This window comes from Vicugna pacos, chromosome 21, assembly GCF_048564905.1.
Source record: "Vicugna pacos chromosome 21, VicPac4, whole genome shotgun sequence".
Taxonomy (NCBI): domain Eukaryota; kingdom Metazoa; phylum Chordata; class Mammalia; order Artiodactyla; family Camelidae; genus Vicugna; species Vicugna pacos.
The window spans coordinates 315,684-459,862 of NC_133007.1; the positions used below are offsets into that span (position 1 = coordinate 315,684).

General features: G+C 43.8%; 3 long non-coding RNA genes across 3 annotated transcripts; 1 reads left to right on the top strand and 2 right to left on the bottom strand.

Annotated features, from left to right (window-relative positions):
* Positions 1-32,312: 32,312 nt before the first annotated feature.
* Positions 32,313-62,629, bottom strand: LOC140687998 (uncharacterized). Its single transcript, XR_012062639.1, has 3 exons — positions 62,426-62,629; positions 61,935-62,069; positions 32,313-32,494 (listed from the first exon to the last, which is right to left on the bottom strand). It is a non-coding gene; the product is annotated as an uncharacterized lncRNA (long non-coding RNA).
* Positions 62,630-69,818: 7,189 nt separating this feature from the next.
* LOC140687997 (uncharacterized) lies at positions 69,819-82,512 on the bottom strand. Its single transcript, XR_012062638.1, has 5 exons — positions 82,322-82,512; positions 72,910-73,057; positions 71,634-71,693; positions 70,718-70,912; positions 69,819-69,971 (listed from the first exon to the last, which is right to left on the bottom strand). It is a non-coding gene; the product is annotated as an uncharacterized lncRNA (long non-coding RNA).
* A 4,253-nt stretch (positions 82,513-86,765) lies between these two features.
* LOC140687925 (uncharacterized) lies at positions 86,766-88,153 on the top strand. Its single transcript, XR_012062549.1, has 3 exons — positions 86,766-86,931; positions 87,338-87,445; positions 87,959-88,153. It is a non-coding gene; the product is annotated as an uncharacterized lncRNA (long non-coding RNA).
* The last annotated feature ends 56,026 nt before the right edge of the window (positions 88,154-144,179 follow it).

Here is a 144,179-nt window from a genome sequence, read left to right on the forward strand (position 1 = left end):
TTACAGTAAAAACGGCAGGCACTTCAAACCGGCACTAGGAAACAGACTGAGAAACCAGAGTAAGGGTTTCTCCTGCAACCCGTTCCCTTTGTGCTGGATGAACGAACGTCTCTCCACATGCTCAGTTCTGAGAGGTAAGTATGTGTGAAAGCCGCCCTTCACCTAGCTTGAAAGGAACACAGAGTTTCTTTTCAGTTGCAAACTCCACTCCATACATATATATGGGGAGGTTCAAGCTCCAACTCGGTTTTAAAGTGAAAAAGGCAGGCACTTCAAACCGGCACTAGGAAACAGACTGAGAAACCAGAGTAAGGGTTTCTCCTGCAACCCGTTCCCTTTGTGCTGGATGAAACAACGTCTCTCCACATGCTCAGTTCTGAGAGATAAGTGTGTGTGAAAGCCGTCCTTCACCTAGCTTTAAGGGAACACAGAGTTCCTTTTCAGTTGCAATCTCCAATCCATACTTATATATGGGGAGGTACAAGCTCCAACTCGGTTTTACAGTGAAAACGGCAGGCACTTCAAACCGGCACTAGGAAACAGACTGAGAAACCAGAGTAAGGGTTTCTCCTGCAACCCGTTCCCTTTGTGCTGGATGAACGAACGTCTCTCCACATGCTCAGTTCTGAGAGATAAGTGTGTGTGAAAGCCGCCCTTCACCAAGCTTGAAGGAAACACAAAGTTTCTTTTCAGTTGCAAACTTCACTCCATACATATATATGGGGAGATACAAGCTCTAACTCGGTTTTACAGTGAAAACGGCAGGCACTTCAAACCGGCACTAGGAAACAGACTGAGAAACCAGAGTAAGGGTTTCTCCTGCAACCCGTTCCCTTTGTGCTGGATGAACGAACGTCTCTCCACATGCTCAGTTCTGAGAGATAAGTGTGTGTGAAAGCCGTCCTTCACCCAGCATGAAGGGAACACAAGTTTCTTTTCAGTTGCAAACTCCACTCCATACATATATATGGGGAGGTACAAGCTCCAACTCGGTTTTACAGTAAAAACGGCAGGCACTTCAAACCGGCACTAGGAAACAGACTGAGAAACCAGAGTAAGGGTTTCTCCTGCAACCCGTTCCCTTTGTGCTGGATGAACGAACTTCTCTCCACATGCTCAGTTCTGAGAGATAAGTGTGTGTGAAAGCCGCCCTTCACCTAGCTTGAAAGGAACACAGAGTTTCTTTTCAGTTGCAAACTCCACTCCATACATATATATGAGGAAGTACAAGCTCCAACTCGGTTTTACAGTGAAAACGGCAGGCACTTCAAACTGGCACTAGGAAACAGACTGAGAAACCAGAGTAAGGATTTCTCCTGCAACCCGTTCCCTTTGTGCTGGATGAACGAACGTCTCTCCACATGCTCAGTTCTGAGAGATAAGTGTGTGTGAAAGCCGTCCTTCACCTAGCTTGAAGGGAGCCCAATGTTTCTTTTCAGTTGCAAACTCCACTCCATTCATATATATGGGGAGGTACAAGCTCCAACTCGGTTTTACAGTGAAAACGGCAGGCACTTCAAACCGGCACTAGGAAACAGACTGATAAACCAGAGTAAGGGTTTCTCCTGCAACCCTTTCCCTTTGTGCTGGATGAACGAAAGTCTCTCCACATGCTCAGATCTGAGAGATTAGTATGTGTGAAAGCCATCCTTCACCTAGCTTGAAGGGAAAACAGAGTTCCTTTTAAGTTGCAAAATCCACTCCATACATATATATGGGGAGGTACAAGCTCCAACTCGGTTTTACAGTGAAAAAGGCAGGCACTTCAAACCGGCACTAGGAAACAGACTGAGAAATCAGAGTAAGGGTTTCTCCTGCAAACCGCTCCCTTTGTGCTGGATGAACGAACGTCTCTCCACATGCTCAGATCTGAGAGATAAATGTGTGTGAAAGCCGTCCTTCACCTAGCTTGAAGGGAACACAAACTTTCTTTTCAGTTGCAAACTCCACTCCATACATATATATGGGGAGGTACAAGCTCCAACTCGGTTTACAGTGAAAACGGCAGGCACTTCAAACCAGCACTAGGAAACAGACTGAGAAACCAGAATAAGGGTTTCTCCTGCAACCCGTTCCCTTTGTGCTGGATGAAAGAACGTCTCTCCACATGCTCAGTTCTGAGAGATAAGTGTGTGTGAAAGCCGTCCTTCACCTAGCTTGAAGGGAACACAAGTTTCTTTTTAGTTGCCAAGTCCACTCCATACATATATATGGGGAGGTACAAGCTCCAACTCGGTTTTACAGTGAAAATGGCAGGCACTTCCAACCGGCAATAGGAAACAGACTGAGAAACCAGAGTACGGGCTTCTCCTGCAACCCGTTCCCTTTGTGCTGGATGAAAGAACGTCTCTCCACATGCTCAGTTCTGAGCGATAAGTGTGTGTGAAAGCCGTCCTTCACCTAGCTTGAATGGAACACAGAGTTTCTTTTCAGTTGCAAACTCCAATCCATACATATATATGGGGAGGTACAAGCTCCAACTCGGTTTTACAGTGAAAACGGCAGGCACTTCTAACCGGAACTAGGAAACAGACTGAGAAACCAGAGTAAGGGCTTCTCCTGCAACCCGTTCCCTTTGTGCTTGATGAACGAACGTCTCTCCACATGCTCAGTTCTGAGAGATAAGTGTGTGTGAAAGCCGTCCTTCACCTAGCTTGAAGGGAACACAGAGTTCCTTTTCAGTTGCAAACTCCATCCATACATATATTTGGGGACGTACAAGCTCCAACTCGGTTTTACAGTGAAAACGGCAGGCACTTCAAACCGGCACTAGGAAACAGACTGAGAAACCAGAGTAAGGGTTTCTCCGGCAACCTGTTCCCTTTGTGCTGGATGAACGAACGTCTCTCCACATGCTCAGTTCTGAGAGATAAGTGTGTGTGAAAGCCGTCCTTCACCTAGCTTGAAGGGAACACAGAGTTCCTTTTCAGTTGCAAAGTCCACTCCATACATATATATGGGGAGGTACAAGCTCCAACTCGGTTTTACAGTGAAAACGGCAGGCACTTCAAACCGGCACTAGGAAACAGACTGAGAAACCAGAGTAAGGGTTTTTTCTGCAACCCGTTCCCTTTGTGCTGGATGAACGAACGTCTCTCCACATGCTCAGTTCTGAGAGATAAGTGTGTGTGAAAGCCGTCCTTCACCTAGCTTGAAGGGAGCACAATGTTTCTTTTCAGTTGCAAACTCCACTCCATTCATATATATGGGGAGGTACAAGCTCCAACTCGGTTTTACTGTGAAAACGGCAGGTACTTCAAACCGGCACTAGGAAACAGACTGATAAACCAGAGTAAGGGTTTCTCCTGCAACCCGTTCCCTTTGTGCTGGATGAACGAACGTCTCTCCACATGCTCAGTTCTGAGAGATAAGTGTGTGTGAAAGCCGTCCTTCACCTAGCTTGGAGGGAACACTAAGTTTCTTCTCAGTTGCAAACTCCACTCCATAAATATATATGGTGAGGTACAAGCTCCAACTCGGTTTTACAGTGAAAACGGCAGGCACTTCAAACCGGCACTAGGAAACAGACTGTGAAACCAGAGTAAGGGCTTCTCCTGCAACCCGATCCCTTTGTGCTTGATGAACGAACGTCTCTCCACATGCTCACTTCTGAGAGATAAGTGTGTGTGAAAGCCGTCCTTCACCTAGCTTGAAGGGAACACAGAGTTCCTTTTCAGTTGCAAAGTCCACTCCATACATATATATGGGGAGGTACAAGCTCCAACTCGGTTTTACAGTGAAAACGGCAGGCATTTCAAACCGGCACTAGGAAACAGACTGAGAAACCAAAGTAAGGGTTTTTCCTGCAACCCGTTCTCTTTGTGCTGGATGAACGAAAGTCTCTCCACATGCTCAGTTCTGAGAGATATGTGTGTGTGAAAGCCGTCCTTCACCTAGCTTGAAGGGAACACAAAGTTTCTTTTCAGTTGCAAACTCCACTCCATACATATATATGGGGAGGTACAAGCTCCAACTCGGTTTCACAGTGAAAACGGCAGGCACTTCAAACCGGCACTAGGAAACAGACTGAGAAACCAGAGTAAGGGATTCTCCTGCAACCCGTTCCCTTTGTGCTGGATGAACGAACGTCTCTCCACATGCTCAGTTCTGAGAGATAAGTGTGTGTGAAAGCCGTCCTTCACCTAGCTTGAAGGGAGCACAAGGTTTCTTTTCAGTTGCAAACTCCACTCCATTCATATATATGGGGAGGTACAAGCTCCAACTCGGTTTTACAGTGAAAACGGCAGGCACTTCATACCGGCACTAGGAAACAGACTGAGAAACCAGAGTAAGGGTTTCTCCTGCAACCCGTTCCCTTTGTGCTGGATGAACGAACGTCTCTCCACATGCTCAGTTCTGAGAGATAAGTGTGTGTGAAAGCCGTCCTTCACCTAGCTTGAAGGGAACACAAAGTTTCTTTTCAGTTGCAAACTCCACTCCATACATATATATGGGGAGGTACAAGCTCCAACTCGGTTTTACAGTGAAAACGGCAGGCACTTCAAACCGGCACTAGGAAACAGACTGAGAAAACAGAGTAAGGGTTTCTCCTGCAACCCGTTCCCTTTGTGCTGGATGAACGAACGTCTCTCCACATGCTCAGTTCTGAGAGATAAGTGTGTGTGAAAGCCGTCCTTCACCTAGCTTGGAGGGAACACTAAGTTTCTTTTCAGTTGCAAACTCCACTCCATAAATATATATGGGGAGGTACAAGCTCCAACTCGGTTTTACAGTGAAAACGGCAGGCACTTCCAACCGGCACTAGGAAACAGACTGAGAAACCAGAGTACGGGCTTCTCCTGCAACCCGTTCCCTTTGTGCTGGATGAAAGAACGTCTCTCCACATGCTCAGTTCTGAGCGATAAGTGTGTGTGAAAGCCGTCCTTCACCTAGCTTGAATGGAACAAAGAGATTCTTTTCAGTTGCAAACTCCACTCCATACATATATATGGGGAGGTACAAGCTCCAACTCGGTTTTACAGTGAAAACGGCAGGCACTTCAAACCGGCACTAGGAAACAGACTGAGAAACCAGAGTAAGGGTTTCTCCTGCAACCCGTTCCCTTTGTGCTGGATGAACGAACGTCTCTCCACATGCTCAGTTCTGAGAGATAAGTGTGTGTGAAAGCCGCCCTTCACCTAGCTTGAAGGTAACACCGAGTTTCTTTTCAGTTGCAAACTCCACTCCATACATATATATGGGGAGGTACAAGCTCCAACTCGGTTTTACAGTGAAAACGGCAGGCAGTTCAAACCGGCACTAGGAAACAGACTGAGAAACCAGAGTAAGGGTTTCTCCTGCAACCCGTTCCCTTTGTGCTGGATGAACGAACGTCTCTCCACATGCTCAGTTCTGAGAGATAAGTGTGTGTGAAAGCCGCCCTTCACCTAGCTTGAAGGGAACACAAAGTTTCTTTTCAGTTGCCAACTCCACTCCATACATATATATGGGGAGGTACAAGCTCCAACTCGGTTTTACAGTGAAAACGGCAGGCACTTCAAACCGGCACTAGGAAACAGACTGATAAACCAGAGTAAGGGTTTCTCCTGCAACCCGTTCCCTTTGTGCTGGATGAACGAACGTCTCTCCTCATGCTCAGTTCTGAGAGATAAGTGTGTGTGAAAGCCGCCCTTCACCTAGCTTGAAGGTAACACCGAGTTTTTTTTCAGTTGCAAACTCCACTCCATACATATATATGGGGAGGTACAAGCTCCAACTCGGTTTTAAAGTGAAAACGGCAGGCACTTCAAACCGGCACTAGGAAACAGACTGAGAAACCAGAGTAAGGGTTTCTCCTGCAACCCGTTCCCTTTGTGCTGGATGAACGAACGTCTCTCCACATGCTCAGTTCTGAAAGATAAGTGTGTGTGAAAGCCGTCCTTCACCTAGCTTGAAGGGAACACAAAGTTTCTTTTCAGTTGCAAACTCCACTCCATACATATATATGGGGAGGAACAAGCTCCAACTCGGTTTTACAGTGAAAACGGCAGGCACTTCAAACCGGCACTAGGAAACAGACTGAGAAACCAGAGTAAGGGTTTCTCCTGCAACCCGTTCCCTTTGTGCTGGATGAACGAATGTCTCTCCACATGCTCAGTTCTGAGAGATAAGTGTGTGTGAAAGCCGCCCTTCACCTAGCTTGAAGGGAACACAAAGTTTCTTTTCAGTTGCCAACTCCACTCCATACATATATATGGGGAGGTACAAGCTCCAACTCGGTTTTACAGTGAAAACGGCAGGCACTTCAAACCGGCACTAGGAAACAGACTGAGAAACCAGAGAAAGGGTTTCTCCTGCAACCCGTTCCCTTTGTGCTGGATGAACGAACGTCTCTCCACATGCTCAGTTCTGAGAGATAAGTGTGTGTGAAACCGTCCTTCACCTAGCTTGGAGGGAACCCTAAGTTTCTTTTCAGTTGCAAACTCCACTCCATAAATATATATGGGGAGGTACAAGCTCCAACTCGGTTTTACACTGAAAGCGGCAGGCACTTCAAACCGGCACTAGGAAACAGACTGTGAAACCAGAGTAAGGGCTTCTCCTGCAACCCGATCCCTTTGTGCTTGATGAGCGAACGTCTCTCCACATGCTCAGTTCTGAGAGATAAGTGTGTGTGAAAGCCGTCCTTCACCTAGCTTGAAGGGAACACAGAGTTTCTTTTCAGTTGCAAACTCCACTCCATACATATATTTGGGGAGGTACAAGCTCCAACTCGGTTTTACAGTGAAAACGGCAGGCACTTCAAACCGGCACTAGGAAACAGACTGAGAAACCAGAGTAAGGATTTCTCCTGCAACCCGTTCCCTTTGTGCTGGATGAACGAACGTCTCTCCACATGCTCAGTTCTGAGAGATAAGTGTGTGTGAAAGCCGTCCTTCACCTAGCTTGAAGGGAACACAGAGTTCCTTTTCAGTTGCAAAGTCCACTCCATACATATATATGGGGAGGTACAAGCTCCAACTCGGTTTTACAGTGAAAACGGCAGGCACTTCAAACCGGCACTAGGAAACAGACTGAGAAACCAGAGTAAGGGTTTTTCCTGCAACCCGTTCCCTTTGTGCTGGATGAACGAACGTCTCTCCACATGCTCAGTTCTGAGAGATATGTGTGTGTGAAAGCCGTCCTTCACCTAGCTTGAAGGGAACACAAAGTTTCTTTTCAGTTGCAAACTCCACTCCATACATATATATGGGGAGGTACAAGCTCCAACTCGGTTTCACAGTGAAAACGGCAAGCACTTCAAACCGGCACTAGGAAACAGACTGAGAAACCAGAGTAAGGGATTCTCCTGCAAACTGTTCCCTTTGTGCTGGATGAAGGAACGTCTCTCCACATGCTCAGTTCTGAGAGATAAGTGTGTGTGAAAGCCGTCCTTCACCTAGCTTGAAGGGAGCACAAGGTTTCTTTTCAGTTGCAAACTCCACTCCATTCATATATATGGGGAGGTACAAGCTCCAACTCGGTTTTACAGTGAAAACGGCAGGCACTTCAAACCGGCACTAGGAAACAGACTGATAAACCAGAGTAAGGGTTTCTCCTGCAACCCGTTCCCTTTGTGCTGGATGAACGAAAGTCTCTCCACATGCTCAGTTTTGAGAGATAAGTGTGTGTGAAAGCCGTCCTTCACCTAGCTTGAAGGGAGCACAAAGTTTCTTTTCAGTTGCAAACTCCACTCCATTCATATATATGGGGAGGTACAAGCTCCAACTCGGTTTTACAGTGAAAACGGCAGGCACTTCAAACCGGCACTAAGAAACAGACTGAGAAACCAGAGTAAGGGTTTCTCCTGCAACCCGTTCCCTTTGTGCTGGATGAACGAATGTCTCTCCACATGCTCAGTTCTGAGAGATAAGTGTGTGTGAAAGCCGTCCTTCACCTAGCTTGAAGGGAACACAGAGTTCCTTTTCAGTTGCAAACTCCACTCCATACATATATATGGGGAGGTAAAAGCTCCAACTCGGTTTTACAGTGAAAACGGCAGGCACTTCAAACCGGCACTAGGAAACAGACTGAGAAACCAGAGTAAGGGTTTCTCCTGCAACCCGTTCCCTTTGTGCTGGATGAACGAACGTCTCTCCACATGCTCAGTTCTGAGAGATAAGTGTGTGTGAAAGCCGTCCTTCATCTAGCTTGAAGGGAACACATAGTTCCTTTTCAGTTGCAAACTCCACTCCATACATATATATGGGGAGGTACAAACTCCAACTCGGGTTTACAGTGAAAACGGCAGGCACTTCAAACCGGCACTAGGAAACAGACTGAGAAACCAGAGTAAGGGTTTCTCCTGCAACCCGTTCCCTTTGTGCTGGATGAACGAACGTCTCTCCACATGCTCAGTTTTGAGAGATAAGTGTGTGTGAAAGCCGTCCTTCACCTAACTTGAAGGGAACACAAAGTTTCTTTTCAGTTGCAAAGTCCACTCCATACATATATATGGGGAGGTACAAGCTCCAACTCGGTTTTACAGTGAAAACGGCAGGCACTTCAAACCGGCACTAGGAAACAGACTGAGAAACCAGAGTAAGGGATTCTCCTGCAAACCGTTCCCTTTGTGCTGGATGAACGAACGTCTCTCCACATGCTCAGTTCTGAGAGATATGTGTGTGTGAAAGCCGTCCTTCACCTAGCTTGAAGGGAGCACAAAGTTTCTTTTCAGTTGCAAACTCCACTCCATTCATATATATGGGGAGGTACAAGCTCCAACTCGGTTTTACAGTGAAAACGGCAGGCACTTTCAACCGGCACTAGGAAACAGACTGATAAACCAGAGTAAGGGTTTCTCCTGCAACCCGTTCCCTTTGTGCTGGATGAACGAACATCTCTCCACATGCTCAGTTCTGAGAGATTAGTATGTGTGAAAGCCGTCCTTCACCTAGCTTGAAGGGAGCACAAAGTTTCTTTTCAGTTGCAAACTCCACTCCATTCATATATATGGGGAGGTACAAGCTCCAACTCGGTTTTACAGTGAAAACGGCAGGCACTTCAAACCGGCACTAGGAAACAGACTGAGAAACCAGAGTAAGGGTTTCTCCTGCAACCCGTTCCCTTTGTGCTGGATGAACGAACTTCTCTCCACATGCTCAGTTCTGAAATTTAAGTATGTGTGAATCCCGTCCTTCAACTTGCTTTTTGGGAACACAAACTTTCTTTTCAGTTTAAAGCTACACATTTGGGGTGACTTTCGTACATCTAGCACAATTGAAACTTGTTTCTGATGGAACCCTCACCCTGCTTTCTCAGACTTTTTCTTAGTGCCAATTTTAAATTCCTGCGATTTTCAATATTAAACAGAGTTGGAGCTTTTACCTCCCCTTATATATATTTGTCGTCTAGTTTCCAAATGAAAAGCATCTTTTTTCCCACAAACCTTGATGTTTTTTTTTTCACACACACTTCTCTGTAATAATTGAGCATGTTTATTGTCATTCGTCTATCTAGCATTAAGTGAATTTTTGTCAATTTTTTCACTTACTCTTGTTTCTGATTATGTTTCCAAACTGCTTAGACGTTCATGCAGTTTTCACTGTTAAATCGATTTCGAGTGATTACCTCCCAATTCATATGTATATAGTTTTTTTCCAGTAGAAAAAACTATGTGTTCACAACATGCTTTATGATTCACAGATTTCACACAAACTTTATTCTCCGAGTTCAGCATGTGAGCAGACGTCCTTTCATCTAACCTAAAGTGACTGGGTTGCAGTTGATTCACTTACTCTCGTTTCTCAGTATGTTTTTTGTGTCAATTTGAAGTTCATGCAATTTTCACTGTAAAACAGGGTTGAGCTATTTCCCCCATATATATGTATGTAGATTGTTTTCCCAGTGAATTAAACTCTGTGTTCCCTTCAAGCTAGTTTATTGATGGCTTCCACACAGTCTGAACTCTCAGTACTGAGCAAATGGAGTTACGTTTGTTCATATAGGATAAAAAGAATTGGTACCACTAGAAACTCATACTCTGTTGTCGCAGTATATTTAATATGTTTGGTTTGAAATTCATGATGTTTTCACTGTATAACCTAGTTGAAAACTGTACCTGCCAATGTATATTTATGTAGTGTGTTCCTCACTGTAAACAAACTATTTGATCCCGAGAAGATTTGTGATTTTCGGCTTTCAAGCACATTCAATTTTTGAAACTGAGTATATGAGGTGGGATTCGTTCATCTAAACTAAACAGAATGGATTCCTGTAAATACACTTACTGTGGGCTCTGAATATGTTTCCTAATTCCGGTTTGAAATTGATGCATTTTTCACTTTAAAACCAATTTGGAGCTAGTACCATCCCGTATATATATATATACAGTGTAGTTTCCTGCCTAATAAAACTTTGTTTTCCCAAAAAACTAGCTAATTGATGACTTTTACACTGACCTAAATCTCAGAATTAACATGTGGAGAGATATTCGTTCATCTAACCTTAAGGGAATGTCTTGCAGTAGAAACGCTAACTTGGTTTCTCAGTATGTTTCCTAGTGCCGGTTTTAATTTCATGCAGTTTTCACTGTAAAACCGAGTTGGAAATATTACCTTCCCATATGTATTTATATAGTGTAGTTTTCCAGTGTAAAGAAAGTGTGTGTTCCAAACAAGCTAGTTGGTTGACGGCTTTCACACACACTTAACTCTCAGAATTGAGCATGAGGTGTGAATTTTTTCATCTAACATGAAGGGAATGTGTTGCAGTTGAAACATTTACTCTGGCTTCTCAGTATGTTTCCTATTGCCGTTTTGAAGTTCATACACTTTTCACTTTAGACACGAGTTGGAGCTTGTATCTCCCTATATATATATAGAGAGAGATTAGTTTCCCACTGGATAGAATCTGAGTGTTCCCAAGTTGCTTGATGATTGACGGCTTTCACACACAATTAATTCTCAGAATTGAGCATGTAGAGAGACGTTCATTCTTTTAGCAAAAAGATAATGGTTTGCAGTAGAAAGAATTACCCTGGTTTCTCAGGATGTTTCCTAGTGTCCTTTTAAAGTTCATATATTTTTCAGTGTAAACCCGAGTTGGAGGTAGTACGCCAATATATATGTATATATGTAGTGTCGTTCTTCACTCTTTAGAAACTATGTTTTCCCTTCAAGCTAAGTGATGTTTTACATTTGCACACATTCATCCCTCATAACTGAGCATGTGTAGACGCTTTCGTTCAATTACGATAAAGGGAATTCTTTGAAATTGAAACACTTACACGGGTTTCTCAGTCTGTTTCCTCATGCCGGTTTGAAGTTCATGCAGTTTTCACTGTAAAACCGTGTTGGGGCTAGTACCTCCCCATATAAAATCATGTCATGTATTTTCCCCATGAAAAAGATTGTGTTTCCCCAACAAGCTAGGTGTTTGACGGCTTTCACACTCACTTACTCTCAGAATTGAGCAAGTTAAGATACGTTCTTTCACCTTGCATAAAGAGAAGAGGTAGCACTTGAAATATTTACTCTGTTTTCTCAGTATGTTTCCTAGTGGCGGTTTGAAATTCATGCAGTTTTCAGTGTAAAAACGACTTGGAGCTATTACCTTCCAATATAGATATATGTAGTGTATTTCCCCACTCAAAGGAAACTATGTTTTCCCTACAAGCTAAGTTATAGTTTACATTCACCCTTATTCAACACTCAGAACTGAGCATGTGGAGAGGTATTCTTTCAACTAGCTTAAAGGGAATGATTTGCAGTAGAAACACTTACTTTGTTTTCTCAGTATGTTTCCTAATTCGAGTTTGCAGTTCATGCAGTTTTAACTGTAAAACCAATTTGGAACTAGTACCTCCCCATATATAGGTATTTAGTGTTGTTTCCCACTGAAAAGAATTTGTGTATTCCCAAAAGTTAGCTTCCTAACGGGTCTCACACTCATTTAACTCTCAGAATTGAGCATGTGTAGAGACGTTCATTCATATAGCATAAAGGGGATAGTTAGTAATAGAAACACTTACTCTGGTTTCTTAGTATATTAACTAGTGCTGGTCTGAACTTCATGCATTTTGCACTTTTGAACCGACTTGGAACTAGTACCTCCTCATTTATATGTATGTAGTGTATTTCCCCAATCAAAAGTAACTGTGTGTTCCCTACAAGCTAAGTGATAGATGGCTTTCGCACAGAGTCTGCTCTCAGAACTGAGCATGGGGTGAAGCGTTAGTTCATCTAGGATGAAGGGAATGGGTTGCAGTTGAACCACTTATCTGGATTCTCAGTTGTTTCCTAGTGCCAGTTTGAAGTTCATTCAGTTTTCATTGTAAAATCGACTTCGGGCTAGTACCTCCCCGTATATATGTATGTAGTTAGTTCGGCACTCAAAAGACACTGTGTTCCCTACAAGCTAAGTGATAGATGGTATTCGCTAGCATTAAACTCAAAACAGAGCATGTGGACAGGCTATCGTTCATCTAGTATAAAGGGAATGGGTTGCACTAGAAATAATTACTCTTGTTTCTTAGTATGTTTCCTAGTGTCGGTAAATTTGCTGCAGGTTTCACGGTGAAACACTTGGACCTAGTACCTCTCCATATATATGAATATATTGTAGTTTTCCACTCAAAAGAATATGTTTGTTTCCAACAAGCTAGGTGACTGTCGGCTTTCACACACACTTAACTCTCAGAATTGAGCATGTGGAGTCTGGTTCGTTCATCTAGCATAAAGGGAATGGGTAGCATAAGAAACACTTACTCTGATTTCTCAGTATGTTTCCTATTGCCGGTTTGAAGTTCATGCAGTTTTCACTGTAAAATCGACTTGGAGCTAGTACCTCCCCATATATATATGTAGTGTAGTTCCCCAGTCAAAAGAAACTGTGTGTTCCCTACAAGACTAGTGATAGATGATTTTGCACACATTCAACCCTCAGAACTGAGCCTGTGGAGAGACGTTCGTTCATCTATGATGAAGGGAATGATTTGCCGTAGAAGCACTTACTGTGGTTTCTCAGTATATTTCCTCGTGCCGGTTTGAATTTCATGCATTTTTAACTGTAAAACAGAGTTGGAGCTAGTACCTCCCCATATATATTTATATAGTGTCATTCCCAACTCAAAAGAAACTGTGTGTTCCCAAAAAGTTAGGTGATTGACGGCATTCACGCACACTTAAGTCTCAGAATAGAGCATTTTAAGATACGTTCATTCATCTACCATAAAGGGAATGGGTTGCATTTGAAAGACTTACTCTGGTTTCTCAGTTTCGTTCCTAGTGCTGGTTTGAATTTCATGCAGTTTTCACTGTAAAGTTGACTTGGAAATATTACCTCCCATATATATGTGTATATTGTTTTTCTCCACTCAAAAGGATCTGTGTGTTCCCTACAAGCTAACCGATACATGGCTTTTGAACACATTCATCTCTCAGAACTGAGCATGGAGAGAGGCGTTCATTCATCTAGGATGAGGGCAATGGGTTGCAGTAGAATCACTTAGTCTGGTTTCTCATTATTTTTCCTAGGTCCAGTTTGAATTTCATGCAATTTCCACTGTAAAACCAAGTTGGTGCTAGTATCTCACCATATAGATATTGTGTAGTTTCCAATAGAAAAGAAACTGTGTTTTCCCAACAAGCTAGTTGTTTGATGGCTTCCACACACATTCAACTCTCAGAATTGAACATGTGTAGAGGCATTCGTTCATGTAGCATAAATGGATTTTGTAACTTTAGAAACACTGCGATTTGTACGTATGTTTTCTAGTGCTGGTTTGAAGTTCATGCATTTTTCAGTGTAAAATCGTGTTGGAGCTACTAGCTATCCATATATATATATATATATATATATATATATATATATATATATATATATATATATATATATATTTAGTTTAGTTCCACAGTCTAAAGAAACTGTGTGTTCACAACAAGATAGGTCATTGACCGATTACACGCACATTCAACTCTCAGAATTGAGCATGTGGAGACACGTTCGTTAATGTCGCATAAAGGGATTGAGGAGCCATAGAAACACTTAATGTGATTTCTCAGTATGCTTCTTAGTGTGAGTTTCAAGTTCATGCACTTTTCTCTGTTAAACCGAGTTGGAGCTAGTACCTCCCCATATATATTTATGTCGTGTATTTTCCCACTGAAAAGAAACTGTGTGTTCCCAACTAGCTAGGTGATTGACGGCTTTCACACACACTCAGCTGTCAGAATTGAGCATGTGGAGAGGCGTTCGTTCATCTAGCATAAATGGAATTTGAAAGCGATTATAATGACCTATGTTGGTATTAAAACAGTAAAGGGAGGATTAATTTAGAGCCTGTATAGTTATGATCAGCATACATGACAGAATTTCATTTTCAGCATAAATTTCTTTTTTTAACGTTCAGAAATCTTAATTCTTTCCTGTAACTGGATATAGATAGTGAATGTTTTAAAGTCTTTGAGCAACTGCTTTAAACTAGAATTGTTACTTTGCTTCTGGTCTTTAACCTAAGGGAATATCCAGAATTCCAGTGGCAGTTCAAAGCAAGGGCCTGAAACTTGCCTATTACTTGTTTTAAGTACAGTAAGAATAACTGTATACTAGGGTACTGTGGATAACTGAAGGGCTGCTTGGATATGTTATATGTAAGTTATATTTTCAAAAATTATTAATATCATGAAAATCAATCAACCTTGGTGATCTATTTGGTATAATTTAATCTTTAATAATGTAAATTTTGATAGCCCTTTTATTTATGTAACTTATGAAAAATAAGTTGGCTTTATATAACTACTTTTTAAATAAATGATTAAATTTTGGGTTTTTTATCATTTGCTTATTAAAAATAGGATATTAATTACACAATATGTATTTTCCTTCAAGTTCATACATTTTTCCCAAAACTATCTTGACTTGTTTAGATAAGTTAACCCATAGTCTGATTTATTTTAAACACTCAGAATGTTCTTATGTATGTTGCTTTATTAGAGAGCAAGAATTCCTTATTATTTTTAATAAAATATACTTGCAGGAAACTATACTGGGATTCTTTCATTCACAGAGTCAAGCAATGATTCCTGTTTTGTTAGATCAGGTGTCTAGGTCTCTCAACTTCCAAAAGATTACATGGACAAAGTTAAAAACGCCATTAATGATCTACTAAGAAAGTTTATTGTGTTCCTTGATTAAAAGTATAAATATGGGTCAGCCTTAAATTCGGATGTAAAACTGTTATGAATTACATGAGTCTTCTCCAAAATTCTTTTTTTAAACATTTTTTATTGATTTATAATCATTTTACAATGTTGTGTCTAATTCCAGTGTTCAGCACAATTTTTCAGTCATTCATGGACAATAACACACTCATTATCACATTTTTTCTCTGTGAGTTATCATAACATTTTGTGTATATTTCCCTGAAAAATTCTTTAATTTGGGCTTTAAACCCTCCAGTAAAATACTGGTTTGAAGGAAGAAGAAAGTTGAGAAATGATTCAATCCAAATTCTATGGGAATAAACAAAGCTAAATGTTTCAGTCATTATTTGAAGCAGAACAGATATGTTTTCTGCACCATATGATTTTAATATTATTCATCTGAACATACGGTCTAGACACCATGAGACCACAAGCCAACAAACAAGATGTCAGGTAAAGCAAGAAAAACAACTGAGGGGATTTTCTACTGCAAAATTTCCCCTAACTCGAACTGTAATAGAGAACAAATCTGACGCCACATTGGATCTGTTCCTTTAGTTTGAAGCACTGTGCCCTGTTTTCCAGGCTTAATCTTGCTGGCTCTGCACCTTTTGTAAAACAACGTTGCCTTTAGCCTAATACCTACAGGAAAGCCTATTCTTGGGGCTCTGACCTTTAATGATGTTAGCACTTCTGCACTTATGCAGGGATGGCAAGTTGCAAAATAGAGAATAACCTTTGTTTTGTTGGAGATTTACAGGGACACCACAGCCTGACACACATGGATGACTGCAAGAACAAAGAATGCCTGCAGCAAGAAGTTTGCACAGCCAACCACACTCCCTCCCCTTTTTAGCTTAAAAGGGGCCTGAATTCTGACTTGGGCAAGATGATTCTCCAGGACATTAGTCCCCCATCTTCTTGGTCTGCCAGCTTTCTGAATAAAGTTACTATACCTTGCTCCAAAACCTTGTCTCCTGATTTATTTTTTTATCGCTGTTGTGTAGCGAGCAGAACAAGTTTGGCCTCGGTAACAGAACCAGCTTTGTCATTTCGTCTGATGTGAAATCTCTCTGGGTGTACACGTGCTTGCCTGGTGGTGGTGGTGGTAGTAGGCAAAAATATTTCACTTCTCCTGATTTCAATAGGCTAAAATTTCCTGCTATTTAAGTCAACTCTAGACTTTTACAGAATCACCTGCAGATGTGCTTCTGGAAGCTAGAAAAATTCCAACAATGAAAATAATTGTATTGTCTCCAGACAAGATACTTTTCCTCAAAACTGAGTAGCTGTGAGACACAATTCAGGAGTACAGATAGATGCAGTGTGCTTCATTTCCCATGTTGTTCCAACACAATTTTCCAGTTATATCAAAGTAAATTAAAATCAGTCTTCAATAGCAGATGCTCTGGCATGATACAACAATGTCAATTCCACATATTGAGCCAGAGCAGCTTTAGAGTAAATAATTTTATACCAAATCCTGCTTGATGTCCTGTCTTCTCCCTGGTGGCTAATTCCTTCTTCTGTCTTCCTAAAAGTTCTCCTGTTATGGGAAGTTAGCCTTTACTGTGCACATTCAATTGAGAAGACACAAATTAAATATAGGAGGGGATGACATGCATATTTAATTCTTACTTATACATAAATACAAACACACAGGACCTGTGTCTTGGAAGACGTCACTTCCTAATATGGGCAAGAGGATGGTCTATCGTTCAATCAATGATCTAAAAGCAGTTTTCTAGGATATAATAAAGCAATGCCTGAGTTATAAGACAGAACAACCCCTGGATATGAAACAGTGGCACCAATCAGTGGGGGCACATGTGTGCACACACACGCCCATGCACACAGAGCAGCCTTGGAGACACTCCATCTGTGCTGATGGAGCAAAGTCATGCTGGGGAGATGAGGAAAAAGTGCCTAATACAATCAAACCAGGACACCTGAGGAATGGGTCATAGGAGTCAATTAAATTTTCTGGTTAGCTGAAGGTCAAACAAAAACACTTTTAGTTTCAAACGTCATTATTAAAAATGTTGTTAAAGCACAGGAGCCTGTTTTCCTGCCTTGCTTAGTGTCATATGCCATATTAAACATGACAGATTCATGCTTCTCTGACTGTGGAATGGGAAAGGCCTTGCTGTCCTATTCTGAATATTAGTCTATGTTTTGCAGCACAGTGGATACTGAAAATGGGGCAATTTGAGTGAATGGGAATGGACATAACCTAGCAGTCATTGACTGTGTGTGATCTGCCAACTTTCTCCAAAAAGAAGGGGTAGCAAGCAAATCAGATTAATTCAGGGATCTTGGGGTGGGGAGTCGGGTGGGCTGACAGCTGGGTGGTCTCATGTAGCTGTTTTACTGTGTAAAATAGTGACTATGAGCCACAGTGACACATTGTCAAATTCTTGTGCCTGTAGCTGTGATACCTGGCCAAGTCTGTGCAGCCAATTTTATCGATGGTGCATAATGAAAATAACTAACCTTCCCTGAGGACCATCTTATGTGAAATCCATTCATTGTCTCACTGAATTCCCTAAGCACACTTTTTGGTACATAACAGTCTTAAAATATGAAGCAGGGATAAAATGAAGCTCTGAAGTGTTGAAGCCTTGCCCGAAATCATGCAGTTGGGAAGACGCGGTGCTGGGAGCTAAGCTCGAGCCAGACTACAGAACCTGAAGGGCCCAGCAAGTCCCCTCACCCAGGAACCTGGCCCACAGCCACTGCCAGGTCCTGTTCTGTTTCTATGAGTGCTCATGGGAAAGTGCCAGGGACTTAGCGTAAATATGACTTGATTAAGAAATTCAAACTGGGATAGCCTTTTGTTTGGGACTGCAACCTGGGAGTGAAACTGGCAGTGAAGTAAGGGAGGAAACAGCCCTGGTTGTAAGAACATTTCTAGGGAAGAAGGCTCCCTGATGGGCTGGCATGGGAATCGCTGTGGTTGTGAGCCCCCTGTTGCCCTGTGGGGGTGTGGGCAGGGAAGGAGAGAGACTGTTCAAACTGGTCATAGTCACTACAGTTTGTAAACAGCTGAGTTCTGTTCCCTCACAGCTCAGACACATGCAGGACATGAGGCTGCTTAGCTAATGACCAACAGTGGGTAGCAAAGGCCAAGAGTGGGGTGGGGAGGAGAGATGGGACCACCTTCTAGAAGAACCTCTGCCCCAGGGGTCCAGGAATGTAATGAATGATTGGGGATTCACAAAGGGTTTATATGACCTCATCAGGTAGTTCCTACTTTAAGCTGAGAGTCTGGAATATATGGTAAAATACGGTGGAATGACTGCTCTTATTTTAGGTTCTGCAAAAACTTAAACAGATGGATTTCTATCTCCATTATACAAGCACTGCTGGGTAACCTTTAGAGCCATGTGAGGATCAAACGAGTGAGTACTTATTAATACTATTACCATGCTTCTACTGAATTAACACTTCTGCAACAGTATAATGGCCACGCTTCTTAACAACTGCCTCTGTAAGAGCTCTTGTAAGTCATAAATAATAATTATAAAGAAAATATATTAAAATAATAACAATTACAGTTACAACAAATATGTTGTTTATAGCGATGTCAGTGTTAGCATCTGCCTCTCATATTAAACAATGCCCAACACTGGATTCCTTAGGAAGTAATGCCAATGCATGTTTGGACTTTTCAAAGTCTTCAGCCCATGAAGACTTTTTACTCACATTGGTCCACCACAGCCAGAATTGCTGTTCCTTGCATGGTGGGCTGCCATGCTGCGATGTCCTGGGCTTTTTCTGGTACCATGCGTCTATACAGGGTAGTCAAGTTTCCACATACCCACTCTGATTTGCAATATATTGTTCTCCAGAGCCAACAGATTGGCCACTGGAAAGAGGCCACAGATAAGGTGGTGAACCCAAACTGAATACCTGTTGAAGGAATGGACACACAACATGGAGTGGTGGATGGATGGAAGGACAGCATCAATTCCTTTACTCCTGTAAAGAGAGAGGGGCAAATGGTGAACTAAATCCCAAAGAGAAAAGACATTCATGGTAATAATAATGTTCAACAGTGAAAGAATCCAAACAAAAGGCAAATATAAAATCTCTCGGAAGAAGACACATTACAACCTGTTTCTTTCACGTATATACCCTTAGTAGGAATAACATACTTAAAAATCTTCAACCAATCATAGTTATTTTCTGGTAACAAACTTGGGAATCTTGAAGCATATTATTCACTCTCAGTGTTGAAATAATACAATCTTGGAAGATGATTTGTCATTGAGGATTAAGAAAAAGAATATTGTGGTTGTATATAAGAATTTAAAAAGGAATATGGAATGTACTTTTGGGAAAGCTCTGCATAGAGAATGTAGGAGGAAATGCACTGAAAATAGGCAAGTGAGCAAGCTCCCTTGAGTCTGGGAAGGTGAGTGCAGCACATTCAGAGAGTCTATGAAGTTATTACAAGTCACAGAAAGGTATGCAATTAAAGTGTCTTCCTAAGCAAAATATCCTTCTTCAAGAATTTTTATCTTGATATTTCTATGGTCTGTGTGGTCACAGGAAGTCAAAGTTATGGTGGTGGCTTAGAAGTTCTTTTCTCTCTGTCTGTAATTTACAGGGCATTGCTACAGATGGGGCAGCAGAGATCTGCAGTAAGCTGTTCCATGGGGTGGGGGAGCAGTTAGAAATGATAAGGCCAGAGATCTAAAAGACTTTTAGACCCTAACTGGCAGACTTTTAAGTAAACTACCACAGGTATGTAACTAAGACAGTGGATGAAAGGCAAGTTTGTAGTCCCTTTAGTGTTACTGCTCAGTCAAGGGATAGGGACCACTCTGGCCAGGAACGGCAAGACCGTGGATTGGGTGGATGAGTAGGAGGAGCTGACATTTGCTTCTGACCTGAGAGGCAGGGGTGTGTTGCCGAAAAACCGACAGTGCTGGAAAGAAGCCTCATGTCCCCAGCCTAAAAGGAGATGTCATATTCAGGGAAGTCACAGAGAAAGAACCAGAGTTAGTGATGCCACAGGGTCAGCAGCGTGGCAGCAGTGATGTCAGTATCTGTTTCCATAACCCACCTAACCCTACATGAACAAGTCTGCCTACAGGGGGCGGGTAAGTATCAGAAAAATGTGGAGTAGGTGCAGCCACTGGCAAATTGGCAAGTGGACATCTTAATGAAATGCACTGCTCACAGTCACCATATTGGAAAGAGGGCCCCACACTGTCAGATCCCTTTCTAATTCAAGAGAAACTAGAAATTAAGACTTCATTAGCAATCATCCCTGTTCAAACCCAGAAAAGATATCATTTATAATGACAACCAAGGCACAGACTATTCAGAAATAAATTAATGAAAAATGTTAAAATGATACTGATAAATGACTTAAAAAAGAAAAAAAATGATGATTGAATGAACAATAGAATGCACCATCCTCTTCAGTTGGCAGACTCAAATTTGGGGGACATAGAACATTTTTTCTCCAAAATAAATTTAGTATCTGAATGCAAATTTACTTAATAAACCCGAATGGGTTTAAGAAAAATTTCTGAAAGGTGATCCTAAATTACTTCCAGAAATATACACAAATATACAAATAAAATAATGAGGAGGGATGTTTGAATTTGTAATATTAGGCACACTCTGGAAAAGGATAAAATAGGACCAACTGTAGGAGATATTAATCTATGGTCATGGAAACAGTATAGAAATAGTGCACTGAGAGTATGAATGAAATAGAATACATTTCAAGAATAGATGTGGATATTTAAGAGATTTTAGTAATATTATAAAACTGACACTTAAAATCAGTGGATTCAGGTACTGGTGTAATTAACTAAATCATTAGAAGGCCTGGTACATTGTCCTCACTTTTGACATTAAAATAAATTCCAGAAAATTTTTTAATTAAAAATAAAACACTAGAAGTAACCCAACATGATTTAATCTGTTCAGATAGTCAAGCGAGAAGAACTTTCTAAAAAGCTTTTGGAACAAATACCAACAAGAGCAAAGGCCTAGCAACACAGCAAGGCCAGAAACGCCCCCTGTAAAACAAAACTGACCCTCGCCCAACCCTCTCTCACTGCCCTGTATTGCTCTCTGATACTTTCTATACTTTCTTCTTCCCTTTAAAGTCCAGTATCTTGGAGAAGTGCCTGCGCTGATGACTCCTCCAGGGCTCAGAGCCCTGCATCCCCCACGGCCCTCACCGCGGCACTGAGAAAGGAGTTGCACTGCCTGTGGCTGCGTGTTTCAAACCAGTGGGCATTTTCAGCTCCTGTTTATTTGATTACCAGGTAGCTTTTGCCATGGACAAATATTTTCCTCTCAGTGGAATGTTTTCCCCCCTTAATTTTTGTTTTAATTAAATAAATATTAAAAGCCCAGGCAGAAAAGTGTGTGTGCACATATGCACACACACAGATACACACAGATCTGTTTTTTAAAAGCTACCTAAGTGTAGTCCTCCTCCGCCTTTTCCTCAGTTTAGACAATTAGAGGTGGGCTTTAGCCCTTGCTTTTATGCCCCACACAACCCCCTTTCTCACTACGCTCCTTTTATTCAGTGTTCAAATCCCTCTTAAGCCAGGTTACAGCCTTCTCTGTGTTGCCTCAACTCGTTTTCTCTCAACTGCACTGCTATTCTTCTTTCTCTTGGTGGACCTCTCTTCTCCCATTTGCCATGTACATGGCCCTTTTCCCCAAGGCCTCGTCTTCAGTCCTCCACCTGGCAGGACTGAATCGCCCCCACAGCCTCACCCACAGCTCCTCTGAGCTCCTGACTGGTGAAACCAGCTTAACAATGGACATCACCCCTTAGATGTCCCATAGACACTTCACACTCAAAATGTCACACACAGAACCATCTCCTCGAAACCAGCTCCTCCCCTTACACTCCCCCTGCAGATCTGCTCTCTGGATGGGTCACTGAAAGTCAACTCAGCAGCTCTGCTGCCCGCCGCCCCGGTCCTGCAGTCCCCACTGCAGCAGTCACCACTTATGCCGCCCATGTCTCTCTCCTTCTGCCCACGGCCTCTCTGCAGGCATGTGCCAATTGTTGTCTGGGTTACCTGGGTTGGTCCCCGAAATATCCTTTCCCCCAAAATATGGGCCTCCCCCCAAAAATAGTATCTTCCATTCTGCTGCCAGAATAACCAGATATTCTGCAACATAAACATTATGCAATTCTCTTACAAATATTCCAATATATCCCTGCTTCCTTAAGGATATATTGAAGTCTAAGCACACAAGGCCCATCGTGACAGAGGCCTTGTGCACCTGATATTCCCACCTATGGATCCTTTGTTCTAGCTCTACTTGTTGTTCTTCAGTCTGGCCAAGCCACTTCATGCTGTGTACACATATATGTCTCTACCTCTCTGCATGAAGTGTCCACTCCCTCTACCACAAAATTGAGAGCTAACTTCCTTTCACCTTTCAAGATTCAGTTCAAATATTTCCAGCTCTAGGAAGTCCAATTTGTGTTCACCTGCTTAGCAATCCATTAACTACTTGCCATGCCTCGCCTGGCCTGGGAAGTGCAGACACCAAGTCTTACCTGTCTTGGTCTCCCCAGCAGTTGATGCAGTGTTTGGCATAGCAGTACTCAATGTTTGTTGGTTGGATAAATGAATGAATCAGTAAAGAGATGAGAGGTCTAAAATCGCCCCCAGTTACTCAGCTGCCATTTTGGAAAGTTTATTCTGCGGAGTTAAGGAAATGTCAGTGCAGGTGGTGGGCAGTCAGAACAGAGGTGAGGGCGTGGGGGAGACAGGCCTGTTCCTGGAGAGCGCAGGAGAGGAGTGGGTGGGAGAGCACTGGAGAGATAGGGAAAGGAGGGGGCGGGTGCAAGGAGATGTTGAAGAACAACTGATATTAAATGCAGTAAATTAAATGGAGAACATAATATATGAAGGGAAGATCAAGTTAACACAGCAAGGGTGGAAAAGGCAGTACCAGAGATGCAGAGCTCTCACTTCATCCCTCACAGCATTCCACTTATGGCACCCGCCCTCTGGGAAGGCAGCGTCAAATTCTTGAGAGACTGGTGTTTGTGCTGTGGGTGCTCTAAGTACAAAACGGTATCTTATGGCTTCCAGATTTTAAGACTGATAGATTATTTCTCTTATGTCCCATGTCTGAGTTCTCAGGCAGCAGGATCATTCACTGGTGGGGGGAGAGATATTGTGGTTAGCAACTCAGGGTTACTCTAATAATCTCAAAGGACAGTGGGGAATTCACGAAAACAAATAGAAGAGAAATTTCACTCAGAAAAAACCATTTGCCATATAGAACCTTGTGGGGGCATTGGGGGCAATGTTACCGCCACCTCATCTAATAGTTGTATGTGAGTGTGTTGAAACTCCAAGCTCAAGTCACTTAAACACGTAGGAGAACCAGGGTCCAGGCTGTGGTGCTCCAGACATGGACGGGAAGATGAAAAGTCTGACTACTGCCTCCGACAGGATCACTACAGTCGGGGAGCACAATGGACATGGACACGATCATGCACCATCAAGACAAGAATCAAGTACAATTCATGCCTAGACAGGAGAGCAGATAATCTCTAAAAAGTGGAGGGGTCCCTGTCAAGGCTTGGCAAGAGTCCTTCCAGGCAGAAAAGCAGAGAAAGGTAATTCAGGCGAAGGAGACTAGGGTTGGTGGCTGCGTGCAAGGCCTAACGAAGCACGGGTGGAGGGCTCCAGGGTCATCTATCAGTAGCTGTTCCCCTTCAGCAGCTAAGAGGCATAACTAAAAGGCAGGTGGGGTGTCATTAATGATCATGGGGAAAACTGGGAGGAGGAAACTGAGGTCAGGAGATCACCACCAAAGGCAATTTATTTTAGAGGAACAAAAATAATTCAAAAAGCACTTGGAAATTCTATCTCCCATGAATGAAAAGAACACAAAATAAGTTTCACTCCAGCATTGAATACAGAATAACAGACTTCCTACTCTCAGAAATGGATTGAATTTTCTAATTCGTCAGGGATTATTTAGATAATAGGAAAACGAATAAATCTGAAAAATCTCTCTAGAATAGCTGTTACTCCATCCTGTTATGTAGGGTAGAGTTAGGCTGAATTATTTAATTGGTATTTTAATGAAACTATAAAGTTCTAAAAGCCCTATCAATTTCTCCCAAAAGCGTACAATTTTTCCTTTCATGACATTTATTTGACTTAATTAGAACAATAACTTTTTTCCAAGGCTTTTTTTGTGTGTGTTAAAATACCTAATGATATGCTGCCCCCAGAATGTTGTTGTTATTATTAATGCTGATAATACCCCCAATAAGACATATTTACCATTATGACTCATTTTGGAATAACAGGTCATTGGCTTAAAGTCCTTTTGAAAATAAGAAGAATAAACGAACATAATTTCTACACCAGGGACAGCAGCTGCACCCTTCATGGAACCTGGTCACTAAACACAGCAAAATCAAAGATGAAACTCAAATCAGACACCAGGCCACAAAGCATAGCTGACTGAAGATGCCACAATATGACCTTTCATTCACCGAGGGAACCAGATGCATTTCTATGTATAATGTATATTTTTAAAAGCAATTATTTTATATATAGAATGTAATTTAGGAAAAAGAAAACTCCATCTGTAGACTTATAAACAGGAAGCACAAAGGGTGCCTTTGCAGACAAGAACCTGCATGCATAAATGCAAAGCCTATTGACAAAAATCCTTTCCTGTCTCCTAAGTTTAAAAAAAAACTACTTCAAGGCAGTGGTGAGCTGAAAGGTTTCAGATACAAAACGTGCACATCAACAGCCTTCTAGTAGATAAAAGTGCACCATGCATAATAGAAAAGATAACGTTTCCTATGGAAATCTATTTTGAGATGCAACAATTTAAAGGCAACTGAGAGCTCAAAACCAAGTTCAACCAAGAGGAACAGAGCCCAAGCAAATGTACGGAAATGGATAAAGACATTGTAGAAGGAGGGGATCTGTATTCTACCGATACTCCAGATCAGCAAATTCATCCTGAATTCAAGCCAGTGATGTGTCATGAGGTCACTCAAGGAATCAGGCAGAAACCATCAGCCAGAAGAAATAGGAACAATATCAAAGGCAGGTGTGAGATGTGGAAGGGGTGACCCGGTGCACCTTGCTGCAATGAGGCAGGATGCGCTTGCGGGCTTTCTGTACAGGCTGACTGGCTCACATGACTCTGTTTAGAAGGATATCAGCCAACAGCTGTGCCACACGGGCTACAGCCTGAGCTGAGTCACATCTAGTAACGGTTCTGAGTTCATCCTTAGACGACATGACCAGAAGGATCTGAGAATCAATGGTGGAGACATATCTGAATAAGTATTCCATTTCATTCCTTGGCAGTAAATCTTCAGCTTTGTACAACATAAATATTGACAAAGATATACACAGGCACCCTATTTGAAAGCCTGACTGCATAATTGCATCTAATGGAAAAAAGGGGGCTCCGTTTCGGTATGCTAGGACATTGTTTGGCTTGGTAACCAATGCTTCTGAGACCCAAAGCATACTCTAGTATAACCGACAGCACAGAAATCTCCACTGATGACTTACTCATTTCAGGGTATTCATAAAATAACCCCAGTTTGCTCATGGGATACAGATGGTTTTCCCGTTCCCATCGTGGGTTGGTCTGTTCTGCTCCCGAAACTGTGGCATCATTAGATTCATGATCCAGCTGTCAAGCAGATCAAATTATAAGGCAGGATATTATCAGACCAAGGTCATAAAAGTATTACTGATATCTCAAGCTGAACACATCATCTTCCCAAGAATTTAATTTCTTGTTTTCAGGATAAATTTCTTTTTATTGCTGCCTCCCTACCCTCAAATATTGTGAAAACTAGTCCTGACTACGTGCCTTGGGTTTACCAAAATTGTAACGACTACTACTACTTTATCTCCTACCTCCTTTTCAGGTGGGCATTTTAGCTTTTAGAAGATGCCTTCCCTCATTTGTCTTTTTTACCCCCACTTTTCTGCTATTATCCACCATGGCCTTTCCAGTCTGAAAATCGTCAGAGAAAATAAGTAAAAGAAAGAAATACAGGTTCTGTGAGCTGGTGATAAGTGCTGTGGAGGAAAATAAAGGAGAGTGAAGAATGTGTGCTAGGGAGGAGTGGGGATGGGGCAGTGACCTTTGAATAAGGCAAAGACGGGAGCAAAGGGGTTTGCAGAGAATGGGCAGAGGAAACAGTGATCACAGGCCTGGAGGTCCCTCACGCTGGACAGACAGCATGGAGACTGGTGTGGGCCACAGTGAATAGGAAATAAGTGGTGGTTTTGGGGGTGGAGCCTTAGAGGCTGCCGTGAGGATGTGGGCATTTTTCCCTTTGAAGGAATTGCGGAGCCCTGGAGGGTCACCGAGCAAAAAAGTGATACTCTAATTTGGATAGAACAGGTCCAAGACCCTAATATAAGCTGAACAAATCAAGGGCCAAAGAAGTGACATGCCACCTCAAATTCAGTGCAGAGCTTGAAAGAAACACAGCCTCGACTCGCAGCCCAATGCTCTGCCCCCTTCTGGATGCTGTCCCACAGAGCTGTCTCTAACGTTATGTTTTTTCCTCACTCAGAGGCTTGTGGGCCAACTGAATGCTTCCCCCTTTTTCAAATGGCAATTTGTCCTGAAAGGAAATCAGAGTTGGCAGTGAAACAAGGCATGGACCTGTAGCCTACAGAGCTGTTGTCTCTGAAAGCAACAGGTGGCACGTGGTTTACTCGTGGAGTTCAGCAGAAGAGACAGAGCAACAACAGACAACTTAGCATCTGGCTGAGCTTCGGCTGACTGCACTGCACGTTTGGATGGATTTCAAATTTGGACAGTGAGGCGGCTTCACACGAAAGGCAGGTATATACATCATACATGCCCACACGTCTGTATGCATACACACGTAGACACACACAGAGCATATGATGTGACTTGTAAAGAGCTGCCTCTGCTTGGTTTCCCACGGCCTCTAATTTCAGCATTAACCTTTCATTGGCCATGCTCCCAGGTCTGCTACGAGATTTCTTTGCAATGGAACATGCCCTTCGCTTCACAATCTTTCCCCACTTCTTTCAATGACATTAGGGGAAGAGCAGGGAGCCCTGGGAAATGCTGGGGATATGGACTCGAGATACCGCTGAATCTGAATCCACACTTCATGGCTTATTTGTTATTTAACTTTATTTACATTCAAAATGCAATTGTTGCAGATCTCAGAAGATGATTTACACTCACTGCTATGGCAGAATGTTGCGGTTAGTAGACTCACCACTGGATCCTCTTATTCAACACGTTCTTCCAATATTTCAGATATTACTGTATCACAAATGCCCATTTCTATATTTTGATATCTGCTTTTCAGTATAATTATCTTCCTTCTTTATTCTCTAAATCTTATGGTTTTAAAACATTTTTCTGAGAAGTGTTCCACAGGCACTTTACATATGATAATTTGATAAAGAGATCCTGGAGATCAAAACCACATTTAAATCCTGAGATAAACTCAACTGTGTCATATACATGGCTAGGTTTAGTCTGCTTACTTTGTTACTTTGTTTAGTAATTTTTGTTTCAAACAACAAGATCCTTCTGTATAGCACAGGGATCTACACTCAATAACTTTTAATAGCCTTTAGTGGAAAAGTATATGACAAGGAATATATATATATATATAGTCCAAGAATTAAACAAGAATTAACACAATATTGTAAACCAACTATAGTTTCAACAAAAAAAGTTGAAATAAAATTGAGAGATGAAACTTCCACTGCCCAGGCTGCTATGAGGATGAAAAAATTCAAAGCAGGCCAGGTATTAGCAACCCCCCTGACACAGCAAAACCCCATGTGGGGTCTTCCTTTTGAGCAGCACAGGCTAACCGGCTGTGGTCACCTGTAAATAAGGTTGAAGTCACTTAGACCCTTGGCTTGGGATCACCGTGGCCACAGGGGTTGGGGTCACTGTAGCACCTATGAAAATGACGGGGCCAGCCTGCTGCTGAAGCCACTCCCCAGGCTGCAGCCCAGAGCGCTGCAGGCAGGTCTGTGGTCCGGCCGGGGGCACACAGCTCCACAGCCCCTCGGAGCCCTGCAGTGCGGGTGGCGCTGGGACCGCACTCGTCCATCACCCTCCCTGGCACCCAGACTCGGGATTCTCCTGGGGGAATTTTTCTCTGCCTCATACTTCCTGTCTCAGCCACTTGTGGAATCCGGTCCATGCCCCAGGGAAGAAGGGCTTTTACCCTCTGGGACCCAAATCCATCACGGTTTGGATCCAGAATGAAACTTCCATGTTAACTCACCTGGCGCTCCCTTCTTGTGCTGAACTGCCCTCCCCCGTCGATGGCATTAGGTCATATTAGAAGTCCCGACTTGCTTGTCCTTAGCTAAGACTCTGAGCCTCTTGCTCAGTGTTCCTGAGTGGAATCACTCATCTGTGGCAGAAAAGCTTGGGCTGTCGTCTACCCATCATTGTCCACGGTCTTTTGGGCTTTCTGTTGGTTTAAGGTTCTCGTGCAGGGATATCAATTTGCACATGAGAAGCAACTGTAGACATTTTAAAAAATACAGACACTGGATCCTCCCCCCTCTCCTGCCAAGGCTGGAAGCTTTCTCCCTCTAGCAGGGGTTACACAATCATTTGCTTGGGAATTGACCACACATATTGGCATAATCATAGTATATTGCCCTTTACTCTGTGCTTGCCACGTGGCATTTTCTACTTCATGTTGTCTTTGTAACTTCATTATCACATTTAATCCCTGCATTATAGATTATCACCATTTCTGTTGAGGACACTCCTACTTGCTAATCTTGAATACAAGTATCTTTGATTCTCTTAAACTATTTCATTCCTGAGTTTCCTGTTCCTGAATTTAAAGAGTGAATTATGGACGCATGTATTTAAGATTCTCTTATTATATGTATCTGACTCATCCTCTAACCAAATCATATCTGGAGAAGAGAAATTTTCTCTTTTAAACATTTGCTTTTTCTTATTATATAGTAGTGCATACACACAGTGGAAAATGTAGAAACATATAAAGTAAGAAAATTACAGCCATACATTATCTAAACACCAAAGGACTATGCTATGTCATTTTGGGCATTTAACTATTTTTCTTTATATTTTATCATAAAATTTCCCTAGGAAAGTTGCTTAACCCTGGAATTGTACTAGCCTTTTGTCCAGTACAGAATAACATTCCCAGAAATGACCCCAACATCAAAATAGTATGTGAGGCTGGGAAGGCCACAGGGCACTCAGCTTATTGTCTGAGTCCTACAAAGAATGCTGTTAATTCACTGATGTTACGCATTCGATGCCTGTGAGTCATTCACTCACTCAGCTGGCTCGGACTGAGACCTACTTTATACCAGGTGCCGATCCAAGTGCTGGGGAGACCCCAGAGGGAGCCTGGATCACGGCATCACTGTCCTTAATTTGCTCCCAGAATCCTACTCAAGAACCCTACATGGGATGGGGGGGGGCGGAGGCAGGTGAGATATGGTGAAATTCATTTCATTATGTTCCTTTAGACATATTTAAAAAGCATGAAAATAGTCGCTAATTTTGGTAAGTTTTCTTTTCCTTTCCTATGTATTTTTGAGGATGGGTATAGTTTTGGTGCAGCAAGAGTAATTGATAGATCTTTGGTATGTTAGGATTTTATATGAAAAATTAAGAAGGAAACTGCACTTATACAAAGAGAAGAGGCAGTGAGGAAAAAACAAGCCACCCTCGAACTTGGCTACAATTCAGAATTCCTGGTTTTCAAAAAAGGGAAACATAATTCAAAATAAATTCCCTAAATATTTTAGCCCATAGTAGAAATACATGGAGGCAAAGTTCAGCTCACTGGAACCTAGAACAATGTGCTTACTTAAGCGAAGGTATAAACAGACCACAGATACTATAATGCATCCTTTATTTTAAACTAGTTCATGTGAGCAAGTTACATTTCACATAAATTGCTAAGTAACAGTTTTGGAAATATATCCTTCTTGATTGGTAAAAATAGCTCACGGATTACCAGATTCAACAAAATTTAGTATTAAATAATTTACTTATTTCCTTCAGGAAATTCTTTTGAGTAATCTGAGTTAAGTGTTTCCTCTATCTGATCTATTACTTTTCACAGAGAAAAGTAGTATTATTTGCACATGACCTACTTTTACTCCTCTGGAAATATCTGACTGTGAGCTCAGGTTAAGGGTTGTCTACTGCACAGTAGGGAAAAAAAGTTTCATTTCACAGCGGAGATCAGAATCATTTTTTTGAGGGGCGTGGTGAGCTGGGGGACAAGGGAAATGCCTTTGTTTCGAGACAGACCCCAGGAATCCACACTGAAGCTGAAAGATGAAGCCCTTGTGAAGAAATGTGGAAGGACACACTGACACGAAAATGTGTTCACTCTGCAAAAACAGAAAGAAAGAAAGAAAAAATAATTTAATTGCCCTATAAAGAGAATGGACAGAAACTTCGTAATAAGGGAGAGAGAAGGAAGGTTAAGAAAGGGAGGAGAAACAATGAAAGGAAACTTGGATGCGGTGGGCAGAATACCAGGTTTCTGGAGCCTACAATGAAGGATGATAAGAAAAAAAGTACAGTTTAAAAAAAGTTACAAAGTTTAAAATAGTTTAAAAATTAAAAAACAAAGTTAAAAAAATAAAATTTTATAGTGGCATGGAAGATTTTAAAATGATGGAGGTTTTTTATTTCAAAATTCAAGTTGTTTGAGTTTCTCCCCCATGCTACAAACAACAATAACACCTGCTTGTGTAAGTGGTTTTGGGGGACACCACAGAGAGGGACGAGCTCTGCAGTTAGGTTGGCCAGGAGCATAATGCTGGTGTGGAAGGCAAGACAGAAGAGAGATCAACAGTTTCATGAAAACAGATACTCAAAGCCAGAAATTATCTTAAAAAGGTTAGTGTGGTAGGCAGAAAAATGTTCCCCGCCAATATGTCTATGTCCTCATCCACAGAACATAGGAAGAGGTCAGATTCCCTGGCAAAGGGGCCTATGGTTGCAGATGTGGTTAAGGTTGCTAACCAGTCGACTCTAAGAGAGACCAGCTGGATTATAGATTTGGGCTCAGTGTAATCACCAGGGTCGTTAAAGGAGGAAGAAGGAGGCAGAAGAGGGGAGAGAGGAGAGGAGATCTGACCACAGGTTCAGAGTCAGAGGCACACAACCATGCTGACCTTGAGACAGAGAAAAGAGGTCACAGGCCAAGAGACGCAGGTGGCCTCTGGAAGACAGAAAAGTCAAAGATACAGTTTCCCCTGAGGCCTTCAGAAACAGCCGTGTCAACACGTTGACTTCAGCAGGCTTCTGCGTTCAAGAACCCTACATGGTTAAATTTGTGTTGTTTAGTGGAGACTTTTTTTTTTTCTTCCTACTACCATGATGTTTGGGGATACTAGTTACAACAGCAACAGAAAGCGAATACAGTAAGCTCCTTGAAATGTTCAGAAATTGCAGATAACACCGGACTGTCCACTTTGATGTGGGATTGGGCTTATGTGAAAATCAAAAGGACAGTGTGACCTTTGCTAACATCTGCTTTTCTCATTTTTAGGAAGAGAACAGTAAGTCAAAACCTCTGTTGTTATTATTTTAGACAGTGTCTCTTAAAACATTATGTAACCCTATGCCTTAGGACCCTAAGAGAGTCTCTGTTCTTAGAAGAACCTGGATTCAGAGAGATAGGGTCTTACATCTGAGTCCCACAGTGGTCTCTTATTGGCAATGAGAGCTTGGGCAAATCAGTTACCCTCTTTAAGCCACAGGATCTTCATTTGCAAAAGGAAGATAAGAATAAGGATTGTTTGGGTGATTAAATTGTACACACACACGCATGCACACATACATATATGTACAACATTTAATACAGTGACTAGCACATACTAGGCACTCAACAAATTCCTGTTATGGATTTTTAAATGCATATATAAAAGGAGGAGAAATTTGCAGGAAGTTGTAGGAAAACTTAGTTCATGGCCCCAAAAAGGGCTCTGATCAGTCAGTCCCCAGTGCTTTGCTAATAAGCAGAGACTATAGCACTTGAGGATTTATGTTAAACACAAAAAGGAAGGTATTTAAACATAATTATTAAACAGCAGGTACATTTATAATGTTGGCTGGATCATCTTATCTGGAGAGCTTTAATAAGCAGAGAGTCTCCCCTGTTCTAGAGATGGCCACGCAGGAAAATGACGTGGGTGGGTGGGCCGTTCTCACCCCAAGATCACATGACTGAGTACTCACGGAAGTAACACCTCTTGTATGTTATTCCAGATGGACTGTCCTCCCATGATTATTGTCAGCTGTGTCATCAGTTCAAGGAGACAGCCACTTGAGTCACACTGCAATATTAGAAAGAAAATCTCATTTAAATTTTGGATAGCTCTAACATGAAATAAAGTCATTATTTTATGCCTAAAATATCTAAGGAACATAGAGTAAAGACACTCTTCATTGGGCAACTAAGAGAAAACCTGAAACAGGTTAGACTGTCAGAACACAAAGCTGTATTCACACCTCTCCATTTCTGTATTTTTACAGCCAATACACCAGATCTCACAGATAAGTCACAAATCTGCCCTTAAAGAATGTGTTGTAGAAACACGAGGAGTAGTAGTTGACAAAGTGGAACAAGAACACCTTCATGGCTGGGTTGTTCTCATAGTCAGTCTGGTCCTTGGGAGCTCTGCAGCTAGAATAAAGAAAAGTTAAGTCTGCAAAATTGTGAACGGCTTTGAGACCCTAATCAAAGCCACGGACACATGAGTTAACACGCTAAATATGTATATATATATACACACACAATTCACACTGTTTTCATATCAGCTCTTTTGAATTTCTTAACATATCCACTATGTTAATTCCAACTGTACACACTGTTGTAAGAGTTTCTCCCACTAAGAACGAAATATCCCACAAGGCAAAAAAAAAGTCACACGTTCCTTAAAATTTATAAGCACAAAAGTATCTAATGGGCAAGAAATTTCCTTTGTCAGGTGTAATTTGAAAGAAAGCTACTTCTAAACATCCTGCTAAATAATATTCTCTTGTCTCCCTGAACGGCAGTAAGGTAGGACTATTGAAGAAGACAAACAAAACACGGGGCAACTTGCTAGAAGCATTTGGGGAACATAAAACGGGTCATCCTTCTAGTTCAGAATTTGAATTGGTCTTAGTATTTTCAGAAGATGACAACTGAGCAGACCACTGGGAGAACCACCCAGCCACATGCAACGTGTGGGAAGCACTTAACTTAGGCCGCTAAGCCGCTGGGTGGGATACAAGCCAGAGAGAAGAAACATTTATTATATAAGTCGCAGCTGATGAGAATAGAGCTACACTAACGGGAACAGCATGGGGGGAAGACATATAACAGTGTGATTACTTGTCCTCTCCGTAACGCACAAGCAATTCTGCCACTGGAACCACGACCCTCTTCCACTTATTTGCAATACAGAGACTATTTACTTTCAACAATAGGGTACATTATCTAATGTAATTGAAATTATTATTAAGCACTGACATATTTACACAGAGTTTGGACATTCTAAAGCTTCCTTTGTCCCTTTTACTAATGCAAAAATGGAGCTAATTCACTTCTCACATAGGCTAGAGAAAATACGTTTACACTTGAAGTTAACTAAAGACTGTAATGTACTGCAATTGAAGTCCTTAAAAGATAGTCTCTGTTTTGACCTGGTTCTAAAACTAGTGTAGAAATTATCTCAGCTGCAGGAGGACCTTACCAGAGTCAGTCATCATGATTGCCACTTTCTCATATATGGCGTTCAGGGTCACCATGATGATAAAACTGATGAGGGAAGCAGTGATGGGCGTGGCCCACCTGCACAGTCAGGTACTTTTGGATTGGGTCTGTTCCATTCAGGTTCTTGGGAAGTTTTGCAGAAAATACAATGAACACTGAAAGTCCTTAGACAATGATCCCAATAACTGAAGCAATGGTCAAAAGGACCTGACAACCCAAAAACCCAGCAGCATAAGACTCACTAATGATCGTATTTTTACACAGAAAACTTGCCCCCAACCCAGCTTAAACAGAAAACATGCATGTGTTGTAAACCTCACATAAACGTGAGAAGTGATATAAATCGCACGTAAATGCCATGAGACGTGAATATCAGGCATGTTAAATTTTAGGGGAGGAGGAATGAAAGATGTCAAAAAGAATGAGTGCATCCAGTAATGTAACATGCTGACAGCAGGAGCAGCTGTGTGCAGGGCATAGGGAATATATGGGAACTCCACTTTCTGTGAATTTTTCTGTAAACCTAAAACTGCACTAAAGAAGGAAGCCTGTTAAGTATATTTTAATGGGTGAAAATGGGGTAACTGGTGGCATGATCTTTTGGAGGGAAGTCTGTGATAGCAGAACCAATGAAAGTATCCCTTCTACATCTGTAGAATTACTTAGGTTATGAACTAGTTGTAACCCATGAAGGGGATATGCTTCCTTTCAAGGGAGAACCTATCACTGATTCAGGGGTCAGCAGGTGCTAGCTATCGTCTTCATTCTGAATAAAACCAGTGAAGCTGTGGACATGCCCTGAGGGAAACAGTGGAAGTGACAGCAGGTCTCTGCTGATGAAAGCTTCACATGCTTTTCATACTCCTTGAGATCTTAAAATGGCAGGTATTCCTACTCCCTGCATTTACATAAGTTTCATGTCCCTGATCCCCTGTAGTTCTGACTGTGTGGACCCAAGGGCAGCGGGGGTGTCTGAAGCATAATTTGCACGTGGCTGATAGGGTTTCAGTTCCTCACTTGGCAGGTTTTTTCCTGCCCATTGAAGAATGCACATTAAAGATCCCATTTTTAAACTGTTTTCCTTCCATCTACCTTCTTGGTCATAGTCCAGAAGCATGTACTCAGTGTCCCTGGCTGCTCCTGATGACTGCCCCAGACAGAAAGCTACAAAGAATGTGAATTTCAGGACTAAGTGAACCACATCATGTTATTTACAGTAACAGCGGGTGGCTGGCTTGCACCTGCAGGGGAGAGCAGAGGGAGTGTTTACAAGCCCCCCCTGGAGCCACACTCCTGCATCTGGATCCCAGCTCCGATGCTAGCTGTGGGGCCTTGTGGAAATTTCTTAACCTCTAGGGGCTTCAATCTCCTCACCCATATAATGGGAGGATAATAATAGCAATTTATAGGACCATTGTGATGAGTCAATTAGTTACTAATTGTGAAAACAATTGGAACATTAACCGCAGGTATGTGAAAAACTCTACCTATGTATTAGCTATGAATATGGTGACCAAAGTCTTTTTTTAATTATTATTATTTTTTTTTTACATTTTTTATTGATTCATAATCATTTTACAGTGTTGTGTCAAATTCCAGTTTTCAGCACAATTTTTCAGTCATTCATGGACATATACACACTCATTGTCACATTTTTTTCTCTGTGATTTATCATAACATTTTGTGTATATTTCCCTGTGCTATACAATGTTATCTTGTTTATCTATTCTACAATTTTGAAATCCCAGTCTATCCCTTCCCACCCTCTACCCCCCCCGTAACCACATGTCTGTATTCTCTGTCCATGAGTCTATTTCTGTCCTGTATTTATGCTTTGTTTTTGTTTGTTTTTGTTTTTTAGATTCCACATATGAGCAATCTCATATGGTATTTTTCTTTCTCTTTCTGGCTTACTTCACTTAGAATGACATTCTCTAGGATCATCCATGTTGCTGCAAATGGCATTATGTTGTCGGTTTTTATGGCTGAGTAGTATTCCATTGTATAAATATACCACATCTTCTTTATCCAGTCACCAGTTGATGGACCAAAGTCTTAAAAAGGCGTTTTTCTTAGTTTTTAAGCCATCAGTTTGTAGAGAAAGCATTTTAATTTCTCCTCTACTCTCTTTCATCATCCTTTCCTTCACAGTTAAGTCTTCATGCTTGTGAAAGGAATAACTTTTTGGTGTGTGTGTGATTAAATGTGAAAATTAGTTAAGGCTGAGAAAAATGTATTATAGAAGGTATATTAAGCCTTCCTCTCTTGTACAGCACATATAGGCCATTTAAATAGTATGCATTTTTTAAAAGTCTGCATAATAATTTTTTAATTATGTATTAAGTAAACATAAAAGTTAAGAATCCTTAAATGCTTACTATTGCTTCAGCACACATCTATTTTTCAAAATCCTCACAATTACCCTGTGGGGAAGGTAATATTATATCTCTTTTACAGATGAGGAAATAGAGCCACGTGGAAATGATGCAATTTGCCCCAAATGAAGCAACTTTTATGTGAAAGTACTGAAATACTCAAAGAGCCCAAAGACACACTAACTGTATAGCACTGTCTCCTACATGGTCTGTAAAATCAATTCTAATTCATTTCAGAACTTTTACAAACTTGAAACATTTCCATTTTTCTTCCAAGCACTTAATGGGTTCAATATTTCTTAAGAAACAGGAAAGCTTTCCATTCTCCTTCCTTAAGTTTCTTATTTATCATCTTTTCTGATCATAAATTTAACATTTGCTCATTAAAGAAAATTTGAAAGCACTCAGTAATGGACAGAACTTCTGTCCTGTATCTGTCCCCAGTCTTAGAAGAGGACCCAGAACTTGCTTTAGGATAAGTAACCTCCCTTTCGTTTTTAGTCCTATGATTTAACCTCGATTGACCCACTCTTTCTGAAGCACCAGAAGTAGATCTCAGTTGGTTTAAGACAAATAATACCCCTCATTGTATTGGCCTCGCACATGATTGGAGAATTGGCAAATAACCCAGGAAGAGCCACTATTATGTGAGGAGATATGTGCTGGTGCCCATGTGAATCATAAGCTTCCTCTATCAAGAGAGAAAGGGGCCAAAAGGGACCTGTCTTGGTTTGGATGGATGATCTGGGATGCTGCATGCCTAGAAGCATCATGCTGAGACATCTTTGGACACAGAATGAAGACAGGACAAAAGCAGCCCTTGACATCATCTGGGCTAGAGTATCTCTCCTTGACTGAAGCCAGACCTCAGACTGGAGGTTTTCATTTACAGGAACCAATAAATCCCATGCATCCCCATTTTTTGGTTGTTATTTAAACACATTGGAGATTGATTTTGTCACCTGCAATCAAAAGACCCCAACTCTGAAAATGAATAAAAAATAAAATAAGAATAATTGCTTCGACCTTTAGACATAATTCCTTCAGAACGGTGCATTGTTTGTATATTACAAATCATTTTATATATTAATTTTATCCTCAAATCTATCATAACACTTTGACATGTCATAAAATATTTTCATGGACACACTTTTTCATGACTGCATACTATTCTACTTTGGGAAGGGTTGGAAGAATATTTTGGCTGAGATTTTACATATATATTTATACACATACATATAAAAGTATGTCTGTGACTTGCATCCATACTGACTTTTCCCTGCCATTTTGAAATAATTCCTGATTAAAAGTTTTTCAAAGCTGAATTAGTGGATTAAAACATATGAGTATTTTTGACTCTTGATATCAACTGCTAGACTGCTTTCTAAGAAGGCTTGAGGAGTACACCAGAATTTAACACAGCATTGTAAATCAACCATACTTCACAAAAATTATCCAGTAACTAGGCATGGTATTGGTGATCACTGGCATTTCATCCTCATAAACAGAGCTGTGTCACTTGAGAGGTGGAAAACTATTTCATTTTGATGTGCACTGAGTGAATTACCATTGAAGTGTGACATCTATTTTTTCCTTTGTGAATGTGTGTTCATCTTTTCGGCCTTCTGCGCTCCTGAGATTTTTTGATGTTACCTTTGAAGTGATCTGAACTCTCTATGTATTGAAGGAATTAGCCCCTGGTCGGATTTGTAAACAAATAACATCCTCTGGTTTTTTTGTTTAAAATTAGGATGCTTCTGATGCATGGAAATCTTTGTATACTTTCCTCTGAAACTTACTGTTCATCTAGAGGCTGTATACTCATCCATATTTATTTCTAGTTTTTTTTTCTAATTGTGTTACTTTTTAAGTGTTTCTGGAATTTATCACAATATATGGTTCACTGTATGATTTCAATCTTTTCTTTTCCCCCCAAGTAGCTAACAAGTGTTCTATTCACTGAATAACCTTTATTTATCTCCCTGACTTGTAATGCCTTCCATCTCTTATATTAAATTATTATTGATATCAGAGCCCATATCTGGACTTCCTGCCCTATTTTCTAATCTGGCTATTCTTGAACAAGTAAAACTCTCATTATCTTATTAATTATTATATTACTAATATTATTTTATTCACAATAAACCCAAAAGAATTTTATAATTTCTGATACTTTGGAGATATGATCTTTTAATCTAGAATCATGTGATTAAAGCACCTTTTATACCTTTCAGTAGTTTTTACTTTTATTTTTTGATAGTTCCTACTATCCTTTTGTTAGGCTATTTTTGGATATTTTACCTTGGCTGTTACACTTGGAAAATTTTAGAAATCTTAATGCCTCCAACTGGTCTCTTAATCAGACCCTGGAGAATCCTAAACCACTGATCTGATTTGAACAAATGAGGTGAAAAGAATTGGGTGAAGCACTGTGAGCAGAAGAGACTGTGGAACCTCCAGAGTGGCACCCTGCATTGGCTCAGATGTTCTCTGGAAAAAGTTTTCTCTATGAGACTACATAGTTCCCAGCTTGACTTTCAGTTTTCTCAGCATTTCACATTAGATTTTAAAAGTCTGTGGCAGGTTCTTACCCAGAAATAGAGCACTTGCACAAAGGGTTATATGTATACACTTTCCCCAGGTGGTAAAGGGAACACGCTCTTCTTCCTAATTAAAAAAACAAGTTTAGTCAATCAAGGGATTACACCAATGAAATGATATTTTTCCTAACTGGTCACTAAATCCTAAACATAATATAAAAAAATAATAATTTTCAGACATAGCCTCATTGTTTGTAAATGCATGGGTTTTTTTCTGTTTTTTTTTTCTTTTTCTTTTCTGTTAACGATGTCAAACGCACAACAAAATATGTACAGTGTTCGTTTTAATACTATTTTTTGAAAATTCACATGTGAACGGTAAACTGTTTCCCTGCCATGGTCTGAACACCTGACCAGGCCAAGCTTTAAACTCTATTCCTTAGCTTGCCTTTGATTTCAGAAGTGACGGTAGTTACAGCTTAGAGTCTGTGCAGGACAGAAAATATCACAGCTGTCTGCAGCTAACTGGTCTCTACTGTGTGTTTCTTGGTTGAACTTTATGTGTTAATTAGCTACAACTATGAAGTTTAAGAATTTCCATTTTAGAGTTTATATTTAGAATTTTTTAAGAGATGAAATCAGTAAGACTCAAGATTTACCTGGATTATAAAACCAGATATAGTATAATAATAGCTGTAACTAAGTACATGGCCCTTCCTCTCTGCCAGGAGGCCTTCCAAGTAGATTCTGTACATTACTTCGACCCGTCTTTACCACTGTCATGAAGAAGCAACTCTCTTATTCTTATTTTATAGGAAACAATGGCACAGAGAAGTTAAGTTGTCCAAGATCACTCAGGAAGTAAGCTGCTGTGTTCAAATATGAATTTAGGCAACTTCATTCGCAAGATCTCACTACCACGACGCTGGCCTCTCTAAACAATGGAGCATGCTTTCGCAAGTAAAGTAAAATACTTCAAATAAAAAACTAAAAAAAAAATAAGGCAATTTTTTAAATAAGGAAGAATGATAAAGTTAAATGAGTCTTCATCTTCAATTTTTCAACAAGCATGTTTCAATGAAAATTTAAACTTATTAGTTGGCAATTTTAAATTTAAACTTGGCAGTTTAAATGACCAAAAAACTTTTCTTCAGTATTTTTTGTATGCTGCCAATATGATAAGTTTTTGTTTTTCAGGACTCAAAAGCATTATGAACATCTAATTTTGTCTTAGTTTCAGCTTTCATCTCTGAATGTACAGTCTTTCACCAACATACGCTTTTACCCACATCTTCAGTTGTAAACAATGGGAACTATTCATAATGGGGATTATTAGAAGCTTATTACATTGTAAAAGACCAATGTCACTTTCTATTGGTAGCTGAACCTCATTTTTTTTCATTTATAAAAAGAGGAGTTTGACCTACTCCCTCCATATCTTTTCAGTGCCAACATTCTGTAGATCTGTGATTCAATTTATTAAATCAATATTTGGAGACATTTTCAGATGATCCTAGTAAAAGCATTTTTTTCCCAAGAGTTATTCATGCTCACAACCTACTGTCCTGTTGCTGCTGACTGCAAGCACCATCAGCTCTAAATTATCTCAGCTGATGGAAGAGGCAATAATACAGATGACTCAATAATCATCTTTTCATAGCTCTGGAATGTTGATACAAAGATATATAGTTTTATTTTTTTTAATTTTGCAGCAGGAGTGGCAGCAATAAATTTACATTTCCAATTATGTAAAATGCCTAGCTCAAACACTGCTCAAATACTGATGGCACCTCAACAAATGTTTCCCTGCTTCTTCTACCCTTTCTCTGACTTTAGGATGAGAGTCATGCTTCTTTGTGCACATCCCAATAGGAAGGGGGAGCAGTGACCGGGACTTAGTTCAAGACAAAGGGGCACCTAGTCTACGATGAAAAGGAGGCCGCAATAATGAAGGTGCATGTGAAAAAATGGGAGTCAACTATAAAAACCAATTTGTCTTTCCTTCTACATCTGTGTCATTGCAGCTAATTTATATTTTGCATTTTTTTATTGGTGTTATGAAAGGATACAGATCAATGCCTCTTTTCATATACACTTATACCAGTCTTTTTCTTTTCCCCTTTTTTCTGTTATTATGAAGGAAGGACCTCACTTCTCTTCTGTGTCCACCATTCCAGGCAGTGCTCCTTCAACTTGGCTGCACATTAGAATAACCAGAGGAGCTTTAAAAACTTCCCTATGCCAGAATGCACCCCAGGCCACTGAGTACCATCAGAGTTTGCAGTGATGGAATCCAGGCACCAACATTTTTTAAGGTCCCCTGGTGATTCCAACATGCAGCCAAGGCTGACAAGTCCAGAAGTAAACACACTAAAGTGCATCTAAACAGCACCCGCTTTTCCTGGGTAATCTCATCTATCTCCACGTGGGGACAACGTGCCTCCTATTCTGGCCAGACTTGTTCTTCCTGCTCAACCGTGTCCCATTTGTACTCAAGCACTGCCTGGCGCCGATTCCAGAACTCCAGAAGTAAGGTGACTAACAGAGAGAGAGAACAGCAGAATGTGGATCTTCAGTGATGACTGATGCTTCAGAAATCTGTACTTAATATTTATTACACTTAACACTTTGGTAAATGGTTAATAAAATCACATTTTATTTATAGGCGATACTAAAGAGAAAAATGAGTTAATACCTTTTTTTTAAGAAAAAAGAAAATGAAGATAATTTATTGAACTTTTGGAAACAGACAAGCTCTCTAGCTCAAGGGAAAGGTATTAACGTGATGGTCAGAGGCAGGTGACTGTCTGATGCTAAAGTACCTGCTTCCAGCATATTATGCCCACTAAAAACACAAATATCGGGGGGAAGGGTGGGTATATCTCAGTGGTAAAGCACGTGCTAAGCATGCACAAGGTCCTGGGTTCAAGTCCCATTACCTCCATTAAAAAAATTAAAAAAAAGCACAAGTAACTGTCACAATTTAAAAGCAATGCACGGTGCACCCTCCAAGCCTTCTCCTCACATCACTCTGTCTCTTCTGTCCAAAGGATCTGAGGGTGGGGAAGGGGATGAGAATACTTTAGTAGCCCCTGCATTTCTATTTTCCACCACCCCAGTCACACAAACTTAAAATAATATTCTTAAATATGGAAAACTGCCATTTTCCTCAATCATCGGTAATTTTTAGAAATCATCATTCTGTTTTAAGACTCGTAATTTTAAATAGTAGACAAAAACAACATGAAATGTTAATTGAAAATGTGGCTTCAGGGTGAATCCCCTAAGCCCTTCTTCCCACCAGACTGTTACCCCTAGGCCCCAACTCTAGAGAAATTGCAGAATAACCACTGTGTCCTCCACCATTGTACCTGAGTCTCTACAATGCTCTGAGAATAAAGAGGAAAAAGACACAGTCCCTGCTTCTGGGAGCTCCTAGGTGCACAGGACTCATTGTGAAATGATGGCTGAGGAGGCGTGTTAAGAGGGCTTGGATAACAGTCAGCAGAGGGTGCTCGGGGCAGGGAGCCGGAACTGTAGCCAAGGCTCTCCCAGAGGAGAGAACCACTGTGGTGAGCTCTGAGATGCCCTAGAATTGATCAGGTGAACTTATAATGTTAAGGCCATTTCTCCCTGGGGAGCTGCACATGCAAAGGAGGGAGGCCAAAGAGAGCCAGGTCCCTTCCAGGAACTGCAAATAGTCTAGAAGCGAGCACAGGGTGTGGGAGGCAGGTGAGGCAACCAGGTGGAGAGATCACAGGGGCACATCACAAAGGGCTCTGTGTGCCTCCAAGGTAGAGGAGACATGCAAAGTGATCTAGAAAGAGACAAGATAGAGGCAGGGAGGACTATTGGCAGGTTCATGTGAAGGCCTGCTGAGGCCCTGCCAGGAGGAGAGAGAAGAAAACATTTCAGCAGGTGGACGGATTGGCCACAGGTGTGATGGAAGGGCAGGAAGGGGACAAAGATGCCGACCAGCTTTCTGGCTTTGGCAGTGTCTAATTTATAATGCCATTCCCTGAAATAAGAAAGGCAGGAACCTCCTAGAGGAAAACATAGGCAAAACATTATCTGACATACATTTCAAAAATTTTCTCCTAGAAGAAATAAAAGCAAGAAAAAACAAATGGGACCTAATGAAACTTACAAGCTTCTGCAGAGCAAAGGAAACCAGAAATAAAACAAGAAGAAAACCTACGGAATGGGAGAAAATTTTTGCAAGTGAAACCGACAAAGGCTTGATCTCCAAAATATATAAGCAGCTCATACGACTCAATAAGAAAAAAATAAACAACCCAATCCAAAAATGAGCAGAAGACCTAAACAAGCAACTCTCCAAGGAAGACATACAAATGATCAAAAAGCACATGAAAAAATGCTCAATATCACTAATTATCAGAGAAATGCAAATCAAAACTACAATGAGGTATCACCTCACACCAGTCAGAATGGCCGTCATTCAAAAATCCAAAAATGACAAATGCTGGAGAGACTGTGGAGAAAGGGGAACCCTCCTACACTGCTGGTGGGAATGCAGTTTGGTGCAGCCACTATGGAAAACAGTGTGGAGATTCCTCAAAAGACTAGGAATAGACTTAACATATGACCCAGGAATCCCACTCCTGGGCTTGTACCCAGAAGGAAATCTACTTCAGGATGACACCTGCACCCCAATGTTCATAGCAGCACTGTTTACAATAGCCAAAACATGGAAACAGCCTAAATGTCCATCAACAGGTGACTGGATAAAGAAGACGTGGTATATTTATACAATGGAATACTGCTCAGCCATAAAAACTAACAACATAATGCCATTTGCAGCAACATGGATGCTCCTGGAGAATGTCATTCTAAGTGAAGTAAGCCAGAAAGAGAAAGAAAAATACCATACGAGATCACTCATATGTGGAATCTAAAAAACAAAAACAAACAAAAACAAAGCATAAATACAGGACAGAAATAGACTCATGGACAGAGAATACAAACTTGTGGTTACCAGGGGGGTAGAGGGTGGGAAGGGATAGACTGGGATTTCAAAATTGTAGAATAGATAAACAAGATTACACTGTATAGCACAGGGAAATATACACAAAATGTTATGATAAATCACAGAGAAATAAATGTGACAATGAGTGTGTATATGTCCATGAATGACTAAAAAATTGTGCTGAACACTGGAATTTGACACAACCTTGTAAAATGATTATAAATGAATAAAAAATGTTAAAAAAAAAGAAGGGCAGGAAGAGGGGCAAGTCATGAGAGGAGACAACTGATTCAGTTCTGGCTGGGTGCCTGTGGGCTCCAGGAGAGATGTGCAGTAGGCAAATAAAAGTCTAGAAATCGGGAGAAAGTTCTAGGCTGAGCCAAGTAGTTTTCCTGTTTCAAGAGGCTAATTGGTGTGAGTGGACAAGCTCACAAGAGGTGTATAGGGATAGCTCTCACCCTCCTGCATATGGGATGCATTTGGGAGCCTTTAAAAAATAGTGCACCACAGCCTGGAGTGGGGCCTTTTGTACTGTTTATTACTTTTTAAATACTTCTTTTATTTTTGTGGGGAGTATTGAGCTTTATTTATTTTAATGGAGGTACTGGGAATTGAACCCAGGACCTCTTGCATGCTAAGCACGTGCTCTACCACTAAGCCATACCCTTCCCACCTTTTTTTGTTTTTAGACGTTAGCTCTACCCAGCAGTCAGGGTTGAGAATCAACCTGCAGAGAGCAGAGAGCCTTGGGGTTAGAGAACAAGGAGAAGCTGCCCAGAGCCCTGTAGACCCCACCAGGGGCAGCCGGAGACGCAGGGAGCCTCGGAAGGGCTATGAGGAATGTGAACTCAACACTCCCCAATGGCAAAGACGTCAAACATGTTTCAAGCACCCACTTCCCAGCAGTGTTTGTTCTGACTTTACTAGTATTCCAGTAATACTGAGTGAGAATAGAAATTATCTGGACACAGGGATCAAATTCAAATGCTGATTATGACCATTCTTAGTTGCATGATTACTGATTAAAAATTACTCGTCTGCCACGTGTAAAACGGGGGACCTAGCACAGTGCTCGTGGGCTGCTGTGAGCGTAATGAAATGACATCTATAAAGGCGCTCCTGACTCTCAGAGGTAATTGCTACTATTGTCCCCATTTGGGACACCAAGAAACAGAGGCACAGAAAGCTTCAAACATTTGCCCAAGATGAGGGTTGAGGTCAGGAATCAAGCCAATGACTTCTTGGATCCAGAGCCCAGGATCTTCTTACGAACAACACGGCACTGCCCAGGCTCCCTGCTTCAAAACCAGCCTCCCTTTGGCTCAGTTCCATGGCACCTGCACTGCACAGATGTCCTCACTGCCTGCCTGCCCTCCCGGTGTCTGACCCCAGCACTCCTCCCTCTGTCCCACACAGCGCTTCCTTGGGCACACCATCGCTCATGAGGCCATTGCTGTGGCTACTCGTATGTTTACATGGAAACGCAGGTGGCAGCCCAGCTTTTTGCTATACATGCTGCTGTCAGTGGAGGCAAAGAGCTCACAGTTGGTGGGGGAGGCCACTTGTGGTCTCCTCCTTGGCTGGAGAGCTGGATGAAATCCAGTTTTCCTTTGCAACTTAGACATCCAGCATGAGAGATATGTAAGGCCATCTGGCCTCTCAACATAGAAATGATGCCCCCGCAGTCGTTCTTAACATTGTAATCTCCAGGCTCCACCAGGGAGCAGAGGCCATGGCCTGTTGTCCACCAAGTTTTGTTTCCTTGCACAACAGCTACAATGGGGTGAGTTAACACCGGACCAGAAAATCTACAAACCCTCGTGTACTATTTCCTGACACTTGCAGGTCACCAAAATACCCCAGATCCTCCAAGTAAACAACTAGTAAGAGGAACTGAGCTGGCTCGTCTGTCAGACCCCTGATGGCAGGACTGATTTGGCCTCTCCTGCTCTCGGGATGATCCGTTCTCCTTCTGTGTGCCCTTCCCCGAGTGAAAGGGACTGTTCTTTGTTTATGGGCTAGGGAGTATTTATGGCTGTCTGACCAGAACCTTCAAAAGTAGAGCTCTTGGTGAGAGTGGAAGCATGGCACCCACGTCTCATGAGCTCAGCTACTCAACAGCCTCATCTAGCCAAGACTGTGGCCAACACCAGGGGTCCATGCTGTTGAGTGTTGGGTCTGGAGAGCAATGCCTTCGCCACTGAGAAGCTGCCCCACCACTTGTGACCTTGTCCCCATCGAGGGGGAGGTGACGCATCCATGGGATGAAAGCCACGAGGGCACTAGGTGACTGTGGACCAAGCTGTGACTGGCTGGTCCTGCCCCCCCATGTGACCCATGTTATCCTCAAGTGCAGAAAATCCCCAAAAAGACCCCTGCTTGAGTGAATGGGTCACCTATAAGCCAACTGTTCTTGAGCCGCCTAAGAAGCAACACAGTATATACAGTGAGCCACCCACTCACTGAAGTCCCCAAGGCTCACAGCTCCCTAATGTGACACCAGGTAATCCCAGCAAACAGAAGACCCTTACTTTATAATTGACTTGAGAATTCTACTACCAACACTGCCTTCCACCTTCCACTTATGAAGTTCTTTCCACTCTATCCCCTGCTCTGCAATTGTGCAATCAGTCCAGAGCTCCTTCATGAGACAGGAGGGAAGGGGGAAGGGCACTGCCATTAAAAGAATGGCACAGCCATTAGCACCGAGATGGTGGAAAAGTCAACTCCCAGTAGATCTTGAGCTTCAATACACACTCACTGAAATACAGCAGGATGCTATATGGCACTCCCACAGGTGCCAGGACAGGTTCAAGGCTGACCATGAAAGGTCAAAGGGTGAGTGGTGGCCCAATTTCTGGTAATCGCAACACCTTCCCCAAAGCGGTTGGAATATTCCTCCCACTTATTAGCATATGAAGATACTGAGGGCATAAAAACTAACAACCACACCTCGTGGCTGCTCTCTCTGCTGAGGGAGACAGCCCACACTCTGTCTGTGGAGTGTGTATCTACTTTTCCTTTAAACTGGAGCACCCAACCCTCACGCCTCATGGCCTTTCTGTTGCCTTCTGAAACAGCCCACTCTGTCTGTGGAGTATATATCTCTCTGAATAAATCTACATTTACTGAATTGTGGCTCTCTCTTGGATTCGTTCCTGTGCAAACCAAGGACCCACACATCACGAGGTGCATCTCAGGGACCCAAATAAGACCTGGGATACGGCCATCCTCTCCCCCACATTTTCCTGTATCATATATTCCTTCCCAAAGGATCTCACCTTGTGCACTCCAAAGTAGACGGCACTCATGTGTCCTGACGTGGATCTGCTTCTGCGTTTATCATTTCTTATGTCCACTAGAACGTCATCTTCATGAGGACAGGGATTTGGTTCTGTTCACAATGGAAGCACCAGCACATGACAGGTGCAGAAGAAGTATTAGCTGAATGAATGAGCTGTGGGAAGTCCTGGGAATTCAACCTGGAACTCCTAGCCACTTGGGCCCCAGCTCACTCCAGTTGCTCCCTCCTACTCATGGCTGACCTCTTGCCACCACTCTCTGCTCTGCCATCACCTGAGCCTGGATGAGCTGAGGTGAGCACACACCACGGAGAGCATGGTGAATGGTTCACGTCGTTGCAACACACTGGCCCTCTGACTGCCAGGGGTTACTTAGGATGGACAAACTGAAGGGAGCACCATGTGCACCGCCCTAACCTACAACTCACTTGAAGCACCAGGAATGCACACATGGGAAGCACAGGCCCTTTCCAACCTAAGGAGAGGGACTATGGGTGAGAAGAGGGTCTCTGTCAACTAACAGTCTCTTTACAAGCCCAGTCTTAGAAAAGCTCTTTAAAGACACTTTTGGTATCTTCCTTGTGTTTCGGTAATCCCTCTAGATTTTGTCATTTTAATCTATGCATCAGAAATACAGATGCTCTTGAAATCTCTATTGATTTTCAATGAAGAAAATCCTCAATTTCCTTCTCTGCTAGGAAAATTACTGCACTTTATATAAAAAAGGCAGCTTCCTTTCATGAGTTTCTATCTTCAAACACCTAATTTCACAAGAATCAGTGAAGCAGGACATGAAAATCTCGCTGTGCTTTATCACCTACTGGTGGGCAGGAATGAAATGAATGAGTACTGATCTCATGAGATGGGAAGGCTGGGGCTGTCTTATTCCTGCTACAGATGGAAGGGTCCATATCTGTGAAGGGGAGGAAGGACCAAGGATGAGAAACCAACATTTTCTAACCCATTTCTCTTTTTCAGAGTCTCAGACAAAACACTGTGATTTTATAAACAAAACAAGAACATCTGCACCCTTTTAAAAGCACGCTACAACTTTACTACTACACACGGCACTCTGTCATTGACCTAAAGGCGAATGACAGCCAAGAAATTTGCGGGGATCTTATTCTGTGCTCATCCCTTTTGGTCTTTGGAACCTCAGGATGTTTGCCTCCTCTCCCTGAGTGTCGTTTTTCTCATCCTTCAAATGGGAGTGTAACAGTCATTCATTTGCTCAGTGTCCATTCGACAACAGGAGACGGCTTATGAAAACAATAATAAAAAAAGCAAAACAGCATTTCTGATCTGTGCTTCTTCCTCCTCCTCCCTGAACATGAACTTACAGGCTAAAATGGCATCTTTCACTAAATCCCGAACGTAAGGAGCAGTTCTGATAAGGAAGTCACAGGACTGCAGGTGTAACCGAGACATGACCCAGTGAAAAAGAAAGAGTTGCCAGCAAATCCTCAAAACCCGTAAGGGTGCAAACCCTGGGAGTTACAGCCATGGGTGGGAGTTCCTTAGTTCCCCATTTCACAAAGCCGAGAACTTTGCAGGGCCCATGAAAGACACAGATAGCCCAGTAAAACCACACCATGTTTTGGAGTACACCGGGGCCACATTGCTGCTGACCTGCACTGCTGTGTGTCCCAGAGCAAGAGCCCTCGGCGGGGGTGACTGTGTTTGAGGCTGGACAAGAACTTCCTCTTCTGTCTCTTTTGCTCTCTCTCTTCCTGCAATAAAACAACTGGTAGGACTCTGGTGGGGAGCACTGCACCCAAATTCTCTGGGAAACCACACACCAGGCAGCTCTAGCTGATCTGAGAGAGGACACGTCAATGAACATATATACACCAAAGTCAGGCAGAAGGCTGCCTGTGGCCTTGGGAATCCAAACTAGCTTGTCCTGTTAATCAGGATATTACACATCTAAAGAAAGTGTGCACCAGATGAAGACGATGCCTTAGACAGCGTCGGTGGTTATGTCCAGCAGTGTCTAAGGACAAGTCATGCTCTGGTAGATGGGAGCATTTTGGTTGCTTTAAGAGTTTGCTACTGAAGGGCTGGGACATTTCATTGGGACTTGAAACTCCAGACCTCTTTACTCACAAAGGCAGACAAGTTAGGTGAGCCAGGTCAGCCTTTATTCCAACTTCCTAACCAAAAGGCTATGAGGTCGAAAATATATTTCTCAGACTCTTCCGCAACAAGGATTCCAGATGTGGCTTTAAAAATTCCCATCAGAGACTGAGATTTGCAAATATTAACTACTATATATAAAAATAGCTAAAAAAACTAAATTTCTTCTGTATAGCACAGGGAACAATATTTAATATCTTATAATAAACTTTAGTAAAAAAATATGAAAAGGAATTCATACATATATATGTGAATATGAAAGACTGGAACATTGTGCTGTACATCAGAATTTGACACATTGTAACTGACTATACTTCAATTAAAAAAAAAAATATATATATATATATATATATATAATGCCCATCAGCAGCATCTGAGTGTCACTGAAAGAAGAAACCCAGATGAATGGACGCTGAGGTGGTTGGATGAGCTACGTTATTTTGCTGGGGTGGATGCAGCCCGCATGGCAGAGATCTAGAAGGAATGCTCACAACAGCCACTCACTGATCTGAAAGTGAGTTAGGTTAACAGCTTTCTGAAATCCTCACTGCCCCTCCTGATGAGCCAAGTGTCTGGCGTTTCTCTGGAAATCACTAGGCGCAGTCTGGAACTCAAAGGTAAAAATTAAAAACTGCAGTCAGGTAGCAAAGAGACTGGCAGGACGCGTTGGACAAAAGTAGGTCAGAATCAACAAGGAATGGGGAGGGGATAGAATGTGTGTTGAGGACCCTGAATTCAGGGGTGGATTGTCTATGTTGAGGACTCTGAGTCAGTATGAGTAGATGGATTTGTGTGGACTATGGACTAAAATGGTGGCCATTGTTCAGATAAGTGTGATTTGGAGTATATTTATTTGAGGAGGGTTTTTTTTTTTCCCCTTCAACATTGATCATTTCTAGGGAGCAGAATAATACTCTGCCACACAACATCTAAGTGCAAAAGAGATGCTATGGGATGATGGTGGTATGAAAAATTTCAGTACTGCAATTTCAAGCTTTCCTTAATGAGGTGCACAGCAGTAGGTACTTAAAATAAAATAAGGTACTTATATTAAAGACATCATCATATGTACATATCCTTTAAGATACACATATGGTGCTATAAGTGGGCCTGAAATGTGTTCTGCATTCTAAAATCCGATGAAATAAAATCAGTAGTTCAATATGCCTGTCGGCTCTAAAAACATGATGTAGCTCATGATCACAGAAAGCAAGATCAGCTAGGGAATTTGAGATTTGTCGTTTCCAGTGTCAAAGTTAATATTTTTTGCTTTACTTAAAAAGCATTTTTTTAATTAGGTCTGTCAGCATCCATTGGTATACGGGGTTCAGTAGATGTGTTCAGATATTCCAGACAGTGAATCAGAGCAAAGACTGAGGTTTAGACAGTAGTTAAATGCCTCACCCGTGTGATCAGCATCCACAAACTGCTTTACTGAAAATCCTTAAAAGTGAGAACTTCATTAAAGCAACGATAAGTGAGGGGAAAAAATAGCTACAGACTAGTGGAAGTTTTATAACGTGTAAAAATGACAAAAGGCTATTCATGAGCATATTTTTAAAAACCCCTACACTTTAATAAGAAAAACAACAATCTGACAACAGGTTGTACACTGCTGTAGGAGAATCCATGCAGATGGACTCTTATGTGAATGGGGCTGGAGCTGTAGAATTAGTTAGTCTTGCAAGTAACTCAGTTAAACACAAATGCAAATGGGATACACTTCTAGAATATCTGAGGAAATATCTTGGAAAACTTACTCCTCTATGAAGCAATGACAATGACAAAATTTGTCAAAATTAACCTCTGTAGAACTCTGGAAATTAAACCAAGACTTCCAGCAATCCGGGGAGTCTTTATTTGAGAAAGAAAAACAGCTAAATCTCCATAAAGATAGTGAGTTTTGAGGCATTGTAACTTGATCTACCCCATCCCTGTATCCTCACCTAAATGGTGGCCTTTATAAGCAATAGTCTCACAATCAAGGTAGGGGCAGAAGTGATTTAAAGTTACCCAAAAAATCCGCCCCCAGAGAGCTGTCACTATGTGACCTGTCACAAACTCATGCTGTGCAAACAGCCTGTCCCCAGAGTGTGTGTGGGAAAAAATCAGCAGTGAGTATCTAACATTACAACTGCCTGAGGCAGTGGGACCAGTAGAGGCTAACTAGGTGCTGACTAGGAAACTTAGAAGGCAAAATTGAGTAATGAGAAATTCTGGGGGTGAAGGTAGGGTTAAAAAGCTCCAAAAAATTCTGAGAATTGTAGAAGGCAATATACATGTGTGGCACATGGCAAGGAAAGATCTGAGAAAATCCTAAGCCTTCAACACTGGCTGAACTTGAGGTTCTGCATAAGCAAGAACTAAAGGCTACGGAAGAGCTGCTGACTGCATGCTGGTGCTGAGGGCATCCCTCAGCATGCGGACACACAGCCACCTGGCAACAGCTCAAACGATTGGCTCCAGGCATTGAAAGAAATCACTGTCCAATTATTACTACAGTGATGACAACTAGGCTTTCTTCACACACACTGATCTCATGGTCATGCATGATAAAGAAAACAGACTTTAAAGAATTTGTTCAGGAAAGTAACTAAATAAATAGCTGCAGCAGCAATGACAATGGAAGCAACAATAAACCCTTGAGATGGGGAAAATCTGGCTTTCAGATCTGCCACATTGTAATATTTTAAATGTCCAGTTTTCAACAGAAAATTAGAAGATGTACAAAGAAACAGAAATGTTTGGTCATAACAGATGGGGAAAAAGTAGTCAATAGAAACTCCCTGAGGTAGCCCAGACACTGGACTTACTAGACAAAGATATAAATAAGCAATTACACACATGTTCAAAATACTAACAGAAACCATGCCTAAAGGATTAAATTATGTGCACATCTCATTGTACAGAGAATATCAATAAATAAAATTTATAATAAAAACCAACTAGAAATTCTAGAGATACAAATATGACTAAAATAAAAACTTCAATAAGAGGTTTCTCTGTAGATATGAACTTGTTGGAGAAAAAGTCAGTTAAATTAAAACTACTGAAATTATCCAGTCTGTGGAACAGAAAGAAAAAGGAATAAAAAAAAAATAGAGCACTGTGTCAGAGATAGGTGGGACACCATCAACAATATCAATACACACATAATGGGAGCGCCAGAAGGAGGGAGAGAAAAAAAAGGGGCAGAAAGAATATATAAAGAAATAATGGCTGAAAACTTCCCAAATTTGATGACAGCATTAATTTGTACATCCCAGCAGTTCAACAAACTCCAAGTGCTATAAACGTAGAGACATCTAAAATAGGCACATCAGACTCAGTGTGTCAAAAGACAAGAATAAAGTATCTTGACAGCTGAAAGAGAAAAGTGGTTCAACATATAGAAAGGCTCCTCAGTAAGACAGTTGATTTCTCATCAAAAACCATGGAGACCAGAAGGCAGTGGATGGTATCGTCAAAGAGATAAAAGGAAAAGACTGTCACCAAGTATTTTATAGCCAGCAAAATGATTCTTTAAAAAAAATTAAAGGAGAAATTAAGACACTCCTACAAAAACAAAATCTGAAAGAATTCATTGCTAGCAGGCCTGCCCTACAAGAAATACTAAGGATAGTCCAGCAGGTGTAAATGAAAGGACACTTGCCTGAAAAATAAAGAGCACTACTACATGAGTAAAAAAATAAAACAGTATAAATCGAGTATTACATGTAAATGTTTTGTTCTATTTGATGTAAAGGACAACTGCATAAAACAATACTTATGAAACTGTGTAGATGAGCTTATAAATGCATAAAGGTGCAATTTGTATGACAGTGACAGCATGAGGAGGGGGAGGGAAAAGACTGATACCAAAGCAAAGTTTTTGTGTACTGTTGAAATTAAGTTGGTATTCATGTCAACTAGATTGCTTTAAAACAAGATGTAAATTATAATCTCCAGGGCAATGGAAGAGAAGGAGGAGGAGGAAGAGGAGGAGGAGAAGAAAAAGATAAAATAAACAAATTAAAATGACACACTTGAAAATGCTTACTTTGTACAAAAATGTGTAGTAATAGAGGAATGGGAAAAAAAGACATATAGAAAGTAGACAGCAGTTGTAACTTCAATCTGATAAGAAATTACATTAATGTAAATGAATTAAACATTCTAATCAAAATACTAAAGGCAGAAATAAATGGAATAGACAATAGATGAACAATAGAGAATAATCAACAAAAGGAATAGTTGGTTCTTTGAAAAGATCAATAAAATTGACAAATTTTATCTAGTACTGAAAAAAAAAAAGAGAGAAGATTCAAATTACTAAAATGAGAAATGAAAGGAAGGATGTCACTACTGCCCTTACAAAAATAACAAGGAATGTAAGGGAATACCATGGATAATTATATAGCCAATACATGAGATAATGTAGATGAAATGGATAAATTCCTAGAAGGACATAAATGACTGAAGCTAATTCAAGGAGAAATAGAAAACTCAAATAATCCTACAGTAAGTAGTAACTGAAATAGCAATCCAAAACTTTCACACAAAGAAATGCTAGGACCGTATGGCTTTGTTGGTGAATTCCATCAACTACTTAAAGAAAAAACAAAAACAAAAACAAAAACAAACAAAAAATGCTTCACAAATTCGTCTGAAAATAAAAAGGTGGGCACACTTCCCAATTCATTCAATGAGACTAGTACCACACTGATACGAAAACCAGACAAAGGGATCACAAGAAAACTAAAGACTATCTCTTATGAGTATAAATGCAAAAAATCCTCAACAGAATACAAGCAAATCCAAAACAGTAACATATAAAATAGACCACCATTAAGTGGGATGTATCCAGGTATGCAAAGGCAGTACAACATACAAAAGTCAATTCATGTAATACACCATATTAATAGAATAATGGATAAAAACTAGGAATAGAACTTCCTCAACTTGACAGAGAACATCTATGAAAAACCTGAAGCAAAGATCATACATAATGCAGAAACACTGAATTATTCCCTCCCAAAATCAACATTGTACTAGAGGTTCTAGTCAAATCAATCAGACAAAGAAAATAAAGCCTCTAGATTAGAAAGAAAGAAATAAAACTGTTTTGATTCCAGATGACATGATATTATATATTGAAATCACAAGGAATCCACAAAGGAAAAATAGAAAAGAAAAGAAAAATCCTCTTAGAATTAATAACCCAGTCTGACCAAAATTGTAAGACACAGATGAATATATGAAAAGTAATTACATTTCTATTCAACAGCAGTGAATAATCTAAAAATAAAATGAAGGAAACCTTTTCATTTACAATAGCATCAAAAAGAATAAAATAATTAGTAATATTAAGAAAAAAATATGTGGAATACTGAGAAAAATATCTGAACCTTGTATATTGAAAACTAAAATACTACTGATAGAAGTTAAAAATGACCTAAAATAAATGGAAAGCTCTTCTGTGTTCATGGATCAGAAGCCTTATTATTGTTAGGATGGCCATTGTCCTCAAAATGACCTATACATTCAATGCAGCTCTGGCTTTTTGGCAGAAATGAACAAGCTGTTCCTAAAACTAATATGTAAATGCAAGATACCCAAAACAGTCAAAACAATCTTGAAAAATAACAAAGTTTTGAAGTTTCCAAATTCAAAACTCACTAACAAAACTGTGATCCACACAGTGTGGTACTTGCAGAAAGGACAGAAAAATAGATTGAGAGAAAAGAACTAAGAGACCATAAACAAAGTCTTACATGCAGCCATTTAATTTTTGACAAAGGTGCCATGACAATCCAATGGGGAAAAATAATCTTTACAGAAATGATGCTGGGACACCTGTACATACACCTGGAAAGAAAGAAAACTGAACTTTTATCTTAACACCATTTATGGAAATTAACTCAAAATAAATCACAGACCTGAAACTATAAAACATTTAGAAAATGAACAATGAGGAAATCTTCAGGACTTTGGATTACAAATACTTGTAATATATGACACCAAAAGCACAAACAACAAAAGAAAAAAATCAAGTAAACTGGACTTCAGTGAAATTAAAAACTTCTGTGCTTCAAAGGACTTCATCAAGAAAGTAAGAAGACAATCCACAGGATGGATGAAAATATTTCCAAAATTTTCCCTGATAAGGGACTTTTATCCAGAATAGACAAAGAAGACTTAAAACATGACAATACAAAGACAAATGTAATTAAAATGGGCAAAGAATTTGAATATATGTTTCTCCAAAGAAGACATACGAATGGGAACTAAGCACATAAAAAGATGTTCAACATCAGTAGGCATTAGGGAAACAGAAATCAAAATCACAATGACATACCACTTCATACCAACTAGGATGACAAATATATATGATATATGATATATAAATATGAATCTATAAACCCAGTAATAAAAAGTGTAGATGAGGATTTGGAGAAACTGGACTCCTCATACATTACTTCTGGACATATACAATGCTTCAGTCACTTTAAAAGCTATATTAGCAATTCCTCAAAATGTTAAAAGCAGAATACATCCCAGCAATTCCATTTTTTGATATATCCTGAAGAGAAGTGAAAATATGTGTTCACACAAAAACTTGTCCATGAGCATTTACAGCAGAATTATTCATCATCAACTGATGGATGGATAAGCAATGTGGTGTATTTATAACTACGGCATATTATTTGAATACAAAAAGGAATTTGGGTATTGATATATGCTACACTATGGATGAGCCTTGACAACGTCACACTAAATGAAAGACGATAATCAAAAAAGGCAGCATACTGTATGGTTCTACTTATATGAAATGCCTAGAACAGGCAAACCTGTAGAGGCAGAAAGTAGAGTGGTGGCTGTTGAGGGCTAAGGGAAAGGAAGGTTAGGGACTGACTTACTAAAGGGTACTGGTTCCTTTTGGGGGTGATGGCTACACAACCCTGAAATGTACATAAAACCCTAATGCACACTTTCAAAGGCTGCATTTTACGGTATGTGAATTATATCTCCATAAACCTGTTATTCTTGAAGCTGAGCCCACCTATGGAGCAACTGACACAGCACTGACTGTGGCATCCGAACGGGGAGTGACCCACCCGCCCACCGCGAAGGAGAGCAGCACCTGACCCAGTGTTGGAGGGGTGCAGTCTTCTTGCCAATGGACACTGTGAGCAGCACAGATGAGGGGGCCAACAGAGCAAGCTGAGTTCATGAAACAGGGAGAAGACACAAAGACCTCTCAATAAAACCATTAAGAGCGTTCAATCTCTAGGAGAACACATCTTTGTTTTTAAAATCTTTTTATACCTGTTTTATTTTCTATTAGCTTTTTAATCTTTACTTTTTAAACAGTTCTATATGTTTACAATTCTCATTTCATTTTTAATTCTCTTGGATTTGATCTGTTATTGATTATTCACAGGTTTTAAATATTGTGTTTTGAGTTTTTTCTTCTTTGCATTAAGGTTTTAAAAAGACATCTCAACTCGATTCCTATTCTTCTTCAACTTGCTCTTCTATTATTGATTATACACTGTTTTCAAACCTTCTTTTCCTCCATTCTTTTAAAATTCTATTTCTCTCTTTCATTTTTAAGTTTTATTCCAGCATAGGCCTTAGATAGATAAAGAAATAAACCCCTTTAAGGGCCACAATAGATAACTGATACTCCTTAAGCCACAGTGCCAGAGAGATATGAGCAGTTGAAGAAGCAGAGAAAGTATTCCCAATTAAAAGAGAAAGAGAAATCCCCTGAAAGAATGATCAATGAAATAGATATTAATGGCCTATTAGATCAAGATTTCTAAAAAGAAGTGATCGAATTACTGAAGGAACTAAAAGAGATAGTATTTAGAGACATAAAATATGTCAAAAACAAAATAGTAGCTATAAAGAAGAGCCAAGTAGAATTGGTAAATTCATTGGCTGAAATGAGATCTGACCTAAAGGCAGTACAACTCAGGCTAGATAATGCAAAGGAACGAATAAGTGACCTAGAAGACAGGACAACAGAAAGCACACAATCAGAATAGTTGAGAGAAAAAAATAAAAAACAATGAAAACAATATATGGAACCTATGGGATAATATAAAGCATGCCAATCTATGCATCATAAGAGTTCCAGAAGGGGAAGAAAGAACAAAGGGGATGGAGAAGGTATTTAAAGAAATCATAACTGAAAAATTCCCAAACATAAAGAAAGAATCAGACACCCAAGTACAGGAGGCTCAGAGGTTCCCAAACAGGAAAAGCCTAAAGAGACACACACCAAGACATAACAAAATCAAGATGGCCAGACTGAAGGATAAAGAAATGATCCTAAAGGCAGCAAGAGAAAAACAAAGAGTGAGTTACAAGAGATGGCTCTCAGCTGATTTCTCTACAGAAACACTGTAGGCCAGAAGGGAGTGGAAAGATATATACAAAGTCCTGAATGAAAAAACAGATGCAGCCTAGGATACTTTCTGCAGCAAGGCTATCCTTTAGAACAGAGGGAGAGGTAATGAATTTCACAGAGAAGAAAAACTAAAAGACTTTAGCAACACTAAACCCATGCTAAAAGAAATATTGTAAGGTACACTCTAAATAAAAAAGAAGCAGGATGATACAGAAATGAGAGCTCATAACTGGAAAGGTGATAACTACCATGAATTACAAATAGAATGAACATGAAATTGTAAAAGAAGACATCTAAATCATTGAGTGGGAGAGGGAAGCAAGAAAATATAGAGTATTTTTTCTTTCTTCTTTTTTCTTAAATTTTTCGTTCTAGGTAGGATGGGTTAGAGATTGCATTACTATCTGTTTAGTACACACAGTTACAGTAATTGCTTAACAGACTTACAAAAAAGTGTAACTACAAGCCAAAAACTTACAAGTGAGTAACAAAAACTAAATACAATCCAAGATAACAGAAAGGAAAATTACCATACCACAAAAGGAAGAAGAAAGGAACAAAGAAGAAATATGAAATCAACTGCAAATAAAAGTTCAAATAGCAATAAACACTCATTTATCATTAATTACTCTAAATGATAATGGACTAAATGCTCCAGTCAAAAGACAGAGTGGCAGACTGGATAATAAAGCAAAAAACTTCAATAAACTGCATACAAGAGACACATTTTAGGGAGAAGGAAACATATAGATTGAGAGTGAATGGACGGAAAAGGATATTCCATGCAAATGGAAACTCCAAAAAAGCAGGTATAGCAGTTCTGATTTCAGACAAAATAGACTTTAGAACAAGGGCCATAAAGAAAGATAAATAAAGGCATTTTATAATGATTAAAGGAGCAATACAAGATGAGGATATTACAATCATTAATATATATGCATCCAACATGAGCACCTAAGTACATAAAACAACTACTAACAGAGATAAACGGGGAAATTGATGGGAATACAATCATTGTCAGAAGTTTTAACACCACATTAACATCACTAGACAGATCTTCCACACAAAAAATAAATAAGGCAACAGAGAAATTAAATGATACAATAGAAAAATTAGATTTAGTGGATATTTTCAGAGCATTACAACCCCCCAAAATAGGATATACATTCTTTTCAAGTGTGCGTGGAACATTTTCTAGGATTCATCATGTACTTGGTCACAAAAGAAGCCTCAAAAATTTTAAGAAGATAGAAATTATCTCAAGTATCCTTACTGACCACAATGCCATTGAAACTAGAAATCTCTTCAGAGAAACAAAGCATAAAAAAAAAGGAAAGCATAGAGATTAAACAACATGCTATTAAAAAAAAATGGGTCAATGATGAAATCAAAGTTGAAATTAAGGAATACATTGAGACAAATGAAAATGAAAACAACCACAAAAAACTTATGGGACAAAGCAAAAGCAGTGCTAAGAGGAAAGTTTAGGGCGATACAGGCCTTCCTCAAAAATGAAGAACAATTTCAAAAAAACAATCTAACCCACCAGTTAAAAGAACTAGATACTGAAGAGTAAAAACACCCAAAAAGTCAGCAGAAGGAAGGAAATAATTAAGATCTGGGAGGAAATAAATAAAATAGAGATTAAAGAAATAGAGAAAATAATCAATCAAACCAAAAGCAATTTTTTGAAAGAGTAAATAAAATCGAGAACCTCTGGCCAAACTCACAAAGAAGAAAAAAGAGAGAGCACAAATTTGCAAAATAAGAAAGGAAAATGGAGAAATTACAACAAATAACATAGAAATATAGACTATCATATGAGAATATCCTGAAAAACTACATAAAAAAAGGGATAACCTAGAGGAGATGGACAAGTTTCTGGAAACATACAGTCCACTAAAACTGAATCAAGAAGAAACTGACCACTTGTACAAAATGATCACTAGGAATGAAATCGAATTAACAATAAAAAAAATCCCTACAAATAAAATCCAGAACTGGACAGCTTCACCAGGGAATTCTACCACACATACAAAGAAGTACTCATACCAGGCCTTCTCAAACTCTTCCAGAAGATTGAAAAGAAGGAATATTCCCAAATTCATTCTATGAAGCCACAATCACCCTGATACCAAAACCAGGCAAAGACACCACCAAAAAAGAGAATTACAGAACAATATCACTGATGAACACAGATGCAAAAAAAGTCCTTACCAAAATACTAGCAAATAGAATTCTACAGCACATAAAAAAGATTATACAACATGCTCAATTGGGGTTCATCTCAGGGACACAAGGGTGGTTCAACATATGCAAATCAATCAATGTAATACTTCACATCAACAAGAGAAAGGACTAAAACCACATGATCATCTCAATAGATGCATAAAAGCTTTTGATAAAATTCAACACCCATTTATGATAAAAATTCTCACCAAAGTGGGTATTGAGGGAACATAACTCAACATCATGAAAGCTATATATGACAAACCTACAGCCAGCATAGCACTGAACGGTGAAAACCTCAAAAGCTTCTCACTAAATTCTGGGACAAGACAAGGATGCCACTATCACCACTCTTATTCAACATAGACTTGGAAGTCCTGACCATAGCAATCAGGCAAGTAAGAGAAGTAAAAGGGGTCTAAATTGGAAAAGAAGAGGTAAAAGTGTCACTACATGCAGATAACATGACACTATATATAGAAAACCCTAAAAGGTCCACACCAAAACTACTAGAGCTGATCGAAGAATTTAGCAAGGTAGCAGGTTACAAGATTAATGTTCAAAAATCAGTTGCATTTCTTTACACTAATGATGAATCAACAGAAAAAGGAAGTAAAGAAATAAAACACTTTAAAATAGCACCCAAAGTAATAAAATTTCTAGGAATAAATCTAACCACAGAGGTGAGAGAATTTTACACAGAAAACTATAAACCATTGGCGAAGGTAATTGAAGAAGACTTTAAAAAATGGAAAGGTATCCCAAGCTCTTGGATTGCAAGAATCAATATTGTTAAAATGGTCACACTGCCCAGGGCAATATACAGATTTAATGCAATCCCTGTAAAATTACCCAAGACATATTTCATAGAACTAGAACAAATCACAATAAAATTTATATGGAACCATCAAAGACATAGAAATTCCAGGGTATTACTGAAGAAAAAAAAGAAAGAGCCTGGAGGAATGACTCTCCCAGACTTCAGACAATACTATAGAGTTACAGTCATCAAGACAGCATGGTATTGGTACAAAAACATACATATAGACCAATGGAACAGAATAGAGAGCCCAGAAATGAACCCAGAAACTTTTGGTCAACTAATCTTCGACAAAGGAGGCAAGAATATACAATGGAATAAAGACAGTCTCTTCAGCAAGATAAACATAAGACAAGATACAATAAACCTCCTAGAAGAAAATACAGGCAAAATATCTGACATACATCTCAGAAATGTTCCCTTAGGGCAGTCTACCCAAGCAATAGAAATAAAAGCAAGAATAAACAAATGGGACCTAAAGAAACTTACAAGATTCTGCACAGCAAAGGACACCATATGTAAAAAAAAAGACAACCTACAGAATGGGAGAATATTTTTGCAAATGAAACTGACAAAGGCTTGATCTCCAGAATATATAAGCAGCTCAAATGACTTAATAAGAGACAACCAAATAACCTAAACCAAAAATGGGCAGAAGACCTAAACAAGCAATTCTCCAAGGAAGACATACAAATGATCAATGGGCACATGAAAAAATGCTCAATGTCACTAATTATCAGAGAAATGCAAATCAAAACTACAATGAGGTATCACCTCAAACCAGTCATAATGGCCATCATTCAAAAATCCACAAATGACAAATGCTAGAGAGGCTGTGGAGAAAGGGGAACCTCCTACACTTCTGGTGGGAATGCAGTGTGGTGCAGCCACTGTGGAAAACAGTATTGAGTTCCCTCAAATGTCTAGGAATAGACTTGCCATATGACCCAGGAATCCTGCTCCTGGGCATGTATCCTGAAGGAACCCTACTTCAGGATGACACCTGCATCCCAATGTTCATAGCAGCACTATTTACAGTAGCCAAGACATGGATACAGCCTAAATGTCCATCAGCAGATGACTGGCTAAAGAAGTGGTATATTTATACAATGGAATACTACTCGGCCATAAAAACTGACAATTTAGGGCCATTTGCAGCAACATGGATGCTCCTGGAGAATGTCATTCTAAGTTAAGTAAGAACGGTAACAAGGAATAAAGACAATTACCCACAGGTACAGTTATTTTGATTAAAATATCCACACAGAAAGCAAGTCACCCCCACGACTGCTGCCAGGAGGAGCATCTGAGTGTAATAGCCCAGCCAAGCAAAGTAGATTCTGAACTTCTCTCCTTAGAATTTCCTGCAGAAAGACAGAAGGAAGTTTCAGAAGACACAAATAATCACTCTGTAGCTTCATCCTCATGTTAATTTATTTTTTTCTTTTTTGGGGGGCATAACTAGGTTTATTTATTTGTTTTTAAATGGAGGCATTGGGGATTGAACCCAGGACTTCATGCATGCTAGACATGCACTCTACCACTGAGCTATACCCTCCCTCCATCATATTAATTTCTGATTCTAAATCAAGGGGGCTTTAAGTTTAATCCTCCGACTCAATTCACTCTTAAAACATATGCGTTTTCATAGCAGCCCCCAAATTCTACCGTGAAATAAGAAGTGTTTTATGTATCATAGAAGTACAGATCACTGGCTCACCTGCTGAAGAGAGATAAATGAGAACAGAGCAAAGGAGAGGACGAGGCTGACTCCAGAGCAGATGCAGGGGATCATCACCACTCACTGGACAGTCTGGCACATTCAACAAATCCCCCCAAAAATCATTCTTAACAGGCTTGACACAAGTGGACATCAACAAGTGGCTCAGTCATCTGCTCCTGCCTTATCTCGGGAATGTCCCTGGAGCAAATACATCGTAAACCACAGATAATAAGGAAATGGCTGATAATGATAACAACTGGGAGTGCAATGTCTGTCTGACAAAATATTTATAAAACTCATTGTGGGAATGGGAGAGGGCAGGAGGGATGTGACTGAGGAAGGCACTGCCCTGTATTCTTTGTATCTAGCACGTCTGTTGTTCCTAGGTTTTAAAACCTCTTCTCAGTTAACCTGGAGTAGATGGAACAGGCCAGGGAGGCAAGATTAGAAGAAAGGAGGCAGGGCATTAAGTGGTGCCAGGCTGATCCTAAAAGGGAGACCGACACAGACAGGCAGACACAGAGAGTTTAGGGATGAGGTGGAACAATGAGACGGCGGCTCAGGTGTGTCTTGCTGTTGCTGAACCTTCCCTCAACTGGCTCACTGATGACTTGGCAGTGCTGGGTAAAACCTGTGGATTTCCTCAGCTCTGAGTTCTCTCTGAGGCTTCCGGCTCAGTCTGGAGCTGAGATGAGTTCCGTGGGCTTAGCCTAGGGGGGACTCAGCTCCGAGAATAGCCTGGAATCCTGGAAAACTTCACGCAGGAACCCCGGAGGCTGGACCAGCACTCACAGGGCTGCTGTGAGACCAGCTCCATAGTCAGAGCCCTGGGCATGGACCATTCCATGGGGAAAAGGGCTGAGCCCGATGCCAAATCAGATAGGAGCGAAAAAGTGTGTTCATTCTCATGTGACTGGGCTTTGTGGCCTGGCTCACGGGTGGCAGGCTCAGGATGGTGTCTGGCAGAGAATACCCTGGCAATGGGTTTGAGATGTCTTGGACTCTTTCTTGTTAAGCTTTTTGTAATACATTCTTATCAACTATCCATCCTGAAAATGCCAAATTCAAAACTGAAAGAATGTTAGAAGTTGCCTGCTCTAACTGCCCAATGGTAAACACACCCTGCTACAGTTAGAGAGCTGGTCAGGCAGCCTCTGCCTGGATATTTACAGTGACGGGGAGTTCATTACTTCCAAAGGTTACAAGTCGGCAGGAAGGTCAGTCAGAATTTTTGAACCTTAAACAGATATCTGCCTCCTAGTCCTTGCTGAAAGGCAAGGAATAATGAGGATCCCTTCAAATGTAGTTTTGCCTGATTGTTATCTCTCTCTGTCAAAAGCACCCCAATTTTTTTTTCAAAATTCAGCTTTGATTTCTTTTTATCAAAGTAATGCCATACATTTAATAAAGAGTCAAACAGTTCTCAAACACCGATTGTAAAAAGGAGCAGTTCCCATCAACCGCCCCATTTCCTGGCCAGAAACAACCACGTTCAGCTCCTACTGCTGACTCTTGGAATACTTACTCCCTTTCTCTGACTAATATCCTTGTAACACAGCCTACTGACTTTTTCAGCTTTATGTATCACCTATTTAACTTTCTATTTTGGAAAATGAGGATTCAGCTCTCTTTCAAACCCCATCTCATCTACACACCCAGACCTTCATTCTTCCAACCTTTTGATACAATTACATTATAATTTTCATCAGCTCAGTATCCTTGATTTACATTATTATTACTCTGTACAGACTATTCAAAGCTGTAGCAATTTGTGCTAGTCTTACCTTTTCTTCCCTACTTCGTTTTCCTGGAGTTAATAATTGTCTTGGTTTTTCATAGCTTAGATTTCTGTGCATTTAATAATTCAACCTCAGACCTTCTCTTAACAAACAACTTTCACAATACTTTCCAATACATTGTCTACAAATTTCATCTCCTTGAATAAATCTCTTCAGATCTCCTTCCACATGGATTAACGACATACTAGTCTTGTCACAGAGGTCATGGGGCCACTAGTGGGAAGTAACATGGGAATACATGGACCAGGATCAGGGAAAAGATCAACATAATTGCCTTAGCAATACATACTTAAAATAGTAGGAAAATTGTTTTCTTTACAAACACAAACACACACACAAACCCCAAAAGCCCATAAAGAATGATTAAAGAGTGGTCAAACCCATTGCCCTGCCTTCAAATTCTGTATAACATAAAACAAAAATAACAGAAGGAAGATATCATATAAATATGAATCTCAAGGGGGATTGGGTACACTCAGTGGCAGAGTGTGTGCTTAGCATGCTTAAGGTCCTAGATTCAATCTTCAGTACCTCCATTAGAAAAAAAAATTAAAAAGAAAAAAAAATTATCAATTTTAAATATTTACATATTAACAAATATCCTCCTTTAAAACTGTGTTCTAAAGGATAACCCGGGTTAAGGAGAAAGTACCTCTTCATGACTGTGATCCTGCTGATAATTGAGGGAGGAAATTAGAGTATGACCACATGAAATAAAATTCCTTATGAAATAATGATCCCGGGTGACAATCATTATTGGCTGCTGTCATCACAAAAAAGAGAGTCAAATGTAATATTATGTACCTTATGACAGGAGTACAAAACTTCACATAACAATTATTTTTGCACAAAGTTGAACCTCAATCAGATCAAGCTTTTAGGGGAGGATTAAATCACTTAGCTAAAGCCAATACATAGGATGGAGAAACAAGTCTAACACCATAGGGGAGAATGAAATCAGCCAAACAGGAAATAGAGAAACCCCTCAGCAATTTCAAGGAAAATGAGAAACAGGAAAATTATAGATTAGAACGCACTTGAGAGATATGCTAGCTGCAATGTCTGAATCTTGTCTGGATCTTGATTTCAACCCCAAAACTACTTAAAAGTGTATTTTTGTGACAAGCAGGGAATTATTTTGTAACCCTAAAAAAAAGGAATATTCCAATTTTATTTGAAAGAGACCTTGTCATTTCACTAATGAAAGGTTAAGCTATGTAGGATTGTCTTCAAAATGACCCCATAGTGGGGGAGGGGAGGAGATGGAGATGAAAGATGCAACAACAGTGACTCTGAGTATATAATTCTGGAGCTGGGTGACTGATAACACCCAGGCAGGCTGGCTGTACTGTTCTCTCTATTTCTGTACATGTTTGAATCTTTCCATAAAATGTGAAACAACAAATAGACTTCAGTGTTTTAAAACCCTCACTTTGAAGGTTAAGAGGTTTGCCCAAGTAGGTGGGCACCTGCATGGGGCACTGAGATAAGAAAGAACAGACACCTGGCTCCAGACCGACCTGGGGCTACCTTGACCCTCCTCTTCTCCTAACCATCCACAGCCAGCCCATAACTGCATCCCGTCAGCCCCACTCCCCAAATGCATTCCTCATTGGCTCCCACCATCTCTCAACTGGCCCAATCCAAGAGCCTCCTACCTGGCCTCCCTGCTTCCTGGGTCCCTGCCATACATTCTCCACATTATCTTTGCAAAATGTGAGTGAGAGAAAATTACTTAAGTGCTTAAGCTATCATGACTGCTTCTCACTGTGCTTAGAGTCTACACTCCTTTCCGTGCTCCTGATGCCCTTCTAAACCTCGCGTCTCATCACTCTCACCAGCGCTGGCTCCAGTGTCTCCACAAACCTGCTGAGCACATTTGTGCCTCGGGGCCAATGGACAAGCTGCCTCTATTCCATGGGTGACTTTTCCCAGATCTTCAAATTCCAGCCTCCTTATCGCCATCTCAGCTCACATGTAACCTACTCAAAGATAGCTTTCTTAACTCACTTCCCCCCAAGTCTCCCATCTCAACACTGTGTTATTTCTTCATTTCAATCTGACATTGTTTCCTTATTTGCACGATTATTTTTGTTTTCTCGGTTGTCCTTGGCCTCCATCCCCCCAGCAGCCTTGCCCAAACAGCATAAGCCCCCGGGGAGCAGCCGGCGCTGGTGCTCTGAGAAGACACATGCTGAGCGCGACATTACAATCACGTGGTGTAGTGAAACGGTGTCGAACAGCAGATACAGAAAAGCAGTGAGAATTTCTCTCTTATTTTATAATTTAAATGAAATATAACATTTACTCCTATGTAATGAAGAATTTGGTAGGTCTTTGTTCCCAGTTCCTAGGCAGCAACCGCTAAAGCCTCGAAATTTCCCAAGATAAGAGTGTCTTTGCTATTCATGGTGGAACCTTGGATGGCTTGTGTTCATGAGATGACTCAGGATGGGGACTGGCCAGCCAGAGACACCAACCATGTGATTAGAGGAGTGGGGCTTTGAGCTTTGTGACAAGTGAGTGGCCACCAGGAGAGGAAGGGGCTCAAAATTTAGGGCTAAGGAAAGGTTTGACTTACAGTTAGGGTTTGGGTTAGCCATGTCGGTAGTGACCCAATAAATCATGGTTTTGTAATAAAGCCTGCAGTAAAAACTTGGGGCAACGAAGCTCAGAGCTCCTGTGAGCTTCCTGGTTGGTAACACTCTTGGAGGACTGTCACACTCAGATGCCATGAGGACAACCCTGAGCCCTTCCCACTGGGGTGCTCTCCACAACAGCTCACCTGATGAGACCTAAGGGCTGCTGCTTGTCTGTGCTTCGAGGAGGAGCCCATTCCCTGTACAGAAGGCCCTGATCACTGGGGCAGCTGAGGTCCTCTGACGGAGGCTGAAGTGGCACTGGGAATCAGAAGCAAACAGGTGAGCGTCACTGTCACAAAATGTTCACATGTTCTGTTGATAAAATTTGGTGCTAACACTTCATGGTCATTTGTAAATAAGGGGCCCTCACTTGCCAGGAGGGATGGAGGTACCATATAATTTTTCATAATTCTCACCCAGGATTAATATTAACCCCTTGAGGGTCATTTGCAAACGTGGGTGGAAAGGAACGCTTGGATGTCACAGTCCTGGGACCACCGTGGGTACCTGGTGAGAGCCTTGCAGATGCTTAATGTTCTACAACCGGGCCAGTGTTCCACAGCAAAAATCTAGTCCACCCATGTGCCCAAACTGCTGCAGTGGAGGGACACCTGATGGTCCAGCCCCCTCTTTGGACACCCGGAGGAACTTGGACCCTGACAGGTTAGGGGCAGGGTCAATTCTAAAACCCAGGCATTTTTGTCCCCACAATTCAGTAGTTATTCGGTGACAGCACATGGAATATAAACAACAAAGTAACTTGACATGATGTTATATATTTAGCTTACTCAAGAAACAAAGTTTAAATCCAGTCATTCTCCTTCCCACCTGACCTACTTTCCTTTGTCTTGTACTAGCACCAGATTATTACCCACCCAGCCTTAACAAGGGTCCTGACTCCACTTACCTCCCTCCCAAACACCACATGAGATGATTCCTCAGCCTGGATGTGGGACCAGCAATTACAAGAAGCTTTAGTGGAAAAGAACTGGTTATGCACAGATACCAACTAAACACTGTAGTTTCCTGGTGTCCCACAATAGTAATCATGACAGCTGTTTGCAAGTGTCCCCAAAGTTCATTTAAGACTCTCACTGCTAATTTTGCTGGGACATAAATATGAAACATGTGGACTGCTGGGCTGGACTGCTAAGCTGGGTCTCTAATCCAGGAAGCTCAGTGTCTGCTCCCTGCACCCAGCTCCCTGTTCTGTTCATGCATATGCGTCAAGAAGCTGTTTAGTGTCCATTTTAATATCTTAAACAGTGCATTTCAATATTGTCTTCATCCACAAATACGTGTACCACATAGTAGTAATGATCAATCTTAGTATTTGCTTTCTTTGGTCTTAGAGAGTCAGATAAATGGATAGCAAAGATAACAAAGTCATAGAGGGCTATAATATAGTATTTCCTTTATTTCAATGACAGGATTTATTTAAAGAGCTTAGATATAACATCCTTGCATTTATGGCATCATTAAGCGTCTGAAGCTGTTACATTATAAAAACTTCATTTCTAGCGAGATGTTATCAGTTAGAGAAGAGCTCCTAAATTTGAGGGGTTGCTGTCATCTCAGACAGAGTCCCTAAAAAATGTCAGCAATCTGCAGTATTGCCATCATGACAAGAACCCAGACAGATGAAATTTGGAAAGCCCTGTGGCTTTCTAGTGTACAGACATAAAATGGTATTTCAGAGGGAAAAGCCTGAATTACAGAAAGTGATAAATGAAATGGTCTAACATGCATTTCCCTTTCAAAGAACTAATATGTCTTTTGTCGATAATAACATCTGTCAGTAATTATGAAAAGAGCTGACAGATGCATAGTACTTAATATAAGCCAGGGCAGTTGTATCACTGACACAGATTCATTAATCCCCATAGCATCTCTACGAGGTGGGTACTACAATTATCCCCATTTTATTGGTGAGGAACTTGATAGACACAGAGGGTAAATGACATTTACAAGGTCGACAGCGAGAAACCAACACAGGTGTTCCAGCTTGAGTCTACGCTCTTGGCCACTTCTCTTTTTTTTTTTTTTTTTGGTGGTGGGGAGATAATAAGGTAATTCTGGTGGGGGGTGGGGAGGTAATTAGGGTTATATGTCTATTTTAGAGGACGTGATGGGGGCTGAACCCAGGACCTTATGCTTGCTAAGCATGTGCCCCATCACTTGAGCTGTGCCCTCCCCTCTAGAGTCTATGCTCTTAGCTGCTAATCCTCACTGTCCCACATGGTAACTGTGGGGGAAGTACAGTTCATTCATTCACTCGTTAAACTCAGCCTTCCCGGTGCCTGAGATTCAGCAGTGAACAAGACAACATGTTTCCTGCCTTAAATGAGCTTGTCGCCTCCTGATATATTATCTTCATTTTACCCAGGAAGAAACAAGGTCAAGAAGATTAGCCTTTTCCTGTTAACACCGGAGGATACATGAGGTGCTTTATTTCAATTCTGCCATTTGACTTACACCATGGGGAGGGAAAGCTGCCTTGCAAATCCTGGAGCTCACAAACCTGTTAATCCTGAATTTTTTTTAACACTGTCCCTTACTTGATACTTGATCTGAGAAAGGATGAAGTAAACCTAAAAATGTTCTAAGAGAGCTTGTGGCTTATACAAGGTAACTAACCAGCCACTGTTTACTATCCTAACAGGAATCTGTAGGCATATTTCTTTTCTTTCTCTTTTTTCCTTTTTATGGGCAGCTTTTAAAAACCAAATCAAACCAACCAAACCAAATCACTGATAATTCAACAGCAGGTTCTAAATCACCCCCAAGACAGCAGCTAAACTCGGTTTAGACTTACAATGCGGTTTCTGGTGGTTGGATTGAAGAATGTATCTCTATCCTGAATATAAAAGTCTTTCATGGAGCTCTTCTCAAATAGGGCAATGAAAAACTCTTGTTCCGGTTGTTGATACTTTCATCCACTTGGAGGACTTTCATCAAACAGCGGAAGTTATCAAAGGCTGAGGACCGGTTTTTCAAATCATTGGGCTTCAGAGGCAATATTATGTGCAGTATCTCAGTGTATGTACAGAACACCTCCCACAGGGGGTGTACTTTTGCAAATACAAGCTTGTCATCCAAAACCTATATTGGGAGAATGAAAACACAAACCAGGAAAATATTTTCACATTTTTAGTATACAGATTTTTCCTACGTTGCTGGTAGTTAAAGCACTTGTGCAAACACACACATATGTCACACTGGTAAAAGTGAAGATATAATAAAAATAGATTTGCAATACATCATACATTTTTGCCTTAAAGATAATTTCTTTGTTGAAATTACTGAAAAGTTTTTTAAATTCCTTACAGTTCCTTCATAAAATAACCAATGTTTTAGATAAAGAAAAGCAAACTTGTTAATTTTTAGTCCAAATTAGTAACTAAAAATAGAAACACCAAAATATTCTTTGCAGTGGTATTGTAATGACAATTTTTTAAATTTCTGAAACCTAGAACTATTTACATATCTGTTCAATATATTGTTAAACAGCCATTAAAAGGGATTTAAAAGATTTATATTTATTGATATGGAATATATAATAAAAGGAGAAAACAAAAAAATGTGAAATAATAATTTTCCTTTTTGGAAGGGAAAAATATCTTCATTTGAACAAAAAAAAGTTTAGAAGGATTTTATGATCCTTTATATATAATTAAGGTACAGATGGTTTTTAATTCCACTGTTCTTTCACTTTCAATTTTGGGGGTAACTTTTTATAATAAAAAAATCTTTAAAAAGGTTCTTGCATAAATACATTAATAGATATATTTATGACTATATTCTCTGGCTATTAAAAAAGATCTCCTAGCTGTGGATCTGAAACTTACATTCCATAATGCAGATTCTGACTGACTCGCCTCCCAGCCCACAGCAAAGGCACGGCTAGTGTGACATGTTTCAAATACCATTCCAAGGAACATGCAGGCTCCCAGCCAATGGCTGCAAGGGGACTGACACTGATCTGGTTGCTCCCAGCTGCAGACCATCACAGATGAGGTTAGATCCACAGGCTCATATTTTCTCTGTCAAAAGAAATCAGAAAGTGTTAGGCTTTTACTTACACCAGGGAACAAGAATTTGTTTTTTTATGCAAAAAAATAACAACAAACCAATTTGAACCTGATGAAAAGACATTTACTCAAAACAGCACAGTAGCAATGAAGGTGCTCTGGCAGACAGGGACTTGTTGGATTCCTGTGAGTGCTGGACTCCTCACATGGAATTTCCTTGGCACTCCAGAAGGCCTGTGGTTATCCTCATGGGTTTGTGGCCATAAGTGGCGCACAAAAGTCTCTGGCTTTGCCACAGTTTCAAAGCCTTTTTGGCTTATGAAAGGTTTTGCCCTCAAATGGAGTTTTCTTGAGTCCAGTCACTGATGTCATTTACCAGAGTTACAGTCCAGATCTGATATTCTAGACTCTTAATATCTTGCAGACATTCAAATGGTTCAGGTTTGGATGTGTATTCACCTCTGCAGGCCTGGACCAAATCCGATAAAGACACCCAGACAAGTTCAGCAAAATACAAAGAAATTTTTCTCTCTGCAAGACTGAAATGTCTGTGAAGCTATAAAAACATCTGCACCTACAAAAATAGGGAACCAACTCATCAATAACATATCTATCCATAATGCATGGACATTCAAAATAAATACTGTATTTACTCCTATTAAATTCTATCTTGCTTTTGCCAAACTGTGTCCTAAACTGAAAGGAAAGTAGGTAAATGTAGAGAATTTTTTACCTTTTAAGAGAAAAAGGAACCCTCCTACTCGGTTGGTGGGAATGTAAATTGGTGCAGCCTCTATGGAGGACAGAAAAGAGGTTCCATAAAAAAATGAAAATAGACTTCCGTGTGATCCAGCAATCCCATTCATGGATATATGTTTGGAGAAAAATTTAATTCAAAAAGACACATGCACCCCAATGTTCACAGCAGCACAATTTAAAATAGCCAAGACACTGAAACAACCCAAATGTTCACTGACAGATGACTGGATAAAGAAGTTGTGGTATATTATATATATATATATATGTATATATACATGTATGCATATATATACACACGCATATATACACATGAACACACACACAAATGGAATACTGTTCAGCCACTAAAAAATAAAATAATGACATTTGCAATAACATGGATGGACCTACAGGGTATTATGCTAAGTGAAATAAGTCAGAGAAAGAAAAACAAATATTCTATGTATTAACTTATATGTATATCTAAAAAATAAAACAAATTAATGACTATAATAAAACAGAAATAGACTCACAGGTACACAGAACAGACTGGTGGTTACCAATGGGGAGAAGGAGAAGAGGGGAGGCAGGAAGGGGTTAGGGGATTGAGAGGTAAAAAGTACTAAGTATAAAATGGATAGGTTACAGGGCTGTATCATACAGCACAGGGAAATATAGCCATTATTTTATGGTGACTTTAAATGGAATATAATCTATAAAAATGTTGAGCCTCTGTTTTGTACACCTGAAACTAATATGATGCAAATCAACTACTCAATTACAAAATTTTTAATCAAAGTATTCTTTTCATATTATTTGCAATAAGTTAGAAGCCAGCACTGTCAATAGAAACATAGTGCAAGTCACAATTTTCCAGTAATCCCATTTAGAAAATAAAAAGGAACAAGTGAAATTAATTCCAGTAATAATTACATTTATCCCAAAATATCCAATATACTATCATTTCAAAAGTGTGATTGACACTTTTAAAACTTACTAATAATATTTTACATTATTTTTGTTGTACAAAGTCTTGAAAATCTATTATGTATTTTCCACTTATAGAACATCTCAATTCACAATAGCCACATGTGGCTGGTGGCTACCATACTACACAGACCAGATTACACCATTCACACTTCTGATAAATTAACTGCTCTTACTTATTTAAAAAACTTGCAGAAATTCCCTCTATCAAACAAAGCAACCTTGACAGGTGGGGATTATTTTCATTATAAAGTGAAAAATAAAGGTAAGAGAGCCATGCTTACATGTATGTTAAGGTAACAATACCTTCTTAATTCATTCAGGACTTTACAATCTTTCTTCATATGCCAAGGATTCACTGTCACTGCGCAATGTTTTTCACTACTATCATCTTTGTGATTGAGAGGCTTCTGATGACCCTGCTTTGTGCTTCTGTACATAAAGTAACAAAACAGAGAAAAAGACCTTATTAAAGATAATTTAGGGGGGAGGGTATAGCTCAAGTGAAAGATCATGTTCTTAGCATGCACAAGGGCCTGGGTTCAATCTCCAGTAATTCTTCTAAAAATAAAATAAATAAATAAAAACCTAATTACCACCCCCCAGCAAAAAATTAATTTATTACTTTAATTAAAAGTTTAAAAAAGATAATTTAGTGCAGGCTTATCAGGCTACAAGAGCTACAATGAATGCCCCCACCCATTAATTTAGAAGAAGTCTCACAGTATTTCTCAACATAAAGGCTAAAATATAATTGAGAACACTTCCTGATGGTCAGCATCATTTTAACAAAAATGTAGATAATTACGTCCCTGTTGTCAAATTTCTGTCAGAGTTGGGCATGGAACATTTAGTTAGTAAAAGTGATTTTGCAGCTCTCTTTGAAAGAAATGCTGAGAAATGATCTTTTCTGTTGGAAATTAGCCTGCTTTTAAATTCTTCAGTAGGCATAAGTGTTTACAAACCAGGCAGGAACTGGATTATATTTTACATATACTTTAGAAACTGATTTGAATTTTGCCCTCTACCTGCAAGGCTATTTCTTAGGTAATAACATAAGCAGGCCACTATACTAAATTTTGTTTCCCTGTTTGCTTAATCCTCACAACAACTCTGTAAGCTGCTATTATTACCCCCATATAACAGATAAAGAGCTTGAGGCAGAAAATAATTTGGGTAACTTGGTAAATGGTGGAGCTGGGTAAGACTGCAGCCAGTCTGACACTCAGGTCCATTCTTCTCACCAATGTCTGATACTGCTACCTACATTCAGCAATGACCGCTAATTTCATATTTAAGTGTGTCATTTCTAAAAGTGCAAAGCTATATTAGTACTGCTGTGTAAATTATCCGTTTGAGATGTGATTGCCAAAAAAAAAAAAAAAGAAATAAAATCAGGGTGCCACTGAGGGGGGGCAAACTGCATATGGACGGACACAAGGGGACTTTGTGAGGACAAAGTTGCACAAATCTAGAAATAGCTAAAATGGCTGACTTGTACAATTATAATGTGTGAATTTTATGGCCTGTAAATTACACCTTAATACAGATATTAAATTAAGAACCTGGGATACAAAATTAAGACTAAAACACATATATAAATCACACAAAGAACAACAGGCAAATATCATTATTTACTGCACCATTGTCCTTGATGCAGCTTCCTATCCTCACCCATTCCTGAAAGGATGATTCATTTTTAAAATAGTCTTTTAATTTATTCAGCAAATAATTTTTGATTGCCTACTATGTACCCAGGACTAGTCTAGGCAGTTGGAATAGATAAATAAACAATACAAAAGTCCTGTCCTCACGGAGCTTTGTTGGAGTCTAGCTGGGATGGGGTGGAGATGACAATTCACACAACAGAGCAGCAGAGGAGGTGGCATGTTAGGAAAGAGGAACCATGGAAAAATCAAAAAAGGGCAAGGTAAAGAGAGTTTAGGGTATGGGATGAGGGTGATGTTGTATTAAATACCAGAGCAGGCCACACTGAGGACTGAGGTTAGAACTAAGACTTGGAGGTGAGAAGTCCCAGGTGGACGGACTAACCATCACCGAGGCCAGCGTGCACTTCGCATGTTCCAGAATGGGGGCACGGCTGGAGCTGCGGAGAAGGGTCAGTGCAGATCCTGTATGGCCTTGGAGGACGTTGTAAGGACTGTGGCTTTTACCCAGAGTGAAATGGGGAGGCACTGCAGAAGGACGACACAATCTAACTTAGGTTTTCGAGGCTCACTTGACTGCCAGGTGAGAATAGTCGAAACGGGTCAGAGATGAAAGGAGGGAAGCCTCTGAGAAGGGCTGTGCAGGAGGAGAGGACAGTGGCTCAGGGTAGGGAAGCAGCAGTGGAGGCAGGAACCATGGTGAGAAGTGGCTGGGTTCTGGATATGTTTTAAAGGCAGTGTTAAACCAGATCTATTGACAGAATTCATGTGGTATGTCAGTGAAAGTCAGAATAACTCCAAGTTTTTTGACCCAAGCAGCTGGATGGATTAAGTTTCCACTAACTGAATGGGGGAGGTTGCAGGAAGAACCAGTTTGGGGTGTAGGAGAACAAAGAGCTCAGTTTTTACACATGTTGCTTTTAAGATATCAGAGTTTCAAGTGAAGATGTCAAATCAGCAGAAGATTGTAAGAGTCCAGAGTTGGAGAGAAAAATTCTAGCAGGAGACAGAAATGTGGGAATCATGGGTCACACAGGTGGCACAGGAAGACATGAAACCCAGGTAGTCAAACATTAAGATAACCTGGCATTAACCATAGAAGTTGTCCTTGAGGGCCTGCCTACTAGGTGTGGATATCAGTCCTATTTCCTGACCACTCGAGTTTTAAAAAGCAACTTACAAATTAATTCGTGCAAGACACTGCCTCCAGTGGGTGGGTCCAGAGCTGGAGTGGGAGAATTGGATGGTGCACACTACTCCCTACAGTAGAATGTGTGTGTGCGTGTGTGTGTGTACACATGTGTGTGTGCGCAGGGGGATGAGATACACCTGGCTTAAGAAAAAGAGCTAGTAAGTCTAGAAGCTGAAAGATGAAAGAACATCCAGATATGGTAGAGGGAACAGGGGAAACACTGTGTACTGTAAGACATATCCCCATAATGCCATTTCCCACCATCCTTTCATCAGGAACACAGTTGGAAAGGGGGGAATTATGTAGATACGTGTGATGTACACAAACTTTCTGAGTATGTAACACAGAATATCTACATATGTAGCAAGTTAGTGATATTTATATATGCTTCAAGTTTAAAAACAAGTTCACAACAGAGGGAAAATAAAATACTGAGGAGTGGTAGAAGTATCATAGAAGGCCTTTCAATGCTCAGAATGGAAGCAAAAGCAGCTTCACCCAACAAAGAACGTCAATAAGAGTCAAGAATGTTTATATTTGCTTAAGAAATTGAGAGTTACAACTTCCTGCTTTAAAGAATTAACATAAGACAGATACCACACTATAAGCAACGCCTATACTGGAGCTTTCTTAAAGCTATTTTAGTTCCTGCTTGTTCTGATGTACTCCAGACACTCTGCAAAGAAAACCTTCTATTCAAAGGCTTAAAGGAATAAAATAAGAAATAACACTGCATTCTTTTCAGTGGTCTCTGTACTGAAAGTCACTTGCAAATACAGCACCCTGCCACAGGTCCACATTTTTAACAATAAAGACCTTTGCGCAATTTTTCAATTGCTATGTGACTTTGGGTCAGTCTCTCACTCAGAAGCAGAATGGAGTACCAGAAAATGACACATCAGGTCTAAAACTACAGATGTGGGAGATGAACCTACACCAGGAAACAGCTAAGTGGGAGGGTAAGGTTTACCTTTGAAGTTACCGTAAGTGCAGTTACACCTGCTCCCTGCTTCCCCTGTGAAGTGAAGAGCTAGTCTTTTCCAGAAAAGCTCTCATTCTGAGAACTGTCTTCTTTAAAATATTCGGAGATTCTCTTTTAAGGTTCTTGCACTTTTAAGCCTTTCCCCAACTCTACATCCTATAACAAGTGTAAAAATTATCCTATAGCCTATTGTTACAGAACATACTCTACAAAAGCTGAGGTTTCCCAGGGTTTGGATCCCAGAACTCTGCTACCAGATAATCCTAAAGCTTTCCTTCCATGACAGACTCTTCCGCCAATTCCCAGCTGTGGGCAAATTCGGCTTCTCAGATCAGGTAACTTTCTAACTCTGCCTACGAACACTCTGCTGCCAGTAAAGGAACTCTCAGACAGAAAGCACACAATGCCCCTAGTGAGGGTTGCCTCCTTCAATCAATCAAGATGCCATCACCAAGCAAATATTTAAACCTACTGCAAAACCTCTAAAGACATCTTACAAACAATATAGTTTGTATAGATGCATACTATTTGCTCTGGAATAGTGATTTCCAATGGAAGGAACAAAGGACCACATGACCCAAGCAATTTTTTAAAACTGCACATAACCATCCCTCTTCACGTGAGGATTCAGGCAAGACGGTCTTACAGGCCTAGGTGTAACAGAATGACAGCACCTCTAGGAGTAGGTTGAAAAGCAGCGAGGTAGACTTCTAGTGAAAGGGGGTGATGTAATAGGCCCCATCGCCCACTTACCTACCAGCACAGGACAGTCATCTCAGATGGAGAACAAACACTTTGGGAAACAGAGGTTGTTTATATTTTTATGGTATTCTGGTGGAAATAATGCCCTGAGTCATGTGAAGTTGTGGCTGCAAAATTGAACAGGGGACTGGACATTTTCACATTCAGGACAAAAATAGCCCCTGGATAGCCACCATATCTGCTCTCCCCTTTGCCTGTTCACCCCAAAAGCTGCAGGACTCTCCTGCTTGCAATGACACCCACCACTTCTCACAAATTCTTGCCAAGTTCACATCAGCAGCTGGTGGTGTCAAAGTCACCATTTGTACTGCTATGAAGTCCCTCCATTTCTTTATATCCCTTCTATTTTCTCTGTTGTCTTCCTAGCTACACTTGCATTCACAAGATAGTTACCGCACTAACATTGCCTCTGTAATCAGTCCAGGATATAGGAAGTAGAGATTCAACTGTAACCAGTCCCAGAATACTTGTCATGCCACACTAGTGTCCCAAAAAATACTCTGGCATCCCTCATCTCACTCAAAGAACCACTGCATTACTTAGAGGTTGTAAAATTAGAGGGCTTTCTCTACTGGGAAACACTGTGGCTTGTGGTAGAGTTGTGATTTCAGTTTTTGCAACTACTTACAGGCAAAAAGACATGGCCCGCAAATTTTCTTCAAGCGTTTGGTATTTAAACTTTCATTAGATACAGAGCCGGTGGACTAACCGTAATCTATGAACATATGGTCATATTATCAAATAATGTTCATGTCTACCTTACAGACATGTAAGAACTTGGATTACACCTGCAAGCCTCTAGGACTTTAGAATTAGATGTGAAACATCCTGTGAGATAAAAAACCTCCTATCCAGTCACAGAACACAATTATAGACAACATGACACTAATGTCAATGAATACATTAGTATAGTCCATGTATGGTTAATTACATCTCCAATTTCTCAGAGCTGGAAAGGAGATGTCTAGAAAAGCTGGAAAAGCCCAATTACCAAAACAGCTCAAAAGTTAATGCAGACTCCTGCACCTCCCAGAGCAGAGGGCGGAGGGGGCATTGCCCAACACTCTGTCCTCCCCCAGGATGTGGCATGTGGGGAAGCAGGCAGGAATGGGTGGCTGGGACTCGGAGGTGGAGAGGTGATGAAAGCAAGAGTGGAACTGCTCTGGTCCTAGAACAACAGAGCTGTAAAATGCTCGGCTTCAGTTCAACCAACTCCCTCTCCCACTTTCCCTCCCACCTACGTGACAAACAGAGCACAGCCAGGCACTTTCTGCCCATGACGGTGACTACTAGTAGGAAAGGGACCAGGATAAAAGCATGTCCTATAAAAGATCAGTCTGATTTTAAGGCTATGTTATAAACAATGAACAGCACTGTCAGAGTGGGACACTTGTGTGGCGCTCAAGTAGGGAGGAGGAGGTTGAGGATCCATTTCCAGCACTTCCATGTCTTTTATCACTCCTATTTCTGACCTTTCCTTTGCCACTTTTTGAAGCACTGCCATCACTGGCAGGTAAAGGGGCAGCAATGTGACTTGGCCGTTTGGCTGATGGGGCTACATTTCCCAGCAGTGGAATGAAAAGGCACTGGAAGAGGATCAGCTGGAAGATGTGAACTGCGGTCCTGGCCTGTGCCAAACACTAACCAGGTGACCCTGGGTTAGGCTCTTAGTCTCTCTGGGCTTCCGGCTGTTTACTTATAAAAGAAGGTTTTGTCATTGCACAAATATATCCAATATGAAATGTAACATGAAAGTCAAACATAATGACATCTCACCTGCTTGCTTCAGGGAACTGTACAAGCACTGAACACTATGTGAATGTAAACACAGTCTTAAGAAAACTATTGAGGTAAAGCACTAAACTGAACATGGAGATAAAGTTTTATGGATTTTCTTGGCTTTCTTTTTTAATTGCAACACTGAATTAATAGTTATTAGCTATAATCCACACCACCACCACTGCGAATAAATAAAGAAGGTAAGCACTGCCTGGATGCCTGTTATTGCCCGATGCTAAGCAGGGTGAGGGGTATAAAGGAGGCTGAACAAGTGAGTCTTCTCCAGTTACCAGCTAAGTGAGGAGACACATTGGAAACCACCCAGGAATGGTACCAAGTCAGTACTCAAATCCAAGATTACAGACTACTGATCATAAACAGTACAGGAATACAAAGAGGAGCTAGAAGTATTTGGAATAAATAGGGAAGACTCTATGAAGGGGATGGGGCTCCAACTAGTTCTCAGGGCAATTCTAAGCTGTTTTAACTGAGGACTGGATAGGAAAAGGCTGGTGACTCCTGGTTTTTAATAAGGCACAGGTTACCCTAGGAGGCTAAGTTACATAATGATTGGAACAAATAAGGTAAGTCCAAAATGATGAAGGGTCGAGACTCCCTGGCTGAGATCTGGTTGTGTTAAGTCTTTGACTTGACTGTAGATGTGGGAGCACCAAAACTGTAGGTTGACTGAAAGGGGGGGAGAGAATATCCAAGAATTCAGCAGAAGGAAAAATTCATGTATCAGGGATGAAAGCTCTTCATCAGAGTATCAGCAATCAGAATAGACACTTGAAACCAAAAACATACAGTTCAAGAAGCTGACAAAATGTGGAGGGTGGTGAGAGAAAGATAAATCAAAGACCACTCCAAGCCTTTGTGTATTCAAGACCGAAAGAATGATTATCCCACTGAATAAGTGGAGACGCTGCAAGAAAAAAGATTATGAAATCAGCTTTAGACATGTTGAATCTGACGTATGAGCTAAGAGTAGGTTTTCTCTAAGAAGCTCAAAATTCAAAACTGAAGCACAGATGTTGAGTACAGGCTTAAGATGCAGATGGACAAGACATGATAAATCTCCTAAAAGAAAACATAGGCAAAACATTATCTGACATAAATCTTAGCAACATTCTCCTAGGGTAATCTACCCAGGCAATGGAAATAAGAGAAAAAATAAACAAAAGGGACATAATTAAACTCATAAATTTCTTCACAGCAAAGACAACCATAAGTAAAACAAAAGGAAATAACAACCTACGAATGGGAGAAAATATTTGCAAATGATACGACTAACAGAGGCTTAATTTTCAGAATACATATAACAGCTCATACAACTAAATAACAAAAAAACAAACAACTCAATCTTAAAATAGGCAGAAGACCTAAACAAGCATTTCTCCAATGAAGACACAAATGGCCAATAGGCACATGAAAGAATGCTCGATATCACTAATAAACTGAGAAATTCAAATCAAAACTATAATTAAGTATCAGCTCCCATCATTCAGAATGGCCATCGCTCAAAAGTTCATGAATGATAAATGCTAGAGAGGCTGTAGAGTGAAGGGTACCCTCTTACACTGCTGGTGGGAATCTAGTTTGGTGTAGTCATTATGGAAAGCATGGAAATCCCTGAAAAAACTAAAAGTAGACTTACCCTATGACCCAGCAATCCCACATCTGGGTATATAACTGGAAAGAACTCCAATGTGAAAAGATACCTGCACACCAGTATTCACAGCACCACTGTATACAAGAGCCGAGACATGGAGGAAAGCTAAATGTAGCAACAGATGACTGGATAAAGAAGTTGTGGCATATTTATACACTGGAATACTACTCTACCATGAATAGGACAAAATAAAACCATTTGCAGCAACATGGATGGAGCTAGAGATCGTCATTCTAAGTGAAAGCAGCCAGAAACAGAAAAATACCAAATGATACCACTCATATGTGCAATGTAAAAAAAGAGAGAAAAAGACACTGTGAACTCATCTACAGAACAGAAACAGACTTGCAGACTTAGTAAACAATCAAGGTTACCAGGGAAAGGGGATAGGAAGGGATAAATTTGGGAGTTCGAGATTTACAAATGTCAGCCACTATATATAAAAAGAGACTTTAAATTAAGTTTCTTCTATATAGCACAGAAACCTATGTTCATTATCTAGCAATAACCTATAATGAAAAAGCTGATACAGCCACCAACTGAGGAAGCAGGAGAAGAAAGGAGAGTTAGTTATGCTGGGCTAGAGCCCACTTCTAAAATCCTTGTCAGCCACTGAGGCTGCCCCGAGTACACTGAGCTTTCCTCCCACGGACAGGCTGACATGACATGCGTCCTGCAAACCTGGGGCAGCAGAGGCCGTCCCCAGGTCTGGCCCTAGGGGAGATGGGAGCAAGTCCACCTGCTCCCCTTGGGGCAGCACCCCTCCCTGCAGCCCCCGCCACCTGACTGCACCACGCCTGCATCTCAGGAAACCACTGACTTGAAAACAACTGATCCACGAACCTGGGGCAGCGGCAGGGAGATGGGCAGCGACCTGGCAAGCTGGTAGACTTGCCCCCATCTCCCCCATGGCCTGTCCAGGGCTCGGCCTCTGCTGCTCCAGGCACGGTCCGCAGGTCAGCCTGCTCTCGGGAGGAGGGCACGGTGTGGTTGAAGGCAGTGGCGGGTTATGGGGTCTGCCCATGGGAGCCCTTGGATTTGCTTCAAACTCCCCAGCGCATGGCCTGAGCTTGGCCTCTGCTGCCTCAGGTTCGTGGAACTCAGGTTACAGGTCAGCCTGCTCCTGGAAGGCGGGTGCTGTGCTGTCAGGGAAAGGCGGCAGCTGCGATGGCGGGATTGGGGCTGCCCTGTGAGAGCGCGGGGGTTGCAACAATTTCCCGCTGCTGCTGCAGCCATCCCAGCACACTCATCGCACCGAGCCCATCTCCCAGGAGCAGACTGACCTGTAACCTGAGTCCCACTAACCTGGGTCTTTAGAGGCCGCCCCCAAGGTCAGGCCGCAGGTAAGATGGGAGCAAATCCATGGGCTCTCATGGGGCAGTCCCCATTCCATCCGAGGCCCCGCGACCGCACCGCACCCACCTGCAAGGAGCAGGCCATCATCTGAGGGCCAGTCGGAGATGCTCTGGAACCGTCCGGCGCCCTCCCAACTCCTGGGGCTGTACCTGCTCTCCTAAACCCGTGTATAAGCGGCGGCAAAACCACGGTGTTCAGGAACTACTAATACCGGGGTTACCACGAACCACAGCGGCGGCTGGGACCCGCCTCAGGGTCCTAACGGGACGCGCGGCCGGGACCTCACCTCCGCACCCCTCCCTGGGCGCCTCCTCAGCTGCACAGCCCAGGCGTCACCCGCCGGCTCCCCGAGCAGCGCGCCCCCACCAGCGCCCTCTTAACTGTCCGGCAGCGGCAGCCGAGCCGCGGGCAAGCGGAGGCCCAGGCCCCAGGCCGTGTTCCTCTTCCAGGAGCTGGTCCAGGAGCAACCGGCTGCCGCCAGCTTCCACGCGTTCTGGGTGGGTTCCGGCGTCCGCGCGTCTGTCCGTCTGCGCGTGCGTGCCCCTCCTCCTCCCGCCCGCAGCGCAAACTGCTCGGGTGGGTCTCCTGCTTTACCGGCCCTGGCCGCTGGGGCCGGGAGGAGCCAGGTGGGGCCCCTCCTGCTTGTCCCGCCGGGTCTCCATCCCCAGAGCCTTCACCCAGCCACCGACTGGGTCCTGGCATTGAACTAGAACCACGACTGCCCTAGGCCAGGCCTCACCCACCCAGCCCCACTTTCCCTGCTCAACTTCCCCTCCCTGTTACTACCCTCCCACCACTGGCCAGGCCCAGTCTCCCACCAGACCTTGAAGACAGGGCTCCTTCTCCTCACACCATGGTCCCTGCCCTGACACTCCATCCTGCTAGGTCCTAACCTATGGCCCCTACACCCACAAGCTTACCCCTCATGCCTCAGCACAGGACACCCAACATCCTGAAATTATCCCCCTCACCTCTCAGCCAGGTCATTTCCACTCTGATCGGGCCCCACACCTCTCAACCTGTACCCCCACACCATGGGATCCCCTTAAATCTGAGTGCACCCCTACCCTGAGCTCACTCACTCACCCTTCACCCTGTGGTTGGGGTGGGGAAATCCGTGCTCCAGTAATGATGACTACTGCCACCAGTGGGGGATCGAGCCTAGTGTGCACCTTCAGAGTTAATGTCTGAGGCTACAGGGTGAGGCAGGCTGGGATGAAGGTGGTTCCAATTCCTGCCTTGGCACCCTGATCCCCGCAGCCTGTGCCTGAACTGACCTGATGGGTCAGGTTGATCCCAGACTGCCAGCCACTGGCCTTGGGCTTTCGGTGGTTGATGGTCCTGATGGTGATCTGGACTCCTAGGGCGGAGGCACTGGGCACGCGGACCTTTGGGGTGGGGGAGTTCAGAGTATGCACTTAATCCCAGGGTTAGACATCAGATGGTGGGCTGTGTGCATGGGGCTTTGTGCATGGCATGGACTCAGCACAGGTGGGTGCAGGGAACTTGTTCATTCACACCAGGCCAGAGGGAAGAGGGAAGGGAGCTTTTAAAGTGTCAAAGTGAGGAAGCCAAAGCTTTAGAGCAAAGTAGGAAGGTGCACTGGCCAGGCCACCATGGATCTCGCCGCAACGCTTGTCCCTTGCATCAGGGGAGACTGGCAGTTGACTGGCCAATGAGACATCCCCTGCTGTGGTATAGTTTACAGGCAATTGAAGGGATTTTGAAAGGTAATTTTAATCCAATAATTTTCAGTTTCTCTGTGGTAGATTAGGTCCAAAATCATGGTGAATCTGGCAGGGATCCTGCCTGAAATCCAGCCTGGGACAGTGGAGGACCCACCCAGGAATCATCCACTTAGCTCTCACCAAAAGTCACTGTAATAGAGAAGAACAAATCTGACTCCATATTGGATCTGTTCCTTTTCCTTTAACCCTCTGCCGTGTTTTCTAGGCTTAGACTTGCAAGCTCTGCACTTTTTGTAAAACAGTGTTGCCTTTAGCCTGAAATAAACAGGAGAGCCTATTCTCAAAAGTCTGAGCTTTAAGGATATTAACACTTTGCACTCCTATAAAGATAACAAGTTGCAGAATAGAAAAAGTTTGTTTTGTTGCAGGTTTTGCAGGAACACCATGATCTGACCCACGTGGACAGCTGCAAAGGATTCCAAGAACAAAGAATTCCTACACCAACAAGTTTGCAACAACCAACCACAGCCCCTCCCCTTTTTAGTAGAAAAGGAGCCTGAAGTTGACATGGGGAAGATGGTTCTCCAAGATATTAGTCCGCCATTATCTTGGTTTACAGCTGTTTACGTAGACCACGTCATAGTGCCTCTGTAAATCCCCTAACAAAACAAAAGTAGTTTTCTATTCTACAACCTGTTGTCTTTATATAAGTGCAAAAGTGTTAATATCCTTAAAAAATCAAAGCCTTGAAAGTAGGCTCTTCTGTATATTTAAGGCTAAAGGCAACATTGTTTTACAAAAGGTGCAGAGCTAGTAAAACTAAGCCTAGAAAAGAGGGCAAAGGGTTAAAGCCAAAAGGACAGATCTTCTATGGAGTCAGATTTTTTCTTTTCTATTATACTATATTCTATTTTTGTTTTAAGTATATAAGAATAAAGTTTAGCCTTTTCCCATTTTAAATTGTGCAATTTTAAGGAGCATTAATTGCATTCACAGTGCTGTGAGACCAGCACCACTTGTTTCAGACTATTTCCTTCCTCAAAGTAAAAGCTTGTATACAAAGAGCACCCCACGTCCTACCTCCCCTAGCCCATGACAAGCCCTAATCCCCTTTCTCTCTCTATGTCTTTACGTATCCTGGAGGTTCCCTATCAGTGAAATCGTATAAAAGGTGGCTTTTTTTTGGTTTGTCTGCCCACATATCTTAAGTAGGGACGGGTGAATTATTTTTTTGTTTTGTTTTCACGTGAATTAGCATTTTTGTATTTTGAGAGGAAAGTCCAGATGGATTAAAGATGAGACGTACCAAATGAAGCCCTTTTAGTAACTCTGTGTATAATCTCGGGGTAGGCACTGCTGTTCTAACTGTGAAACCAGAGCCAGAAGGGAGATGCTTAGCTCTTCTTGTGGCAAAATAAATCCAAACAAAAGCAGAAAACAAAGGCCAAGAAAGACAGCTGGAAAGACAAACCACAGCCTGGAAAAACCTTTCCTCATGACCCAAGATCGGAAAAAAGCTTCACATCCCTGTGGTCCAAAAAGCTCTTGAAGCCCAGTGTTCTGAAAAGAAACAAAACACACAGAGTCAGTTCCAACGAGAGGCAGTGCAGGTGGGCGGTTTGTACTGGAGATGCTTGACCTCTCAGGTGAGGACACAGGCAGACAGACAGACTGCAGAGACAGCATTGGCCACCATCACCCTGGCAGGTCTTTAGCCCGGTGACAACCAGCCCTGGTGACAACGTGAGCAGGCAGAGGCCCCAGGAGGTACCCTGGAAGGAAGAGCAAATGGACGCTCCTCTCCGGCAGAACAAGGTGTAGGATGCATCAAAGTGCCACAGGTGCATCCCTTCCCTAGCAGTGCTGAGCCTTAGAGAAGATCCCACCAAAGTGCTTGCACAATTTTCAAAGATAATGTTTCTTCAGTAACATGAATTCAAAATAATCAATATGTCGTCAAGGGATTTTCAGAAGTGACCTGCCCTGGACCCGTACAATACACACACATAAATACACACATATACACATAAATATATACACACATACATACAGGAAAAGAGACAGACAGACTGAAACACAGAGAAGCAGGGGGAGACAGAGAAACAGAGAGAGAGACAACTCAGAGAGGCACTGAGAGACAGAGACAGAGAGAAGGAACACTGGAGCTGGTAATGAGTGGAACTCACATACATTTTCACAAGTCAGTCTATGTGTCAGAACCTGGTCCCAAAGTCGATCCACCCTCCAGGGGAGGGTGTGGGGATCCCACAAGGGTGTGGGGATCCCACAAGGGTGTGGGAACAGAAGGCAAAAAATAGGAAGCCATTGTGGGGCAGCCCACCACAGAGGCCGAGATGGGACACTGGGCCTGTATGTCAACATGACAGAATGACCTAGGAGGTTGTATGCCAGAGCGGACGATGTCAGAGTTGTATTTAATTTCAGTCTCACGACTGTGAGCGGGGAAGCAAGCAGCAAGGAAAGTGACTTTCTCCAGACCCCAGGGCAGACCCCGGCCTGTGTGGGGTGTGCTTTGCACTCCACCAGCCCTCTGTGGGTTCCTTCCTTTGCTGAGTCTGTGCACGATCTCCCTGTGATGCCAGCCCGTGGGGGTGACAGATGCAATAGGTGTTTCTAGGTCTAGAGACAGGATGGCTTCTCTAGGAAGCAGGGGCCAGAATGATCCCCACTGTGCTGATGGGGGATTGGGGAGACCCTGAGAGGCACGTGGCTTGTCCAGGATGATAACACTGCTGAGTAGGGGGAGCCAGGTCTGAACCCAGCTGTGTCTTCAGAGCTGCGGCACTGGTTGCATCCAGGACTCCCCAGGGCTATGGGGGGGGCTGAGTTGGTGTCACTGTGTGTGGACATGGCATGGAGTGAGAAATGAGAGATTGGAAGCCCAGAAAGGCCCTTGAGGAGCTTTGTGTCAGGAGGAAGCTTGGAGAAGTGGACTCCAGGAAGTGACCTCACTTCCCTGGCAATAGAGCCCAACAGAACTTGGAACCGAAGTCACCAGGCACCCACTCTGTAGAGAAGTCCCTACTCAGCTCACCTGGTTGGAGACAGAGGCATGTTCTGCTGCATCCCATTATCCTGAGGCCACAGGCCCCGGAAAGCCCTCAGCGAGGGTCTCTACCAACGCTGCCGGCACTGGGTCAGGTCTCACCCAAGGCGCCTCTGGCCTTTTGGCCAGAGAGACCCAAAGGTAACACAGGGAGGCCCAGGGCAGGCCCCCCCAGGCTGGGCCACCACTCAGATCCCATCCAGGTAGCCACACGGCCCCATCCTGCCTGGTGGAGGTGGAGCAGTCATGTTGGGGATGGGTATCTGCCTCAAGAAAGAGCAGGACAGAGGCCTGGGGGCCCAGTCACGTAGACAGCCCAGGACAAAGCTGGCTGGCTGGGATGTGGAGAGCCGGGGAAGGGTCCTGCCGCCCGAGGTGGAGCCCATGCTCTCTGGGTATGCATTTTCCCTCCCGGATGTCTGAGCTGAACAAGGTTCCGGTCTGATCTAGCAGCAGAGGGTAGAGTCTACAGAATCAGGAGTGTTCCTGGCCGGGAAGGACTCTGAGACTTCCATGCTGGGTCAGCTGCTGGTCACTATCATTGCAGAGCCAGATACCACATGTTGAAAAGAAGCTGATGAATAAGAACACCAACGCCCCCTCCCCAAGTGAAGGACTGGTGTGTCACTCTTCTGAGGGCCAGCGCAGACTCCTGGTGGGTCTGGATATGGAGGGGTCCCCACCACCATGGCCCACAAATCAGTGGGGGCAGGCCTCCGACCCAGACATCACCCAGGGCTCTCCCAGGGACCTACCCGGGGCTGACGGGTAGCTCAGCACACCCTGGTCTGACCTGGAGCACCGTGCCCACCTCGCTGCAAGTCAGGTGGAGGACCAGGAGCCCCCGAAGCATAGACCAAAGGTCAAAAAAGCAGGGCTGGTGTATGTGTGTAGGTGAGGGTGGGGCGAAGGCTGGGCCACACAGGGAGGTGTCCCTAGAGGCTACTGTTGGGACCAGAAAAAAGAATGGCCTCAGAACACCTGTCTGGAAAAATTCAGTCACAGAATACATCCTGTGGGCACTTTCTGGGTGGGAGCTGTCTGGAAAGCTCTGGGAAGATTTCTGTCCTTGTAGAGGCACATGGAAAGGGAGGCAGGTGCGTAAATTTTTCCTCTCTCACAGCATGAGATCTTCCACAAGACTTAAAACTCTCTCCACTTCCAATAGTTACAGAGGAGGCAGGGGCAGGGGAAGATGTCAGAGACCAAAAATGGGACGAACTGGATCCAGCAGGAGACCTCAAGCTCCCTCCTGCCGCTCCTGCAGCTCCTCCTGATCCTGCGTCTGCAGCTGGACTGCTGGGCAACGGAGAAACAGTTCAGGCATCACCACCACCTGGGGTAGAGCCCCCTCTGCACCCACCCACACCTTCTTCTCCAAAATGTTCTCCAAAATTCCACCGTCAGTCCCCCCACAAACTTGACGTCCCTTCCGCTGGAGATGTTTTTGTTTCATTTTCTTTAGTTTCCTTTGCTTGTTTCACATCATTTATGACATCCTTTATTTTTCTTTTTAGAGTTTCATGTAATAAAATGTAGACTTTTCCCCTTTTAAATTGTGCAATTCAGGAGCATTAGGGGCATTCACAATGTTGTGCGACCATCACTACCATCTAGTTTCACACTATTTCTTTCCTCAAAGTGAAACCTTGGATCCAGAGCATGCACTCCCCTCCCTCCTCACCCAGCCCCTGACAACCCCAGGTCCTCTTTCTCTTTGCATGTCTTTACCTCTACTGGTTGTTCCCTGCCAATGAAATTTTAAAAAAGGATTTTTTCCTTCCTGCCCACATGTTTTCACCTGGGGCTGAGGATTTTTGTTTGTTTTCACTTGAAACAGCATTTTTATTATTTTCAGGGGATATGCAGGGGGATTAAAGATGTGATGCACAAAATGAAGCCCTTTTGGTAACTCTGTGCATAATCTCAGGGTAGACACTGCTGTTCCCCCTGTGACACCACAGCCAGAAGACACAAGGGAGATGCTTAGCTCTTCCTGTGGCAAAAACAAAACCAAACGAATCAAAAAAATTAATAAAAGCCCAGAAAAATTGCTTGAAAGGCAAACCACAACCTGGAAAATGCATTCCTCATAACCCAAGGTTGGAGAAATTTTTCCCATTCCTGTAGTCCAAAATCCTTTTGAAACTCAGTGTTCTAAACAGAAACAGAACAGACATGGGCAATTCCAATGAGAGGCAATGCAGGTGGCCAGTGTGTGTTAGAGATGCTTGACCTCTCAGGTGAGAACAGAGGCAGACGGAAACACTGCAGAGACAGCATTGGTCACCATCACACTGGCGGTTCTTTAGTCAGGTGACAACCAGCCCTGGTGACAATGTAAGCAGGCAGAGGCTCCAGCAGATCCCCTGGAGGGAAGAGTGAAGGGACGCTCCTCTTCAGGAGAACAGGGTGCAGGACGCATCAAAGGGCGACAGATGCATCTCTTCCTCAGAAGATCTGATACTTACAGTTCATCCCGCTAAAATCCTTACACACCTATTCAAAGATGCCTTTTCAAGGGTGTTCATCACAGCACTGGTTGAAACAGTCGGAATTAAAGCAACAATAATATTGATGGAGAGGGGATGGGGTCCATTCGTTCTGGTTCATGTGGATGAATGAATGCTGTTCAGTTGGAAAAGTGGGTGCCTGGTCTCAACCCAATGTCAAGGGAGGCCTCAGGGTGGAAGTATGCAGACCCACTCTCTGCATCCAGGGTCCCATCTGCACGACCACATGTGTGTGAAATCAGTATAGATGGAAATTGATCTGATTGTGAGTGTGTGAGAGACAGAGATGGAGAGAGACATACTGAGAGACACAGAGACTGAGACATAAGCACCAAATCATTCATGACAGACACCGCTGTGGGTGGGAATTACAAATCACTTCTTTTTTAGGCAATATTTCAATTTTTTGTACTGTGTCTGTATTACTATACTAATTCTAAAAGGATTAAAATCCTATGCTAATGTGACCCATTCATTACTCATCTATGGAGTAATTAAAGTACATTAATCCTATTTTTAAAAGAATTTAAAGCCTTCTCAGGACTCAGTTCCATTTCAGCTCAGTGGAAGCAGAGGTTCTCCAGGAGGTCGTGTCTCTTCTGAATCAGCATCCAATACAGGTGAGCAAGAAGTACCCGACTTGGACACTGAAGACTACAATAGATGAGAGAGTCTGTTGAGAGAAATTAAGACCTAAATTCAAAGAGAATAATCCCATATTCATGGAGCAGAAGGCTTCATTCTACTAAGATGACAAAGGTCCATGAATAGATCTAAGGATTCAAAGAATGCCTACCCAAATCCCAGGTGGTATTTTGCAGGAATTGACAATCAATCTAAAATTCACGTGGAAAATCCAGGGGGTCAGAATACATGAGTGAATCTTGAAAAAGAAGAACAAAGTTCGAGGAATGGAAAGTCAGATGGAACCCACGGTTAATACAAAACCTCTTTAAGCTGAAGATAACTGAGATTCAAAAGATGCAGAAGAAAACCTGTCATGGAAGCCAATTCTCTCCTTTCCCTTTTCCCTATTAAGTTAGGTTGATAAAAAAGCCTTTAACTTTCACCATTTAACATGGTAGGTACTTTTCTGGTTGGCTCCTGCGTGTGTATAAATAAAACGTTTCTCTCATTCATCTCCTCTTTACTTCTGTGGGCTCTTTGGGAGGGACTCTGGATTATGGGGACCTGCTCTTTTCTCACCTTCTTTAGTGACATCTTTTGCCCATGGTGAAGTTCTTAAAAAAAAGAAAAGTCTCATTGGTTTTGGGTCAGATTTGGAACATGTATACCTTTGGAGACCCCCTGGAGGAACAAGGGGGTTCAATACTGCCTGGAGAATTCACTTGTCAAAATGCCTAACAAGACGCTATTTGCAAGGTTTTTTTTTTTTAAAGATTCTTACCCTAAAACAAATCCCCTATCTAAACCTCTTGGATGATCAAATATAAAGAAAAAAGGAGAATCATGTCTGGCCTAAGAACACTTGCTTAACAAAACAGAAGGACAGAATCAGTTTCAGAGCAAAAATTAAAATGCATTTATACCATCAACCCTCCCACCCTTTTGTACACTGTCCTCATGTAATCTGCCAGATGGCCCCCTGGAGAAGGCCCTTTGCCCGGAACTCGTGCTCATTTTCAGAGCTCGGCCAAGCGGGAGGTTGGTCCCCAGGGCCTGAGAGGGGCTATGTGTGAAATCTTCTCTGCTGAGACCCAGCGGGCTGAAGGGAACTGTGTTCTCTGAGGGAGAGAGAGCACACCGAGCCTCTGTGGAGGCATCTCTGAGATCCTCCCAAAGGCACACATCTCTAACTCTGGACACGGGAATTTTTGATTAGCATCTTAGTTGGAAATCTCCTCCTGGATAGAAAGAAGCAGATTCAAGATGTTGCAATTGGATGGGCAGGTCGGCCTCTCGAATTAGTCGATGAGGAGGACACGCAATTCTCTGCAGAAGTAGGAACACCCATCCCTGCTCGGCTGACGTCATGTACAGAGAAACAGACGCGACTCTAGGGGGAATTCAAAACCCACCAACCTTTCTTACCGACGTCAACATCCCCACTTTATTCTCCTGTCAGGTCTCTGCACAAAAACTGTGGCTCATCCCCAAATATCACATACCCATCACCCTGTACCACTCTGTGTCTGTGTCCAACTCGAGCATTAAGGCCTGTGACCGTTACTGTTAATTCGTGTCCCCCTTTCTGCCCGTCTCCCGCCATCATCCCAGTCCAACCTCGGTGTCTCTCTCCAGGTCAGCAGTATTCTTCCCACTGGCTTCCCATCAGCTTACCTTGCCCTGCTTCCATTGCTTATTCCCCATACGTTACCCACAACGGTCTTATTAAAGTATTAATCAGATCAAGTTGTTCCGCATTGCAAAATACTTTTGTGATTTTCCATTGTATTCAGAAGGATATCCAGAGTCCCTACCAAGGCCCTATGTGATCCGGGCCCTCACCGATCTCTGCAGCCTCAGCTCTCACCGTTCTTCTCCAGCCCATCTTCACCGCCCCGATGGTCCCCACCAGGACAGCTGCGTTTCTAACTCCAAGTCTAGTACTTACACTTCTTCCGGCCTGGGAGGCTTTTCTTGTCTGTTACATACGTGGCTTATTCTTTTGCTTTATTCAGGACTTTGTTCAAATTATTTACCCTCAGAGAGGACTTATCTGACCAGATTATTTAGAATAGCACGCACATATTTCCTATTCAAACATTTTCCCTCCTAAAATGCTTTATGTTTCTTTGTGGCAATTATTAGTACCTGGCAGTACATCATATATTTATTTGCTTACTGGTTTACTGTCTGTCTTTCTTACTAGACCTATATTCATGGAACCACAAATAACTGTTTTAACCAGTAACTTTCAAACCACCTTTAAATGAATTCTTTTATAAGATGAGAATTTCAGAGGCTTCCACGGGTTGCTTAGGGGAAAAAAGAAAAAGGATTCAGGTTGAAATAATTTATTAAGGACCTGAGAGTTGGTTATTTATTTTATACATAGTAGTGTGTACCTGTTAATCCCAAACTCCTAATCTAGCAAAAGACCTAGCTGACTACTATTTTTAAAGGAATTTTTTTTCTTTTTAAACTGGGGTTGTTTGAGATCTCTTTTCTTCTTCATTATTTTTCTTTTTTTAAAGATTTTTTCTTATTATTTTTTTACATTGAGGTTCCGCAAATTGAATCCAGCATGTACTCTACCCCTTGAACTATACCATCCCCTCCAAAGACAATTATTTTTATACTTTGACAATACCATATTGAATTAAGATTTTTGTTCCATTTTCCCTTCATAGAGTTTATAACTGAGGGAGAGAGTCAGAGGAAGCCCTGGGCCAACCCTTCCTTCTCAGCGGGTCACTACACAGCAGAGGAGCTTGGCTGTCTCCAGGCCCAGCTCACCTTTCTGCTCTGAGGGCCGACTCAGGCCACTTCTCTTAAAAGCGGCGTGTTAGAAGCAGCAGAAAGCCAACTAGCGAGCAACAATGACAAAACTGACCCACCTGCAGTTGGACATCATCTGCTCTGAAACGAACCTCTTAAATTTCTTCTTATTAGTGGATGGTTTTCAAAAATATTCCCAAGGAGATGAATCTCACTCCATTTTTCTGGATTTCTTAGGCCTTCTATGACTTTAACTGCAGGCTTCATTTTCTGCACAACATCTGCAGGGAAGCCAGGCAGAAAACGTGAACAGACCCTGCAGGCCGCGGCTGAGGCCTCCCGTCAAACATCCTTGTTGTGCAGAGCCTACGTTCATGGGACCAGTTTCATTACTGCTGTAATTAGTTCTTGTCCAAGTGTCCCACCGGAAATGTTTCTAGATAGAACGTGGCCTGACGCAGATGAGCAGTGGGGATGTGGGGTGCAGATGACACACAGACTGGAAGGAGAAAAGGGAAATGTTTCTTCAGGCTTCAGTTTGGAAGATTTCTGATTTTTATATGGACATTAAACTTGGTCAGGCTGAAGCACCATTTGCTCTAAGACGGGGTGATGTACACGTATCCCTACAACTTCAAAAAATATGTTGAAGCTGGGCGTAACAGCCTAGGGGACAGACAGCTTTGAGTGACACCTCCGTTCCAGGATGCCTATGATCTAGGGCTCACAAAGAGGAAAAGAATACACATATTTTGCCTCTGTAGTTCTATGTGAAATTATTTTGACCCTTGCCGGATGGTGTAAGATCAGAGAGCATGTAGTCTTTCGTACATCGCAAAGACGACAAGTCTTCTTGATGAGTCAGCAGACTATTTCCGATGGCCCGGGGTCTATGCCAGACATTAGCTGTCTAGACAAATACCACACAGCCCCCCATCCCTCAAGGAGATCACAGTGTGTCGTGGAAGATACAAATTTAAATAGATTTTCAAAACAATGTGGTAAGAGTCACTTTGCATCATATATACTATATGTTCAGAGGGGCTCTTGCACTGCCTGGGGCTGTGTTCTAGAAGGTAGGGAAGGTGTCAGAGAGGAAATGCTTTCTGCACTGACATCTGACGGATTCCAGCAAATCTCTAGACCAGGAGAGTGCGTGGTGGGGACGGGATTCTCAGCAGCTTGCGTGTCTCGTGCAGACCCCTGGTCATGTCTAAGACCACTTTGCACTTAGGGAAGGAAGGTCAGTGAGGCTAGAGGCTGTGAGGAACTAACGGAAGCTGAGGCTGAAAAAAAGCAGCAACGAGGTGATGAGAAGGTGTGACGTTAAATCAGAGAGCGTGGACTTCCTCACACAAGCAGCGTGGAATTCTTTGCGGTTTTAAGGAGGAGAGTGACACAGATTAGTCATTAAAAGTGAGCAAAGTGGATTGTTCACTCTAAAGTACAGCACTGGGGAGACTAGAAAGGGGTGGGAATTAATGCAGTGGGGAGCGAGGAGCAGGGACTTAGTTGGGGGACATTAAGGAATAGAATTGTAGTACTGATGGGGGTGAGGGAGTGGAAAAGTAAAGGAAAACTCCCAGATGTTTGGCACAGAAAAGAGATGGGACAGTGATGCCATTGTTTGAAAAAGTAAAACTAGTTCTGGGCGAATGTAAATCCAGACAAACAGAGCTTGAGATTTTTATGTGCTAACCAAATGTGAATGTCTACTTGTCAATTAGAAATATATTTCTGGGACTGAACTGAGATGTCCATGCTGGAAAAGATTTGACAGTTAATCATTGGACAGAGAGCAGTTGAAGCCACGGGAATAAATGCCACCCACTGACAGTTTACCAAAGAAAAGGGAAGGAGGGCACTTCTGGTTCAGAAAATATGGCAGACCAGAATCTTGAAGACCCACTCACTTAAGACACATAAAAACGTAGGACAAAATGCTGCCAGTGTTTTCCTGTTTTTTTTTTTAAGGGCACGTTTATTGTGGTATGATACCTGTACAATAAAATACACATATTTCACATGTACTACTTGGTGAATTTGATAAATGTCTACACCCAGAAAACCATAACCACGATCAAGATAGCTAACATTTCCATCACTCCCCAAGAGGGGCACTTTTCGAATCCCCATATTTATCCCTTCCCATCCCCTTCTCTCCCTGTGAACCGTAAGTTTGTTTCTCTATGTCTGTGGGTCTGTTTATCTTCTGTATTTAAGTTCATATGTTTCTTTTTTTGATTCCACATATAAGTGATATCATATGGCATTTTTCTCTTTTTCTGGTTTACTTCACTTAGAATGACTATCTCTACGTCCATCCATGTTGCTGCCAATGACATTATTTGTTTTTTCATGGCTGAGTAGTATTCCATTGTATAAATATACTACTACTTCTTTATCCAGTCACCTGTCAATGGACATTTGGGTTGTTGCCATGTCCTGGCTATTATAAATACTGCTGCTGTGAGCATTGAGGTGCATGTGACTTTTTGAATTAGAGTTTTCTTCTGACATATGCCCGGGAATGGGAAGGCTGGATCATGAGTTAATTCCATTTTCAGTTTTTAAAGGAACCTCCACACTGACTTCTCTAGTGACAATGCAGCCAATCTTGTGAAAGCAGAGCCATGCTCAGAAAGTAATGGGTATTTCTAAGGGCCAGACATGAAGTGCAGTGAGTGTGGCCTGTTCAAGAATCAGAGGGCAGTCTGCCAGGGCTGGAGGAGAGTGACAAGGGAAGTGTGGTACAGGTAGGAGCCAGACCATGTGGGGACATGGCAGGCTGGGATAAGGAGCCTGGACTTCCAGTAATCCCTTGGTAACCATGGGGCACTGGTTCCAGGACTCACCCTGAAGTCAACATCCATGGATGCTGACGCCTCTTGTATAAAATGACATAGGACTTGCATGGGACTCATGTACATCCCCCCATCTACTTTTATATATATATATATACAAACTTTTTTTATTGAGTTATAGTCATTTTGCAAAGTTGTATCAAATTCCAGCATACAGCACAAGTTTTCAGTTATACATGAGTATACACATATATTTGTTGTCACTTTCTCTTTCACTGTGTCCTCCTGTGTACTTTAAGTTATCTCTAGATTACTCATGGTATCTAATACAACATGAATGCTATGTAAGTAGTTGCCAGTGTATGGCAAATTCAAGTGTTGCTTTTTGAAACTTTCTGTTTTTTCAACAATATTTTCAATCCACCGTTAGTTGAATCTGCTGGATAGGGAGGCCCTAGATATGGAGAGTCCCCAAGCTCCTCCTTCCCACATCCTATATTTTCACTGCAAGCACTGAAGGGGTCCAAACATAGAAGAGACCCATCTACCTGCTGGAAACCCTGAGGAATTCCGTCAGCGTATGTAGAGCAGGAGAGAAGGTTTAGGGCCAACTAGTGGGAAAGGAGGGCCTGCCTGGAGAGGATGGAGGAAGGACAGTAGTGGAAGCCATCACGTACTCTTACTGGAACTAGCTGACAGCAGTGAGGGACGCCAAGGATCTGGGTACACGTCACGTGTGGGGCGATCCTGGCCACCAGGTGCAGGGTTCACATAACTGGGACCCAGTTTGCAAGATCAAAATAACAAGGAGGCAAAGGGGCTGCCTCAGTCCCAGGATCCTGACAACGGCCACAGCGACGTGACCCCAGCTAATGCGGTTCCCCTAGTAAGCCAGAAAAACGAAACTCTGAGCCAAGATATTGCAGATTCCACTGCAGCCACATGGATAACTAGATCTCTAACCTGACAAAATGTAACCACCAGAAACAGGAATCTTTCCTTTTCTCTTCCTTTGGAACTTTGGACAGGGAGTCACACATCTTTGACGGGAACCACCTATAAACCAATAGAGAGCTCACTTTTTCAGGAATAAGCATGGAGAAAAAGAGTGGGGTGATGGTTTAAAGCAGAAGTCAAAGTTGAAGCCCATCTGAGAAATGGTAAAAACATGTTTCTCAATGAATTAGAGTTATGGCAAAAAGAAGGAGGAAGGTTAAGGAAATCTCTATTAATATCCATTCACCATAAAAGACTAGCCAGCCATAAAAAGACAACACCTTAAATTAATAATTTTTTTTTTGGTGATGAAAAACAATGCCTTAATTTAAAACAAGGCTTGGGCCATCAACAACACTCTGAGAATTGTTGACGAGGAGAACATAAATCTGCATATAGATATGTAAGTGTTCCAAGTCCACCACTCAAAAACAATTAGTCAATCATGTGTCCAGTTGATTGGGAAATCCCAATAAGTAAATAACTCAAAATTGGGAAAGACATGGGATTAAATAGTGGTAGTGAGCAATGAAATCCAAGATGTATATACCTATATTTTCTTTGTTAATGTAACAAACTTAAAGCAACTATCTAAAAAGTAGTAACTGGAGCACACAAACACACACACACACAATTTAGAACAACAGAGAGGTAAAATATGCTAAATTTATCATTATTGAGGAACAGGATCTAATAGATTATTTTTGAGACTCTTATAGGAATACTGGTCCAATTGCATAAAAATTTATGAACTTAGAGATGATTTATAAAGATTTAGAGAGAATTTTCTTTAAGAGGCAATATAGCTTCCAAATCACTGAAGAGAAAATTAACAATAAAAAAATTAATTAATCTAGGTAATATGGAGTAACACTGACCATATTTACCACCCTAAAATAAACCACAAAATGGATAAAATATATGAAGCAATGATTTTTAAGACACGTGGAAACGATCATCCACTAGGACCTTGCCTTGCCACCTCGATACCAAGGCTCCTAGGCCTCCTACTGCCATCACAAAGGATGTCCACCAGGAGGCGACATTTCCTTCCTCTGCTCCTACTGCAGAGCCAGTCCTGAGCAGTCCTTTTCCAGGTGTTGGCAGGCAGCTCCCAGAAGTGCTCTCGTGGGCCTTGGTCCCTTTTGGCCACCAGCAAAGGGATCAAGGATGAGCAGTGAGCCTCCTTCCTCATCCAAGACCTAGGAAACTATCTGACTTTTGAGCAGCCCTTCACTCTTGTCTGCTGTCTGGTACTCCCCACCCGGCTTCCCGAGTCCCCGGCACGGGCAGCCTGCACGCTGGCCACAGCCCATCAGAATCTGTTCCCTCGCCAAGAGGCCACGCATGATCATGAGCAGGGCTCCAGGCCTCTGGAGCAGCGCGGCTTGGACTGGGTCCTGGCCCTGGGCGCGTGAGCTCCATGCCCTTGGTTGAGTCAGTCAACATCTCTAAGCTACAGTTTCCTCATCAGTAAAATGAGGACATAATCAATATGGAAAAAAAACAGAATCTGAGGGGGACTAAATTTCTGGTGATTGAAGATAATTTTAATTTTGATTTATACAGCAAAGGACATCATACAATTTTTACTACATCGTATTTCTAAAGGACAGCTTCTACTATTAAAAGTAATGCATGCACGTACACACAAACACACGTGCAGACACACTGGCTCTAGTCCACATACATCCCCACGGGCACACACACATGGAGTCATGTACCACCCACACACCCATAACATACACACAACCACACACATCCTCAGGCGCACACACACACATAACATACAGAACCACATACATCCCCAGGTGCACGTGAGCACACACAAACACACAGTCATGTACAACACACGTCCCCAGGTGCGCGCGTGCACACACACACGTCTTACACACTTTGGCGTTATTCTAAATCAATTTACAATTGAGGGTCACAGTGTCCATTGTTTTATCCACTCAGAAGATCCTGACTTTGGAGCGTGAAGCAGGAGCTCTCCTCTCTGGAGATGGTCTTTACCAATTACAGTCTCAGTAGAGCCAACATAACTGCTCTGGACCTTTGGAAGTGCAGGCCAGAGCATACCTGGGAGCTCACATCCTGTACATGTAAACATGTTAAGTGCAGTAAGTTCTAAAGTCCTGCCTTTACAAATATACGTTCATTATAAGGGGGAAGACCAGGTTCAAATTTAGAATTCCAAGACACAGGGGAGTCCGGCAAAGAAAGTGAGCGTGTGGGGAGAGCTGAATCCCAGTCTCTGACCACTAGCCTGATCCTTTTCTTCCCAATGCTGGGTCCATCCCTTGCCACAAGTGGCCTTGGATGTTCACAGGGGGACACTCAAAACTCACATTCGGGATCTGCTCATACCCTCCATACATACAGCTGCCCTTTGGCCTCTCTGTGAGTCCTGGGAATCTGAGCTTCCGGGAGAGCCGGTGCAGGCACTAGGAATGGGTCAGGGGCTGCTGAGACAGGGCATCTGGGGTCCTGGGCTTCTAGAGCATGGGATGGAGCCAATGACCCTGCCCCCTTGGCCCTGCTGACTCCACCCCATGGAGGGCATGGCCAGAGGAAGTGTCAGGGCCAGAGGGACCCTCTGCAGTGCAGGACCCAGGGCAGCGGGCCCCCTTGCCGGGGTCTAAGAGCAGAAGGCCTAAGGAAAGGTCTGAAGAGGCTGTAAGGTATCTTCATTCCCATTAATTAAACAAAAATAAAAGCATACCACAGGCGTGAGTGGAAAGGGATTTGTTAGAACAAGGGAAGGCACTTGCCAAGGTCTGGCCATAGAGGGCTGGTGGGTTTGTCAGGTTGATGAGGAACCAAGAGGCTTTTAGTCCCCTCTGGGTCTAAACACCTCTTGAATTCCTCCGGGTGACACTGAAATGCAGTGAGACACGGAACTCTCTTAAGTTGTTAAAATCTTCATGGTGAACCATTCAACTCTCTCCTCATTCTTGGCTGCGAAAGCACGATAAACACAGGCCAGAAACTCATCAGCCTGTTGGTTGGTTCACTATCCGTCTGGCGCCTCCTCTTGTAGGAGCCTTTATCACATCACCCAGGGCTGACCCGGCTCAGGATTATAGCTGATTTTCCGCAGGTGGCATCACTTGCTAGTGACATGAAGCAGGCACGTTAGCCACCTCCCAAACACTGAGGCTCCTCCTGGGAGGAGCCTTCAGACCCCCAATCCAGCCTCTGCACCACGATGTTCCTTAGTGTCACTACCGGTTTGCTGCCTTGGCCTCTAGCTTTGACCAGATCCTCGCCAGATTGTCGATAAATATCACCCATATACCACATCTAAGCTTGCGGTCCAGATGTGACCATGGTTCTTATTTTCTTCCCATCGATGGATTGTTTGATCTTTGTGTAATCATGTCGACAGCAAGGCCAGTACAGCCCTCTTGAGGCCTCCCCGAGCCGCCTCTGTGTATAACTGTCCTAGCACCCCAGGGGATCGGGTCTGAAGCCTGGCACTCAGACACGAGGATGTCAGCTGGAGAGACAGGAATCCACTCCTGCTGTGGCTTCTGCTGTGGCTCAATGTGGCCATAAAAACGGATCCCACAGGCCCTGACGTCACTTGACTCACTGCAGGGATGCTCCCACACTGCCGCGTTCCCCCAGAGACTGAGGGCTTTCTGCTTGTTCCGGAAGGCCCCACCCCCGAGGGGACACTGGGTCCAGTGGAGCGTCCAGCCTGCTTCCCCGCCAGCCCTTAGGGCCTTTGTGGGGCCTGGAACATCAACTAACCTCCCCTTAGGGACCCCTTTGTCCTTTGCAGCCAACAGACCTAGGTCATAAGCACTTTAACTCACCTGAGGGTGTTTTCCTCACTTCAGGGGCAGTGAGGACTGGGCTTCTTCACACTCCAAGTGCCCCCGGTCTGGATGCAGACAGTCTGGCTCTCCCCCCAGTCCTGCAGGTTCCGGCCACACCTCCTGCTGGTCACGGAGTCTGTGCTGTATTCTCTTCCAGGACAACAGGTGCACTCTGCCCCCCGCCCCGTCCCCACCAGCAGTGGCAGAGGTGGAGGACAGGCGGGTGAGCTTGGGCCTGAGACACTGCCCTGAAATCAGTGCCCCAGAGGCCGCTGGTGACTAGAGGGACCACGGGGAAGAAGGCAGCATGGGATGGGAGGGGGAGGAAGGTTCAGGATAACGAGATGAAAAGGGGAACAGATAGCACCGTGAGGACCTCGACCATGAAAGGGAAGAAGATAGACAGTGACAGCTGGAGCGGTGTTGGCGTTAAAAGCTGCGGGCATTTTCATTTAATTTTATTAATTACCATTACATATAGTGACATATTTTTATTTGATTAAAGATTAGGTGCCATGTCATATAACAGGATATAGTATATTATTTATTAAATAATACATAATAGTAGATATACTAGCATGTTATGTTCTGTTTATTTATTATCAGATAGTATATAATACATATGTAGTTATTTATATACATAATATATAATTCATGCATCTATATAATATATAACACATAACAATGTAGGATTATGAATATTATATTTTATAACAAGATTACATAACAATAATGATGTAATATTATCCATTGTATATCTTGGCTCATGACACATTCTCACCTTAGGTGCCTGTCAGAAGTATTTATGTATTAAAATTAATATTATAAGAAACAGTTGTGAACCTATCACCCAGCACCAGAACAGGACTATTGACAGTGACATACTGTGTCCTATCCTGCCCTAGGCCTCTTCTCACAGGAAGTAACCAGCATCCTGAATCCTGGCTTACACTTGCCTTGTGTTACTTTCACACACACAACATTTAAGATCAGTTAAAACAAATGAACTGCAGGTACATGCAACGAAGTGGATGCATCATACACCCTATGTTAAATTGAAAAAGTAAGCCCAAGAAGGTAGCCTATAGTGTGCTAAGCTTTTAACTGTGTATATATATGTCAACTAAACTCACTAAATTAAGAACAACTACAGCTAGAGTCCAGGTGGGAGAGGGACAGATAAAAGGTGAGGTGGGCAGATTTGCTGCAGGTGAGCGAGTTCCCTTCAAGTAACATGTCATTCTCTCTGAAGCAGGAGGCAAGGCCATCTGCTGGGAGTCAGGGAAGAGACAGAGGGAAGCTTAGAGGTGTGCAGAGAGCATAGAATGTTGACACCACTGTGTGGCAAGTGGGGAAATGTGCTCACTAGAGAAATCCTGGAGGATTGCCTGGCAGTGGCAACATGCTGGGCATTGATTTGTAGTCTTAGAAATCTGTGCTGGGAGAGCCTGCTGCCTGCAGGCTCAGAACAAATAGAGCTGGGTGAACCGAGATGGAAGTCATCCTGGTGAGGAAATGAAAAGATCAAGGGTCAAGGGAGTTTTGTTTGTCATAAAGAGAGTGCTGACTGTGGATGCAGAGCTGGAAGGTGGGGAAGTGGAAGTAAGAGGAACGTGGACAGGTAGGAAAGCAGAGGAGTCAGTGCATGATGCCCCAGTGAGGGTGAAGGAGGGCCAACGAGGCTGGTGGAGAAGCAGCTGGATGGCTAGAGTTGGGCACATAAAGGAGAGAGGCTGGACCTGGGGTGGAGACACGCCCGGGTATGAGCCCGGGGGTAGGATGAATGGGAGGTGTCTGGCTCAGGCTGACGGAGAAGACCCTACAATGACCATACTGGGTGGTGGAGGGAGAATCAACATTGACGTCTTGATGGTAGGCGGTGAGGCAATACAGAGTTGGTGGTCCAGCTGCTCCTGACTGAGGCAGATGAGCAGGGAGGCCAGGGTGGCAGGCACTGCTAGGAATGGACTGGGTTTTCCAGGTGTTCCCAAGAGAGGAGGAGAAATCACCTCATGGGGGAAAGTGAGCACAAGGAGGTCAACCCAGGCTCCTGATCAAACGGAGAGTGTGAGGGGGCAAATCGTCAACTCCAGAGATGGTGGCCTAGGAAGAAGGGACCATGGGTGAAGTGAGGGGACACTCAGAGAAGAGAGAGAGATGAGTCTTCTGGGTGTAGGGGGAAGAGAGGCCCCAGGACAAAGGAGCACAGGGGCACAGTGATGAGGATGGTCTGGCTCTGTTGTGACACTGCAGGAATGGCTGGATCTTTGTCCTGAGGGCTTAGTTTGGGGGGGCTACTGGCCTCATGAGGGCCCCCCTCTCAGCAGCCTGGACAGATGCTCCCGCTCCTGATAGCTCTGTGGCCACCACTGTTCCCGGAAGGGCTCTGCCTCCATCTTCTATCAGACATTCCTGCCCAGTCCCCGACTGCCAGCGAGGGATCCTGGGCCTCACAGCTGTTTGCCGTGGAGGGACACAGGCTCCTTGGAGAAGCAGGCTGATCTTATTTTTCTCCGTAACCCACGGCCTAGCAAAGCGCCAGCCTATGGGTGGGCCATTCAGGGGCTCGGATACTTCTTAAATTAACTCAAAGCAGTAGAATAGCAGAGCTAGAGGAAGTGACCACTGAGCTCACAGAGTTCACTGCCCACACCCCCATTCTACAGATGAAGAAACAAAGGCCAAGCAGCCAAGGACATGCTGCTCTTTAATGCTGGCCTCTGTTGGGCATACCAAGTGATGAGCTGCACTGAAGGGCCTGAGAGGGGGCTCTGGGGTCAGACAGCTTGGGTTCAAGTCCCCCCCCCTGCCATTTACTAGCTGTGTGATTAATGACTGTCCTTCCTGTAAAGTGCCACCTCATTTGTTTGTCATGAACACAGAGTTCCTTCAACAGCAGGACAGAATTCTTTAAAGGTTTGCTGTTGCTTTTGTTACTATTATCACCAAGTGAACCCTGAAATGAAGAACAAAGACAGCAAGATTTTTTATTTTAAAAGATTTTAAAATACGATGATGACTGTTTGATTTAATCTATTCAAGTTTGCATTTGACCCTTATTAACAACTGCACAATGGATGACTTTTGAGGAAATGTTACTTCATGTCTTTCATTCTCACTAACTACACAGGCTATTCAACAGGAAGCAATTTTTTTTCCAGGAAGAGGGACAAAAAGTTAACAATATCTCTGTACCTCTCGGTTCCCAGTGAGTTGGTTGTGATCTGTCAACCCAACTTTGGGGAAATGCCCGCTCCTCCTGGGCTCGCTGCACTGCCACGTGGCCTCCAGGGGGCGATTTACCCCCACACGAATCCAGTATCTTGGTTCATATCTTTGCTTCAGATCCCTCAAGGACTGCCCATGCACCAGGGCCCCATCTGCCCCGCCAGTCTCACCTGCTGGCCTCCAGGAAACTATCCTGGGTCTCAACCATCCTCTGTTCCTATGCCCGCCCCACTACTCTTCATTTTGTCCTTCAAGTGTGGGCTCCTGTGGCTTGCCACCAAGCAGGGGTCTCCCAGTCCTCCACCTTGGGGAACTGCATCGTCCTGCACAGTGCCTAGCGAACCTGTGTGGAGGCCGGAAGAATACAGAACAACAGGTGCTCAGAGGGGCTGCCTTTCCCAATGCAGGGGCCCTGGAGAGCTTTCTCCCAGCTGGTTATTCACAGGCGCTGAAGCTGTGGAATCTCGATCTTACCAATTTAAAGGGCATCATCACTAATTACAAAAGAAATCATTTTTTCAGTAGCAAAAGGAGAAAAGACTTTGTGCCCCATGCCCCCATCTTTCTTCCTCCGCCTTCAGAGGTGATTCTCACTCTCTGGGCAAGGGTAGAAAGCAACAAACAGAATATTATTTTTCAATGATTCTTCTTTCCCACTCTGAAGATTGCATCCCAAGACTGATGAAGGCTAGGATGGTTTGGCTTCCCTGTACTGAGTATTCAGAGGCTCAGGGTGGAGGGGGTTAGGGAGATAATTCAGCATTATGGAACCAAACAGAGACATTAAAAGGTTCTACTCTAAACAGAAAGGAAGCAGGATGCTATAGAAATGGAAAACCATCATTGGAAATGAAATAACGAGTTACAAGACAATAAACATGAAGATGTAAAAAAGAAAAAGTATATCAAAATACAAAAATGTGGGAAAGGGAGACGGTAGCAAGAAAAGATAGATTTTTTTCTCTTTCTTTTTCCTTTTTCTCATTATTCTTAGGATGTGTTGGAGCCTACGTGATTATCAGTCTAAAGGAAATAGATATGATAATGGGTTGATATACTTGAAAAATAGGGTAACCACAAATCAAAAGCATATAATAGAGTTGAAAAAAAAAACAAAAAAGAAACAAACTCTAAATGGCTTAAAGACTTAAACATTAGACAAGACGCTAAAAAACTCTCAGAAGAAAACATAGGCAAAACATTATTTGACATATATCTCAGCAGTGTTTTCCTAGGGCAATCCACCCAAGCAACAGAAAATAAAAGCCAAAATAAACAAATGGGACCTAGTTACACCTATCAGCTATTTCAAAGCAATAGAAACCATAAGCAAAATGAAAAGACAACCTATGGAATGTGAGAAAATATTTGCAAAAGATGAGACTGAACATGGCTTAACTTGTAGACTATAAAAATAGTTCATACAACTTAATAAGAAAAAAAAATAAACAACCCAATCCAAAAATGGGCAGAACAACTAAACAAGCAATTCTCCAATGAAGATATACAAATGGCCAATAGGCATATGAAAAAAAGGCACAATATCGCTAATTATCTTAGAAATGCAAATCAAAACTACAATAAGTTATCATCTCACACTACTCAGAATGGCCACCATTCAAACATCCACTCACCATAGATGCTGCAGAGGCTTGGAGAAAAGGGAACCCTCCTACATTATTGCTGGGAATGTAGTTTGGTGAAGCCAATGTGGAAAACAATATGGAGATACCTCAAAAGACTAAAAAAAGACATCATTTGATCCAGCAATCCCACTCCTGGGCATATATCCAGAGGGCACCTTAATTTCAAAATATACCTGCACCCCAATGTTCACAGCAGCATTGTTTTCAATGACCAAGACATAGAAGCAACCTAAACGTCCACTGACAAATGACTGGATAAAGATGTAGTATTTAGATATAAAAGAATATTACTCAGTTGTAACAAAGAAGGAAATAATGCCATTTACAGCAACATGGATGGACTTGGAGATTATCACACTAAAGTGAAATAACTCAGACAAAGACAAGTAACATATGATACCACTTATATGTGGAATTTTTAAAAAAGATACAAATAAACTTATTTACAAAACAAAAACAGACTCACAGACTTAGAAAACAAACTTAGGAGTTTGGGATTAACAATTACAAACTACTATATGTAAAACAGACCAACAGCAAGGATTCACTGTAGAACACAGGGGAAAATGTTCAGTATCTTGCAACCTATAATGGAAAAGATCCTGAAAAAGAATAGACTATGTATATGTACAACTGAATCACTATGCTGTATACCTGAAACTAACAAAACAGCTGTATATCTGAAACTAACTAAACATTGTAAATCAACCACATTTCAATTTAAAAAAAAAGATAAGCTCTAAATAGCTGTATCCAAAGAAAATCTTCAAACCTTACCTCCTACAAAAAGTAAAATGGGAAGCTTGAGCAGGACCAAATTATACTGAATGAGAGGTTACATACCTTCTCCAGCACGTGGCCCATGGTACACATACATCGTGTTTTCCTTCAGGTAAGAATGGCCCTTACTGCCCAGGGAGCGAGTCCTGCTGGGACAAGGCCTCTGTGGCAGTGGCCTCCTTGTCACCGCTCCATCTCACCAGAAGGCCAGGGTTTTCAGAGGGGAGGGAACACAGAGCTCATACACTTCAGATATATTTCCTGAGAAAAACTGTGGAAAGACCAAATTCACCTGCAGTGCAGGAAACATGAGCACGGCCCCTAAGCAGACTGACAAACCCGAAGCAAGACGGCCCGATGTTCACATCGGAACCAGAACAAAAACCGTCTGGCCCCAGTTAAACGATCACCATCTCACCTGCAATGAACTGTTCGTACTCATTGTCAGGGATGTTTCTGTTGAGACTTGAGAGATCAAAAAAGTCAGACCAGGGAATCCGGACCTGGTGGATGTCCAGGCTCTGCCAATGGTAGAGGCGGCCCCAAGGGGGTATCACCAGCACCGACTCTTCCATTTTCAGCAGGGTCTTCAGGAGGAAGGCGATGTGGATACAGACGCCCCTACGGAGGCTGAAGCCCTCCGGAGGGTTGACATAACACAGAAGGTACCTGGCAGGGAGCAAAGGAGAGCGGGTCTTCAGAGCCAGGTCTCTGCACAGGAATCCCGGCTTAGATAGAACAGATACAATGGGAATCTCTGCACAGCACATGGCCTAGACTCAAGACACGTTCAGCAGCTTCTGGTTTGTATAGTGGAGGCACTGCCCACCGATCTCTGTGTGGCCAATTATTTCGAGTCCGGGAGCACATGCAGAAGACATCTTGGCATCTGTCTATCAACGCTAAGCACCTGACTAGTACCTGAGCACCCGTTCTCCAGGGAATCTCAAACTTCTTGGCCTAAAGACCCCTGTACACTCTTAATTACTGAGGACTTCAAAAGGCTGCTGTTTATGTGGGTTAAATCTATCAATAGTTCCTGTGTTAGAAGTTAAATAAGAACTTTAAAAAATGCTTATGAGTTCACTTAAAAATAATAACAACCTACTACATGATACCATTAATACTCTTAAGCAAAAAATAAGTATATTTTTCTAAACAAAAATCATTAATGAGAGGAATAGCAGTGATTTTAATTTCTGAGAATCTCTTTTGGACTGGTGAGAGCTTAATTCTATCTGCCTCTACATTACCTGTTTTGTGATATCACAGACTAGGTTTTCCCTGGAAAACCCCACAGGAAACTCGGGAGTGCAAGAGTGTGCAAAAGGCAGGTGACTTCCCGGCGTTCCTACGAAAATAGTCTTGCATCTCAGGGGCCTCGGACTCACTTTGATAACTGCTGCCCTACCCTAGGCGAGACTCTCCTACACAAGAGCCAGGCAAGTGTCCTGGCTTCTTTAATGAGTTACCGCAGCAACACCCCTCCCTTCTCTGTGTTAATGTTTCCCACAACCTCCATTACTGCAGATGAGGATGTAATCCTCAACTGAGGCCTCTAATCCCAGAAGACTACCAACCTTGAAAGGGAGGGCCCATCTACCATCTCTACACCCCGCACAGTCTATTTTGAGTCAAGCCCTAGATAACTGCTAATTGACACTGACCCTTGTCTTATTCCTGAGTTTTAGCGAAGGAGCCAACATCTGGATGGAACTGAAATTTCCCTGCTGATATACAAGGCTGATAAACCACCCTATTCCAACATCTGATTCTGGGGCTCTTCAAAACGCGGGTAAGGCCCCGCTTCATAAAAGACGGGTCCTCCACCTGCCCTTCCCAGGGGTTCTGGGAGGCCGCGGCCACGCAGGGCTACCCGGACTCGCGGTCCAAGCCCCAGAGCCCGAGGGGGAGGAAAGCCGGAGGCTGTGCCCCAGCCCTGTCCCCCCCGCCCCAACCCGCTCCCCGGCACCACAGCCCTCCCCGGCCGCCACACCAACCCGGATCCCACCCCGGTCCATGTCCACTGGCCCCGCCAACGGCGCTGCCGTACGTTTACCGTCTGTGAGACGCCGCCCCAGAAAGGATGTCGGCCGCCGACTGACGCGGCCAGAACTAGTGGCCCGGCCAAGCAAGCCGCCATCCCCAGCAGCAAACACCGCCATGGTCCCGGGCAGCTGCACACTTCCGGAGCCCGCTGCCTGCCCCAGAAGCGCACGCCGGCCCGCGAGGAGCGCGGCGTCTGTATCCATGGCAACGCCGCGGGGCCCTCCCCTAGCGCTTGCGTCTGCGTCCTCCCGAGGCTAGACGTGCGAGGGCAGAACTTTCGGAGCCAATGGGAGCAAGGGCGCGGCCAGGACGGGGGTGGGGGGAGGCTTATGGGGCAGCTGGGTGGGGCCGGGGCGGGCAGGGCCGCGCGGAGTTCCTCAGCTGCAGGTGGCACCGGCCGGAGGCTGGGGCAATGCTGCCAACAGTGGGCGGGGCGGCGGGGCAGCGGGGCGGGGGCACCCTCACCTGTCTGTGTGCGGGGCTCAGCCTGGGCTCCGCGGCCTCCGCTTGCACCGGAAGTGGACCCAGGCTACCGGTGGGCAAGATAGAGGACTGAGCCCAGGCAGGCACGGCTGGCCAGGTAGGGCACCTGAAGTGCAGATCCGCCAGGCCGGCTGCCGGCCTTGAATACGCGCTGCTAGGCAGTTTCCAAGAAGACGGGATCTGTCCCAAGAGGGGAGGTAGGGCAGGGTGCCAGATGCCTGGTTGGGTGCGGTCTTACAGGAGAGCCACGTTGAGAGGGTGCAGAGCAGCCCCTGTGTTGGCGGGGCTAGGAATTTGGGGTATAGGGTGGGGATGATGTGTGCCATTCCCTGTGGTCTCCCAAAGAACTCGCACCCCCAAGCAAAGGACCCTGCTCCCTCCACCCTTCACTGCATCCCCTGCCTTCCCCAGCACCACCGCCCCTGCCCCCGGAGTGTCCCATGACCTCTCCCCACACCAGGCACCGTTCCTGTTACAGGTACTTATCTCCTGGTGGTTCCAGCCCAAGGGTGGGGGCTGTATCTGACCAGTTAGGATGCCTGGAGCCTTTGTATGAAACCTCAGACTATAATGCAGGCGTGCACAGAGGCCCCTCAAACAGGATTCCCTGCATTCCCTCCCCACCACGCACCCACAGCGCAGCTGCCACACCAGGCCAAGCCTGCTGGAGGACCGCTGTTCCCTCTCCACCTGTCCCTGATGAAGAGTGCACCGCCCACACTGCTGGGTATTTAGTGGGCCTTAGAAGAGCAGCTGGTATTTTCATGGACAAATATTTGCTCTTTTGGGAAGAGTTGAGTGCAAAGGGATGTAGGGTATGCCTTTTCTGTTGTCCTGGAACTGGTGACTAGGATGCAAACTTAAGTCAAAGCAGTTTTTAGAGAGAGCCGCAATATATCTTACCCAAAGATCACTGTTCCCCTACAAAGGCAACACCACCTGGCGGGTGGGGTCCTGGTCCCTCTTTCTGGAGGTTGGGCTTTGCACCCTCCAGCTGGGACAGAGCCCGAAACAGCTCTGAACACGCTCCAACAGGCTTTCCCAGCACAAACTGCCTTTATTTTGAATCTGGCTGAAGGAAGCAGCTGAGAAATCTGGGTAAATCTTCCTGGGTGTAACCATGCCTTTTGTGCTGAATGAAAGAGCGGCTCTCCACATGCTAACAGCTTAGAACTGAATGTGTGTCGAAGCCTTCATGCATGTAGCATGTTGGGAACAGCGTTTCATGGTGAGGGGAACTCTATAACTTACATGTGTATGGGGAAGCCCTCACTCCAACAGGGTTTTCCTGCACAAACTGCCTTTATTTCGAAATTGGCTCTTGCTGAGAAATCTTGGTAAGTGTTCTTAAGTGTAGCCATGCCCAATATGCAGGATGAAAGAGCGGCTGTACACTTTTTCACATCTCAGAAATGAATGTGTGTTGAAGCCGTCATTCATGTAGCGTGTTGGGAACACAGAATTTAGTGGTGAGAACTATGTAAATTACATGTCTATGATGAAGCACTCTCTCGAGCCGGGTATTCCAGTGCATACTGCCTTTATTTTGAAACTGGCTTCTCAGAAGCCTGTGGTCTCCACTGCAGGTCTGTCTCCAAACCCAGGGCCAGCATGGTAACTCTGCTCCCCCTGTCTATTCTGGAAGTTCTAGGTGTCCTCCATGGCCCTTCCACCATTATGCTTTTGGAAAACCCCGCAGATGGAATGGGCCTGAGAACAGGAGAGCTGGATGCCAGAAGCCACTGCCCAGTGTGAGGCTCCTGGGAGGGGCATCTCCTCTCCGTGGGCTCTGATCTAACCTCCCCTCTCCCCCACCCCCACCCCTCTCCTCCTGCATTTCCTGATTGATCCCTGGATAATGGTCCATACCAGGAATGACCTGGGAGAGGTTTTATGAGTCTTTAAGTGGAAAAAAAAGAGAAATCTTTAGACAAGTTACTGAAAGTAACTTCCAGCTTTACCGGGAAAGACCTCATTCCAATGTTTAAGACTAGTTGACAGGGTGTCAAATTGCTTAACCACTCACATCTGAGCAAGTGCTACCTCTCTGTCCAGCTCCCCGCAGCATCCACCTGTGGCAACTTGGCCAAAAGAAGGCAAGAAAGCTCTTTCCCCTCGCCAGCACCAGCGTGGCTTTGGAGTCAGTGGAGGCTGAGAGAAAGAGCCCCGCCCTGAGGTTTGAGGGGCCTCCAGCCACAGCCAGAGGAGCGGGGGTTTTCAGAGTGGCCCAGCAGGGAAACCAGGCAAGGCCACCTGGCCCAAGTCTTCCCTGCCCAGAGAGCCCCATGAACTGCTTTGGGCCACACTCCCCGTTTGGGCCCCCTGCAAAAAGTTACCACGGGAGCCACACCTGAGAAGGCAGAAGGACAGCCCTTTAGCCTGGGGTCCCAGCAGGTGTGTCCTGTGAGACCTGTGGCCACATAAGTTACTTGTCTCTCCAGGTCACTGAAGGGACTGTGCTGGGCATCTTGGTGGTCAGGGACATGGGAACACCTCTAAACTCTGAAGAAGGACAGAGAGACTCTTCCTGGAAGCAAGGATTCCAGGGAGACACCTTGCCCAGAACTGGGGGTCTGTGTCCTGAGTAGACCCCTGGGAGGCAATGTGGGGCTGTGGGGTCCTCTTCTGAGAAGGGAGCAGGTGTGTTTTCCGGGGGTGGGGTCCTGCTTTGTCCAGACATGTCCTTGTGTAAGACTCATTTACAAACACCTCCAAGTCCACCTAGGGGTGGCCCCAGAGGTGGGGGTAGAGGAGGAGAGTGAAGGGTGCAGACTTAGGGCCCCCTGAGCCACCCAGGGAGCCAAGGGTCAGTGGGAACATCTTGGGAGTCTAGTGCAGGGGTGGAGGACGAGCACTAAGAACATGCCAAGTCATGCAATAAAGTGACCCATGACCACGAGACACTGGTGGCCGTACACCAAAATAGGCAGATAGAAATTTAGACCCAGGATCTGAGAACCTTGAGAGGGTCTGGAGGGTCCCAGGAACCCTCAGGAACAGCTCTTCTAGGGGCACAGACATCCCAATACACACATTTCTCATGGAAGCTTTTTGGGGTGCAGAGTGAGTTACCAGGATCCTGAACTTAGTATGGAATCCCACCCCCTTGTTCATCACGGTACCTGGCAATAAATTGCTGTCATTTGTCCCTGGACATGCACAGGGGAGCTGACTGCTGTGGGGGTCACTGCAGGACTAGAATCTTCTGGTGTCTGCTCTGTGACCACAGAAACCCAGGGGGATTTCTCAACGGGAGAACCTGGAGACCATGCCTGCAAGGACCACCCTCATGGGATGGCCAAGGAGCTCGTGGTTCCCAGGTCACCAAGTGACGAAGTTGTGAGGTTGCCTGGGGTATCCTGGGGACATGTAGATTTCTGAGGTCAGCACGTGGGCCCAGCACTGCTGGATGGTCTGCACAAAGAGGGGCCTGCCCTCCTGATGATGGCTCTTAACACCTGCAGGGAAACTGCTCCCAGGGCTCCTGGAGGTCCATATTGAGAGTGTCCTGCCAGCCTTGTGGGGTCACCTTCCCCTGATGCAGAAGCAGACCTCTCTCCCTTGAGGCCCAGGGGACACCTGGCTCAGGTGCCACCTGTGTGCCCTGGACACGCAGAGCCCCAGAGCTCTGGCACAGCCTGGGGTGTGGTGGTGTCCGGGCAAGAAAGGCCCTGGGAAGGGGGTCATTCAAGGGCAGAGGCCACTCTGCAGGGATGCTGGACCTGGCAGCAATGCACTGCTTCAGTACTCCCTTGGGTTGGGTCTCCAACCTGTGGGATGGAAGGGCCACTCCTTCCTGCGGTGCAGTCGGGGGAACTAGATCCATCGTCAAGGTCAGCCCTGAAAATGGAGGCTGCGCTACCTCCATTCCTGGAAAGAAAATCAGTCCTCTCCAGTCCAGGAGATTCAGAAAGTCATTCAGCAATGTTCGGGGCCCCCACTTTAGGCTTTGAATTAGAGCTGAGCGGCTTAGGAGGCCAGATCCCTGTCCGTGGCTCCAGGAGCAGGCTTTCTGCTGGGGGACAGGATCCTCACAAACACCTGTGTCTTTGTGGGACACTCCCCTCTGACAAGCTGGAAGGCAGGGTGCAGTTGTGGGAAATCGTGTTTACATGAGCAGAGGGCCACCATGTGGTGGGGGCACAGGAGACTGTGAGAATGAGTCCCACAGCCTTTCTGGAATCAAAAAACTGGCAAATGTGAAAAAGTGCATAATTTGTTTTATTGAACAGGCTGCTTATGTACGTTTGGAGGACCAGGTTCAAGGACTCAGCATCCCTCCAGGACAATAGCCTCAAGAGAAGAACAGACAGAGCAGGAGGAGATCTGGGGTTTCTCCCAGGAATGAGGTGGAACAGGGATTTCTGCAGATTTGCAAGGAGTCCCCGAACACTGAGCATGGGGTTACAGCCCCACGAGACCCCTGTCATGTTTGGCTTGGGCTCTGGTTCTGGCCTGCTCATGTATTCTTCCAGCAGAGTTCCAGAAACTCAGAGGGTGGAATTAGAGGGGCTGCGTTTGGAAACTAGTGAGGAGTTGGAGGGTCCTTTATATTGAGTCCCTTCATCCTAATCACCGTAGCTGAAGCCCAACACCCCCCAGGCCCCCATGGTTGCCGTGGAGGGAGAACAAGCCTGGCAGGCGACCTAGGGGTCCCACTACTGTGTCCTTCCCTTGTCTTCGTTCCCTTTCACCCTGGAAGGTGTGATTGTCTCGTGTCATGGTGGCCTCCACAATGTCCCTCCCAGTAATCTCTCTTCTCCATCAGGTGGGGTTCCCAACCCCGCTCAGCCTTCTCTGCATGGATGCTGAAGGACCAGGCCCACCTGAAGTTCTGAGCTCGAGCAGTAAGGTGGAAACAAAGAAACCAATGGAAAAAAGAAGCAAGTGATTGTGGCAAAGCTCCCCACCACAGAGAAGCTGCCCTGAGTGGAAGGGAGAGTGTGGGCATGCCCGTTTGTTTCCTATCTCCCAGTGCTCTTAGCTTTCTTATTGCCTACCTGCATGGTTACAACAAAATGATCTGCAAAACTGAAAATATTTACTCTCTCGCTTTTACAGAAAAGGCTGGCCAGCCTCTGGTCCGGTACCAGGCAAGAGATTGGAGTTCCTTTCCAGTTTGGAAACATCTTGGCAGGCCCAGGTTTGCAAAGTTCTTTAAGAGTAGTTACGGAGTTTTGCTTTTAAACTTTTTTACGGCTGTATATACTTGTGAGATGTGGTTGTGATGTATGATTCTGAGCCGGGATTTTCTCAAACTGTTTCTCACTTCTTATACCAGACATTCCTAAATTCCAAGTGGAACTGCATATTAAGGAAGCCATGGAATTTAGCAAAAGGATACAGATCTCATTTCCTTTTAAGCATCGATGTACCTCCATCATGGCAGTATTTGTTATGTGTTATTGATAGGGGAACTAAGTTGTAAACAGATTAATAGAAAATAGGGGATTTTAGGTACACAGGTTCATCTTTTCAACATTGTTTGTAATATTTGCAGTTTAAGATGACCATTCCTGAGAAACAGGCAGCCTCTTAGAATGAAATAGCATTTCCTCTGAACCATAATTAATTTTTATTTTGTAGACAGCAGGAAGGGTAATAACACATCACACATTTGGGGACGTCAAAGAGAAAATGTAACTTTCTGGGAGCGCACTCCCCCGCCTCCCCCTGCCCTTTTTACTGTCCCATTCTCCCTGGAAGGCTCTTTCTTATCTTCTGCTCATGGCTCCAGTAACTCTTTCTTCCTCCTTGTTCCTCAGCTGGTAAGGTTAGTTTTCTACTTTGAACAAGCAAACAAGCCAACAGAAGAGAAATTTCACAAGCAACTCCCAGCACATCCGCTCGCCTTCTGATGCCTGTTACCTCACTCTCGGTGCCCCACCGCTTATTAAAAGTGGCATCGAAAGCCAGTTCCTCCAAAAGTCCCCGAGGCCCCATCCCTCCCATCTTCTCTGGGTTGTCACTCCCAAAACCAACCTCTCTTTCACTGCCTCATCTATTTTGTTCTCCTGCTAGTTGGCACCATCAGTATATAAACGTCCATCCTCTTAAACCAACAGCACTCCTTGACCCTAATTCACCCCCACCAATTGCCACCCTGTGTCTTTGCAGCAAATCTTTAAGGAGTTGTTTAAACTCACTGTCTGCATCTTCTCTTGAGCCATCCCCTTTTACACCCATTCTGGCTTTTCGCCTGATCCCGCGCTCTATGGAAACTGCCCTGTCAAGGCCATCAGTGACCCCATGTTGCTAAATATAGTGGTCAATTTTGACTCCTCATCATGCTTGGCCCCTCGGCAGCATTTGACCCAGCTCTTCCATCCCTCCTACCCCGTGTTCCTGCTTCACTCAACCTCCAGCCCATCTCTCTGTCTGTTTCTGCTTTTGGCCTGCTGGCTGGTCCTTTGCCAATGTCTCCTGTTTTTTCCAAACATATACTGTGGGTGTTCCCCAGGGTGGGTTCCTGGGCCTCTCCTCTCTCTCTCTGCTATTCCTTTGGTGGAAGCAACCCAGCCTTGGAAATTGGCATGCCATCAATTTCTCGATTTCTCCAAAATTCCCTGATTTCCCCTTTCCATCTGAGCCTTTATCCCTGAGACTCACATCACATTCTTTTCCTCTCATTCATCTTGCTTTCACATTCATACATATGTTCTACTATGAAATTCTCTTTTCCAAATTTTGAATCAGTACATATATATCATGTAAAATGCTCAAATATGTATTATTTCCACTAAGATGCTAATTCTACCTTAGAACATTTCTACACTTCTGTATTTATGTGAATAAAGCGAATAGTATTTCTACAAGCCTCATAGTTAAACACTGTTAGTTTGGGGCTATTATGAAACATGAAATAATGGTACATCAACATAGTCGTTTTTCATTTATTTTTATGTAACACCGAGATGAGGTTTTTGCCCTGAAGACTGGTTTTATTGAAATTTTACCTACGTTACGGACAGTCAGTTTATGTGAAAGCCCTCATTTCTCCCCTTTTTGATATATGCTCCATTTGGCTATATATAACATATAACTTGGCATGAAACAAAATTCCCAAATCATTCACATAATACAATTAATATGTTTAATTATATTTTTTAAATGTTAAAAAGAAAAAGAAAACAGATTCCTCTACCTATTAGGCACTTCTGTGGCAATATGTAACACACCCCTTAACCATGACATTGAAGAACTGAGCTGATACCAGCCCCTTTCCACCTGCTCAGCCCCACCTTTTCCCATCCCCTTTCCCATCCGGAGAGGACATCCCTCCCATTGTCCAGGCCCAGATGTTGGAACCATGTCCTTTCTCTCTCTTTCTTTTACACTCACAGACAGCAAATCCAGCTTGTTAGAAAATTCTGGATATTCTGTCTTAATTAAATACCTGCTCTCTGCTCCCCGCCCTCCTAAGAGCCACCTTCAGCCTTTCCTGGATACCAATAGCCTTCTGTTTCCATCTTTGCTTTCCTACAATCTCTCATCCACACAGAGTCAGAGGGAGCCTGTAAAAACATACATTGGGGGTGGTGGGTGTTGCTCAGTGGTAGGGCGCATGCTTAGCATGCTTGAGATCCTGGGTTCAATCACCAGCACATTCATTAAAATAAATAAATTACTTCCCCCCAAAAAACACAAACACAAAAGCATAAGTTGGACTACATCACCCCTCCCCTCAAAACTCACTAAACGTGTCACCATGTCATTAGGAGCCAAAGTCGTCACAAAGGCCTCAGGACCCGGCGTGCTCTGCCTCTCTGCCCACACTCTCCCCCTCACTCTGGGGGCCTCTGGCTCTGGCTCTTCCTTCTTCCTCCGGATCTATTCTGCTTCAAGTTCATTACTCCGTGAGATCTGCCAGGATTGCCTTATTCTCTCCTGCCTGCCTCCCACCCCACCGCCATCACCTGAGTTTGCTCATGTCACTCTTTTTTAAAAATTTATCCAAACTCTTGCTACCCCAACATGCTGCCTGTTTCCTCTGCTAAAATTCTGAGCCCCCAGTGATGGGGAGTCATGTCTATTTTGTTGACTGATAAAGCCCGAGAGCCTTGGGAACGGTCTAGTTAGGAGATTCCCGTATGTAGTAGGAGCTTATACACATTTGCTGAATGAATGTAGATGCCCTGGTCCAATCCGATGGAGCACTTCTGTGACGTGCTCAAAGAATAACTCTCCTTTCCACCTGAGAGGGGGTGACAACTTCCCTGGTGATTAAAGGCAAGAATTTTTTGCTTTATGCTGTTAACCTTAGGCGGGGAGACTGGGGGATCTTCATATATATTTTTAAATTTGGTTCACTGTGCAGTTGGTCTTTGGTCTCTGTATAATTTTGAGAAACTCTTTATGAGTGATCATTCTTTGATCAGATTGAACAGGTTCCAGGGGGAAGGACCAAGCCTGTCCCATCAGCCATTCTATGTGTCTTGTCCTGGGACCCAGTGGATGCTCAGCATGTAAGTGAACCGACAGGAGTGAGTGAAGAGATGGGAGCATCTCATTATTGTGGCGGATCTCTGTCCAATGCCTTGAGATTTGGGGAAGGGTTTACGAGTGCAGAAGGGAGAGGTCAGGTCCTCTGTGCTTTTCCTGAGTGCCCTGGCCTTACCCATTCCCCCAGCCCCCTCTGGGCAGCCAAGCCAAGGAGCTGGGCCACCAGGGGTTGTGCTGATCAATAATCCACCTTCACCCCAATTCCGGGGGTAGGTACACATGGTTGTAGACACTGGAGTCAGGTCCTTGGAGGAATTCCTCACCGAACTATGTTTTGGACCTTTTATTTTTCTCTAGAACCTCCAGCTGAAGAAGATTGTCTTAGACACATGAAAGTTGAGGACACCTTCTGTCCCCTCGCAACCCAGGTGGGGCTGGGAGTCTGCTGTTTCTATAGCCGGTGGGCTCGTGTTGATTTGGGCATCCCTGTGCCTGAATTCCTGCAGTACACTCGGTGGTAAGGATGGGGGTGCCTGGCAGGGAGGGAAGCGGGTTGGGAGACTGTACAGCTGGGCTGATGTTAACCTGGGGTGAGCGGGAGCTTGCTGATGCATGGCATCTCGGGGCAGGGAACTCTCCACACTCAAGAGGGGTTCCCACTCCCGCAGGGTCCCTTTGATCAGGGTGCTGGGCTGTCAGGGGACCACAGGGGTCCCAGTGAGGATTAGGGTGCCTTCAGGCAATGGGAAGTGTGGGGTCCAGTGGCAATTGAATTAACTGTGCACCCAAACCCAGCCCCCACCTCTTTCAGCCTGTTTCCTAATCTGCAAAACTGGAATGTTATTAAACATCTCGCGGGGTCATTGATGGGCTGGGACAGACTAGACAGTCAGGAGCTGGAATTCCTCTGTCCCCTGATTGTTTGCCTTCTTTCTGACTATTTGCTCTCACAAGCTCAGTCTCTCTGTCTCTCGCTCTTTCACTTCTAAGTTTCTCTCATGCTCTGGTTTCATTTGATTTCCAACCACTGCCCCTCCCCTCCGCCAAACTCCAGATGAGTGAACTTGATTTCTATGTGTCAGTTCCAAATTCCCAGGAAAGATGCTCTGTCACCCTCTAGATCTGCTGTCCAACCCATGAGTTGTGGCCAGAGGAGCGAGTCCTTCTGGGACCAGCAGAGGGTCTCTGCCCAGCCCCCAGCCACCACTGTGGGAGCACATAGCTCTCCGTGGAGGAAGTACTGGCTGTGACCTTGTGTCACTAAGTGTGAATTTATGTCTTCTCTTGAACCACCTTCATCCTCCTAAACAAAGATGAAAATTAAACACTCCCGGGATTTGTGTCATGGAACACTCAGGGTGGGGGCTAATGGGGCTGGAATTTCTGCTGTATTTAAGGGGCTACACTGAATCCCCAATGAGAGCCTGCAAAGGGAACAGCACCGGCCCCACCCGGCACTTAGGGCGCTGAGTCTGCATGACGGTGAGCCAGGCTTCTGACCACAGCTCAGGGGTCTGGTCTGACCAATTAGCCTTTGAAACCAACCAGCTTTGGATTCCTCAATCCCACCCTGAGGTTTTACCTGAACCATCAGCTTCTGTATCTCTGAAGACAGATGCTGAGGACCCTTCACGTAAGCCGTTCGCACAGCCCTGTTCAGGCCTTTGTGCTGCACGGTCTGCCCGGCGAGCTGAGGTTGGTATTTTACTGATGTTAGAAGTAGTCTGGTTTCCCGATGTACTGTTTCACTGAACAAGCAACAGAAGCCACTTCTCGCTGATAAAAGCAGAAAAGGGACATAATGAAAAGATACTGGGAGGGTGTGTGGAGTGGCCAGGACCGGAGCCAACCCAGGAGCTGTAGGAGGTGTTAGGGAGCCCCAGGCACCAGGCTGGGAGGGGTGCTACCGGGCCCCCTGCCACCCCAGAAGGGACCCCCCTCCACCCGACCCTCCACCTCACTCACTGCAGGTTCATGTCCCGGCAGGGCCAGGTCACACTGAAGCCACCAGCACACACCTCAGTGGGGCAGCTGGCCCCGTCTGAGCTGCGGGCGTGCCTGGTGTGGGGAGAGGCCCAGTTAGAGGAAGGCGGTTCCTCTACTGTTCCGAGTTAAAGTGCAAGTCAGTGCCCATCACTCAGGAGAGCCAGGCTGGACGGACCTCATTGTGGTGACTAGGCTGTCTGAGTTCACTTATTACTTTCTACGTTTGAAGGCCCTGGAGGGAGAAAAAGTGAAGGTTCTAGTACTTATTTTGTGTTTCCCACATACCAGGTGTGGTAAGCAAGCCACTTCAGACAAGGCCCGAAGCAACCACGTAAATAGGCCACGGAGCACGTCGTGCAGTCAGGCCTCTGTGGTCCCGAAACCCGTGTCCCCATCGGCTCCATAGTTACCAGTGGAAACTAGGGGGATTTATGGGACTGTGTGCTCCTGTGGGGGCTGGGATATGTGTGTTTAAGTCCACATCTTCAGAAACTCGGCTAGAACCACAGCCACTGATTGCACGGTGGCAGAGGAAGGGAGGATTCCAGCCTCTGGTCCAGCTCGTGTGGAGCTCAGAAGTTCTTCCTCCTGTCCTGAAAATAACACCAGATCTGAGGGAGCTGCAAACCCACTGCTCTTCTTAGATCCCAGAAGACTGAGGGGGAAAGCTGCTTCCAACCCAGAGAGGTTGCAAAGGGAACAGCGGGCAGGCTTGGAGAGTCACAGCTCCCAAGGCAGAACCTGCTTTTGTAAGAACCCCGGGGGCAGGCAGATTTAACAGGTCCCTGAGGCCAGCAGGAGGCTCAGTGTGGGGAAATCAGAGTGTGACAACTCCAGGGGGCCAGTCAGAGGGGCCCCATGCTCTTTTTCATGTATTTTACATCCAGGACCGTGTCCTGTTCTCAGAATGAAGGTCAGAGGATAACTCCTCATGCTTCCTGCCTGGAGAGGAGAAAATAACTGTATTGAAATACACCCAGAACATTCTGTTTCATTGGGGGAAGTTGTTTTTTGTTTGTTTTTTTAATGAGAAATTATTTTACCAGAGCCTAACCAACCTGGGAGGAGGGAAATCCCTTCTGTGTCACCCAAATTGAGGTGGGGGGAAAGAGACACACTTGTGGAGGTCACAGCTCAGGGCACAGGCTCAATGAGAACTAATCACAGGACTGCAGATGCCCTGCTCTGTCCCGCTCCCCCAACACCTTACCTCCATGTCAGTAGGGCCCGTGTGTAATAACAGGAATAATACTAACAGAAGTAAATGTCTCAGGAGTGTCTAGGGAAAACCCAAAGACAGCGGGGAGATGAAAACAAGGACACACAGGCTGTTTTAGCCTCTCACACCAATAGCTGTAGCAAACTACACACAGCCCAGCCCCAGTAGATAAACAGACAACCTCACAGAAGAAATTATTTATTTTGGTTCTCTTACCCAGTGCATTCCATGGTGCATCCTCGCCTAGAATTGAGTGGAAGCAAGTCCATCTCAGAAGGGACATAACTGAAGAGGGATGGCTTCCCAGACTCTGAGGGGCAGAGAGAGCACCAGCCTGGGTTAGAGAAAGGTGAGGGGTGGGGTAGGGTGTGGGCTGCCTTCTTCCCCATATAAGGAACCTTCCTGAGGCCAGCACAGTAGGAGGGAGGGCCATGGGGTGGAAGCAGCCGGACTTCATCCTGAGAACTGTTGGGATGCCTCAAAGGGACCATTCAGGTGCCCAAACTGGGCCCTGATTGAGGGAGCCAGTCGGTCTGACTCAGAGCCCAGGACTGAGGTGGGCTCACAGCAGGCCGGTATTACTTGGCCGGATCCATTTCACTTCTCCGAAGCCCTGTGTAAAACATGAAGCGTGGACGGCCTGGTGAGCACAGCTCTGCCCTCAAGACCGGTTTCAACTCCTCTCTTCCCAGAGAACAGCATCTCTGAACCCGTCCTGGGTGACCTCACAGAGATCACCCTAGTGGCCCAGGCTAGTGACCGGGAACATGTACCTTCCTGCAGGCAACCCCTGACGTCCACTGATGCATCATATACTGGCAAAGAGTGAGTCACTGTGCATTGGTCTAACAGCAGAGACTCTGCCAAAGGCCCAAGAGGTGGTGTGTGGGACATGCAGGGGTGCAGGAGTGTAAGCAGTGCAAAAGTGTAACTGGTGACAGGGGTGCAGGGGCTGTGGAGGGCGCAGGCATTTCAGGGGATGTGGGGGTGGAGGGATGCAGAATTGCAGAGAGTAGCAGGGGTGCAGAGGTGCAGGGAGTGTAGGGATGCAGGGAGGTGCTCAGGGACCTGGCCAGGATAAGAAGGCAAGTGCACATCCTTGCAGTCAGCCTGACCCCGGTAGGCTATTGCAATGCTTTTGGGCGGCGGCGGCGGCGGTGGCGGTTGGGAGGCTGCCCGGGCAAGCCGATCGATTTCTTCTCTTCCCTGCAGCCTGGCCTGGGGTGGGGCTTGGCCGCCGGAGATTCGCCAGATGTTGCACTCCAGGTAAGCTTGCTCCTGGTAGGTGGGGCGGTTAGGTCAGAGGGCGGTGGCAGCGGCAGAGGGGCGGAGCGGGTCTACCCCTGGTGAACGGGTGGAATAGCTGCCTTGTCCCGGCTGCTGGGCCTGGGAGCGGCCTCTTCTTCCCCAGGTCGCCGGACACTCCTGTCCCACTCAGCTTGCTAAGTGCGGAGTGGGGGCGGGGCCGTTAAGGTGCGGGACCCACGGGGGGAGGGAGGCTGCCGCGGGGGAGCCGATCAATTCGCTCCGCTCTCCCCAGAGGCGGAGCCAGGGGCGGCTTCTGCTGCCCTAGAGGCGGGACGCGGGTCTCCAGATGAACTTGCTCCTGGGAGGCGGCGGCGGAGGCGGCAGGGGCAGGGGATGTGTTCCAGGGAGTTGCTCCATTTCTTCTCTCCCCCACGGCCTGGCTTGGGGGCGACGTCTGCCGCCGGAGATTTGCCTGAGGTCCGACTCCAGGTGAGCTTGCTCCTGGGAGATGGGTGCGGTGCGGTCAGGGGGCTGGTAAGGTGGTGGCTGCAGGCATAGGGAGGCTGCCCCGGAGGAGATTGTGGATTAGCTCCATGTCTGCACCGCGTGGCCTGAAGGCGGCCTCTGCTGCTCCAGGTCCCGGGACACCCCTGTCCCACTTTGCCTGCTGGGGGCGGGAGGCAGGGTAGTCAGGGTGCAGGGGTGGCTGTGGTCGGGGGCCTGCAGCGGGGGAGCGGACCATTTGCTCCCATCTTCCCCGCGTCTTGTCCTGGGGGCGGTCGCTGTTGCCCTGTGTTATGAGACGCGTGTATCCTAGTCGGCCTGACCCCGGGAGTTGGACTTGGTACTTTGGGGGTGGTGGCAGCAGCGGCAGGTTTTCCCATGGAACTTGTCCATTTGCTCCCACTTCCCCCCATGGTTTGCCCTGGGGGCGGTCCCTGTTGTCCCAAGTTCGTCGGACGTCCATCTCCAGGTCAGCCTGCTCCCTAGAGAAGGCCACTGTGAGGTCATGGGCAAGAGTGGTGGCTGCTGCGGGGGTAGGGGCTGCCTTGGGGAGCTGGTGGATTGGCTCCCGTCTCCCCGATGGCCTGGTGTGGGAGTGGCCTCTCCTGCCCCAGGTCACCAGACGCACCTGTCCCACTCAGCCTGCTGGGGGAGGGGCGCCCTGGGCGGTGCCTTTAAGGTGCGGGGGTGGCGATGGCGGGGGTAGAAGACCTGCAGCGCGGAGCCTGTCAATTTGCTCTCCTCTTCCCCGTGACCAATCCTGGGGGCGTCCTCTGCTGCCCAAGAAGCCGGATGCCCGTCTCCAGGTCAGCTTGCTCCTGGGAGACGGGCCCGATGTGGTCGAGGGGCAGAGGCAGTTGCGACGGCCGGCTGCCCCGCCTAATGGGGCCACTTCTTCTCCTCTCCCCTGACCTGGCCTGGGGACGTCCTCTCTGGCGCAAGATTCGCCTGACACCCCACACCTGGTCTGATTGCTCCTGGAAGGTGGGCGCGGTGAGATCAGGAGGTGGAGAGGACAGGGGCTGCCCCTGGAGAGCTGGAGGATAAGCTCCAATCTCTCTGCAGGCCTGACGTGGGGGCGGCCTCTGCTGCCCCTCGTTCCCAGGTCACACTTCTTCGGGTCATATTTCCCCGGGGTTGCGGTAGGGTGCGGGGGCGTCGGGGTGTTGGCGGGGGTATGGAGCCTGCCGCTCGGGAGCTGGGGGTTTAGCTCCCATCTTTTCCGCAGATTGGCCTGAGGGCAGCCTCTGTTGCTCCAGGTCGCAAAGCAATTTCTCTGACAGCTTAGCCACCGGAGGTGGGCAGGATGGGCTGAGAGGGCTGAGGCAGCCGCCAAGGCAGCGACGGAGGGGGCTGTCCCTGGCCAGCTGGTCAATTTGTTCCCATCTCAACCTTTGCTGCCGCAGTTTCGCAGAACGCCCTTCTCCAGTTTATTCTTCTCCAGGGAGGTGGGCGCAGTGCATGCAGCCCGAGGTCTGGGCTCTCCCTTGGGAGGGGCAGAACTCTCTTGTTCTCCTTTGTCTTTATTCTTCAGCGAAGTGGTTACTGGACGCAATTCTTAATTCTGAGAAAGTGTAGCCTGTGTTATGGAAGAGCTGCTGGACAGTGAGGTTTCTGGGTGGATTTTCACATCAGCTGATGCCCCAGGCAGGCAGGAAAGCTATTACTCAGAGCTTCTTAGTCTGGGGTTGGGGATGGCCCCGCCATCCTCACCATGCTTTTTAAAAATGTGTTACTCCCCTCTTTTTCCTAGGTGACATTTTAGGTTATTGGGTCTCAGATTGCTGGCACACTCATCCCTGTTCTCAGACATCTTTTAAACTTGGGTGAAGTGATAAGTAGGGGAAGATGATTTACTGAAAGGTAAGAATACTTAAATTCGCATTAAAGCTACATTCTGTCAATCTTTCTAAAATGATTTTCCTCTGATTCTAAATCCACGACCTAGTGAATGTTGTACTCCTGTGTAAATTATTGATCTTCACATCACATTTGTTGAGTGGTCAACGAGATTTGTTAATTAGATTATTCCTGAAAGGAAAAGTTCAGGCTTTTCAGAATTCCTTGTCTGATGTCACCCAGGCAGTCACAGTAGAAGACAGAGCTGATATAAAAATCCCTCAGCTGCCTGAACTGCAAAGCTTCTGGGATTACTGATCCCTGAAATGCAGGTGACTCTTGATGATAATCTGGGGGATGGTTTAAATGATCAGATTCTTCCAGTCCTATAAATGGGTTCCGTGGCCCCAGCCCCGGGAGAACTGGACATAAGGGCCATATCGTGTGTGGTGGGATGGGAAGGCAAGGTGTAAGAGCTGGAATCACTGAGATTCCACACTCGCTAAACACAGACTCCAGAGCCTAATTGTTGTCAGGTTCTGTTCTGGATTTGAGAGTGTGTTCATACATGATTCTTGCCCTTCTGGAGTCACTGCCTGGGTGGAAGTAACCTTTATATAGATCTGTGGAGGATGACATTTAAGTAGATGGGCTGTTATGGTTCTCAATGTGCCCAGGCTTGCTCTTCCAGGCACTCGTGGGACTAACGCGAGTCATGTTATTCACTCATTCACTGATTTATTACCCTTGAATTGATCACTCGTCCCACAGTAAGTGAAACAAGGTAACAGGAAGCTGAGTTTTGTCCCCTCTCCTATCACTGATTGTTTTTCAGTCGGGCGCCCTGTGTATGCATTGTGAAACGGTGGTATTTCGTGCCCAATGGGGCAGCACTGTCAGTTCTGAGAATCAGGGGAGACACATGGGTAGGACAGCACCCTGACACACATGGCACCCCCCATCCCGTGAGACAGAATTGTCGATGCTCAGGTGACCCGATGTAGACTGCGGTGCTAAACCTGAGCATGTTTAGTTATCCTGGTGGCTATGAAAATACAGACTACCAGTCGCTACCTCTGGAGACTCTGAGGGTGTGCACCCCAGAATTCTGCATTTTAAGAAGCACTTTAACGAATCCTGATGAAGAGATCTGAGTGTCCCACGGAGAAACACTGGTGTGCGAGGCACCAATATTGAGGATTCTCAGGGAACGATGTCTTTTTAGGATGGTCCATGGGCCCTCACTTTAGACTTTTGCCTTGGGTTTAATTGTATGTGTTCAGAAGTGATGTCTTTCAATTCCAGTGCATGTCAGCATGCTCTGTGCAGGGATTTACTCTCAGTAGATGGCAAAAACTATGATTCTTCAGGTCACCGAGCAACACTGTGAACGATATTTTATTTTGGTTTTCTTTGTAGCAATGCAGAGTCTCCCGAGAAGAGATTTAGACTCAACAGCTTTGTGTCAGACTTTGGAAGACCGCTGCTGCCCAAGGTGTTCTCTGGCAGTGCAATGACGAATCTAGGTCCCTCTTTCACTGCTACATCAATGAAGTGGACCACTTGGACAAGGCCAAAGCTGGTATCCCTACCATAGCCCTTTACAGTGTTATTCGGCTCCAGGAAGCCATCAGATGCAGCAGGTGGCCAGAGGAGGAGCCGAACAGACTCATGAAATGTGACATCCCCAACTTTATCAACACGGACCAGAACTCTGCCTTTGTGGAAGATGATTTCCTGATTTTGTAACTACCGATTGTTCTAGAAAATAAGCCAGTTGCCCAGAACTCACACAAAGACTTGAATTGAGAAACGTGCTTTCTCAGGTATCTTTCTGAAGATGTGAAGTCTGTCTTTGTATGGAAGGAAGTCCCCTTTCACAAAACTGAATGTGTTTGTGTCTGAGAGAGGGAAATGGAGACAGAAAGACGAAGAAGCAGAAGAGAGCTCCCTCAGAAGAGATCTAGTTAAGGTGAGTTTTTGTGCCTTTAAAAAACATTTGGGGTTTTAGGGGGAACAAAGTATTTACACTGTCTTATTCTCCTCATTGAAAACCTTGGCCCCGTCATCAGAGTCAGCGGCCTTGAACGGGGGTTGCACGCTGCGTTTCATCTGGCACTGCGACTTCCACGCTCTGCCTTTAGCACGTTGCTTTGCCTGTCAGGGTTGCCACCCTTTTAACTGTAAGGTGAGGAGTCTGGAGTAGATGATCCACCCCAGCTCTGCTGTTTTGCAAATTTCTGATTTCGTATTCGGATGAGTCTGGGATACACCCAGAGCAGTATAAACCAGGCCCTACCTCCTGCCTATTGCTGGGGCATCCCTGAGGTCTGTGCCTTCTACTCAACCCTTTACTGAGCCCAGCTTTTGTCAGGAGCCCAAGTGCCTACCGGGATGGCAGGGGACTTGTCTTTCATGGTCACGGTGGCCAAGAATTCTATTGGTGTGCTGAAACAACTCTTCTGAGATCCTCCACCCACCCCTGCTCAAACCTAATGACAGCACTACGGTTCCTTTCCTAGGAGGAGGATCAATCCATGGTGCATTTTATGACAATCCTGTCCCCAGGGATGCACGGAAGTTTATCAGCTGAGTGAGGGGAGGTGCCTCTGTGTCCCTGTATCTCTGTCTGCTCACAGTTCGCTGCCACCAGCTACTGAACAAGAAAAGCGCTATTCACCATGTTGTGTGTTTTCCAAATGTGTAGGTGATGGTCTTGTGGCTCGTGCATGGGCTTTGATTTGGGATGGTGAAGGGCTTATAAATACCTCATCAACATGTATTCGAGGTGGCCTGGTGCCACACAGATTTGATTCATGAAGGCATCAAGCCTGCACACTGGTTTGGAAACAACTTGGTTTTGATCATTCACACTGCATGCATGACTCGCTGCTAATCTCTGGGTGGTTTTTTCATTTCAGATTTATTCACCCCATGTCTTGCTTAAGCTGAAAAATACTTTTATTACACCAGAATATTCTCTGATTCTTTGTTTACACACATCCAGTTTTTTTAATTCCTTTAAAAATGATTCTGTGTTTATAATGCCTCCTAATTTCTATCATCTCTATGTTGCCAGTGGCCTGAGACATGCACCAGATTTGATGCCGGAACAGTTCCACCAAAAGAAATCCCTTTGCCGTAATATCTTTTGAGGGAAATATTATTCTTTAAGGCTCTAACAGTAAATCGTAGAAGAAAGCATGGAACATTTCTTGTAGTTAATACATGTTCATGCAAAATGATATTTTCATTAAACAATGTTGATTTTAGTAACTTTTACAAATGTGAACATTATTATTCATAATTTAAGTAACCAGATAAAACCACAGTTATTTATTATGAAGATTGAAAACTATTTACACGGTCTCTTAATTAGAAGTAGCTTTATTAGAAGACTGAAGGGTATTTAAAAGATGGAAAAATACCCATGATGACACCATCATTTTTATTAACTAAATATGAAGAACTGTGCAGGGATAAGATTTAACCCTCTGCAAACTGCCAAGTTAGCATGAGGTAGTTTGTGGATGCTGCCAGAGGACAGGACACTCCCCCAGGATCAGAGACAAAGGACTTCCTGCCAGCACAGCAGGCAGCCTGTGGTTCAAGTTCATATTGGTTCCTGAGTTCCTTTCCTATTGCTGTTGTAACAAAGGACCACAGACTCAGTGGCTTAAAGCAATACACATTCATCTTCTCACTGTTCTAGGGTGCAGAAGTGCAAAGTCAATGTCAGTGGGCTAAAACCAACGAGTGGCCAAGGCTAAGTTCCACACCGAGGCTCTTGGGAGGGATTCGTCATCCTACCTTTCCCAGCTTGCAGAGGTGCTCACACTCCTTGGCCCAGGGCCCTGTGTCACTGTGACCTCTGCTGCCACTTTACATGTCTGTCTCTGACTATATAGATATAGAGGAAGAGTCTTCTACATCTGGTATGGACCCTTTTTCCTACATGGACATTGTATCCCTATTTATGTGCAGATGAAAACCCCTTCCCTCCAGGGTGCGGTGGCATCAGCTCACAAGATGACCACTCTGGGCTTTAAGTGTCCTCTTTGTATTGTCATCAGGGAACTTCTCTCTCCATAGTTAGCTCTGTGTTAATTTGTTGTTATATTTTACCCAGAATTACTGAAAGTTTTACTTAAAAGGGATCCTAATTAGCTCTGTTTACCTGTTTCCAGAGCTGAAAGCTTCAGTTCTAGAGTATCAGTTTGATTTTTCCTAAAAATACATTCCAGTATATTTCTCTGGTGAAAGTCTCTACCCTGTTATCTATTGTCCCATCATTTCCTTATTTTCTTGAATATATTAAAAGTATTTTATAGCCCTTATTGGTAACTCTGATGCCTACATCACCTGGGGTTTGCATCCTTTGTCTAATGCTCCTTATTCTCATGTTATCTGTCATATAGTCTGGACATGTTGCATGTCTAGAAATTCTTTATTACATGGCAGACATTGCAAATGAAAAATCCATGTTATCTTCCGTGAGAGCTTTTCTACCTTCCCGTTAGGCAGACAGTGTGAGGGACTGATCATGTCACTCCAATCAGGCGCTGAGGTGGATCAGGACTAAAGTGCCTTTTTTCTTAAAACAGCTTTGAGGTATACTTGGCAAAATAATTTTCACACGTTTAAAGTGTACAGCTTAATACGTTTTGACGTAAACATATCCCCAAGGAACCATGACCACACTCAAGACAGTGAACATACCCATCACCCACAAAGCTTCTCTCCTGACTTTTGTTGTCCCTCCCTCCCTCCCCGTCTCTTCCCCTGGGAACCATTGATCTGCTTTCTATCACAACATATTGGTTTGCATTTTCAAGATCCTTATATGAATGGATTCATGCAGTATCTACTCTATGTTGTCTGACTTCTTTCATTCAGTGTAATTATTTTGAGAATCATCTGTGTTGCTGTATTAATAGCTTATTTGTCTTATAGTAGAGTATTGTTTAGTGCTGAGTTTTTACTGAAGAGTTTATTGTGAGCAGTGTTTGTATAGACCATCATTTCTTTCTGCATTTACTTCTTGATGGATGCATGGGTTATTTACAACTTGTGCTATTATAAATAAAATAGCAGTGAATATTTGGTTACAAGTCTTTGTATGGACATATGCTTTTCCTTTCTAAAGCACCAGATGAGGAATGTCTGGATTATATGGTACATAGGTGTTTACCTTTTTAAAAGAATCTGTTAAAGACTTTTCCAAAATGGTTGTACTATTGTAAATTCCTCGTGGTGTGTATCAGTTCTGGTTGCTCTACTTCCTTGCCAGCACCTTGTAAGGTCAGTCTTTCTAACTGTATTCATTCTAGTATGTATGTGAACTAGTATCTCACTGTGGTTTTTAAAAGTATTTCTCTAATGACTAATGACACCTTTAATCAGCATCTTTTCATATGCTTATTATCCATCTGGATATCTTTACTGAAGTGTGTTTTCTGGCCTCATTCATTCAGGTGTTTGAATTATTATTGAATTTTGAGACCTCTTTATTCTGGATCAGATACAAAGAGAGACCTTTATCAGATATATGATCTGCAAATAGCTTCTGTCTATGGCTTGTCTTTTCATTTGCTTAGCAGTGTTTAGAAGAGCATTGAAGAGTCTTCATGTTCATAAAGTTCACTCTATCAGTTTCTTTTTAAAATAGATGATACTTTTGGTGTCATAGCAAAGAAAAATTTGCCAAACCCAAGGCCATAAAGCTTAAGCCTATGCTTGTTCTCCTAGCTGTTTTATAGTTTTAGATTTCCTATTAAGATCTATGATCCATTTTGAGATAAATTTTGTATATTTTGTGAGGTGTGGATCAAAGTTCATTTTTTTTTTTTTGCGTATCACTATCTAATTGTTCCAGCACTACATGCTGAAAAGATCATTTCTCCACAGCATCCTTTTTGAGAATCAATTGTCTGTATAAGTCTTGGTTTAGTTCTGAACATTCTATTGTGTTCCATTATTCTATTTTCCTGTTTTACACCAACATCATAATTTCTGATTACTGTAGCTTTATAAAAAAAGTTTGAAAATCAGATAGTGCAAGTCTTCCAACTTTGTTTTTCTTGTTCAAAGTTGTTTTGGATTTTTGGGATCCTTTGAATTTTTATATGAATTATAGAATAAGTTTTTAAATTCCTTACATCCTGTTCTGCCAAAATTCCACCCATGTCTTTGGCCGTCTCCAAAGCCACATTTTCTGAAGAAGTCTCTCTAGATCCCAGGTGAAAGGAATTTCTCTTTCGTCTGTGCTCAAATCACATTTGATATTATTTGATTACATTTAATCATATTTGCCTGTATGTACTTGTCTGACCTTTCCAGCCATTTAGTAAATCTCAAAAGATTAGGAATCTTGACTTGGTTCCCTCTGTGTGCTGAGAAACTAGTTCTATGCTTTGCAGGAGTGAGCCCTGCAGTAAGAGGTATCTGCAGCACACATCTAGCTCATTGCTTGAATATTGTCAAGGAATTCTGCAGATTTAGAATTGTTTATTGATTGTTGTCTCCAAGACGGCTCAGTCTTTTTTATTTCTATTGCTACTGCTGCAGTTTCAAAGAACAATGGGCTAGTTATTTTCCAAATATCAAATCATACTCTAATTGTGTTGTCACGCAAATTATGTGCTGCTGTGTCTTAACAACCTGCTTAGTGTTCACAGGCTCCTTCACTCATGGAAAATTTGGGAGAATGTCATATCCTTAGAGATAGCAATGCTGTCTTTGGCGACCTGAGCAGCAGTATCTGAATTCACTCCTGCTGTTTTTCCAGTGTCCCCTCTAGACCTCCTCCAGCCCTCCATGGGGGGCCCTGCAGTTCTGCCCTAGAAAAGCCTGTTGCTTCTCAGGAAGACTTCCCTATGAAACATAATCATGTCCTTCTTGTGGGGACATTCAGTCCAGAGACCTGAAAGCAGGGGAAAATGTTTAGCCTGCTTTTGGTAGAAACTAAATTCTTCCATACTTGTTAGAAGCAATTTCAATGAGGAAACTGTTTTGGCATCTAACAAATAAGCATAAATGACTGATGAGGAAGATCAGCTTCCCCGTCCCACTCAGACGTCATGTTGATGTGACACACACATTGGCAAACATTTTCTCCTGTGAGCAACGTAAAGTTCAAGACGTTATGAATGGCTTTTTGTTTTTATTTCTTAGTCTTTCCACATTCACTGTGTCTCGTGAGATTATATGAATCCTGCTTATTTTCAGCCCAGCACTAAACTTTTTAAAAGGATCACGTGTTTAAAAGGCTAGTGGACAATTTTTTAGAAGACAGAAATCCTTAGATTTTGGTCCCAGAGTTGAATCTTGGTTAGTGGTGAATGAAAATTCCCGTTAAAATTTTAAATTCAGTGATATAAAGTCTTAAAAATAGTTAAATATTAGTCAATTTCATTAAACACTATAAGAGTTATTTACCTTTAAGCCTGTTTCTGGGGCAATTTTGCAATGATTCCCTCCCTTTATCGATTCCCTCTTTATCAGAATCCTTGAGAGGCCCCTGTCATCATTGTCAGTATCATCATCATCATCATGGAACTGATTCTTCTGGAAGATTCTAGGAAAATAAAGAGATGGACGGGATTATGTGTAGGTCAGTGTGTGCATATACAATAAGAACAGCTGTCAGACATTAGATGCAAGATACCCATTTCATTTAGGGGAGAATGTGGTCATGAAATCCTGATGTGGTGAATGAAGGAAGCGGTGGGAACAGGATAGTCAATGGAAAGGAGGAGGAAGTGAGTGAATTGGAGAGCATAGATCCTTGGTTAGTTGATCAGCACATTGGTGAGAATGAGGGGAGTGTGATGGCAGAATCATGTCCCTCCCTGGCCACAGGGAAGCCACCTGTGACATGTTACTGTACATGGCAAAAGGGATGACAGATATTTTAGGATTAAAAATCTTAGAGGATTTCTGTCTCCTAAATTGTCTATTAGTTAGCCTTTAAACCCATGATACATTATTATAGATTAGTGCAGGGGCACAAATAAAAAGGATTCATATAATCTCACCAGACAAACTGAATGTAGAAAGGATAAGGAAGAAAAACAAAAAGTCACTTATAAGTGCCTTGAACCATAAATTGCTCATGAGGAAATGTTACACAAGGTGAATGTCACAGCCACATACATACTGCCTGAGTGGGATGGGACAAGGGGATCCTGAGATGAGACAATAGGGTGAGTAGTCTGGATTGTCCAGGTGGGCTGAATGTAATCACAGGGGTCCTTAAAATGGAGTATATTTCCCAGCTGAGTTTAAAATCAGAGGGAGGGGTAGCCATGGAGCAATGTTCAGAAAGGCTGCTGACCATGAAAATGGAGGAAGTTGAGGGGCACAAGCTAAGGAAGGTGGGTGACCTCTGTAAACTGGAAAAAAAAAAGGAAACATTCTCTTCTAGACCCTCTAGAAGGAAGGAACCCTGCTGGTATCTTGAATTTATCCCAATGAGAACTGTGTTGGATCTCTGACATCCACAGCCATAAGCTGATAAGTCTGTGCTGGTTTAAGCTATTAAGCTTATGGGAATTTGTTACAGTGGTAATAGGAAAATAACATAGTGAGCGGTAGTGTAAGGGATTCAAGGTCTAGGATGGGGTGTGGAGAGAATTCTGACATTTACACCTAAAAAACAACCAGGTGAAGTGGGAAGGTGTTTTAAGGAAGACCTACCTGGCAGGGCTGTCAAGCAGACTGGAGTGAGCGAATCCTTGGAGTTAGAGGAATCAATTAAACCTCACAAGGAAAATAAGAAATAAAATGTAGCAGGGCTTCAGTGTTAGTAGATGTAGGAATGGAAATGGGCAGAGAGATATAAACATTATTTTGAAATTAGCTACAGGTTTGATGACTGCATGTTTGGGAGAGTTAGCCGATGTGTGGACTGAATGCATCCCCTCAAAATCCATATGTCGAAACCTCATCTCCCAGGGTGATGATATAGGGATGCGGGGCCTTTGGGAGGTGATTAGTAGGATAAAATGAGGTCATGAGAGTAGAGCCCTCATGAATGGTATTAGTGTTCTTATACAGGGCCCCAAAGTGCTTGCTTCTCTCTCCTCTCTGGGCCATGAAGATAGTGGGAAGACAGCCATCTTCGAGCTGGCAATCCTCTCCCAGATACATTGACCTTGAAAGCCTCAGCCTCCAAACCATAAGGAATATGCTGGTTGTTTAAGCCACCCGACACACGGTAATTTGTTACAGAATCCCAGACTGACGAAGACAGTGGAGAATGCCACTGCGTTTTGCACTGATTGCCTGGAGAATGCTGAAACCCAGGGAAGTGGGCAGCACAGACGTTTACTCATTTAATCCTGCCAACACTGTAGGGGATAGAGTCTACATTTTCCTCGCTATTTAAAAGGTAAGGAAAAAGAGGCACAAATAATAACAATGACAATGACAACAACAGCAACAATAATTTGTCCAAGATTCACACAGAACTCCCTGGAGGGAGAGTGAGAATTAATACTTATGCAGGCTGGCCCCAGAGCCCCTGCTCATAACTACTAAGTCAGATCACCTTGCTTATTTAGATCAGTTTTTTTCAACTGTGATATGAGTGTACTGTGTCCAGTAACTTATAATTTCAAAATACCTCACTGTAAGGGAAACATTAGTCGCAGGCATTACAACCCACAGAAAGCTAGACATACAAAAATAACTTGTTAGGGCAAGATAACCAATAATGTTTTTAAATATTATACCTGCTGACCCTTTGCAATAAAGTGTTTTTTTATAATTCTGTCTGGCTACAGAATAACATCATAATCCTGCATGTGGCTGGTGGCTCCCGTGTTGGACAGCACGGGTCTAGAGAATTTAAATGACTTGCCCAGCCTTGCCCAGGAAGCTCGTGGTGGGATCAGAGCTATAGTCTGGGACTGTTCCTTCCTATCCAAGTCCCTCATGGAAGTTTAGAAGCTTCTCCTTTGGTGCCCAGCTGTCTATCCGTACTTATGACATCTTGTCAGGTGCCCCGGCCTGCTCCTGAACATCAGCCAGAACCCACTTCTGCTCTTTTTTGGCCAGGTAATACCTTCTAGCAACTTCCATTGCCTTCTTGGCATCAGTTTTTACATGGAAGGGTAGTGGCTAGAGAAGGAAATGTGTCCACATGACAGGTTTTTCATAAATATAGTAGGAGTGGTCAAGAGAAGAAAACCTCAGGAATACGAGTGGAAGCAGGTCATTTAATATACCAAATGCGTACTTTCAATGTATGTTTGTGTTTCCGAGTCCACGCTTGTTCTACTCGTGCATTATAGGCCAACACATCAGGAGACAAGGATTTGGGGCAAGAAATAGCGGCTTTAATTTGTAAAGCCAGCGGAGAAGATGGTAGACCAATGTCCTGGAGAACCATCATCCCAAGTCAGAATTCAGGCTCTTCTTATATTAAAAAGGGGAAGCGGGAATGCTTGGTTGTTGCAAACTTGGTGTATGAATTCTTTGTTGTTAGAATCCTTTGTTCTTGCAGCTCTTCACCTGGGTCAGATCCGTGTAAACCTCCAACAAGCAAATGTTATTTTCTATTCTGTATCTTGTTATCTTTATACGAATGGAAAAGTGATAATATCCTTCAAAGTCAGAGCCTTGAGAATAGGGTCTCCTGTATATTTCAGGATCTAGGCAACATTGTTTCACAAAAGGTGCAGAAACAGCAAGACTAAGCCTAGGAAACAGGGCACAGGTTTAAAGTCAAAGGAACAGATCTAATATGGAGTCAGATTTGTTCTTTCCTATTTCAGTAGTGCCATGGAGAAGGCACTGTGGGCAGCTTTCTGTAGGGTCCTGGAGGCTTTCTCTCTCAGCCTCTGTGCGCCTCTATTGAAAACCCGTCATCGCTATCTGGCCTGCTGGAAAACCAGTCCGCCTGTTTTGCCCTGAAGTTGTGTTCTGTTTATAACTCATCTCTACTCCTTGGAAAACAACTCAATAAAAACTCAGTTGGTTTCCCACCAGCCCTGAGCAGGGGTGAGGGATAGCATGTTATTATTTTATAAAAAAAATATATAAAAAAGTTTTAAAACAGCACTGGGCACATAGGAGAGAGACAATCAATGCTTCCTGGCTTAAATCGAAAATGATGACTCAGTGAGTCTATGGCTGCTGTATTTGCTGAACTAGTTACTCTTTGCTCCATTACACATTTATTTTAACTGAAAAAGAAATATATGCATATGGTTAAAAAAATTCAAACAGAGCAAAAAATACTCAAGTGAAAGAAGTTTTCCCTCATCCTCTGTTCTTACACGCCTCCCTGGAGATGCCAATGTTTACAATCCTTTGTGTGCTTTTCCAGATATGCTATGCAAGTTCCCACCAATGTATGTAAATTCCTTTAAAGTTTTACTTATTTTTAACTTTAAGGGATTTAAATCCTCAAGTGGCTTCTGCCACAGTAATAGAAAAGAAGAAATCTGACTCCATATTAGATCTGTTCCTTTGACTTTAACCATGTGCTCTGTCTCCTAGGCTTCTTCTTGCTTGTAAAACAATGTTGCTTAGAGCCTAAAATATACAGGAGAGCCTATTCTGAAGGCTCTGACCTTTAAGGGTATTTAACACTTTTCCAATCATATAAAGATAACACGTTGCAGAATAGAAAATAACGTTTGTTTTGTTGGAGGTTTACAGGGATCTGACCCAGGGAGATAGCTGCAAGAACAAAGGATTCTAACAAGAAGGAATTCCTACACCAAGAAGTATGCAAAAACCAAGCACATAGGAAAGCAGCCTGAATTCTGACTTGGGGAGATGGTTTTCCAGGACATTAGTTTGCCATCTAGGTCTACAGAAACTTGCTATTCCATGCCCCAACACTTGGTCTCCCAACTTACTGGCCTGTCCTGCACTGAGGAGAATGAATTTGGACTCAATAACACTTCTACCTACCTAGCAAGTTGGACACTGGGACTGAGGGCAGCTCTCCCACACACAGGGGCCTACAGTGAGCCCTTGATTATTCCCCGAGGTTGGGGTGTGGTTTACCCAGGAGGGATGGGGACTCTACACCAACACTCAGGCAGTCTGCTCCTTCTGGGGCTCTGACATTTTACCTCCCGCTCCCTGCCAGCCCAACATTTGGGACAGTGGAGCTAAGGCAGAGATCGTGCCTGCCTGTTTCCCAGCGTGTAAAAGGGGAATATGTACTCTTCCCAAGGTAGTTCTGAGAAACAACACCTGCGGGTGCTTGGTTCCCTGAGCAACAGTAAACCTAGCTCCTTGTGGGGGCAACGGGTATGATACCCGTAGGGTTTCTGCAGAGACCTTAGCTGGAGGGCTGGGCCAGGGACGTAAAATATGAGCTGTGGGCAATGACGGGTAAGAGAAGGGTGTATAGGCAGGACTGCTGCCTCCTTCGGGGTGCCACAAAAGGTAAAACGCTTTCTCCCCATCTCTGTTACTCCCCTCCCAATTCCAGATAACTGCCTTCCCTCTGCTCCTCCTGTCCATGTGTCTCCCTCCACTTTTCCCCGCCTCCCCTCCTCCTCCCCTATTCTCCCTCCCTCGGTTCCCCTTCTCTCTCAGGACCCAGAGCGGATCGCTGGCCCTCCTGCGCATGCGCAGTTGCTGCCAGCTGGACCGCGGGTTGGAAGCTCCAGCTCCGAGCCGGGGATCGGCCCCAATGGCTTCTCAGCTCTGTCGCCCTGTAGGCCTTTGGCTACTGCCTGGGGCGGGGCCTCTGGCTGTGGAAGTGCAAGGTGAGGGGATATCGGGAAAGGGGTGAGGCGGCTGCGGGAGGGCGGTCGGCGTGTCACAGCCCCCCAGGGCGCCAGTCAGCGTGTGTTCAGCTGGATTGCTCGGGCCAGACCCCTCTGCCCGCGCCACCTGCCCCGGCGCCGCGGCCACAGCTGTCCAGGGCCAGGTGTGCCCCTGCCGCCTCTTGGCCCAGCCGGGCTCCCCTCAGTCCGCGGCTGGCGTCCGCTTCCCCTCTCCCGCCCGCGAGTCCTCCCCTCCCGGGCTTCCTCTCCTAGGCCGCCGACCCGTCCCCACCACTGGGCGGGCTGTGTCCCGGGCGGGCGGGGTCTGCACACCTGGACGGGGCGGGCGGCTTGGGCTGGGGCTGGGGCTGGCCTCCGAGCGGGGCTGCAGCCCGCGTCCCCCACCCCGCTCTCCCTGCCCCGCGACCCTGGGGCTGCCTTCCTCTCCCTTTCCCGATCCCTGAGGTCCAGATTAGCGGCGTGGGCGCTGCTCCCCAGGCTGAGAGCCCGCGGCTGTAACTCCCAGCTTCTTCTGGTGGAGTCGGGAAAAGGGAGCGGCAGTGCTGAGGGAGCTTCTGTCTCCTTGATCAGGATTTCTGCCCCAGGTAAGTACCTTGAACACTTTCAGGTGTTATGATGGCGGTGCTTGTTGATGTCACATGTTTTTATACTGAGAGGGATTACAGTGGTGAAAGCAGGGCTTGGTTCAGTTAAAAATGAGCTGAAGGCATGAGGCTGTCTCATCCTCCATCATTCACTCTCCCAGGGTGAAACGTGAGACCGTCGATCTTAAAAAGATACTTATAGTCCCTAACTAGTCCAGCCCAGCTATTGTGTGTTAACAGGAACAGCACAACCCGAGGCGTTGGAGACCCAGGGACATTGCACTCCTAAAGAGCTCCTGGCAAAATCTGGTTTGTTTTGTTTTTTTTGTTTGTTTGTTTTACTTAAATTGTGGGACAGACTAGTAGTATAGAGGGAAAAATAATTGGCAAAAAGGATTTTTTCATATAACAGCTTTATTGTGATATTGTTCACACACCATGAATTCCACCCACTTGAATGTTACAATTCAGCAGCTTTTAGCATATTCACATTTGTGCAACCATTATTATTCCAGAACGTTTTCATCACATCAGAAAGACCAGTTGAAATGCATGACCTATCCACCCCTTCCCAGTGGTGGTTCTAAAGAAGTTTCTTGGCTGTTCCTGACCATAAATTAACTTGTTACATTCCATGAAATATCTGGGAGGAATTCTAATCAGAATTGCAATGAATCTGTCTATCAAAGCAGGAAGAATTAATGTCTTTATGGCATAAACTTCTACACATGAATATATCTGGGACCCTATCTTTTCATCTGTCCAGAGCCAGGCCTATGGGAAATCCTCATTAATTCTTGGGTTTGTGAATGATGAGATTCAATACATCATTAGATGCAACTGTAGCCTTTCACTGAAGAGAAAAGTAACCTCGTAGAAGCCAAGTGATTCTCTGATGGTTAGAATGAGTGACCGCCAGTGCTGGAGTATTCGAGTGGACTTGGTGCTTGCAGAGTTCTCCACCACCTACAGCTAAGGGGATTACCGTGTTCTTTTACTTTTTTTTTTATGGCGTTGCTTTTATTTTTACTTATTATATAAAATTATTTTTTATTGAAGTGTTGTAAATTTACCATGTTAGCTTCAGATGTACAGCAGAGATTCAGTTATAAGCTTATGCATATGTATATAAATGTTTTTCAGATTGTTTTTAGTACAACTCATTACAAGAAATTGAAAATAGTACCCTGTGCTATATAGTAGGTCCTTGTCATTTATTTTATATTTATTAATGTGTATCTGTTAATCCTCCCTTTCCTGCCTGCTAACAACAGTTTGCTTTCTATGTCCATGAGTCTATTTCTAGCAGCACCGTTTTTGCTAGTAATATATGCTGGTTGGCTCTTTTCTGTTTCAGTAGTTCCATCTTATGTGTGGGCGTTTTTCTTCTGGTGGGCCTGTGTGTGGTTTGCACACGTGATAATACAGATCTGTATTTGGGAGAACTCCAGGCCTCGTGTAGTCCCTCGTATGGAGCGCCCACTGAACTGGTGCTTGAACTTGGAAAAAAACAGTAAATGTTGGAATTTCCACTATGGTTGAGACTTCCAGGTTTCTATAACTTCTTTAGCCCACCTAAATTTTGGCTGCACCCAATACTGGATAATTTGGTGGAACTTCATGGTATGGTGGTGTAGAGACAGGGCCTTGTATGCTTCTTCTCTTTCCTTTTTCTAACAATCATTTTCCTGGGCCTTCCAGGTACTCCCCCAGAAGGGCCCAGGGCTGGCTTGGTGCTGCACTGAGGCAATATTTGTTAATAAGTCCCTTTCCTCATCTCTTCTGAGCCTCCATTTCCTTCTCTGCACAATGAGGGCTTAGACTAGATAAGTGCTTTTCAGTTTCTTTTAAAGCCATGTTTCCTTTGAGAAACAGAAAATTCAAATCTCTCCTCCCATCACAACCCTTTAGATTTTGACACGTCCTCCAAGGAGTCACATAGCTCTTTGTGGTAAATTGACGTGATTGTGATTCCACGTGGCACAGAAAAGACTCTTCAGAGATTTATTGCAGGGAGAGGGCAGGAAAGGGGCAGTATGTCACACTTTCTTGTGTGAGCACTGGAGCAAAGGCTTGGGTTTAAATACAGTGTCTGATGTGGCATCTCTCTAATCTTGCACAATGTGATAAACCTCTATCCCTAGTTTCTTAATGTGTCAAGTTGGGGTGGTAATGTTTTAAGGCTTTTGTGAAACATTATACACATAAGCCATTTGTGTCTCGGTAGATACAAGACCTGCTAGAGAGTCGGAATTTCTTTAAAAATACATATATATTGTCCACATCATTCTGTCTGTGTGTATTTTGAAGTTCCTGGAGGGTGAGGGTTGAGTGTAATGTCCATCGTGGGACAGGTGGCCCATGGGTCTGTGTGCCTCAGATTGCCCCCTCCTCCCCAGTCCTCTTCCTCTCAGTCCAGGATGAAGTTCCCTAGTAGATTTACACACAGGTCTTGTGGAAATGGCTTTTCATTTTATTGTTTCACCAAGGAGGGTTGCCATCATGATCTCTGTGGTCAGGTTTTGGTGACCTGAAGGCTATGCAATTGGGGATTTCTATTTTATAAAAAGAAAAAAAATTACAAATACAAAATTAGACCTAGGTTGGTGGCAGGAGCTTTTGAAAGTGGGGACCATTAGCTTTTTTAGCTTCAGGTGCAGTGGCCTCTGGCCACGAGGACACATCCTCATGCTCTGAATTTGGAGGGACCAGTGGGTTCAGTGGGAATATTTACTGAGTGCATCTCATGGGCTGCGCATTGTCTTATTTGTACTGTGTGTTCCTTATTTGAGACGGTGAGCTGATTTAAACTCAATAGCCTCTTTAAAATAATAGACTTTTTATTTTTAGATGTAATGTAGATTCCCATGTAGTTGTAAGAGATAATATGGAGAGGGCCTATGGACCCTTTGCCCAATTTTCTTTAATAGTTCCATCTTGCAAAGTTGGGGTACTATTCATTCGTGACTCACTAACCCTTTTAGGTTTGTGTTATTGCCCTCATTTCTATTTATGAATAAACTGGTGTTGAGAGAAGCACACAGGTCTGCCCAGGTCACCCACGTGGTTAGTGAAGATTTGGGTGGAACGTGGGCTTGGCATTTCCAAGCAGTACCATTATGATGGTCTGTGGCAGGGAGCAGCATTCACTTTGCTTGTTTATTCATTCATTCAACAAACATTTATTGAATAAACTCTGTGGGTCAGATGCTTTCATAGGGTTATCTGATTCTTCAGCAGTATGGAGAATCAGGTAATGTTTTCTTTTAATATGAGAAAAATATCTCTGAGAGGTTATAATCTCCCCAAAGGAAAAATGGCTCATAAATGAGGGATAGTACATTTGTACAGTTCCTTCTTCTTATGCAGGTGGTACCCTAGGCATTTTACATTTGCAAACTTCCATAATCCAGATATATTCTTGTAAGGCAAGAAGTTTTTTTTTAATTGAAGTATAGTCAAGTTTACAATGTTGTGTCAATTGCAAGGTGGTTTTTTTTGAATTTTGAATGGAGAAAATATTTTTTGAGGGGGTTAATTAAGTCTATTTATTTGTTTCATTTTTCTAAAATGAGGTACTGTGGATTGAGCCTAGGTCCTTGAACATGCTAAGCACGTGCTCTACCACTGAACTGTACCCTCCTCCCCAAAGCAAGTTTTCTTACCCATTATTCTGCACCTTAGGGGTTCAAATAAATTGGTGTTGAAACCCAGATATTTTGATCCTACTATGGTTCATTTCATTATATCCTGCTGAGGGGTGGGGAAGCAGTTCCTTTATTCATTCATTTATTCAGCAGTTTTGAGCACCGACTTTGCATCAGGGCCTGCCTAGGTGCTTGGAAACAGAAAACAAGAAATGATCCTTTTCTGCAGGGGATGAAAGCCTAGACCAAAAGCTGGGTAATGTGATCTGAGCTTCAGTAGCCATGTGCAGACGCTGAGGACAAAATTATCCCCGATTTGCTTGGACTTCCCTTGCCTTCTGGCTGGTGCACACCAGGTCGCCGCATCCCAGTGAGGCCCGCAGCCCACAGCACAGTATGTACATCGATTTACCCTCCCTTCTCGGCAGGGCCTGCAACATGAACGCCCCTGACTACGTGCAGTGCGCTGAGGACCACCAGACTCTCCCGATTGTGGTCCAACCCGTGGGGATCATCTTAGAGAATTTCTTTTGCATCTATAATGGAATCTCCTTGGTGAGCCAGATCAGACCGTGCGGCTCCCAGTGGGCACTCTGTATCTACTATAGGTATCTCTATGCGCCCGAGAATGGATGGAGTGACTTCCAGACCCACCGCAATGTCATGGGCCTTGTCACCATTACTGACTGCCTCTTGGCCAAGACCTTCTAGAAGCTCCACGCACAGAGGAGCTGTATGGCACCACGCTCTACGACTCTCAGCTCTTTGTCTTTGTGCTGTATGGGGAGGTGGCCGAGCAGCCGCACACCGACGTGGCCTTCAATCTACGAGGACTGCAGGGTGGTGGAGAAGAGGATAGACGACTTCACTGAGTCACTCTTCTTCTTGCCCAAGTCCAAGTGGCTGGATGGCGACCCCGAAAATTCTGGGGAGAAGACCCCCCTCCTCTACATCCTATTTGAGAAGGAGGACTTCGTGGGACTGGACACAGACAGCAGGCAAGTCAACCTGAAGGCCGGGCCACCCTGGCTGTGTGACAGATTGCTTCCCTACATCCAGAATGGGATCATCAAGGAGGAGGGCTTTCTTGTAGCCAAGGCGGGAAGGAGGTGTAGCCCGCCGGTTTTCAGACGTTTAAAACTAAATCCGCCTTTGTTTCAGAGAGATCCTTTTAGGGTTAGTGTGGACACTTACTCCCCCTTTTCAGCCAGGACACTTGGGGGGACCCCTGGAGTTGCTGTCCAATAGAGTAGCCACAGCTACTGATGTTAGTAGTGCTGGGGAGGAGGCCGGTCTGAGCTGAGATGTGCTGTAAGTCAAATGCACATCAGAGGCTGAAACTTGTCTAGTAAAAAGAATATAAACTATCTTGTTACTTTCTATATTGATTACACGTCAAAATGATAGTATTTTACATACAGTAGAATAAGTAAGGTCTGTTCTTAAAATCAGTTACTTGGTTTTTTTTTTGTTACATTTTAAACGTGGCAACTGGGAAACGTTATTTACATGACTCTCATTTCATTCCTGTTGGACAGCCTGTCCTGGGACAGTTTCATCCCTTTGCTTATAAATGAGACTCTGAATCCCGAGACGCAGAACGAGGTGCTGGTTGAGCTCAGGGTGGAGCCGATGTCTCCTGCCTCCCAGGCCCAGCACCAGCACGGCTCAGGCCCTCTCCCCTGCCTGACAGCCACCATGCCAAGTTAGGACATCAGAAACACTGCCAGGGGCTTCCGAATTAGCTCCTTACGCAGGGAAAGGCGTGTCACGGTGTATGGGACACAGCAGGGAAAAATTCGTCCTCACTTTGTCCCTGTGATTAGGTCAAAGGCCCCACTCTGCCTTGGAAGTGCAGACGATCTCTTCTGGGCTGCCTAACCCCTCACCCTGTACTATGTTTCCCTGTGTATCTTTCAAGCTGTCCCTCGGGCAGAAGAGGGTGAGACGTCTTTGCCGAGAGGTGGTCCCCCTTTACTGGGGAGAGTGAGGTGAGCTGTGTCCCCCCGGCCTACGGCCTCGGGCCTTGAGTCTGGAGAGCGCTCATGGCGGTCCCACAGGTGACGGTCGGAGGACATGGCACGTGCTGCCGGGCCCGATGTGCAGGAGGGGCTCTGTGATTCTCTGTCATTCTAAGGTCAGATTCTACTTTCTTGTTGTTGGTAAGATGGAGGAGAAGATGCCAGAGAATTGATAAAAAGAAAATCCACACCAGTCCTGTGAATGACAGACACAGGGGATCCGTGTCCCACCTGCGTGTGGTGCCTGGCGGGCTCTGGAATAATTTTCACTTCCTCCCCAGACATTCCTCTATGGCTTAAGGAAGGGGAGAGGCATGTCGTGGCCATGATCTGTACTTGTCCTCACAGGGCCCTGTGATCTACATGCCCACACTACACTTCTGCTCCTTGGAGATGAGGTGTCAGGTTTAGGAAACTGGGCACTGCTGAGGGCATAGCTGCCAGAACCGTGCTACACCAAGGCTGGCTCCGTTCACCTCACCTGTCACCTCCTGTTGAGTCCTAAGGCGTCATTCAAGGTAGGTGCATCGGTACAATGAAAGCAGGGACCTCCTTCACCCCCTGGACAGACTGGTGGGTGATCAGTGGAAGCCTGGAGCCCTGCCCCAGCCCCACGCCAGTGCCTCCTATTTTGTCATAGGAGGCACTGGTGACATTTTTGCTCAGCAACTGCTTGGCTCTGATTCTGCAGAGCCAACAGAGAATGCCAGCTTGTTTTTGCCTTTTGAAGTCTGCCCTTGGGATTTGGCGGAGTAGCTGGATGTGTGCTTAGCCCATAGTGGTTGACACTGTCACCATTGTTTACCCAGAACCTCGTGTACCAGGCATGGCTGCCGGCATCAAAATACAGCAGCGCATTAAACCTCCCTCCTGGTGGGTCTGTCTGTCCTGGTACCATAAGGGCTCAGCCAGCATCTGAACGTCAGTGAGATAACGTGGCCAGTGAGCTCGGGTCAAGCACGTTCTCCTCCAGTGACTTTTACTCCATTGTTGCTTTTACTATTACACAGTCATTAATTTTTTAAACAATGCTTTGGTTCAGGAGCAGAACCTAATTCTCCCCTGTTCCTCTTGGTGGGAGTGAGTAAAGTTGCCCAGCTTGAAATGCGACCACATTTTGTAGCTCAAAAGCTGTCTACACGCATCTAGGTGAAGTTTTGGTTTGGGGCGCTGACCACGTTGGGGTCCCCCGGCAGCATCGCTCCCCTCAGGCCCCTGCCTTCCCTGGATCAGGAGGTGAGGGTGGGTCTCACCGTCCCCGTGTCCCTGTCCTCATCGCACTGACGTAATTTCTTGTAAATGCTGTCAAAGTCATTTTTGTTCTCGTGTGTTTCTAATTTTGGCTGTTCCTCTATTCCTTTTTCTATTTTCCTTTTTCCCTTATACCACCCCGTGAGCATGTTGTTGGGTCTGAAA